We start from the raw sequence: 117,734 nt of genomic DNA on the forward strand, positions 1-117,734 counted from the left end.
GAAAGAATGCTAATAGTAAGGCATGTGTAAAGGCAGGAAAGCCTGTTGCTTTACACTATGAAGATTTTTCACTGCAGCTTCTGAGCAAGACAGACTATTCACTTCCAAGATTATTACAAGATCAATTTTTAATAGAGTTTGAGGCCTAGGCACTTAATGAGGAAGAAAGGATGATAACTGAGTATCTTGGAAACAAAAAGTCTAGGACAAATTTTGAAGCTGGAAAGGGATAAGAGGAGAAGGTCAGCAATGAACCAAATTACTCTGAAACATACTGATATCTCATTGACTTCTGTTAGCCAGGCATGTAGTTGTGATGGTGAAAACCAGACTCACTAAATGGCTGTTGTGGTGACACTCCTTTTGTATCAAGCCTCATGGTCAACCAAGAAAAAAGAAAAAAAAAAAAAGAGGAAAACGGTATCAAGCAAAACTTGACAACTCTTATTGTGGTTTACCAGCAGTGAACACTATGGTCTTGACAGAAAGAAAAGGGGTAAATTCTGAGAGTGTCAAAGAACTTTTATAGAACCAAGGGGTGAGTATGTGACTGTAATAATAACCAAAAAATGCTGCAGTTGTCACTTGTTTTTGTACTCCTTGGTGTTTAGTAAAGAAATCTGGAGATATACATTAAAACTAATATCTGTCTACAGATGTTACCATATTTGTAGTGTTACAGAGAAAGCACAAAAAGAACTATGGAATAATTTTACAACATCAGCACTGCTGAGGCCACATCTGGAGTCCTGTGTCCAATTCTGGGATCCTCAGTAGAAGAGAGACATGGACATACATACTGGAGACAGTCCAACAAAGGGTCATGAAGTTGATGAAGGGACTGGAGCATCTCTCCTATGAAGAAAAGCTGAGAGAGCTAGGACTGCTCAGCCTGGAGAAGTGAAGGCTCCCATCTGAAGGGAGGATGCAAAGAAGAGGGAGCCAGGCTCTTCTCAGTGATGCCCAGTGACAGGACTGGAGGCAATGGGCACAAACTGAAACACATGATGTGCCCTCTGAACATCAGGAAACACTTTTTTATGGTGAGAGTCATCCAGCACTGGCACAGGTTTCCCAGGAAAGTTGTGGAATCTGCATCCTTGGAGATGTTCAAAAGCCACCTAGACACGGTTCTGGACAACTGGCTCTAGGTGGTCCTGCTTGAGCAGGGGGGTTGGACTACATAACCTCCAGAGGTGCCTGCCAACTTCAACCATTCTGTGATTCTGTGATATGAGACTTACAAAGAATCAATATTTTCAGAAACATCTTTTTAAAGAAAATTGGCAATTTTTACACTAGGAACTAGCGTGCCTTTGTGGAATAATAGAAGTACAGTCTGCCCTGTGCAAAAAATCTCTCCTTTCACCATAGAAAGCTCACAGAAAAATCAGTTCCGATGCTTAAAGCTTAAACTACACAGAACAAAGCTAATTTTGTTGCTGAATTAGGACTTCCACGCAGAGATTTACTGCCCTTTAATTTCTGTTCTGTGCTTCCCTGGTTTTGGTCCCCTCAAGGGACCCCGGAGAATGGATTTGCCTTCACTCGTCAATAGAGCAGGGTCATCGTGCCATCTAGTGGATGAACGGGTATCGAGAGATTCAGACCAATTAGAAATAATAGCATTAAAATTAAATACAGTGAATTTTTCAGGGTGCGCATACTGCTGTAACCTCCTGAAACCCATACAATGTTACTTGTAAACAGCAGCTCAGAATGTGGCATTGAGAATGCAGTGCTGAGTCTCTTATAATAACATCTTGAAGGAACAGACGTGTCTCCTTGCTATATAACTGCAGTCATAAAGAGTTGTGTGTCCCCAGTTGTAAAAGCTGATCTCTGGATACTTCATATCTGAAAAGTATATTCTGCATTCCTGGCAATAAGGAAATAATAAAGAGACAGGAATAAGCATTGACTTTACTGCCACCGACATCAGTGGTGAAGCTCCTGGTGACCTCCAAGGTATGAAAACCAGCTCCTGCTAATATGAAACAGGATGACTGCGTACAGCACTTAGAATATACTGCCTTCCCCACACCAGCCTTTTGTATGAACATATTTAACGGTTTGGCCTTGAGGTCTCCAATACTGTTGAGATTTGATGTTCCTGCAGGTCAATGAACCATGACCCCTGTTGGATTCCTCACCTAAACACAGTCCTGAAAAGCCAGCCTAGCTATTGCTCATGCCACATGCAAGGAGAGAGTTTTACTTATATTTGCTTCACATGGTTGTGAAGCCCAAGAGACTGACCACTAGAAGGAAGTTTTTAGAAGTTTTTGTGGCAAGCTACTATTTGTAGTGTATGCAAACTTAAATTCTTATAGCATTGGACGAAGGTATGTTTGGAAGATAACAGGTAAAATTGATAGTATATTCTATTGAAAAATTCTACATGTACAACTGTATGTTCCTGACTCTTTCAAGAGTTGAAAAACTACAGCCCTTGTGTTAGAAACGTGTGTTCATATGTTCCTTTTTCCCCACTGTAAAGCATGAGCTACGTGCCTAATTTTATACGAAAGACAGAATTTGTTCTATAGCAATTTATTCTTTAAAACTGTTTCCAGTCTTTATAGATCTCTGTCCTTGGAAGGTTATGAAGCAATCCTCCTTGAAGCCATTGCAAAGTACATGAAAGAGAAGAAGGTGACTGGATTTACAAAAGGCATATCATACGTATCCAGCCATGCTGTGGACAACAGGAGAACCCTGGGTGCTGCAGACCTTGAATTAAGCAAGGCCTTTGACACAGTCTCTGTTGGTGAGATATAGATAAGTGGACAAAGGTGAGTGGAAAAACAGTGGGACCAAAATCCATGCAGGATCAACGTGTTGTGATCAGTACACAAACCTCAGCTCACAGTAAATTACCAGTGGCATCCCTCAGGGACTGCTGTTGGTACCACTACTGTTCAGCATCCTTATTAATGACCTCAGCAATGGGACAGACTGCACAATCAATGGATTTTCGAACAGAAAAACAAACTGGGCAAGGATACTTGACACACTGGAGGGCAGGGCTGCTGTTTTGGATGGAAACAGAGTGGAGAAATGGACTCGGAGATAGGAAACTCACAAGGTTCAACCTAAGGCACATCTGGAATGGAATAAACCCATTCAACAACACAGCCTGGAGGTCAACCCATCACAAAGCAGCTTTGCAGAAAGAGACTGGATGTCCTACTTGACACTGAGGTGAACATGAGTCAGCAGTGTGCCCTTGTGACAAAGCTGCGCCCTGCACCTTACTAGTGAGAGTGTAGTCGAGGAAAGTAATTATTCCCTTGTATTCAGCATTTGTGAGATCACCTCTGGGGTACTATGTCAAGCTTTGGGCTCCCCAGTAAAAGCGAGGCACTGACATACTGGAGTGAGTCCAAGGAAAGACCATGAAGAGCACAGGAAATTGAGGGTGAGGACAAGAGGTCCTGTTTTTGTCTACAATAATCTAATGGAAAGATAGAGAGAATGGATGGAGCCAGACACTTCTCAATGGAGCACAACAATGGGACAAAAAAGCAACTGGCACAAATTAGAACATGGGAAATTTAAATTACATATTAGGAAAAAAATAATCACCATAAGCATGGTCAAATGCTGGAACATGTGCCCAGAGCAGCTGTAGGATCTCCATCCTTGGAGGTGTTTGGGACTCAGCTGTACATGTCCTGTGCATGGGCTGGACCTGATGATCTCCAGAGGTCCCTTCCAACCTGAATTATTCTGTGATGCTAATATGTGGAGAAAAGTTTGAAAATGTGCAACTTGCATATTTTAAAACTTCTGAGAAACAGATGAAGATCTAACAAACACATTCTCAGTCTGGAACCTGCTTTTTGACATCAGAGACAGATAATGCTAAAAAAACTATGGAATATAACTTCACATCTGCTAAGAATTAATATAACTGGCATAAAAAGATGGTAGAAGTAGATTAGAAAGGACTATCACCAGCTAGAAGCAAACAGGCTTAGGCTGTGGTTACAAGAGTTGCATGTGTTGCTACTTATGACGGAAACAGTTTCACAGTTTAGGTTTTCAGTTAGCATCTCTGTGTAGTGTATGTTGGATGGAAAAGAAGATGTGAAAAACTGAGAAGTAACTGGCGCTCCTTAGCTGATTGGTCAGGTGGCCAGAGCTTCATACAAAAATCTGGTTTTCAATATTAGTGCAAACTTTCATTTTCATCATGGCATTTTCATAATGAAAATTTGAGCTGTATTATTTTCAGTCGAGTTACTTCTCTATTACAATGCTATTCTCCATTAAAATTTTATTAGCCTGAGGACTAAAAAGTGTGAACTTTATTCGCCTTTCATATACATTCACAGATCTCAGAGCTCGCTATGACATTAATTGAAAGGACTAATTGAACACAGCACTTCCTACAACAGAGATGAAAGTTCAGAAACTCGAGAGTACTTCAAAAGGATATGAAAGCAAATGAACGTGAGAACAGTTCATGGAAAATATTGTTGTAGAAGAGCGAATAATAAAAAAAAGATGTTTCCAAACTGTCACTATCAAGACTTAGCCTATCAAAGTAAAAAGCCCATAACATTTTACTTTACCATTTCATTTGTTGGCTGCAAAATTGCTTTTTGACTGTCATGTAAAATCATTATTCTCTTTATGATACATGCTTTCTTTTAAGTTTTAAAATCAGGCATGAATCATAAACCCAAAAACCACCGCAAAGTATCTTGTACACATTTTTAAACTAGTTACAGTGGGTCAGATTCTTAGCTGACTTTCCTGAATTTGTGCTGATTTACATTACCTAATGGTCTGATTGCTTTTATATAGATTTTTTTTTATCAATCTGTGAGGAGGAAAACAAATGAGGTGAGACAGCAAAAGTCTCCAGGGTTTCTTTGCTTCACTTCAGCAGTAAAATATGCAAAGAAGCCAGCACTGTGGAATCCTTCTTTTTTTTTAGTGTAACCTGCTTGTTTTACCTCTGAAGTGACACATCCTGTTCCCAACAGCAACTTCTGAATTCCCAGCTGTCCTGGGTAAAAAAAAAAAAAAAAAAGAAAAAAAAGGTAGCTGTTCAGCAAACAAGTTTCTGAACATGAAAAGAGTGATATGAAAACAAAAGAAAACTTGTGGGGATGATTTTTTTCCTGCTGCTATCAAAATAACTTTATTTAGAAGTATACTGCAACATTGCACAGTACATATCAAATAAACCACTTGTGAAATAAACAGTGGCAAGCATTCATTTTACTCAGAACAGTACTTAAATAAGAAATACAGTTGTCAGAAATCCCTAATGGAACTACAGTTCCAACATATCAACATTTGGCTAAAAGGCAGGCTCAGCTACTGGCATGAGGGCTTATTTGGAAGTGAATACATATCTCCGTCTGCAGTACTGGGGCTATAAAATGTTTCATCTCTTGAAAGCTTGCATTACTCTTTTCCCAAAGGAGATGTTATCGCAGAAAAAAAAAAAAAAGCACTGAAATCGGGACATTTCTGATCGAAGTATCGTAGGATCATGTGTTTTGCCTTGTCTCTTTTCCTGCAGACCATATTTTGTAATGCTTTGGGGGTGGGGGGTGTATTTCTTCTTTTTTTTTTTCCTTTTGAGGTCTTTGCAGAATATCAGCCTTACACGATAGAGTTTATCTCTTTGCACATCCTCATTCTCAAAACGGCCCGGGGGGGGGGGGAGGGGGAAGGGAGGAAGCTGTAGCAGAGTTAAAAGTTGCTATATTTAACTTAACATACGCGTTCCTAAATCTCCATCCTACTTCCACACACTTCTTGGAAAAAGTCCTGCAATGTGCATTCAGCAGAAAATAGGGGGAAGAGGCGTTTCAACTGAAGATAACCGAAGATACCACTGCCTTACGGCTTTTTTGCCCCCGGAAGGTTGTAAGAGAGAAGACCCCCGTCTCCTAAAAAAAGTTTATCTTCATTCATTCCCTTTGCTGGCGGGGGCCATCGCTGGGTTTCACCCACGACCGGGTGACAGCCCAGCACCCTTTGGTGAGCCTGGTAATACCTCGACCTGCCTTCGCTGCGCTGCTGCCCGGCCCCGGCCCCGGCCCCGGCCCAGCACCGGACCCCGCTCCGGCTCCGGGGAGCGGTTCTTTCCGGCGAAACTGGGAAGCGGCCCCGCGGCGCCCGCCCGGGCCCCCGCACCCCGGCGCAGGAAGGGGCGGCCCGGCGCGGAGGTCCCGCCGAGCGCGGAGATCCCGCCGAGCGGCCCGGCCGCCGCCGCCAGCCAGGTAGGGTAGCGGGGCGGCCAGGGGAGGGGAGGGGAGGGGAAGGGCAGGCGAGCCGGGGGGGGGGGGCGGCGACGTCCGGGCGCAGGCAGCTCCTTCTTCCCTCCCTCAGAGGAGCCGAGCGCCTGCCTCTGATCAGGGCATCCCTGGGGGTGTACGTGTGCTGGGGGGGTCCCGCGCTTTGCCCCGCCAGCCCCAACCCTCCCGCGCCGCTCGGGCAGCGTACTGGGGTGGGCAGGCCCTGCCCGCGGCCCTGCGCGGCGCTGGGGGACGCGGCTTCGTCTCCGAGAGACCCTGCCTCTGCCCCCATCCCTCTCTGCCTCTGCCCCCATCCCTCCCTGCCTGTTGCCCCCATCTCTCCCTGCCTTCCCTGACGCTCTTCCCCTGCCTGCGTCGCTGCGCCGCGCTCCCCCGAGCCGCCTGGCTCCGGCACCTTTCTCTGACTCTCTCCCGAGCCCATGATATACTTTTTACTTGTTACAGAGATGTCATAAATAATTTAACTGTGAAAAGAGCTTATTTCAAAACACAGGCCCTCACTGGCACCGCAAAGTCGCCCTGCCCGGGCTGCTCTGCTTTCCCGCACGCCTGGGTGGCTTTGGAGCAGGACAGGATCCATAAGTGCTGTTGTGGACGGTAGCAGCAAAAGATGATTCCTAAAATAAGCAGCAAAAGATGATTCCTAAAATATTTGTGTATCAGTCCTCAAGTGCCTCATTTAGGAAAACGAATATTCGTAATTTGCTATTACCTTTCCATTAATGCTAGTAAAAATGAATTTCTCACATCTATCTTTTCCGTTTTCCTCCTTGCAGTCAACAGTTCACAAGTGAGAAATTCCACCCTTCCTTTTTCAGGAGGTTTTTCAGGCTGAGCTGTCTGTGTACTGACTCACTTATTGAGAGAGATTACTCTCTGTTTCAGTGATGAATTAGGTTCAGAAGATTTATAAGTCCAAGTGGCAACACTCTGGAGTTTGGAAGACTACCCCTGCATCTGCTTTCTACGTGGCAAGACTTGCACAGTGAGTAAACAACTTCACTTGTATTGTTTGAAATGAAGATGGATTTTCATTTTAATCAATAAATAGCAACCCTAGCAGAACGGTGATTAGACTTAGTATGTTTAAGGCAACTGTTTGCTAGATTCTTTTGTTTTCTTCATGAATCTTACGTGAATTATGGCATCGTATGGTGATTTTTCCACAAGAAGCCTTCCTTATAGAGGTAAGATGAGTGCTTTCCTTCCTTGACCCCAAAATGCTTGCTCAAACAGTCTTACATTCAGAAGAATCTGTTGGTTTTAAAAAAAGGAAGTCACAATCCTTTGGGACCAAATTCAGGTTTCCAAAAGTGTTGAGCAAAACAAGGTACGTGATCAATATCGAGGATTGCTTTGATCAGCCCTCTTTCATTCCAAAATATTCTGGTGATTCTGGGAAAAGGAGAAATAATTATAATGATGCTTAAATACACACAATTGTCTAGTTCATGAGGTATCATTAATGCGCTTTACACAATTTAAACCTTCAGTTTGCTTAAAGATTTTGTTGGCTACACAATGGCACAATGATTTTTAAGAACCATATTTAATATTAAAATTCCATCCACGGCTTTAAGCAAGTATGAAATTTGAAAAACATGCTTAAAGCTATTGTTGCTTTGGGCCTTACAGACAACTGGGGTTTTTATACCTTTTTTTGTTGAAACTGTCATTCCCTACTGTTGCCCTAGTATTTTGCCCATTGAGTATTTATGTACTCCTTTATTAGGCAGACAGTCTTTGCCTTTACTTTAAAATATTTCTCAATTTATTTCTGAAAATTAAAACTCTTATTCTGTTCCTTGAAGAATCTGTATTAGCTGAGTTTCACCAAAAGCATTTATCCCCCGCACCCCCCCCCTTGCCACCCCCAGTGTTTCATCAAAGAGTATGCAAACCATGTGGCTCAAATGCAAATGTTAGCCTGGAGTAGAACAATTTCAGACAAATTGATCAGGTTCAACAGCAATGTGAGAGTATGATTAAGGACCTGTGTTTTGCTTGTTAATAGTAGCCACTAATCTCAAACATGGTCATTACTGAGTAGCTTGCATTATACTATGTTCTTTAATCCCTGTTGAAAGAATGAAGAGCTCTGTTTCACATTCATTAAAACTTCCACTCTTTGCTGATGTGATGTCCCAACGAAGAATGGGATTTAGAATTAAAAAACTGGTGATAAATGATTTTATCTTTATGTAGTGGATCATAGTTTCATAGTCTTTAACAGCTGTATTTTTTCTGGATGTGATAGGGTGAAAAATGAAAAGTAAATTCAAGAAATGAAAATAGAGAGGCCCTTCTTCTTTGTAAAGTGCAGCAGTTTGAATCTCCATGTGTAGAAGGGAACTGAAACTGGGTCTGATGAGTTTACTGTATGAGCTTTTAAAAGTTGCTTGTCGCAGTACTCAGAATCCAGCTTCTTTTAGCTGCTTTCTAAATCTGGATCTGCCTACCAGTCAGTCTGAAAAAAGGGATGTGAAACACTTCTTTCATCTCCTTACAGTGATTTATGGGATGATGGCATACTTGTAAAGAACTGGGGAGAACAATAAGAGAGAGAGAGCAGCTACACAGTCTGATGTCATTCTGGAATATTGCTGGAAATGCAGTAACCTCCTGCCTCCAGCCGCTTTAGATCACAGGAAGTTTCTGACTATAAATCTGAGGGCAGTGTCTTACAACAGTAAGTATGTGCTTTCTCAAATTGCAAGAGATTTAGGTAATAAACCCAAAGAAATGGAAGGCTATGAGATTTCTTTTGGCCGCTCTCGGTGTAACGTGTTTCGTGTGTGTGTGTGTCTCATTTGTCCATGCATGTTTGGGTCAGTGACTAAGCAAGGTTGTCTGTCTTGGCCATGGAGGTTGAAATGAGCTTATTATGCACCTAATCTGTCTGGTTTGTAAGCAAAACTGAGGCACAGCCTTAGGACCGGCTGTGCTTTTGTTTGTCAGTTAACCTGCTCTTCTGAGGAATCTCAGAGAAGATACTCCACGCTGGTATTATTTAGTGGTGTTTTCCATTTTCCTTTGAAAACAGAGTTAACTACATATGAAGCAATTGAATATGAGCTGCTTCACCTCCCCTTCCCCAGTGGATACGTTAGCACTCTCAGCTGGTGCTTATTGGTTCCATAAGCAAAATTTTAAGACAAAATTGTAGATCTCGTTGTTTTCCAACAGGCGTAAAATTAGCCATCAAGATGGCCAATCTATCAACATTGTGCTGTTCTCACTGAAGGCAAGGGAAGTTTCTACTAGCTGTTTCTACAAGGTCCAGTCTTGCAAAGTTTATACTCTTTGTGGAGAAAAAAACTCACGCTGTCCTGTGGTAGGTATCTACTGGCTTTGGATCTAAGTTTGGGTGCTTCTATAAGATACTCACTTTAATCAGAAATGTAAAATACATCCAGTGAATTAGAAAATCCAGGAAGGAAACCCTACAGTGCTTTCTGAATTTAAAATAAACTTGCCAAGAAAAATCTAGATACATTACCTGATGTATGAAAATAGCTGTTATGATAAAAATGTGTAACTTTCCATTTGGAAAGACCTCTTTAGTACCAGGCAATAGTTACACTGCTCACATGCTCAAAGGAAACTGTTTCACTGCACTTGTGATGAATTGTGAATCTGTTTTTCACAGAACAAGCAAAACCAATTAATTTTCATTTTTTTTACAGAAGAAGTGAGAAATAACTCAAGAAAATGACTCTGATGATTTTTTTTTTAATGTTTATCATTCAGTCCTCCACTGGTAAGTATAAATCTTCATTTCAATAGTAGACCCTTCAAAATATTTGTTGAATATGTGGCATCTTCTTGACAGTTGCTTAGAGTGGGGCAAGTTTTGTATTTTGCAGCTAAGAACAAAATTTTAAGGGTTTTGGCAATTTCAACCCAGCTCCAGACTCGGGAAATTTGGTCCAAAATGCCAAAATTATGAAATAAAAAGAGCATGAACAGCCACAGCAAGGAAGAGAATGAGTCTGCTTCTTTTTGTGCCATTCAGAAATGTGGTCGCAATAGCTGCTAAACAACAATAATATCTGAGAACCTCAGGAGAAAGAGAGACCAAAGGCTTATTTTATTCTTGACTATTAATACTAGACCATGGTCCCTTTTCTGTATTTTGTTTTTTGCTTCTGTATGCAATGGTAAATTTGGGAAATGTGTTTGGAAAAGCAGACTTTGAGATTAAATTTTACACACATAGTGTCATTCCAAGGCACCTTTCCCAAAGATATCTGAAGTTTTTAAGAAATCTAGCTACATAATGATTTAGTTTTAATTAAGGAGAAAAGAAAATGCAAATGTTAGTTCATAGGATCTCTGCTTTTGTGGCAGTTGACCAGTTCTGAGGATTAGTCATATTTGTCAAGTCAAACTATATGTGAAGAATTTCTCCTTTCCCCTTCCTTTTCTGACACTGTTGGATGTACATGAAAGAATCTTAGGGAAATGTCTTCTTTTTTAACCCTCCTTTTCCTTTTGGTTTTGCTTGGGTGAGGTAGAACACAGACTTGGAATATGAGTTTTCCAGTAAGTGTTGCTGGAATAAATAAATACTGCCAAACCACTCTGCTGAAAGGAAGTCACTTTATAAAAGACCAGCAGCACAGCAAATCACTTTAAAGACAGGCTAATGTAATTTTCTGAAAGAAGTACTTGGCTTCCTAATGTATCTTTTTTCCTCTTTCTCTGAAGAGAAGCTGTGTCCCCTTCGTGCCTCCATTGACGTGCTAGAAGGGGAATATTTTTTCCTTTGTTATCCTGAGTCAATACAAGAACTCTTTCAGGAAGAAGCATACACAGTAAACTGGTACAAACAAAATGCTGGAAAGCAGCAACTGATAAAGAAAACACACAGAAATGTTTCTCAAAGGGATTTTCTGGAGTTTTGGCCAGCTGAACTCAGTGACTCTGGGAATTACTCTGTCACTCACAGGTGGGTGCACAAACTGATGGGTGAACATCCTGCCTTTGCACTTGTCTATGAAAAAGCTAATTTCTTTGCCTTGCTTTGTATTGTTAGTGGCATCTGTACAAAGGAGGTGCAGGGAACTGCATTAACTGTGGTGTCATTTTCCACATCACTTCACAATAACCATCCAGGCAGACCTATAATATTTACAAAATAGCTATAGGCAGATGCAGCCTTTTAAAGGTTCTGTAAACCTTTTGATAAGGCAGGTAGCATTTCTGCTGGTGTGTGATTAATTACCTAAGCAAAATGAACGATAGGCAACCTTTCTGTCCACTGCCAAGTAAAAGGAAACATTTGCTTGTCTTCTCCACCAGACTCATTCTTCCTTATTCTCTTGAGTGACTCTCACTCTATGAGGCCTGCCAAGTGGTCTAATTGTAGAGGAAAGTAATGGACAGACAGTGGCATAGCTGAACTCTGGTTTCTGTGCAAACCTTTGCATGCCTGGAGCCATTCAAAGAACAAATGAAATAATTGGATTTGATTTCTTACAGCTGTAGAACATCATGAGTCAAAAGGGTGGGCCTCAGTTACTTGGTGGTTATCTTCATTAGATCACCAAGGAAGACTAAAGGACTAGGTTAAAGGTTTGCTGCATGGAGTTCCTATGAGTAACTTACACCAAAACTGTAATTTGGCATTTGCAATTGAAGCAATAATTAATTTTAAACATGTTATTTTGCATGTAGTGATTTCTGCTGTCCTCCAGGTAATATTTTTAAGGTTCTTGTCTGGTTCATAAAGGTTATAAGACTGTGGATACTGAAAAATGCTCTACCAGCAGACTTTTTCTTTATAGTATTTAGCATTTCTGATACTGTGACTATTGAACTTGTGTCTGCAATGTTACTAGAGAAATGTGGAGAGCATTACTATTTAGTTTATAAATTAAAAGTCTGCTAGTAGAATGTTTCTCTGGGGTTTATGTGATTTCTTTTTAGTTGCAGGGCACTCTATTCAAATAGTAGGTAAAATGATTCATGTATGTTGAACTCAGTCTTAAGAGAGTTGTCTGTAGAGGTGATAAGTATGGTAATTTGGCCACTTTGTTGTGCAAGGTCGTGCAAATGTGGTGTATTAGTACAGACATTTGCCTGAAGTAACACAGGTGAAGTCAGCTGCTTGGTTTTGGTGTGTAGGGGTTAATGTTAGATAATACCTGACATAGGCTTGTCTGTTGTCACAGACCTGAATTTGCCTTTAAATTTTGGCTTTATTGATGGCCTTGATCAGTCATCTATATGGTCACTTCACTAAATATAGCGCTAAAAAGCTATTAAATGTAACAACTCTGCTGCCAGCACCTAACCAGTGGTATAAAATGTATGCTCTGACTTATTTTGGCATGGGGAGGGATAGGTGAGGGTCACATCTGAGTCACCGGCTACTGAAGGAGGTTGTTATAAGGAGTCTAAGATAAAGGACAAAAGAGAGGAAAGCTGCGATAACCCTAGCCTTAATTTGTGATCCTTGCAGTTTTGTGATAATTTGAAGGCCTTGGAGTAATGACAGTAAATCCACAGTAAACTGCAAGAACTCTGTAATATGAATATGAAAAAAATGTAAACTTCAAAACAGAGGGAAACAGCCTTACATATAGAAGAAGGAGGCGACAGGAAAAGACCTTAAGTAAAACTATTACCATGAAGTTTGTTAAAATAAGTATTTGTTGGAAAACACCAAAATGTCTGAATCCCGTGTGAAATATCTTGATTTGCTTAAGCAAGAAACTCGGAAGAAAGGTTTTGATTACATCAAGGCATTCATTTGGAATAAAGAGTTTTGATTTTCTGCGTTCTTGTTCCATTTTCTAAGACAATATTATGCTACTACATTTGAAAACTCAGTTTTGAAAGAAAGCATTTTTATTTGGGGAAAAAAATAATTTCTTAATTCAAAGAATATATTTTGACCACTTGGAAACAACTTTTTTTTTTTCCCCAAGTTTCTTTCTGTTAAGCCCATACAGATACTCATTTTTCTGTTAGGATCGGTATGAAGGCACATGCCAGAATCTTGCAATCCTCACACAGGATCTCTTCACAGGTCTTACCACTGGAACAACGGGCATACAGGGAATTTTTAAATGGGATTTTAATGGGATATTTGGCTGAGTTTATATGATGGTTCTCACTATTGGCAAGCATATTAAAGCAGTTACAGTTCTGCAAATACAGAAGATTATTTGCAGAAACAGTTTTCTGCAGAGATAGAGGACTTCTAGTAGCCTCTATTGATAGGAAAAAATAGTGGGCTACTGTGGAGCACTGAATTGGTTTAAGATGTAATAAGAATGACAATTAGAATGGAATTAGTTTTGTTTCAGAGCATTTATAATGGGTTAAAGATTTGTTTTGAAAGCAGATGTTCTAAGTGTATTTTTTTTATTTTCAACTATTTAATTTAGAAATAAGTATGTGTAAACTATATGGGAAATTATTTTTAGAGTGCTTATAACTGTTTAGGCAGTTTTAGTGGACAAAGTGACAATTAAATGTACTGCAGATTTTTGAGGAAAGTAAGACAACACATGTTGACAGATTTTGCAAACTAATTAAATTTAGGGAGTTTCTTCCTTATATGTTTTAACCGACAACAGGCAAGAAGCAAGAGGTGGAAATGATGTAACAATGAATTTATGGTGTATTATCCGCTTATTTTTGACTTAAAGAAGACTCAGAAGTTTTCCAGTTAACGCCGAAGTGTCATGCTGACACATAGCATAGACAGCTAAAGTGTGCGTATGTGTGTGTTGATGTGTTCACATGTATAGTAGACTTAGGGTATAAATTCAGGAATTAATAGACATCACCTGTAATCCTGAGTGTGGCCATCTTCAGTAATGTTTCTTGAAAATAAAAGATTTCATATGCACTTGTAGTGGAAGTGGTCAGCAGAAAAACTATGTCACACATCTTTGTCAGGATTTTGAATTTGTATGTTTTTTCATTGCCTATATCCTGTGGTTATCAAAGTAAAAACCAGCATACAAAGAAGCAGGTCATCTGGTTGCTCTGAGTTGGTGACCTTGAAACTGAGGGAACTTACAGGTTCCTGAAAAAAACCCCCCAAAACCGAAAGTGCAGAGATCCATGATAAATGTATGATACATTTTAAGATTCTAATACTGCTCGCCTTTTCAATGTGTTTAGAACAGTTGAAAGCAGTGGGAACACACGCGTTTAGAGTTAATATTGTAGTTTGGAAGGCAGAGTGAGTTTCTTGCAGTAGATTGAAATATTGAGATAACACTGACTTGTTGCAGTGAAATAGCTAAGGGATGACCTGGAGTTGTCTATGTATCCAGTAAAGTTGGTTTATGTTCTCTAAGGGCTTTCACTTCCTTGTATCCTCTCCTGAGTCAAGCTAGTTTTTGTTGTTCCTTCTTGGTGGGTTTGGCAGGGGGAGTTGGAAGGCTGTTAAGCCAGAGATGGTTTTGTTCCCCACAAATTATCACTAAAGAATCTCAGCAAGTGAAAACCAGGATAGAAATATAACAGCTCAGATATTAGCAATTTAAACAATACAACTTAATGCATTTTTTGTTGAAAATCGTGTATATGGCAGACAACTAGAAAGTGTGTAAGCTAAATTCACCTTAGTTTGCATAGGTATGGTTTTGTTACCTTCCAAGGAGCTGCTCTTTGCCAGATTTTGACTCACCAAGTGGAATATCTTGATCCACTTTGGGTGAAATCCTCACATTTGTTGAATTGATTTCACCAAATATGATCACAGAAGAAAGCCTCTGTGGACGGACAGTACTGAGGAGAACATGTGGCTCTATTGATCTTTTTCTTCCATCTGCTGAATCTAGATTGTAAAATCATATGTATTTTATGGCTAGATCTGTAATTGCCTCTCCAGCAGTATTCAGATACTAGTGCAATGCCTAAAGAAACACACAGACTTGGTGGAATTAATTGGAACTAATGTTTTTGTCTACACCTAAACTTACCTTAGGTACCTTTACTGTCAGGGAGAGAGAGAGGGGCCTTTCTGGGTCACAGGTTATCTTGTCCTAAACCAAACATATAAAATAGGTCATGTAAACTGCACTCTAGAAGGGTGACTATTGACTGTGGTCCCACTGCTGACTGTGATTAGTAGCTCTGATTTAAATGTGAGAATGTGATGTTGAAGAATAGGTGAGAAGGACACCACCCACTGTGAATACCCATGTGAGTACATCTCTGATGGAAAAGTTTTGATAAGGTTTTTCCTGTTTATGACACCATAGTTAACTGATTGAGAAACCAAGCCACTATGTTTTGATTTAGACAATTGCAATTATAAGTCATGAATATCTCAAGTGAGTAAGGAGAACCTATGTAGGTTGAAAAAGGGCTACAATGGGAAGGAGGGGAGCAAAATGCATGAATACATCTGTTGCATAAATATCTTATGCATGAATACATAAATAAATCTGGGGAACTTAAAAAGGGGAAAAAAAACCCCTCAACCCAAAACTTGGAGTAAATTCATCATATGAATGATGTCCTAACAGTTCTTCTGAATCTTGTAACAGTAAAAGGCATGTCAGTCAAGTATGGTGTTTAAACTGATCCACTTGTTAGGCTTGCTTCTCCATTTCAACTGCTTTGTCCCCTTAGCCCTTCTCATTGAAATCATTCTTGTCTAGTTTTGGTTCTCCTGGGAATGATTCCTTTTTCTTTTCTTGGAGACATAAAGATTCAAACATATTTATGAAGATATGACTGACACGGGAGGGAAGTGCTCTGTGATTGCTGCTTTTGCTTTGTCAGACCCTACTTGTTCAGTTAGAAACGAAAGCTTTATGCCCACACAGTGGGTGAAATCTCACCCATTAACTTAGAGCAGTATACATCTTTCTCTTAAGCCCTGCCTTTGCTAGAATTAAGCCAACTTTGCCAAACTTAAGCCAAAAGTCCTTCAGCTTCTTTTCCCTTGGTTGTCATGTATTTGGACATAACCAGCAATGAAATAACTCACAGCTATAATCTGATTCTTTAGCGGAGCATGTGGATAGAACATAGTAGATATCTGAATGATAATGGTCACCTTCTAGACATTCAAAAGAGGCATTTGTAGACCATATTCATCTGATCCTGTATAGATACTGCATGGGACGTGATGACTCCGCTTTAGAAGCAGTAGTTCCTGGCTTTTCCAGTCAACCTGGGGTGGCCAGCTACTGTAGATCTCTGGTCAGTGCAGACTGAAAGGCAAAGAGATTAATCCTTTCCAAAATGCTTTGTTTTGCAGACATGCTTGAATCTGTAAGTGATTCTGTGATTCATGAGACTTGTATTGTTTAGAAATATTTCCAAAATATCGGTGACTATCTGCACAGTATCAAACAATGAGTAATGTTGCTTTGTGAACAATAGCAGAGTTGCCCATCTTATTTTTGACTTACTCAGTTACTGCTTTAAACCTTAGCAATGCGAAGGAGATTAAATTTGCAAAATCACTAGCTGCTGATTCAAGGCCCTAAAACTCTTTTATACTTACTTGTAACAATAGATGATGCCACAGATTGTTGCATCCTTGTTCTGGTCAATATAGCATATATTATCATATTTCATAGATATAATTGTATTGTCAAATGTTTTGTGATAGACGATTTAGTTTAGATAACCTCTTTTGTTATGGGAAATAACACTTATTTGGGGGTGGAAAAGTAATAATGGGGAATATAAGTCATTACGTCACTGTAGGTGTACTTTTTACCTAATAGATGTATTAGAGAATTTATTTGTATTTTATTGTGTAACTCACTAAGCTATATTCCTTTAAAAAGCTCCTAAAACTGATTTTGCTTTTTTTTTATAGCAATGGAAAGCAAAATTTCACAATTCAAAAGTGGACATTGAATGTACTTGAAAGAAATAAAAGCAGCTGTTTCAACAAAAATCATTTAACTACAGAAATTAAAAATGCTGGAACTGGTCATTCACTGAAATGCAGTGATTTGTCTGTCAATGAAAATGACAGCATAACATGGTACAAGGTAATTACTGAAATAGTGTCACTTAAATCATTTGGTACAGAAACAAAACATCTGATTAGAGGAAAAATTAATTACAAACAACTTTTTAGAAGCATCTACAAACCTTGTAAAGCTTTAATTTCTCAGGTTATTAGGGAAAAAAGCCCCTTATACAAAAGCAAGTTTTTCTCTGCTCTCAGCTTTGTTAGAGAAATGTACTTGTATTCAGAAATTATTAATAAACTGGTAGTTTGGAATGGTAAAAGATCTCGTTTGCCTGTCTGTTTGCTGATTTAGCCAGCAGCTGTTTTAGCCAGCTGCTACTTTGCTGATACAGATATTAACCTGACACTAAAGGAGGTGCCAAGATGTTTGTTTTACAGTTGGCATGTGCTCATAAAATAATTGCAAACTTTTCATATTTGCTGTTTCTCAACACTTTTTACAAAATGTGTAACATTCAGTTCTGTTCATTTTAGGCAAATCATCCGTCTTCTCTACCAGCTTTTGTCAGAGCATAAATGACAGTTGTGTAAGCACCTGTAACTGTTGGGTGTTGTGCCCAACCATTGACTGAAGCACCCTGAATAGGTTTCTTCCATGCTGTCCCTATGCATCGCCTTGACCAGTGCTCTTTATTCCTCTCAGGTGTCCTGGTTGGAGTAACAGACCCTGTTCACTCCATGTTGAATCAGTTTCAGGAAGGGATTTTGGCTGCTTAAGTATGGGCCTCTGGATTCTGCCTGGCAGAATGAGCCACAGCCCTGCTTCCTTGTCCTTCGGGGCCTGGGAGGATAAGACCATTGGTGGGTAGGGCCCATAGATGGATATGTTTTCCTCAGTAAAGGACCATACCGCAGACGGACCTCTCTCACAGCTAAGCCAAGTATACCGATGCCTAATACTGTGTGAGACAGATGAAGCAGCCGTCTTTGCACCTAAATATCCTTCAGCACTTGATTGGGTGAAAATTTTCAAAGCCTTCCTGTCACACCCTAGGCGGAGATACCTCAAACAGGGATGGTCACACATGCCTTTTGTACAGGAGTCTGGTAGTAAGCATATGCATCCAGAACATGTCCGTTCCCTGGACAATTTCCAGCAGTGATCATTTCCCTTCTTGATATAAGGTAATTCAGATCAGAACCAAATATTGCTGGATTTTCACGTTTCACTTAGTCTGTGCTGTGAATTAAAAAACCAAACCAAACTCTGGTTTGTTTTGGAGGATAGGGAGGATAAACAAATGTGAGTCCAACTCTTGTCACCCTCTGAGATGGTCACTTTCCCTATTGTTGAGGCATTTTGCTTTAACCTGAAAGCTCCTCCTAAGTCTAGATAACTTTTGGCCACAAGCAGGTGATACCTACAGACCCAAGCCATCATTTTGAGGCGGGGGGGGGAAGGTGAGTGCATTTAAAATCCCAATACAATATTTTTATACTCAGATGCTTACTTGAAATTGTGGTGCTCTCAACTTCTAATGTGTTAAATGTTCAAACGTTGCATTTAAGTGACCATGACTGAAGATTGGGCCTCCACCTCTTTTGGGTCAGATAAATGTTAATGAGATAGTGAAAGAGTGATGGTGACCATTTCAGAAATAATTTTTAACTTCTTTAAGGTTTTGAATGTATGTTTGCTACAGAATAGTATTTCCTGTTTTTATTGATGCAGGACTGTAAGAACTATGAAAATGAAACAGAGCGGGAACTGGATTTTAAAACCTTAACAGTACAGCACTCTGGGATATATACCTGTAAAATTTTAATCAGTCATGAAGGAAAGATATACCACAGCACAAATACAATTAAGCTGATAGTAGAAGAAGGTAAGAAAGCTTTCTAAAATTTTGAAGCATGCTTTTGGTTCTCTTTACTATGGAGATTTTTAACTGCAGTTCCCATTTGATAAGTATATACAAGGGTGATCAAATCTGGGAATCTGAATTATTTCACAATAATTTAAAAAGTAAAAAAAGCAACAGAAGAAGTTTGTATGACATATTACCAATTTTGGAAAATTTATTTAGTATGTTTTTCCTGCAGTTTTATTTTTTCAAAATTAGCTGCTGTAAGTCATACAAACTTACTAAGAGTTTTGGGGAAGAGCCCTTCCAGCCATTGTAAACTGTGCATTGTATATATATATGCATGTGAAAAAAATTCAACAGGACGTACTGTGTTTTAAACTATTCAATAATGCCAGAGTCCAGATATTGTTCTTTGAATTAAATGAAATGTGATTAGTTTTAGCAATAAAGCAAATGTGTAATTTTTACTGTAAGCAAGCAAGCTGTTACTTCAATAGAAATGCTTCTTTCTATTTTAGATGCACCAGAGTCTGTAACTTTGGAGATAGTTGGGCGCGATGAAGAAATTGAAACAGAAATAGGTACCAGATTAGTACAAGAATCTTTGTGGTAGCTACTGCACTTACATGTTTTTGTTCTGATCTCTTTATGGATGATGATTTGGTTAAATGTAATCAAACTAAGAACTGTCTGTGCACATTCCTGGATCTAATCCCTCCTCACATCTGGTTATATTTTGCGTAGTGTATTCCATGACTGATGTCCCCTCTTACAGAGGCAGAATCTGAGGTTGCTGCTATAAGCAGCAAGAGGAAATGGTGGTGGTGATAAAAAAAATCTATGGCTTTCTTTTGTAGATAGCAAACCCCACAGAGTGATGTGTGAAAGACATGCAGTTTGTTCAGCAAACAGCAATAATGAGTAATCCCCTTAACACCTGATGCAGTAGAGGATGTTATTCTGCAGGGAAATGAGAAGTGTGAGGGCTGACAGTCCTGGCAATGTGAGCATGCAGATCTGTGACTGCTGTGAAGAACTGGTTGTATTGTCAAAAGCCAAGACCCTAACTGTGCTTCTAGCTGGGAGTAGGTTAGATAACATGTTCTGCAGGCTTCACAAAGTGCTGGACAGGATCCAGGATTCTGTGATTGAGGCTGTAATTAATTTTTAAAACCAGGAATTTACCTATCTTTTTCCTCTCCTGTGCCAGAGAGCTTCTGTCTGGTTATCTAGTCCTTTCTTTCCAGGTCTAAAAAATCATATTTACCTCCTCTGTTGCTCATATATGTATCTCCTTTGCTCAGGCAGGACCTCAGATATTAATTTTCCTTCCTTCCTTCAAATACCAGCTGGTAGGTTCTTTTTCCAATGGTAGTACCCCAATCCTATGATACCTCATGTCTCCCAACCTCCCAGGACACCCTTCCTGTACAGTTCTTCCCACTTACTGTGCTTGTCCCAACCCTTAGAAGGTAGCAGGCTTCAGCATCAAATGATTAGGAACCACCTGTCTTCCATCTCTTATCTGCCTTTATAAGATCTTTTGATAAGGTTATTGAACTACCTGCTGAGCGATGAGACAGATGGCATGGTGGAGAGTGAAGAGGATTTTGGATGAGCTAGGTCCATGGTCTTTCAAACCTGTCATTGTTTAGATGGTGTTCTATAATATTTCCCCCAAAACAGCTGTTGTGTATGGTGAAAAAGCTAGTTGCAAGGTGGATGATACTAGAAATTTAGGTCTCTGTTTCAATCTGTGCAACTGTGATTTGGATTTCTAAGGTACAAATCTGAGATGGGCAGATTTTCAGCTGGATCCTGCTCTAAAGGTTCTTAAGCAGTTCTACTGGAAGCATCCACTCTAATAAATCTGGAGAAATCAGCTTATAATGTGTGCCCTTAGAGAATTCCTGGGCAGACCTCGCTTACTGGAAAGCATTTGTGTATGATGGCATAAACAAGAGCTAACGTGTGTCTTTTGTGGCTTAATAAAGAGTGTTCTGGACGTGTTCCCTGGAAATGATGCTGGCATAGCCTAGAAATGGTGGTGTAAAGTTGCAGCTAACCTCAGGTCAAGCTTCCCATGACAATATTTAAAATAAAATGCCTTTCCAATCATCAAATCTCACACTCTGGAGCTGCAGCCTTCTGCTTTACTTTCCCAAGTGTACAGTTGTCTTTTTAGTTTTGCTCTTTCTTATAATTAGCTGGACTCTATGGGGTGATTTGTGTCGCTTCCAATTAGTGCTTTGAAATGGCACAAAGTAGCGGACTGAGTTAATGACTTGTTCACCTATTCAGGATTATGCTGATTTCCAGGTGTGCTGCTGGGATGAGAATTTCTTCTGTGAGACTTTAGCTGGGGCTCTAACAGGTTTTGGTTATATTGAGTAATAGTGTATAGGTTAGCTATTACAGTCAGTTGGTTGTAATTCCCCTTACTGGTTACTTACTTTTACCTGGCCCTAAAGTACTGGCGATAGGTTGTCCTCTCCTGTTCTCTGCCTGCAGAACAGAGTCTAGTTCATGGAATCATAGAATATCTTGAGTTGGAAGGGACCCCCAGGGATCATAGAGTCCAACTCTCTTTAGTTCTCTAAAGCCTGAAATTCTCTGGCCTGGTTAAACTCTTCTGGCTGTGACAATTTATCTGAGAGAAAGCAGTGGATGACTGTCACTCTGCAACAGGGTGCAACAGAGCCTTGCACATGGTTGCTGAAGCCACCACCAGTGCAGGTGGAACACCCATGAAACATTGTGCAGGGGCTACCAAGTCCAGAAAGTAGCACAGCTCATGGGATACGTTGCCTGGAAAGCTGACATTTTACTGCACTGTGAACACGAATGCTACTTCTGACTAGATCTTCTCATGTTGTGCTCTGTTTAGGTAATGAAGAGATACTCAATTGCACGGGTTTCTTGGGTTATTATATGCAAGAAGATGCCAGCCTCTACTGGTTAATTAATCAAACGTTTCCAGAAAAATGCACAGGTATCCCCGAGAATGAACCTTCAATATGTGAAGAAGAGTTCAAAAGATTACAGTAGGTTTCCTGAAAATACTCCACTTCTATTTGTCTGTGATAATGTCCTGCACTTTGTGGAACTGCAAGTTCAGTAAAACCTCAGCCTGAGGTTATTTTAGAACCTTTTCCTCAAAATCTGCCTCTCAGCTGGTTGTAGGTTTCTGTACAGATTGTATTGCTAACGCCATTCCTTGTTACAGGTTGGGAAACAAGTTCTATGTCACAAGGCTGCTAAGGATTAAAAGAGTAACATTCGAGGACATGCATCATAATTTCACCTGCATGTTGCAAGCTGATGAAAGAACACAAATAAAAACAGTGAAACTGAAGAAACGTACGGTATAATCTATGAATCATACTTCTCATATATAGTTATTAATCATGCCAGCCTTCTCAATCCTGAGGGCAGGGTACTGATTTCAGAACATCACTCCAAACATGTCTGTGTGCTTATGAAGGCCCTGGTCCATCTAGTGCTGGACCTGACAACCCCCCTGGGCGATTCCTCCTGCTCCGAGACAGGGGCAGCAGGCGTTGCTGCTACATCTGCTAGAGCAGCTGTGTGAGGGCTCCGTAGTTCAACTGCTGCTGCTGTGGATGCAGCTGGGGAGGCTGAGCTGCGCTCTGGCCGACAGATCCCTACCCGGCACTTTGGTAGATCCCATGGCAGAGCATTCCCTGTGCTCTCCTACTCATCAGGTTGGTGGGATCACAGGGGTTAACTACCTAAAGCTTGGTGCAGGCCAGAGTTTGCTGTTTGGATCACTTCGTTTATTAAGCAGCTCTTTCTAAAAATAGAATCTGAGGTCTTGGTTGTTTTTTGTGGGGTTTTGGGTTGTGTTTTTTGGGTTTTGGTGGGGTTTTTTGTTTGTTTGGGGGGGGTTGTTTGTTTTTGGGTTTGTTTTTTTTTCTCGGAAAGGTCAATCTTCTATATTCCTGATAATGCCTGAAATGCTCCGGTCGATGCTTTCTCTTTTGTCAGGAACTCTATCCTTCTAGCTATGGAAAGCTGACCTCTACCATATAGCAGTACTTCATAATCCAGACAGCCTGGAGATTCATGGCAAATGGGCATCCCTTCTTGTTTTCTATCCCTCCTAGACCTTTCCAAGCTTTACTGGTAGGAAATATGTGAAAACAGACTAGTCAAAAGATGATGTGTATAATAAAGCAAAGGAAATACAGACTACAATGAGCATGACTTGATGGTGCCTTCATAAAGACTTCAAAGATTTAAGGGTTAAAAATCTGTATTTGGAACTAAGACGACAAAGATAACAGAATAATAATTAAGAAAAAAAAAAAGCCTGAAAGAGACTAGAGACAGAAGATAAAAAAAAAGATCTGGACCAAAGAGATTGAAGGGGACATTAAGGACTGTTATGGATGGACTGAGAGAAGGGTGAAAGGTAGAGAATAAGAGAAAACAATAAAGAACCTGAAGAAAACTCATCATAAAAGTGGGTGACCACCAGTTTGGGATGCTGTACATCTATGAGGATCTGTAGTGTCAGTCTTAGAATCATAGAATGATTTGGGTTGGAAGGGACCTCAAAGATCATCCAGTTCCAACCCCCCTGCCATGGGCAGGGACACCCTCCACTAGACCATGTTGCCCAAAGCCCCATCCAACCTGGCCTTGAACACTTCCAGGGAGGGGGCATCCACAGCTTCTCTGGGCAACCTGTTCCAATATCTCACCACCTGCACAGTAAAGAATTTCTTTCTAACATCTAATCTAAATCGACCCTCCTTCAGCTTAAACCCATTACCCCTTGTCCTGTCACTACACTCCCTGATAAACAGTCCCTCTCCAGCTTTCCTGTAGGCCCCTTGAGGTACTGGAAGGCTTCTGTAAGGTCTCCCCGGAGCCTTCTCTTCTCCAGGCTGAATAATCCCAACTCTCTCAGCCTGTCCTTATAGGAGAGGTGCTCCAGCCCTCTGATCATCTTTGTGGCCCTCCTCTGGAGACTCTCCAACAGCTCCATGTCTCTCCTGTACTGGGGCCCCCAGAGCTGGATGCAGTACTCCAGGTGGGGTCTCACCAGAGCGGAGTAGAGGGGCAGGATCACCTCCCTTGACTTGCTGGTCACACATCTTTTGATGCAGCCCAGGACACGGTTGGCTTTCTGGGCTGCAAGCGCACACTGCTGGCTCATGTTGAGCCTTTCATCAATCACCACCCCCAAGTCCTTCTCTTCGGGGCTGCTCTCAATCCATTCTCCGCCTAGCCTGTGGTTGTGCTTGGGATTGTGCCAACCCACATGCAGGACCTTGCACTTGGCCTTGTTGAACTTCATGAGGTTCACATGGGCCCACCTCTCAAGCCTGTCAAGGTACCTCTGGATGGTGTTCTTTCCTTCCAGGAGGATCTGCTCCATGATCTTGCTGGGCACAGAGGTGAGATTGACCGGCATGAGAAGCTCGGCATGAGAAGCTCAACATGAGCCGGCAGTGTGCGCTTGCAGCCCAGAAAGCCAACCATGTCCTGGGCTGCATCAAAAGAGGTGTGACCAGCAGGTCGAGGGAGGTGATCCTGCCCCTCTACTCTGCTCTTGTGAGAGCCCACCTGGAGTACTGCGTCCAGCTCTGGGGGCCCCAGTACAGGAGACACATCGAGCTGTTGGAGTGAGTCCAGAGGAGGGCCATGAAGCTGATCAGAGGGCTGGAGCACCTCTCCTATGAGGACAGGCTGAGAGAGTTGGGGTTGTTCAGCCTGGAGAAAAGAAGGCTCCGGGAAGATCTAATTGCAGCTTACCAGTTTCTGAAGGGAGCCTACAGGAAAGCTGGAGAGGGACTGTTTATCAGGGAGTGTAGCGGCAGGGCAAGGGGTAATGGGTTTAAGCTGAAGGAGGGTCGATTTAGATTAGATGTTAGAAAGAAATTCTTCACTATGAGGGTGGTGAGGCACTGGAACAGGTTGCCCAGAGAAGCTGTGGATGCCCCCTCCCTGGAAGTGTTCAAGGCCAGGTTGGATGGGGCTTTGGGCAACGTGGTCTAGTGGAGGGTGCCCCTGCCCATGGCAGGGGAGCTGGAACTAGGTGATCTTTGAGGTCCCTTCCAACCCAAACCATTCTATGATTCTATGATAGTTCTGTGGTCTTCCTTTTTTCCCTTTTTAAAAATGGGGGTTATGTTTCCCCTTTTCTAGTCAGTGGGAACTTCATCCTGCTGCTACAACTTCTCAAATATGACAGGTAGTGGCTTAGCAACTTCATCCGCCAGTTCCCTCAGGACCCATGGATGCACCTCATCAGACCCCGTGGGCTTGTGCACCTTCAGGTTCCTTAGATGGTCTTGAATGTGATCTTCTCCTATACTGGGCAGTTCTTCATTCTCCCAGTCTTGATCCCACATATAGTTCATTTATATGTGTGGAGGTTGCGTGAATGTGTGCAAGATTGTTTCTCCAGTTTTTAGAGTAATCCATGTTCTGTAGTTCTCCATTTCAGGACAAATGGCATGCATATGTACTTCAAGTAATTATTAGCAGGAGAAGATTCACATCAACATTGTGATTTTTTTGGAGTGATTTTACGATGCCCTAAGTACCAAATACGGTATTCTTGTCATATAATACTCTTTGTTAAGGCTAGAATTTTCTGGGTTTCTGTTTTACAGGGAACACCCGAGATCTACCTGTGCACATATTTACAACTGGAATGGTCCTTGCTGTACTATTTCCATGTGTTGCTGTAGCTGTGGTGTTTGTCTGTGTGATGTTTAGAGTCGACTTAGTTCTATTTTATAGGAACATATGCAAAAGAGACGAGACTGCTGGAGGTATGACTTGGCTAATGCTGACATTGAAATAAGTGTATTGATTATAAAATAGTTTCTGGTAGGTTTTATAAAACAATCATCTCTGAGGAAGAGATGAAATAAATCCAGAAGTTTTGTGAGTAGAAACAGGAAAGAATATGTAAAAGAGAACTTGATGGTCAGGTGCTAAAATGAGTTTGTTATACACCTGGGGCAGTAACAGCAGATAAACACAGTGAAGAACCTGCCTCTGGAGCAGGTGGTGGAAGGGACATGGTTAGATGCTGTTCAGATGTGCTCTGTTCTGCCATGTTCTTTGTCACAAAAGTTGATGAAGGTGGAGAAGTTTACAATTATCTATCTGTAAAGAGGATGAGCACTTTAGAGTTGTCAGATGGGCACATTGACAGAAATTTTTCACCTCACTGATGCCCTTCAGTGAGGTAAAAGTTAAAATGCTTCCTTGACTGTAGAGGCTATTGCAATATTTACAGGTTTGTCACTAAATGCACTTAAGAACAGTAGGAGAGCACACTACCAGTATCTTACCAGGCAGCATCGCTGTGACCTTGACTTAAGGAGCAAGCCTGACAGTTACCCAATTCTGGGTATAATTTTTCTGAAAATTGTGGTGGAAAAAACTTGCTGTACCTGATTTTCTTAGCCCTTCTTAGTCTCTAAATCAGCTTGAATATAGCTTGAATAAACTGCAGTGATTGGAGATTTCTCAGTAACAGTTGGATGTCATTTATGCCTGCCAGCGTTTATCTATCTGTTGATGTTAGCTCTCAGTACGTACGTGGGCTTACAGGGAGGATCTCTGAGAACCTGCACTAGGCCACCCTGGAGGAACTGATTGTCTGATACTAGCCAATGGATTTCCTACTCCTAGAGCTCTTGCATGTGTAGGGTTTCATGGGCTTTAGTTTGTGCTCTCTCTTATGAACTACGTGCAGTAAAGTATCCGGAAAGAGAAGCAAAGAAGTACAGTTTAAGATGCAAAGTTATGTGTGCCACTGTATCATCCAGAGAGTTGTTCTGTGGCAAGGTTCAATTAGGTATTGCTCGATGTGGTAGACTTGGCCTCTGAAGTGGTCTTTGATTTTATGTTTGTAAATTACTGCCCAAAGCATGACCAGACATGGCACGCTCTTATAATTAAAAGAACAAATTGTTTATTCTCTTTTGCCAGTACCCATTCTACAGAACTACTTGATAATCTTAGACAAAGAGTAAAATAAAAGTGAAAATCTGCAATATCACTTAAGTAGCATTCAGGTTACGGATACATTTTTTGCTTCCCTTCGTTTTCTTGATCACCACAGATGTGACATTAACGGATTAAATTAATCTGATTTTTTTAAAAAAAACCACCTTAATGTAGAAAGGATATGTTATTTTCAAATATTTGCCAAATGCAAGCAGAATCTTTTGTATCAAATTTAAATTGTTTCAGAATTTTTTGTGTTTGATGACTGTTTGGGGTATCAAAGGAAAGAGCAGGAGTTTCTAGATGCTTTGCTACTGAGACAATAACTTCGAAAAACAGAATGGTGAATCAGATGTTGTATTTCTAATGGTTGCTAACAAGACAACAATTGGTGATTTCTTTCCAGATGGAAAAGAGTATGATGCCTTTGTGTCTTACCTGAAAGACTGTGTTTCTCCTATTGAAGAAGAGAGAGAATTTGCTTTGAAGATACTACCCATGATATTAGAACAAAAGTTTGGGTACAAGTTATGTATATTTGAGAGGGATGTATCCCCTGGAGGAGGTAAGTGTATTGAATATTCTTGTCATTAAATAGGCACATCATTTTCACACAAAGGTAAAAGTCAGTAATTAGAAGGAATTTTGTCAAATGTGTTGTACATTGAAATGCTACATTTTCCATTTAATCTAGACTACGTGCATGCAAAGTTTGCATGCACACATTTTACATATTTTATAGATATACTTATGAATTCATGTACATCTACGCACATACCCAGAGACATATCTTTAATTACACAGAACCAAGATGAGCAGATGCAAAAGCTAGCATGGAGAAAGTTAAAGTGGGAGTATGGATGATGTGAGATGTTTCACAGTAATAGTGCCCTTGCTCTGCTTTTGCTGAGAGCAGGCACCTATGAATGAACTCACCTTTACTGAGCAGAGCAGGTGGTGTCTCTGATACTAGTTATTCTCAGGTAACTTGTACGTTTGCTGTATCTTCAGAGTGGTGGCTGAAACCATATCGTGAATGTAATGCATGCCATAACAAACTAGAAATGAGAACATGGAATTTTGTTTCTCTAAATGGCCTTTGGATAGATGGCCTTTTGCAGATGACTGGAAAAAAGATACTGGGTGATTCCATTTAGTCCAAAGATCTAGTTGAGGAATGGGATTTCATTGTTAAAAACACAGAACAGTAAGGTCAGTCAGCCTCCTTCACAAGGCAGGATCTTGTCTCCTTTATCCATTTCTGACATATTTTTCTAACCTGACAGGTGCCACAGCTCTCTCAAGCCATTTTTTCTAGTTATTCTCTCTCCTTAAGTTTTAAAAAAAGGCTGTCTGAAGTGTTCAATCTTATTCTTTCAATAGTTTTAGCTTATTTCCTTTTCTCTGGTCTGATCCATTGTAAATATGGAAAACAGTGTATTTATGTCTGTTTATAGGAGCCTTTGGTGTGTTGTAATACCCTTGTCAGCCTCCTTCTCTTCTCAGTTCCCTCTCTTTTAGGTTACTCCTGCAGTTTGCTTTGCCTTTCCCTACAAGACATGTTTTCTAGATCTCTGGTCTCTGTAGACCTTGTCCCATGGTGCTGAAGCAAGCACAGGAAGTTGTGCAGGAGAATTCAGTTTGGTGCTTGGGGGTTTGAAGGGTATCACCATTTGATTTCATTTCATTCATCGCCGGTCATGACAAAGTCATGGATCTAAAACACAGTTGGACCTCATTCTGTCATCACGTGCTAGTCTTCTCAACCTTGGATTACTGACAATAGATTTGAGTATTCAGTGATGTAAAGGAAGGAGTAACCTGAGGTGTCCTGAATATTTGGAGAGAGGTTGCTATTGGTCACTTTCTGTGGAATCACTCCAATGGTATCTGTTATGAAAGAGCAGAGATGTCTGGTTGGAGGAAAAATAAATTTTGCTGCCACCTTCTATCCATGTGACTACTGACAGACAGCTGTCTAGGGTAGCTGGAGATTTTATGTAGGTTTTTATCTGCTTCAGAGAACAAGCTTTAGTCATACCTGAGCTCGTTTTCACAGAGTCTAAATCCGTAAAGCATACTAATCCCTTCACAGGGACAGGATGCTTACGTGCTGTCACTTTATAAGGGGGACATTTTTGGTACACGTATGATTGTTAAAGGAGAAGTCGATTGAGTGCCTATCCTTTCAATTTAGTTTAAGAATGCATTTATCTTTCATTTGCAGCAGTTGTTGATGATATCCATTCATTTATTGACAAAAGCCGAAGATTAATCATTATACTGAGCCAGAACTACATTTCTGACAGAGCCATATACGAACTTGAGAGTGGACTGCATAAAGCCCTAGTTGAAAGAAAAATTAAGATCATATTAATTGAATATATGCCTATAAGTGACTATAATTTCTTGCCAGAATCACTGTCTCTTTTACCATCAAAGAAGGTTGTGAAGTGGAACAAGGATAAATCTCTTCCTGTGAATTCCAGATTTTGGAAGAACCTTCTGTACCTGATGCCAGCAAAACCTACCAAGATAAACACCAAGGGGCACTATAATAATCTTGACCTAGGCTTGGAAGGGACTCAACCACAGACTGAGGGGTGTGACTTTAATGCAGTCGTATAACAATTCTGGAAACAGAAGATACTGCAGAAAACTGCTCAGTTTGCTAACTAATAGAAAACACAAATTGCACACTTACTTTGGGAAGACAGTGTTCTTGGAAGAGGCCAAGTCTGAGATGTGAGAAGAATGTAGAAATTGTTACAGTGGCTAGGATGATGTTAACCCCAATGCTAAATGCTATCCCAGAGAGAGTTTCCTCAGCAATCTGCACAAGGAGCAGAAATGTCATTCTGCTTAGGACTTACCACATGGCACAAAGCACAATGCAAAACATTTTGGTTTCACATTTTCCAGTAGTGTAGAACGATGTTAGTTATACTTGCATACTTTTTGAGCCCCTTCAATAAATATATCAGTATTTGCAAAGTATTATTATTTAGATGCTCTTGGTTTTGCCTTTTGATATTTCCTAAGGATCCTGTTTGGGCATAGACCCAAATCGCTCCTGCCCTAATGAGTTCAGCGTGCAGGCTTTGGGCAATGTCAAGCAGAAAAATCAAGTGAAAACAGAGAAAAGGGAGATTAGAAAGAGTAGGGCAGATTTGGTTGGACTAACAGTATTCACTACTGAGTTGTACGTGCTCTAGACAAGCCAAGTGGGAGTGATTTGGAGGAGTGGTAAAGACTGTTTCCGTCCTCCTAGTTCACTGTGAATACTGTAAATGCTCATGTTGGCAGGGAGAAGGGGGTGGGAGAGAGATAATGGTATTTTGTTCATGGACACTGATATCTACATTATACCCTGAGCTGCCTTCAGGTGAGGGATGTAGGAGATTTATGTGAAAATGAGATCTTTGGTATGTACATATACTCCTAAACCTTTGGAACACTCGTACTTAGTATTATTTTTTAAAACAAACTTAGTAATGCCCTTCAAAACCACGGTAATCCTCGCTTGTTATTAGCTGCCTGGCAGAAGATACCAATCTGACATAAATTCCTGGATAAAATGAAACCGTATTTCTAGCTAGTACCAACGGGGAGAAATCAATGGAGAATCATTTTGGGAGATCTTCTCTCAGTTTGCTAGGAGACCATCAAGGCTCAGCCCACTCTCAAAATTGTCTTGCATTCAACTAAAGCTAGTTCTGAGGAGATGCCTCTTTGACACTGACACTTAATTCATGCAGCCGTAGTGGAGGAGCTTTGTTACCCTCTCAGTGCACTTGAGAAGACAATTGGAGTGCTGGGTATCATGGCAATGTCTCAAGATTCATGAGAATGAAATACCTTGTTGTTTGTCAAGTATGTTGTAATCAGGCATAGTTTCTGACAGATGCTCAGGTAAAAGTAAAGGCTAAACATGGATTTACAAAATGGAGACGACATAGTTGCTAGGTTAACACATAGATGAAAGGGAACAAAGGAATAAGGCACACATTTGTGGTGTCCTTCAGGTCAGCTCCAAGAGGTCTCCCTTTTTCTGTCAGGCAACTAAAGAACTATTGAAACGTGGTACTTAGGCAAAAGCCATTCTCTGAAAGAGGATTTATGCTCTGTAGTTATGTATGTCTTTACATTTCCAAATCTTTCTCGAGGTTCAGTTCTTCTCTACCAGTGTTTCCTGTGATTTGAAATCACAGATCAGTTTTAACATTCTCCTGCAGGACTAAGGATTGCCCCTACTTCAGAAATGCCATCAGGCATACTAAGCACATCCATTTCTTGGCCAAACAGCTGACAGAAAAGTTAGTAACTTTCCTGATGCTTAACTGAGGTGTTAAACTTGCTCCTCAGCCACATAGTTTTTCATATGCTGTCATCAATGTATTGCCTAACAACATAAAGTGTCAAATGCATTATACTATGCACATGAATATGGATAGTGTACATGGTTTGTTAAAAGCTCTGGACTGAGCCTACCCTCTATGAGAATCAGCTGCTGTAAATTGAAACTGAATTTGCCATGAATGCCTCCTCACCTGAGCCTGGAGAGATGATGTGACTGCATATACCTGCTATGCCTCATGAAGCTGTACCCTGAAGATTGTGAGACCATACAGAATTTGACCGCATTGAGGTTTCACAGAATAACAGAGGAAGATTGAAAGCTAAATGGGATTAACTCCAAAGTTGTTTGAATGCCAGCAAAGCAGACATTCAGATGTAGTACAATGAATGACTCAATATGTGTAAAAGGGCAAGTATTTTTGCACAGAATGGTATCATTTAATCTCTGTAGCTGATCCTCGCTGCCCATGCAGTGGTGAAGGGAGACAAGAGAAATTAAGGACAGGCATACTCATGTTAACACCACATGTTGTTCTTATGACTCTTGTATCCTGAATTACTGACTTTAATCAAGGCTTGGAATTGCCTGCTTTCTGTTTACCAGTCCCTAGAGAAAAGGAACTGCTAATATGACTTTTATAGACTGTAGTTGTGTTGATTTGCCTGATCACGTATATGTCAATTTATAAGTGAATTCACATGATTTGGTTTGAGGTAATGGGTCATTTCAGTGATTTATATTGCCTTTTTTTTCCATTTTTGCACTTAATAAAAATTTACTTCCCCCTCTCCACATCTGTGGCTTCCATTTTTGCTGCAGTTAGACAGCAGTAAGTGTCAAAAATCTAGCTTACAGTAAGAAGAAAAAATGCAAGAAAAAGCAAGAGTGTGGTTAGACCTGCTCTCCACAAGCAATAAATGTCTCATTTGTACTGTAGAACAATTTAAACAAAGCCAAACTCAAACAACATGCAGTTTCTCAGAGGAGGATGCAAATGGGATCAGTGAGGAGACAGCTGTTGTAAGTTACCAGTCTTGAAGATTCTTATCTCTCTTGCACATACTACAACATAGTACTGACTGAGCATAGTCTGTCTCTGCATTTATTTTTTTTTTAGTGTTCCTGACTGACCATTTTCTACCACAAGCAATGCAGGCTGGAAGAAAAAGAGTATCAAAGAAGTCTTCTTGTCTATTGATAATTTGAACATAAATGTTGGGAAGAGTTGGGACTATTGTATATAGTATCAATATATAGTGTAGTACCATATAAGGGCCTGGAAATGTAGGTGGTTTGTGAATTATAGTTGTCCATGTGACCTGTCCTGTGTGTCCACCTTCAGTGTCTGCACCAATTCTGGAGAGGCTCTTTGAGTGAAGAGGTCCCTCCAAATGGACACAACGTCTCATTTCATATTCATAATTTCTTACTACTATAAGCACTTCTGTTCCTCCACTGTAATCTGCGTTCTTTACAGAGATATGAGAGACAGACCTTGTGAAACAGGAGTAAATGGCCCCCCTGCCCCAAGCAGCTGTATCACTCCATATCCAAGCTTAAGGACAAATCATACTTCTTACAACATTCTCCAGATTGTAAAGAAAGCAGGAGATTTGTAGAAGGGCTGGAGGACAGAGGGAACTAGTTAAGGGATCAGGGGCACAAGTAGTGTTCTCCTCTATCCCTCCAGTTGCAGGAAATTATGAGGGGAGAAGCAGGAAGAGCCAGCAGATCAATACCTGGCTTCGAGCCTGGTGTCACTGGCAGGATTCTGTGTTTTTTGATTATCAATCAGTCTGCATGACACCGGGCCTGCTGGCATCAGACGAGGTACACCTGTCTCAAAGAGGGAAAAGGATTTTTGCACAGGAGTTAGCAGGGCTTGTTGAAAGAGCTTTAAACTAGATTTGCAATTTGAAGGGGGAAGGGGATAAAAGCAGGTTCTCTAGAGATAAGCCTGGGGGCAGCACGCCAATGGTTGTGGGATGGTGTGCTAGTGAGGTCCTTCAGTCTGCCATCTCAGTGAAGGCAGGAGATGGAGAGCCATGCAACAGCAAAGACACAAGGGTTACTGATAGGTTAGAAACCACAGAAGGTCAGGTAGGAATTAGCGCTTCTCCACTCAAAAAAGGTGATGGGATCAGTAGCCCAACTGAAGTGCATCTACACTAATGCATGCAGCATGGGCAACAAACAGGAGGAGCTGGAAGCCATTGTGCAGCAGGAAAACTATGATATAGTTGCCATTGCAGAAACATGGTGGGATGACTCGCACAACTGGAGTGCTGCGGCGGATGGCTACAAACTCTTCAGAGGAGATAGGCAAGGGAGGAGAGGCAGTGGCATGGTCCTGTATGTTAGGGAATGTTTTGATTGTTTAGAGCTTAATGTGGTTATGATAGGGTTGAGTGTTTATGGGTAAGAATCCGAGGAAAGGCCAATAAGACAGATATCACAGTGGAAGTTCTGTTACAGACCACCCAATCATGATGAAGAGGCAGACAAAATACTCTATAAGCAGCTGGCAGAAGTCTCATGATCACTAGCCCTTGTTCTCGTGGGGGATTTCAACTTACCAGATATCTGCTGGAAATACAGTACAGCAGAGAAGAAACAGTCTAGGGGGTTTCTGGAGTGTGTGGAAGATACCTTCGACACAGCTGGTGAGTGAGCCAACTAGGCAAGGCGTCCCACTGGACCTGTTGTTTGCAAGCAGAGAAGGACTTGTGGGTGTTGTGATGGTTGGAGGCCGTCTTGGGCACAGCAATCATGAAATGGTACAGTTTTTGATTCTTGGAGAAGTAAGGAGGGGGATCAGCAGAACTGCTACCTTGGACTTTTGGAGGGCAGACGTTGGCCTGTGTAGGAGACTAGTTGGCAGAGTCCCTTAGGAGGCAGTCCTGATGGGCAGAGGAGTCCAGAAAGGCTGGACATTCTTCAAGAAGGAAATCTTAAAGGCACAAGAGCAGGCTATCGCCATGTGCTGAAAGATGGGCTGGCAGGGAAGACAACCGGCCTGGCTGAACAGGGAGCTTCAGCTGGAACTCAGGAAAAAAGGAAAGTTTATGGCCTTTGGAAGAAGGGGCAGGCAACTCAGGAGGACTACAAGGATGTCGTGATGCTCTGCAGGGAGAAAATTAGAAGGGCCAAAGCCCAGCTAGAACACAATCTGGCTACTGCTATAAAAGACAATAAAAAATGTTTCTATAAATACATTAGCTACAAAAGGAGAACTAAGGACAATCTCCGTCCTTTATTGGATGTGCGGGAAACATAGTGACAAAGGACAAGGAAAAGGCTGAGGCATGTAATTCCTTCTTTGCCTCAGTCTTTAGCAGTAAGACCACTTGTCCTCTGGGTACCCAGCCCCCTGAGTTGGAAGACAGGGAGCAGAATGAAGCCCCCATAATCCAAGGGGAAACGGTTAGCGACCTGCTACACCACTTAGACGCACACAAGTCTATGGGGCCAGATGGGATCCACCCAGGGGTACTGAGGGAGCTGGCGGAAGTGCTCACCAATCCACTTTCCATCATTTATCAGCAGTCCTGGCTAACCAGGAAGATCCCAGTTGGCTGGAGGTTGGCCAATGTGATGCCCATCCACAAGAGGGGCCAGGAGGAGTATCCAGGGAACTACAGGCCTGTCCGTCTGACCTCGGTGCAGGGGAAGGTTATGGAGCAGATCGTATTGAGTGCCATCACATGTCACGTACAGAATAACCAGGTGATCAGGCCCAGTCAGCATGGGTTTATGAAAGGCATGTCCTGCTTGACTAACCTGATCTCCTTCTATGACAAGGTGACCTGAGTAGTGGATAAGGGAAATGTGGATATTGTCTACTTAGACTTTAGTAAAGCCTTTGACACCATTTCCCATGGAATTCTCCTGGAGAAACTGGCTGCTCATGGCTTGGTATATGCTTTGCTGGGTAAAAAAAGTGGCTGGATGGCCGGGCCCAAAGAGTTGTGGTGAATGGAGTTAGATCCAGTTGGCGGCCGGTCACAAGTGGTGTTCCCCAGGGCTCAGTACTGGGGCCAGTTCTCTTTGATGTCTTTATCAATGATCTGGAGGAGGGGATCGAGTGCCCCCTCAGTCAGTTCGCAGATGATACCAAGTTGTGTGGGAGTGTTGATCTGCTTGAGGGTAGGAAGGCTCTACAGAGGGGTCTGGACAGGCTGGATCAATGGGCCAAGGCCAACTGTATGAGGTTCAACAAGGCTCAGTGCCAGGTCCCACACTTGGGTCACAACAACCCCATGCAACGCTACAGGCTTGGGGCAGAGTGGCTGGAAAGCTGCCCAGTGGAAAAGGACCTGGGGGTGCTGGTCAACAGCCGGCTGAACATGAGCCAGCAGTGTGCCCAGGTGGCCAAGAAGGCCAGCAGCATCCTGGCTTGTATCAGGAATAGTGTGGCCAGCAGGATGAGGACAGTGATCGTCCCCCTGTACTCGGAACTAGTGAGGCCGCATCTTGAGTGCTGTGTTCAGTTTTGGTCTCCTCACTGCAAGAAGGACACTGAGGTGCTGGAGTGTGTCCAAAGAAGGGCAACAAAGCTGGGGAAGGATCTAGAGCACAAGTCTTATGAGGAGCAGCTGAGGGAGCTGGGGTTGTTTATCCTGGAGGAAAGGAGGCTGAGGGGAGACCTTATTGCTCTCTACAACTTCCTGAAAGGAGGTTGTAGCCACATGGGTGTGGGTCTCTTCTCCCAAGTAACAAATGATAGGATGAGAGGAAATGGCCTCAAGTTGTGCCAGGGGAGGTTTAGGTTGGATATTAGGAAAAATTTCTTCACCAAAAGGGCTGTCAATCATTGGAACAGGCTGCCCAGGGAAGCGGTTGAGTCACCATCCCTGGAGGTATTTAAAACATGTGTAGATGTGGCGCTTAGGGACATGGTTTAGTGGTTGGACTTGACAGTGCTAGGTTAACGGTTGGACTTGATGATCTTAAAGGTCTTTCCCAACTAAAACAATTCTATGATTCTATGATTTGCTGGTTATGTTTGCAGAGCAACTGAAGATGCATGCAGAAGCAAATTGTCGGTAGTGTGTTTACTGAACTAGAAGTTAAACATAACTGTTGCAGTCAGCACAAAAAGAGGCACATGGCAAGGTTAGTGTATGCTGGACATTTCAGACCTAAAGGAAATATGCAGTTGATTTGTGCAGGATGGTCCAGAATTCTGTGTCACATCCAGAAATCAGTAGATTGATGCCTCAGGTCATTAAAGGCAAGAAAAGAAAAATTAGCAAGTACGAAGATAGATGCATGAGTCTGGCCTGGAAGGTTACTCTAGAACTGTGCTTAAAGTTGTTCTTTTCTATCATCTTGATTTCTTAGAGAAAGTAAAAAAAATTACTTTCTTTTTAGAGATATCTATGGTCTGGCTTGCACAGGAGAGACATTAAATCCTCTATAAATTTAATAAAATGTTTGAAATGTTGCCTTTCCTAGTGAGACAGTTGTGATGTAGTTGAAAAATATTCAGTGTTTTGAAAAAGAAAATGTGATTGCATTTTTAGGAAATAATTTTCTGATTTAGTGCCTGAGTGAAACAGTAGTTACCAAACTTTCTGCAATAGCCACAAGTTATATAAAAACACAAAATGAAAGAAAGGGTCCACAAGAATCTCTTCCAGTTTTGATCAACTCAAGACAGCTTCTTGTGATTCAACAATCCAAATTTCCTGACCTTCTGTGAAAGCAGCTGCAGATAGACCACAATAATCTCATTTTTTAGTTTCATCATCAGCTAAATATATAAATGAGTCATCACAGGGATTTGTCTCTTATACTGCATTGTTTGATCTTCCATCTGGCCTCTATTGGTGAGATATAGTACGTACATCAGCAAGATGTACCACAGTGCAGTGTAAAATATTTGTTAGTTATTACCTATCAAATACAAAAATAATAGAGTTCAGTACATTGATGACTTAAGGTATTTCTGACAGATAATGAAATAGATTCACTGCTCTAATTCTTTTGACCACTACCATAGTTAAGCCAATTTCAGTCTTGTGCTGGAGACCTCATTTAAATATGTGGTTACAAAACTGTTTACTGTGCATTGCAGCAAAATTGTAGCTGTTTGAGGCTTTTTGACTATGGTGAAGGAATGCAGTTCCATAAGAGGTTCCAAAACTATTTGTAATGCTATACAAATTGGACTTTTTAGAAACAATTGAGCAAATTCAGAACTCACTGTGTCTGTTCGTGAAGAGCTGTCAGTACATACTAGGAATAATCTGAATATCCCTAGCAAAGAGATCTCTTGAGGGACTTCATTATGGGGTACACCTCATATCTGAATTCAGGCATTCAGACGGAGGCTCAAGCCTAAATATTCAGCTCAACTGTGATAGCAATGTCTCTATCTGTGTATAGTGGCTTAATATGTAATATATTAAGCATATTTGTGTACCACTTAAGGAAGATACTGCCTTTGGGGACTAGCAGCAAAAATTCACCTACAAAGAAGGAACTCATACTTTGGAAATTAAAACTTTTGAGAACCTCAGGTTTGTTGCCAGCTGCCAGCATGAGGAAGGAAAGTCAGACAATACAATGCAAATACCCATGAAGGGCTGCTAGTGATTTGAGACCTTGAGACCTCTAAGGCAGAGGCATGAGGATCATCAGGAGAACCATGTGAAGGGATCCTAGAAGAGTTTAAATTGTTTAGGCTGGTAAAATGAACAAGGAAAGGAATGGGAGCATTGTCAGCAAATGCATACAGGAAAAGAAAAAGCACTATAAAGAAGAAGAGCTGTTTAAGGAACAGTATTCACACAAGGACATGTGGCCATGAATAAATTTATGGTGGGCATTAAAGCCATTAGTGAAGTAAGGTCTCCTAGAGGAGTAATAGCGAATTATTCTAACCTACTTTTGTGATGAAGCACACTAAATTTCTGAAAGAAAACCCATAATACAACAATGGTAATCCTTGTCAGTTTTATGTTTCTTGGCTTGCAGTAAGCAGACTAGACTATCAAGGAAGGCAAGAAGGGATTGCCATGGAATTTGAGGTGCTAGACAATCTTTTCTAATTAACCATTAAAGATTGTGAGAGTGAAAAGATTTTAAAGGTCTCAGTCATGAGTATTTGCTTTGCTCTTTCTCTGTCGGCAAGTGATCTATTCAGTTATTAGTACATCCAAAGTACTTTTGTGGCACTAGCTATATTACACCCTGATGCCCAAGGCAGAATGCACTGTCGTGCAGCAAATTTGTACTGAATAACACCACCTTCACTTATTTCACAGAGGAGTAATAGGTGAGTTACCCCACTGCTGCATAAACTACGCTTGACTGTATGCCATTTCACTGACTGTATAACCTATTACAAAATGGACAGAGGTTCATGTTTTGAGATTGTTCAGACACCTCCTGTGACAGCAGAACCAACGCCATTGACTCAGTGTAGAAGGTAATTGGAGCGGAAAATTTCTTACCCACTCGGTGTTAACCATAGCTGGGCAGAGGAGGAGGTGATGTGTAAATGTGTCAAGCCAGAACAGTAGCAGAATGCTAAAGAGACGTAATCCTCCCCACATGATAAGACTACATTACAGGCACACTGAGACACTTTCCCCCTGCTTCTTGACTAGCAAAATGCTTGAGCAAAAGTGAGATGGACAATGTAAGATATGGACCTTGACTTTCCACAGGTGTGGGTAGGCACAGTTTCCTGGAGCTATAGCATAAAAACTGTGCGAGTGGGAGGGTGAGTGAGTCAGTGAGTGAGGGGGAGGAGAGGGAGGGGAGAGAGAGGAAGCAGGGAGGGTATTCCGGAGCAGTCCTTTACCCTCTCCTTTAGAAACTTGCTCTTGCAGCAAAGGATAAATATGACCTTGGGAAGTACAGGTGTGTGAGGCTGCTTTTTAGCATACACATTACTGTTACAAAAGAGGAAGGGGTGAATTGAGCAGAGGATCAGCCAAATATTTGGTACTATTTGACAAGATTTTCATCCAGTGTGGTAACCAGTATGCTACACCCCTCAGTCTTCTGGCAGCGTGGCTTTCAAAACTCTATGATGTGATTGGTGCTTCTGTTGTATTTCTAAGATCTACTCTAACAGTTGGACTGCTCTATTTAATTTTTCAAATGTAATAAACCTATTACTTGGAGAGTACGACAATTAGTACTTAAAATGAATGAAGTATATTTTATGTCTGTAAGATGTGTCTTTGGGAAACAGCGATCTTCTCTGATAATCTGAGCAATAGGTTGAAGGTGGCATGGGCTTGACTTTATCTGTGTTGCATTCTGTAATTTCTTCAAGGGAAGAGGAAAGTAAAATGCTTTTTTTTTTTCTAGTCAGAAAGGACATCTTCAAAAAACTTAATTCTTTATACTGAGACCTACAGAGATACATTGGAGGGTTTTGTAACTCAAAAACCAAACATATAGTTTGTACTGGGGCAAAACACTGAAGATATTTTAGGAGACAATCACCAAGCTTGATTGTCAGTGGGCTGTAAAGAGCGGAGAGATAAACACACCGTAGAAGCTGAGAATACACATCCTATGACTCCAAATGCTCAGGACGAAATATAACCAAGTGTTAATACTGGCCATTGCTTAAAGGTATGTGTATAAACAGAAGCAACATTTAAATCACCTCTTATATAGCAAAAAGCCTTTTTTAGCTTCTTCTTGTGGAAATAGTGTAATTGATCCAATTTGCAGTAAAGAGAGTGAACGTCACACAAGAAGAGAAGAAACAAGTCCTACTGTTCTTGAAAAAAAGTCTACTGCAAACTGATGGACCAATATATTTACATGTTCTCCACTGAAATAGGGTGAAGTGGGGTCTGAATTGATAACAAAGTGCTCTCAGATGCTTTTATGTAGTTCGAGTCACTGTGCAACCTGTCCTTTATGGGTTTCGCCTCCATACAGGAAGCCTGGAAGAGGGGCTGGAGCGTGTGGGACTGTACATGCTGAAGTGCCCTGCTTGCCTAGCAGGTCCAAGGGACAAGTCACATATTCATATTCATCAGGGCTTCTCTTTTCTCTTTCTGCCAAAGCTGCGTTGGGGTAACCAACAAGGCTTAACCGGGAGGACACAGATAGAAATTAATGGTGTGTCACAGCCTCCTTATAGTGCCGACTTGCAGTGGGTGTGGAAGGTAGCTGAGAAGACTACGGGTAAGGAGAACTCAGGTCTTACAGTGAATATTATTCTGTATTGGGCTGAAACGTGGCTCTCTTGTAGGTTTCAGATATTACGCACTTTTTTGAACCATCTAGTAGCAGTATTTGGGTAAAAAAGAAATAAACTTTTACCCTTCCTGCTCTTAAATGAAGCAGACTAGAAAGTCCAATGCATTTTTGCGCACATTGCGAATAAAAGATTTTAGAATCCAAAAGGCTTTGATCTTTTACTAGGGACAAAGTTTTTTCCCCTGTTCTTTTTACAAGAAAATGACCCGGAAATTTTGAACCTAACGCAACTAAACTGAGAAAGGAAGGGATGATGACAGTGAGGTAGAGGAAATTCCTGTAAAGGAAACAGACTCAACACAGTGCACAGCTAGAACTAACCACAATTCTTATCATGTAGTGTAAGATGTGCAGGTAAGATTTTCAGATTTTTTTTTTTTTTAAATTGTAGCTTTTAGCTTCAGATTTTAGCCCTTCTTACGCCATCTGCTTGACAGGTGAGTGGATTTTATTGTCTTTGAATGTGCATTTTAAGGTAAATTTGGTTTAATTGCTTGGTCAGACAAATCAATAGTGTCTTAGTAAGTAGCTTTGTTAGATTTTTTTTTTTTTTGCTTTGTAGGTATGGTTTTTTTCTTCTGTGTGACTATTACTAATCTTACTCTTAGAATCAGATTATGTTTGCCTTTCCATTGATGTAAATCCAATACAAAACACAGGAACTGATAGCTCTGACACTGAAATGATTTTCATCAGAATCAGAATAGTTGATTGTAAGATTGTCGCATGCCATTCTTTACTAGACTTCAGAGATATCATGAAACTTGATGCAGCTCTCAAGAAATTGATTTTGATTCCTTTTGCTTATATTTTATGTAAATACACATAAAATGCTATGAAATAGATATTTACTGTTTTCTTGTGAGAGTCCTTTAGGAGTCGAAACATGGGCAAAATATTACAGTTCTTATTCTTCCGTCTTATATTTTTTTACTACAGGAAATTATGTTTAGACCACATTAGTTTCCTTTGTATATAAGTTACTTTCTAATTTAATGTCAGCCTAAATCCCTAGACTAAGGATATGTACATGGCAGGAGAAGGAGGACAGACTGATAATACATTGCCTAGAGTAGAGTGCTTTCTTTTTCTGACAGATACTGACCAAGATAAAATGAGTCACTGAATATATTGGGTCACTGAATCACTTTGAGTTCACCTGCAGTGCAAATACACCTGAATGGTCAGTTTAAGATGATCCTGTTTCAGGTACCCCCCCTCCTTGGGTAATTGCTGTCTGCTTCTGCTGTGAACGTGTCTCTTCCTGTCAAGCACACTTGCAAGACAACACTTTTTAATTCCCTGACTACAGACAAATGGGTAGCTGGGAAGGAAACGCTTCCACTGCTTATCTTATGCCAGGTCAGGCACTCCTCAGGTAGCTTCTGGTGGATTAATAAATTAAACTGAGTCACCAGAGAGGACCAGAGCTGTCACAGGAGGGGGGCTAGACCGTTTTTATGGGATCAAGAAAGAGGGGAGTGGGAAGGATGGAAAAGCGGATGAGACATTCCCCTTTTGACAACAGTGACCCATTACATCAGCTCACCTGCTCAAGGGACTGCAGCACTGAATCACACGCAAGGCCCTTGGGTCCTGCTTGCTACTGGCACCAGTATGCCTTTGCCACATGGGCTGACGGGTGACATAGCTCAAAACATCTTCCTTTGTTTTATAGAGTATGAATAGGGACAGAGCTGCAGCCCTAATGAATGCCTTGAGAGAGTTCTTTACAATTGTCATAAATCCAGATTCCAAAGGGTCAGGATCCATTAATCTTTTTGCAGTGGATAAGAACATTCATCTTAAAATTTAGGAGGGCTTTTGCCCAGTGCTGGTAGGAAACTATCTCTTTATTCAAGCTTATTGGCTTGGAGTTTCAGGATGATTTTAAAAGATGTATGGGGTGATGACAGTTGGAAGGAGTCAATCTGTAACAAAGCACCAGGATAGGTTAAGACAAATGAGTTAACTCCATGTGACCTCTGAGCATAAAAATAGATCTTTCCACTCACTTGCAAGGAATAGAGACATGCTGAAGAGAATGGTGACTAAAGTGCTCCTCTCTACACAGAATAGCTTCCTGAAAAAGTGCAGAGTGGGAGTTCTCTTCACCTCTCTTGCTAGCTCAGATGCACTGGATGCTCTCTTGCTGCCTGCCTGTATAAGTCGTGTCTGATTTGCATGAAGTGCCAACAGACAAGGGACTAGCCTTTGCCTGACCTTTTCTTCCCTTGGCCTGACTCAGTGCTTCTCTGGCAGCTGTGCAAATGCAGAGTCACTCTGCGGCTGAGCAAAGAAAAAAGCTCCATGAGGTCTCAGTTGCACAATGTGAACATCAGTAAAGCATGTGGCCTTTATCCACTGAGATCCTGGATCAGGCACTCCAAACATGTCAATCACAGGCGTTGTATATGTTCTTACTAAATACCCAAATTAACCATGACTGTTGAATACGCACGCTTGACAGCCTGCCTCCCCTCTTGCCCTGTGGCTGAGAAGGCTGTGGGTCACAGATAAAACCTCATAGTAGGAGAGGCAAACCCCTTCACACAGCAGGGTTTGGGGTTTCACATCTTGGACAGGATGCTGCAATATAGGGGTCTGGGTGCAGCTGAGTGCTTTGTGGACCTGCTCCCAAATCCCCTGGGTGTTCCTGGTCGCAGCCCACAGACGGTACACCACAGAGCTGATACCTGATGGCAGTGTGGATGTTACCCTGTTCAACACGTCTCTGTTAGGGTCATTCAAGCAGTGCATCACAGCACTGTGGTGCAGAAGTGAGGTCTGATGCTGGACACGCAGGTAAGTCATGGAAGAGAAGAAGGGTCTTTTAGGTTGCTCTGCTGAACCTAGCAGACATCTTACAGTATGTCAGTTTTAGCTGGTATTAAAGCCTAATAGGAGCATGTCTCTTGGGTGAAAGAGTTAGAACCAAAGACCTGCTGTCCATACAGTACATGCTTTGAGGATTTCACTTCTGCATAGTTCTACTCCAACCCCATGGACTCCATGCCATTTGCAGCTGCTGTATGTATTCAGATTTGGTTTAATCCCAGAGGAATCCAGTGGACACACTCTGGGCCCGCTAACCTTCAAGATACAACAGAGCTCCATGGTTTTTGGTGCCAGTTATACCTTTCTCAGGCTGCTGCTGATAGCTGTCATTAACTAAAAGCTGATTTTGTTATTTGGTATCTTTTCAGTCATCTTAGAGGACAGGTTCCTCTTCTAACAGCAACAGCTGCTGAAAGACCTGCATTTCCACTCCAGATGTGGAGTTCTGCATTGCTATAGGTATAACATGGAAATCAATCTGTAGCAACTCTATGCAAGACATATTTAAAGAGATTGTTGCATATTCCTGAATATCATCTACCCTGTGTTTGTGTGAAATACTATGAGCAGGAAGAGTGCTGCAAACCCCATTTTTAAAGAGCGCAATATCTAGGAAATACTGTCTGCTAAGTTTTACAGAGTTACATAATAAAATATGTAATTGTCTACCTATCTTATTGGTGTAATATTTACAGAAAAGTATCTGTTTTCCTCTTTTACAGAAAGCGAGATGATTCTTAAAGAAAATGTCTCAGAATATCAACCAAAATTAATAAAGAAAATCATGCTCACTTCGTTCTGGATTCTAGCATTGTTTGTCAGTGGGGCAGAAGTTAGAGAGATTAATTTGCCAGGTAAGAGTCTGCTTTGGTGAGATTTAGTGTTCGTGGTGCTTTCTGACAGCTGAGAAAAGTGAATCTGCATTTTGCCATGCCTTCATGAGATTTTTCATGCACCTGTTCATGCTCATTTCAGGCAAACAGCTGTTTCTAGCCTTTCTGCAAGCTTTTTAAGTACCGGTAATACAGTTTACCCTAAGTAGGATTCAAAATTCAGTTCCCCAATGAAAAGAAAAGAGTAAATGTAAAGGAGAATTTCTGAGAATTGAATGGAGCAAATGAATTTCTTCTGTGACTTCTTGAAGTCTCCAGCAGCTGGTCCAGGCCTCTTGGGAGGGAGAAGGAAGAGAAAGGCAGGGTGAGACTGTTGTATCAAAGTCCTCCACCCACACGATCGATCTGGAGGAGCTTGATCCAGTTCAGTTCGCAGAGAGAAACTGAAACTGCGAAGAGCCTCCCAGGTGGGCAGGCGAGGAACCGAAGAATTCGTGCCCTCCCTTCTGCTGAAGTGAAATCCTGCCATACTTTCACGGGTTACCACATCCTGACTGGCAGGAGGGGTTACACAGCAAGGCTGGTCAGCCTTTAGAGAATTTGGGGTTAGAATGGGTGACCAAGGCTTTCAGAATCCAAAAATTTGTCTAATATTAGTGGCAGTAACTGAAACATAAGAGCGGAAAGATTTGAAAGCAGTGAGATGATAATGCTTGTCAATCTTAGCCTAAATAGGCACTGTGGCAGGCAGGCTCCGCTTCTTCAGGTTTGTGTGAATCCCTTCTCCATTATTATGGGGAGAGCTAGAAGAGCTACATCTGCTCTTCTATAGGGTTGAAGTTTGACAGGTCAGCACCCATGTGAAAATCTTCAGTTCACTAAAAATTTTAAGCTATTTTCACATTAGGCTTTTGAAAAAGGCCTAATAAACCTTTCAATAAGCTTTTGAGAACATTGGCAGATTCCACATTTAAGGAAATCAGTTCTCTATTAGCCTAGCATCCAGTCACATAAAAAATTATTTAACACAAAGAAAGGTAAAGTTGTATTTTTGTAGTATTCCTAATTTTAATTATTTTTTGAACATGTTGACTGTGTGCTCTTTCAGGTGGTACTGATATCTTATTGTCCTGCCTTTCAGGATGTTCCCATGTTGAACCTCAAATATGGTATCATGCAATTAGTGATGAGGAGTTTGTTTTACAATGCACTTTACCAGATAGAGATGCTAACCACTCTTATAACAACTCACTTCTAAAACAACATAAGGTGAAATGGTTCTGGCATCAGAAAGGTAGAGAGTCACTGAAGGCTATCAAGGAAAGCTCTAATCCTGCTCTCCAAGGGGATGCACTTTGGTTTAAACCAGTAAGGGACAACGCTTCCGGAGTGTACATCTGTATGATATGGTATGTAATGGAGCAAAAGGCTTATATTTCTAGATGAGAACTAATTGTTTTGTTTTGTGTACTAAATATTTAACTTTTTTTTCTGCATCACTCAGGGAAAAAATGCCATGTCTCAAAATTGTTTTGGAGGTTCAAACAAAGGTGGCGGCAAAATGTTCAGGTTATGACACAAATGTGCTATCTCTCACTGCTGGCAAAAGCAATTCAATAACTTGTCCTGGGACAAAATGCTACAGCCATACAAAAGAGCCAGATGTAAAATGGTACAAGGTAAGAGTCATTCGAGCATTCTAAAAAGCTCACTGGAGGTATAGATTTAGGTCTAGTTAATGCTCATGTGCCATAGGTTCTTGAACTCTTCTTTGGCAGACAATGCAGCCTGAGAAATTCAACCCAAAAGTAGAATCTTGACTTGCTATATATCAAGTCTGTAAGTAAGAGTTTTGAAGAAATTTGCCACACCCAAAATAATATTCCATGAAATAGAAGCCTAGAAATGCATTCTCTTCAGCTAACAAACTGAAGTAATTGAGAATCAAAATAAGTTTAGTAAAAAAATGACATATGATTGACATTTTAAATTTTAAGTTTTGTTTTGACATTTTAAATTCTGAAAATATCAAATGTACTAAGGAAAAAGTGGCTTTGTTAGAAAAAAAATCTTTTAAGATTAATGTTTCAAATTGTTCTTTCCAATCCCCTTATTTTTAATGCAACACTATTCCACTGAAACATTATTGACTTACTCTTTTTCAAATGACCACTAAAATACTTGCAAGGTAAAATTTATTGTTATTGTGTTTGTAAGGATTGCAATATACCATCTAAACCTGTATAAATGAGCAAATGAAAATGATTGCAATTTCAATTGTGCATTTTACTACCTGGTATTATTTACATTATTTATTCTATAAGTAGAATTGTGATCTAGCCAAAGTTACTCTTCATTTACTTTCAAACTTTAAATGAGGTGTATCTTTACCTACATCTTGATCTGAAGCCCACTGAATTTAAGGAGATTCTTTCCATTTTGTGTTAGTGGATTTTTTTCAGGAATTTAAGAAAAACACTCAGTGGTCTTAGAGAATATCAATACACTAAGCTGAAAAATAGGAGTGCTTTTCAAAGAATTATCAGTTTTCATCCTTTTCAAAGTAATGGCAGTGTTGTCAATATTTCAGACAATCCAAACCCATGATTTATTTCTCATAAAAGAACATGAAAATGTTTTCAAAATATTTTATTTACAAAATAAAGAATACCCAGTCCATCAAAAAAGTGTTCCTTTTTGTTGCTCTTTAGTTATAGGAGTTTAATTTACATTAGGTTCATTATTTCACATTTCTCTCAACAACCACAAATTTTAACTAATTTTTAAAAAAAGACAACAGTATTCACATATTATAGACCACATTTAATATAATTGACAAATGTCCTCAGACTAATAAATCTTTTTTTGGCCTTCAGTGGAAAGAGTTTGGCTTAGCCCTACTGCCGAGATAATCCAATCCAAATATCTTAAAATATAATCTAATAACAGCAACAACAACAAAAAAAGGACTTATAATTCCTTGATATTCTTTTCTTTTCCTTAGAACGGTCATCAGATAAAACATAGGAAGAGCAGACCAAGCCTAAAGCTTAAGCATAATGAAATCTACTTGAATCCAACCTATGCCACAGATGCTGGAATATATGTGTGTGATTACACTCTATATGACAACACTACCAAGTGGACGATGAGAACAGTAGTAACAGTAGAAGTCATTGGTGAGTAATATAGTAACTCAGAATAAAATACCTCAAGTAAAGTATATTTTCTCTATTCTTTCCTACCCTATATATGTCTTTTGTTCAGGCTCTTGTTCTGAAAAACCCATAAACTGAATTAGCCACATGGTCATTAAAATCCTCTTCCAAGTATTCTGAGGACATTTTGGGACATTGACTAGAACCTTCAATGTTCAGTAATAACATGTAGCATACAATGCAATCATTTTCAAGATCTAATTCTGCCTTGGATTTATTGTAGTTCCTAACAGTGGGGATCAAATCTACAAAAGGATTTAGATCTCTTGATCTGGGAGTAGAATTCATAAACTCCAACTGGTGCCAATGTTCTTCATGTACTGTATGGGGTGTGTAAGGAAGATATTTGCATACTAGGAGGGAGGAGTGCTAATCCTGCATGGGAAATGTGGACAAAAGCAGTGTATCTTTGTCTCTGAAATACAGGAGCATGTGCAAGTAGAAGTTAGATAACAAAATTGTTCATTGTGGCATGGATGAGACCTTCATTTTTTTCACTTGACAATGATGAAGAAGGTGATGTTGGTGGGACCACTGCCCATCTTCCACATAACTTTTTAACAGCAGAGGAAACAGGAGACCTGTGAGCAATCTAACTAAAAAACAAGCCGTTTGTTGTTGCATGTGCTGTCTGGGAGAAAGCATCACTGCCTGCTTTACCTGTTCTTTTAGGCTTTGTATGGATTACTAAATAAAACTGGCCAGAACTCTATGGCACAGTGATATGGCATGGCCTTATATTCTCCTTCAAATTATGGTGACCTTTTCCATAATATTTACTGTTCTCTGATGCCCTTCAGGCGAAGCCCAGATATTGCCTGGCAGAGTGCTGTTGGACAATGTCAACACTGTGCAAGGGAGCATGCTAGCAGCTCAGGATCACAAACAAGGGAGACTCTGTTTAGTTTGCCAGAAGAGAGGTGTGGTTATGCTTTTCTTCAGATATCTGTGATTGAGTTCTGTAAGACAGTCTCACCAGACACTCCTGTCACTCCAGTCAATCACAGGTCCCAGAGGAAAGCATAGCTACACCTATTCTATATCCTGAGGTGGGTGGACCCAGTACAGGTGTTTCTGTATGACAATAGCACAGGACCTATTCTCAGCATGCTGGTGGAAAGTGGGCCACTCTGTGGAAGGGAGAACAAGATTCAGGGAGCGAAAGAAAGGTGTCAGGTGAGGCAACCTGGTTCTGTGGCCTAGTGAGGACACCACTCTGCTGAAATTCCATGGTCTAGTGAGGAAAGCACCCCTCTGAAATAGCTGGTCCCTTTTTTGCAGATGTTTGATGCATTTAGTACTAAGAAGTCATGGGAAAAAAATATATACCCCATCAGGACAGGGCGTGGAAACCATGTCTGGAAACCAACTTTTGAGACCTCTGTGTGCTGGGTTACAACATCTGGTGCTCTTTCACTGTTCTCTCTGGCTATATTCCCACAATATTTTCCAAGAAGGCATGGACTAGCTCTGCATTTATTCTGATCTGCCTGAACCTGTGCTAACACACTGAGCTTCTCAGTTCTTTTCCCTCACTACACAGCACAGTCAGAAAAACACTTGAAAGGTGCTATGTACACATACACCTCCCCGATCTTGCATACATTTCTCTGCTGTGGCTTGGTTTTAAGAAAAAAGTGTTGTGTGGCACCATTTCCTGCACAATGGGACTTTCCTAGAATACCAGAGCTGTGGGTTTTAGCCTCTTTGGGCTGTTTTCCCGGAGCCTGCGTAGTTGATAAGTAGATTGCATGAACTGTGGGTGTCATTATCTGTGTCCTTTGGCAGCCCTTATTTTGAAAAAAAGCACGGTTATTGTAATGCAAATATCTGTGCTGTGTATTTAAAGCGAATGAGGTGTGTGTGCTGTATGTACACTTACTGGGCATGGAATGGGGCTTGGCAGGCAGCTGGTATGAGGTTTGCATCCTTTGGGGAGTTTTGCAAGGCAGGGGCTTAATTTCTGAATCCTAAATAACCTTAAGTGCAGGATAGATGCTGAGCTCCTCAGCTCATATAAGATGGCAATCATAGAATCATAGAATTATAGAATGGTTTGGGTTGGAAGGGACCTCAAAGATCATCCAGTTCCAAGCCCCCTGCCATGGGCAGGGACACCCTCCACTAGACCAGGTTGCCCAAAGCCCCATCCAACCTGGCCTTGAACACTTCCAGGGAGGGGGCATCCACAGCTTCTCTGGGCAACCTGTTCCAGTGCCTCACCACCCTCATAGTGAAGAATTTCTTCCTAACACCTAATCTAAAATCGACCCTCCTTCAGCTTAAACCCATTACCCCTTGTCCTGTCACTACAATCCCTGATAAACAGTCCCTCTCCAGCTTTCCTGTAGGCCCCTTGAGGTACTGGAAGGTTTCTGTAAGGTCTCCCCGGAGCCTTCTCTTCTCCAGGCTGAACAACCCCAACTCTCTCAGCCTGTCCTTATAGGAGAGGTGCTCCAGCCCTCTGATCAGCTTCGTGGCCCTCCTCTGGACTCGCTCCAACAGCTCGATGTCTCTCCTGTACTGGGGCCCCCAGAGCTGGACGCAGTACTCCAGGTGGGCTCTCACAAGAGCAGAGTTAGAGGGGCAGGATCAATGCCTCAGAATGACTGAGACAGCAGATGTTTAAGTAGCTACATAAGTTTTGTCGTCAAAACTCCCTTATTTGTGCACTCTCAGACACCTCAACAACTGTAAATCATCCTCTTGGATTTAGGTGTCTAAATTCCTCCTAACATTTGAAAATGTAATATTTTCTCTGGTCTTTTGCACTGATGATAGCATTATAGTATTAACAGTATTCCTGTTAATTGCAGCAAAACCCACTATCCATCCACCAAACTTCTTGTATCCCAATGGTGTGGTGATCCTCGAAGCAGAGCTTGGTAAGTTTCAATTCCTCACCTGAAAGTGAAAGAAAACGTTTAAATGAAGTATTGACAGATAATGATAGGTCTTGATAAAGCAAAACAGCTTTGCTTTCTAGGAGTATGAGAATTTTACAGAAAATGTCGTTTTTTCCTTGATATGTATCTTTGTCACTATTAAAAGAAGCATCATGTGTTATACAGATCCCAGGCTATTTAAGAGAAAAATATTCTGCTGACCTCCATGCATGGTTTTCCTGTGCTAATTTGTTCCAGGAAAGCCACTTGAATTGGAATGCCGTGTACAGTTTGGGTTTGAAAGAGTTTCTCTGATGAGGGTAACATGGAAAAGAAACAACAAAGAAAATATAAATGAGAAATTGAGTCAGGAAACAAGGTAAGAAAAAAACCAGTAGTCTGATTACTACTACAGTCAGTAACTGTAAAAATCCTTCTACAACAGCTTTACTGAGTACCTTTTACTGAAAGAAACTCAGAGGGCTCTGTTCTTCAACACATCTATGTGTATGTCCATCAGCATGTGACAGGCACATGCACTTCACATACAGAAGCACATATTGATGGCCATAAAGTCAAAATCTCAAAGTTTCTGTGCAATCTTAACTCTGACAGCTTCAACATGAATGGTGCTTGGCTGCCTGTGCCTGCATCGGCTGTTTTCAAGCATTCCCTCTGTTGTGCCCTGCTAGCAACTCACGTAATCTCTCTTTGGAAGCTGTCTCTGAGTGGGGAATAAACCAGATCAGTAAAACAGTACTGTGGGCATTGAAAGGAGTTTGGGTGCCTCAGATGTTGGGTGTGTTTATTGAGTCAGTCTGACGACTTGCAGCACTGAATTTCAGGACACTGAATTTTGGGAGCCTTTCCTGGCAAGAATTAACCAGACCCTGCAGAGAAGCAACGTGTGGAGGAAAGGTTTTCTGTGACTTGGGGACAATCCAAACAGTCACTGTGCTTCCCTTTCCTTCCTGTACTTCCCTGTCTCATTCACTTATGCAGTGTCCAACTTGGGCAAGAAACATAGGGGAGGCAACACAGGCAAGTGTGTCTGTCACTACACAGCCCTGACTCATCCTCATGGGAAAACTTTTCTGTACACTGGGGGAAGAAAAAGCCCTGAACTGCTAAAATCAAGTTCTTAATAGGAGTCATATGAAGAAAAATAACAAATGATGATATCACACACACACTCACTCATGAGGTAGATTGGAAATTGGATTTTCCTAACTTTTGAATGTTTAGCTTTGTAATGTTCTTCTTACCAAGTTTTTAGCTTTTTGTGTGCATACAATTTCTGTTTGTTTATTTTTTAAAAACCCAAATGAATAAAACTTTCCCAACAGACTTTCAGTACAGGTTGAATCCTTGCCCATGTTCATGCCTATGTATCTGGAGTTAGCAGACGCAGGGCCATGGTAGGCTGTCATTTTGCAGTGGTATGATGTGAGGCACCTTCAGGACCACCCAGACACACCAGTACTTGTGGCTTTCAAAGAGAAGTGCTGAGACTCCGAAACCCTGATTATTCTCGAGTGCTTGAGACACAGATCTGTTCCCTATAACCCTTGCTTAGCCCCAAATGGATTCCTGTTACCTCTTCATTTCCTATACTTCCGTGCTTTGTATTTGTCTTATTCTGTTTGCCCATCTTGTCCTCGGGCTTTTTACCCCTGTGCAAGAGGCTGTGCTGCTCAGTCTTTTTGCCCAGCTAGTCCTCTCTTAGGGCTCCTTTTTGAAGTTTTATTTCCCTGCCTTTGCCCTGGGGGAATTTTTTACATCTTAGAAAAACACAAATAATCTTATAGAAGTCAAAGTGGGCTATATATATAAAACTAGGCAAGTGCTTAAGTATTTTGCTCAGCTGATGAATTAAGAATAAACCTTTCAGTCTGCAGACCTTTGAGGTTAGTATTTTCTTACAATGTAAAAACCAAAAGGAAGTTCAAACCAGAATATTACATCATCGTTAAAAGTTTAAGCTGAATGTTAAAAAGTTGCAAGCTCCTCTTTCTTTGTATTTAAGACTTTTGGGGATTGTGCGAATGAACAGCAAAGGTATTATGCAAAAACATATTATTTTTCTCCTTAGCGTTTATTCAAAAAGTTTAAAGGGGCACACACTTCTTCATGTTGCGAAACTGAAAGAAGTTACCGAAAGGGACCTCCGAAGCAACTTCACGTGCTTTGCTGAGAATTCAGTGGGGAACGCCACGGCTGTGATCCAGCTGAAAAGAAAGCAGAGAGGTAAAACTGTCGATGGATGATTATTTGCCCTTGAAGACACATTTTGATTTACTCACTGCTACAAATTCATTCCCCATTGACTCTGGCTTTTTTTGCCAGCTGCAGAAGTTTCTTGAAGCAGGATGGGAAAAGTTTGATTTGTCAGATGTCTGGAAAGGCACGTTATTCTGAGGACTATTCAGAAGGACGGGGGTATCTGGGGACTTACTGCAGGCAAGTGGGCCAAGTGGGAGCCGGAGAGTAACTGGGAGGAAGAAGAGGAGAATAGTATCCCTGAACATTAATAGGCAATCTAGTAAACTGAAGCAGAGCGGCTGCTGAAAGCAATAGTATTCCTTGATTTTCGTAGGACATTTCTTTTTGTTTCCCCAATCCTTAGCATGCATGTTTCTGAGAAGTTACCATAGCTGATATGAATGTGGCAGCCTTTCAAGCAAAGGCCAAAACCAGAATCAATGTGGAAATTAAACCATTGAACCATAGTTCACAGTGGAGGTTCCTCACTGGTGCGGCACAGGAAGCCTCCAGCAGGGCAGTGCATGCAGCTATGTGTGTTTTGATGTGACTTTTCCATCTCAAGCGACGATTACTTTCAGCCCTGCTGAGTGTACCCACAGACCACTTTCTCTGTGCCTCCTGTCACAGATTGGCTTTTCGTACTATATCAAAGAGATACCATTTGAAAAAGGCCCCTGATGGCAGACTGAACCTCTATGTTAAAGTTTGCAGCTAAATGAATTCCTGACTTCCCTAAAGTTTGCCAGCGGGGCAAGAATGAAGATTGTGAGATGTTTTGCCCCCATTTCTGGACTGAGTTTTTCATCTAAGTGTCAACATTATTTTGGAAAGCCTGAGTTATGATAGACCCTTTTCTTTCTACAGCGTTTCGCTTATATGTACTATGCAGTGCCATTTCTACTCTATTTGCATTACTTTTGTGCACTGCCTTTATTTACCAGCACTGGATTGAAATAGTGCTGATGTACCGAAGTTATCTGGTCCACAACGAAACTACAGGAGGTAAGAAACATTATATAATATTAATTTTCTCCAGTTTTTCTACTGTCTTTTGCCATGTGGATTAATCTGGTGTGAATTAACCATTTAATTAAATTATCTTAATGACCCCGTTCTCTTTGAGATGATATAAAGACTGTTAAAGCTAGCAAGATGTTCAGCAGATTCAGATGGAAAAAAAGCCCAGCAGTGTGGAGGAAATATCTGACACCAAGTGAAATGTCACAGTTAGCCTTTTACAAGGTCCCTAAATTACCCATGGAAGATTAGAGTAGAAAGTTGAATTTTGGCAGTCACTTTGCAGGGAATAATAGAGCATCTCCAACATTTTAAACTCATTCTCCCAAAGTGTTCAACAGAACCTGTGGACAAGAATCAAATGTCCTTGCAGAACTAACTGAAGGACTCTAGAGTCTATTGTATTTTTCACTTGAATCCAACTAATTTCTCAGAAGAATAAACAAAGGAGAGAAAGAAGATGATATAGGGCACCAACTAAGAAGTGTACATTTGGGAAATATTCGTATTTCCTTTCTAAAAATTATGTTGACCATCTTGACATTTACACCAGACTGATCAGCTTCCAATATTTCAAATCTCCATAGAAGCATTGCCATTTAGCATCTCAGCTAAAATGGGCCTTCAACATAGTAGGCAATGTAAAAATATATCAGAAATGACAATGCCTACTTCAAAGAATTTAACATTTTATTTTCTTACATGGATTGAAAGAAATCTGATAGTATGTGCCCAAGAAAATTTTTCTAAAAATTCTTCAGTCTTGATGCAGCTTGAGATATAGGTGTCTGAGTCTGCTTTTGTGTTTGCATGTGTATATGTCGATTATATGTGAGTGTGTAATAACTGTATCTAGATATCTATAAATACATACGCAATGAGACAATTAACTGCCCTTTGGAAAATATTTTTGTGAGCCCTAAGGCAGCTAGCAAAAGTGATTTGGGAAATCACTCAAAATTTCCCCTCTATTTGGTAACAAACCGATTTAAGAACCTCTGGAAAGTCCCCTTAGAGCTCACCCTCTCTGTCGGTAGGACAGAGACAGACCTGCCAAGACTTGTGCATTGAAGACACCGTCAGGTTCCACCGTGGCAGCCTCTGTCCTGCTCCCCGGCTCTCACGTGCCGCATGCACACAGCACCATTTGCAGCACGGGGGCACGGGCTCTGCAGACCAACTGTGCCTACCCAGATATGTTTTGGTCATAAAATGTGTTCTCACCTGCAGGATTATGTCCTTCTCACTTTATGTGGATACATATCAAGTCACCTGAGGTCTGGAAGGGCTTTCTCATAGAGCAGCAAAGCAGCAGTTATGACTTAACTTTGCCACTTCTTCCTTTCCATCATTTCTTCTCTTCCACCCCTCTTAGTGCAGAATCAGAGAACTGCAGAATCCCACAAGGTTGGAAGGGACCCCCAGGAGTTGTCTGATCCCACACCCTGCTCAAAGCAGAGCCATCCTAGGCCAGATTGCTCAGGACCTTGTAGATGGAGAATCCACAAACTGTCTGGACAACGTGCTCCAGTGTTTGACCACTCTCACAGTGCATACTTTTTCACTAACATCTAATGAGAATTTCCCTTGTTGCATCTTGTGTCTGTTACTTTTTCTCCTATCACTGCACACCTCAGAGAAGAATCTGTCTCCATCATCTCTGTACCCTCCTATTTGGTAGTTGAAGACAGAATTAAGGTCACCTTTTTTCTCATGCCTCTCTAACCCTCCTTAGCCAATTCAGATATACCTCTTAAAAATCTTTCTTTCTTCCACAAGGAGAAAGAAACAATGCAGAAACTGTCATACTAACATTTATAGATCACATATGCAGTCACTTTGCTCAACTCAAGTATTCGTCATTTCCTACCCTTTGGGCATCTTGAATGTTTGTGCCAAAAGTTCCTCAGGTTGTAACTGTCCTGTACAATTACAGGGGAAAAAATCCTAGTGATGCTTACTGTATATGTGGTTTTAACTTGCTATTGTAATAATAATATTATAAAGGAAAATGGTGAAGTATTTACTAATGGTTGTTGTCTAATATGATTGTAGTGACCTCTGTGGGTGAAATGAGGAATATTTGGCTTGTAGTGCAATTTATTGTCATTTAAAAACTGTTTTCAAAGGAGCTTCAATTCAGCATGTAGTTGAAGTTCAGCTAAACCAATCTCACACTTGTTGCCCCACCTTCAAGTCCCACACTAGTCCTGCGTGCCTGCTGTTGGTGATTCACTCTTGTGGGTTTAAATTGGCTCAACTTGGCAGAAAAATAACTCAGTAAAAGACTGTGAGTAGCTAGCAAAGTGAATCAGCTTCCTCTGTTACCACAAGAGCTTCAGCACCAGTAGAAGGAAGTGGTGGAAGTGTGTGGCCAGGAGCAGAGGGGAGGAGCAGAGATGTAATGTGTGTTGTCTAATCATATTCTTGGCCTCTAAACCTAATCTGCACACCTATGTTTTCTTTTGATAACATACTTTCTGCTACGTGCTGGTTCTGAATGTAGCTGTTCAACCCCAGGCCATGCATGTCATTAGTTTTCCTTTGCTCTCTGGAATCCATATGGGCTCTTCTAGATCCTGTGGGAGCCTGATGGATCTGTCTCAGGTTTGTGGTCCTAATCTTATATCCAGGGACAGAAATCAGGAGATTAACACTGAGGCACGGGGTGATACTCAACACCATTACTTAGGTGTCTGTGCTGGAGGTAGATGTCTCAGTTCCCATGCAGTGAAGATGTAGTCAATATGGTGAAATCTATAGAGCTTGCCAGCTCACCAGGCAACAGCACCCTGCTGTAGGACTCTAAACAGCTGAGTTTCTTTCTGGTTTCTATTAACTATATTGACATATGATACAACTCAGCTGATTGAACACAGGTGTCTGATGTCATTTGTACTGCCTGAGGATGTCCTGCCATTCCAAAAGATTTAAGTCTCCAATAGTTCCCATGTCAAATTTGGCAGTCCCATCAACCTTAAGACGCCGTAAATGGCATCAAGCAACCACATATGGGAAACCAGACTAAAAGTCCACTGTGCCTTTTGCTTCCACCAGCAATTCCTTCCTCCTTCCTCAAGTGTAGTTCAAATTTTATCTAGCAAATAGATCAGATTTGCTTGTAGTTAAGAATGGGCCTAACTCAGGTCATTGGTACCAGAGTGTTTCAAAGCTGAGAAAAGTTCTTTATATATTTTTGGTCTGCACCTCACAAACATTTTCTTCTAATGACACTGAAACAAATTTCAGAAACTTGTCAGTACCCAGCCTCTGAGTTGATATTTGGATCAGACTTGGGCTTTGCCACTTGCACCAGTCTCTCTGAATACAAATGTAACAGCATATGAAAACAGTACATCTTCTGAAGCAACTGATATCTAAGAGCATTGTTCCTTTAAAATTCACTATATCTTCAAAGTAGGTTCTGCGTCGATTAGTATTTTCGGAATCAGCATTGGGGAAATGAGAGAAAAGATTGGGAATCATTCCCTACAACATGGATTTTGCCTGGAAGGGGCCAGATCATCTACTAGTGAAAACTGGACCATGTTTGTGAAAATGCAGAAATGTGCCTGGTTTAAACTCCCTTGCATCATCTGTAGCTTCCTCCTTTGCTTTGGTAGTGTATGCCTACAAAATTTGCAAGACAGTGAGGAGCAAGGGTTGGCTTTGGGTAACTGGATGGCTGTACTTCATGAACAGGTGATAATTTTAGGTTTGTGTTGTGCCTACTTAAATAGATATAAATGAAAACTGAACATTAAGAAAGAAGCTGAATGCTTCAGACAGCCTTGTTAACGTATACAGTGTTACTTATTTATTTCTTTCAGATGGCAAAGAATTTGATGCATTTGTGTCCTATGCAAAACTAGACTCTTCTGAAAGTGACTCTACTTTAATTAGTGAGGAAAAATTTGCCCTGGAGCTTCTTCCAGACATGCTGGAGAAGAAATATGGATACAAGTTATGCATTCTTGAAAGAGATATTCTTCCAGGAGGAGGTAAGGTCCCTGTGGATGGTAGAAAATTTTCAGTTCTTTCTAAAATTATTTTTCACTTTCCTAAAAACCTCATGCACCAGATTAGCAAATGATGTATTTTGATATTGGAGTTTCTGCTCAAATCTCATTGTGTTTTGAACTTTATATCTGGCCCCTGCACCTGAAGCATATGTATGTTTGAGTGTGGTTGCTACTAGGCTGAGACAAAGCTTCTTGTCTAAGAATTTCTTTGCAAGCAGACTCCATTCCCTGAAAAGAAGGCCCCAAATATTTCAGTAGTTACTTTCTGAGCAACTTTAGTCAATGCTACCTGCAGTAATTAGAAAGCCCTCAGTACTTGTCCCTGAGAGAGACAAAGACAAGTCCAAGTGTCCCTTGAGACCCTGTTTGAGTAGCAACAAAGTGTGTTGAGGTCTCAGCTGTGCCCTCCACCTCCTGAGCAGCAAGTTGTGCTCTCCAGGCTGCGTAGGAATGGCTGCGGTATCCTCTGATAGCAAACACATTTCTAGGGGCTATGTGATTGCTCAGCTCCCTATTTTTGCTTTTCCTTATTTCTGAGTTTTAACTGTTGATAAAGGAACTAATAAGATAAAAAGTCCATTACAGAATGCAGTAACGATCACCATATCTTCTCCAGCATACACAGATGAAGTTGTTACAGCTATTAAACAAAGCAGACGAGCAATAATTATTTTGAGCCCAGCCTACATCAGTGGACCAAGCATCTTTGAACTGCAGGCAGCAGTGAACTGTGCATTGGAAGACAAAAAGATGAAACTGGTATTAATAAAGTTCCAGGCTTTTCAAGAGCCAGAGACTTTGCCTCCAGTTGTGAAGAAAGCTCTTCGGATTTTACCAGTCGTTACCTGGAAGTCTTCTATATCTGCTGCTCCAAACAAGAAGTTCTGGAAATATATGCATTACCACATGCCAGCAAAAACTACTAAGATGTTGGGAAATTGCAGCCTAAAGGGCTTTTTCCAAAGATTATTCAACCTGGTGTATCGATAGGATATCACAGAGGGATGGCAGCAAGCTCAGGAATGGTGACATGTTTGTAAAAGTCAGCAATAGCTCACTCCAAAAGAGTGAGAAGGACTGCAGTGTGACAGTGCTGCAGCCCCAAAGTAAAAACTAAGTGGCACTGCACACAACTGTAAATGTGAGCTATCTTTCATAAATTATTATTTTATTATTATTTTTATTATTATTATATTTGCTATATTCTTTTGCTGTGATGTTGAGACATACATGTGAATGTTTTGTTCTTTGCACTGTATTTCTTCCAGAATATTTTTATACTTGTTTTCTAGAAAAAGATTAAAAAAGGGCACTCCAGAGGAAGTTTTCCTGTGCAGTCCAGTGGGACAAATCCAAACTCTTTAAACGAGTTACCTCCTCCTGCAGGAGCACCAAGGAAGTACCATGGGAGACTGCTACAACTGGGTACGCCGAAGGGGTCGAGAAAAGAACAAGCACTGTGTCAGGGCGGATCCCAGACGTCTCCATTCTTCCTGCAGTGGGAGAAAGCATTCCTACCAGTTGTGAAACATTTCACACTCGGAGACATCTGCAAATTGGTGATCCTGTCTGGTGCTGGTCACTCATGGGTCCTACTGAACCTGTTGGTATTATGGATGTGTTGCAGTTGTAAATCAAAGTCCTGGTTGTCACAGCTAGTAGATTTCCAGGGACTCTGAAGTCTTTGCCTTGCAGTCCTCTGCCTGCTAACTCTCAAGGGTTCATGTCACTTATTCTCAAGGCATCTTGCAGTCCGTGTGTGTATGGCTGTAGCTAAGTGAAATGCAATGGTTAGTGTTAAGAAAAACCGGGTAGGTGAGCCACTGATCTGGTGTTCTGCTGACTTCATTTGGCCTTCAAGTTAACAAATTCTTGTTTTATAATGCTAATTGTATAGCTCATCTGCCAGATTCCTTGTTGGAAAGGAACTTCAAGAAATACTGCTGTTAATAGAACCAGTATACTGAAAAAGAACAACTCTTTTGCAAGCAGGCTGAGCATTATCTACATTTTGTATTGGGTTCAAAGTCTTCAGTGGGAGGACTGGTGGTGGTGCTGTGGGGCAGAAGCAGAAGATAGTGCTTCGGGTAGAAACAGAACATCAAATGGCATCACTGGCTGTCCCACAGTAAAATTTGACACTGCGGTTGCACCTGCATTGGGGATTTAATTCAGACCATGATAAGATTTTTGAAGCAAATTTCCCAGTTGTCACCACTAGTTGCCTTTTGCTTTGCACTACAGAGCATCACAGGTGCACACACTTGATCTCTTTCCACAGAAAGTCAAGCAGAAGATATTCTCCACCCATGAAGGGACATTGAGTCTGTGGGACCAGCTGGCCTGAAGGAATCCCCTCCCAAACACATGCAGTGTGGATGTGGGGTTCTCAGCACTAGTTATTTTGGGGTACATCTCTGTTCTCACTAATCTGCACTGTTTTCCATCGCAACCAAATCAGTGGGCAATTTGAATGATTTGTCAGTAAATTAAATTTACTCACTTCTAATGTATGTAATACAAACTTTAGCAGCTTCTAACCAACACTACCATGTTTGCACACTTTGTTATCCTAACACTAAACACGGTACTTTTTGTGGAGGAGAGAAGAGGCTGACGTTTTAAAAAATGTTCCATGAGGGTGAGTGTCGTGTTGGAGGAGAATTATGTGGTTGTCCGGTAAATACCTTGCTGGCATGAGTAAAATAAACATCAAATACAAGACAACTCAAGATCCAGTTTCAGGCGTGTGATGTGACTCAGACCTTCCTCTTTCTATTGTTATAATGTGCTAAGTTACAGACATGCATTTCAGAGAGCCAACACATTTCTAAACGAGAACGTAATTGGCGTGGTCCTCCACCAGATGTCCCTACTGTAAGCCCTGCAGAGTCCATTTATTTACACACCAAGTAGTTTTGTTACCAAGTGAGACAGGACCAGTGAGCAGTGCCAAGTGTGGTACCTGAGGTGCCAGTTACACTGGGGAGGCAGACGGAGAGTGAGGGCAGGAGAGGAAGGTATGGAGCAGGCTCTCCAGCCTGCCCACGGTGCCACCGTCTCTTCCACCTGATGCTATTTACGCATGCTGGACTTGTTGCCTGAACAGTCTGCATTGCAGTTTATTGTTTTTGATAGTGGGAAAAAAATCAGAGTAGCTGGATAAATAGCCAGTTGGAAAAGGCTTTTTATGTCTTAACAGGGCGATGCTGTGGCCGAGATTTATCTGGGTCAGAGGAACCTGCAGAACCTGTATCTTCATACAAACTTCAGGTCTGTCTGTAACACAAGGAACAGGACAGGCACATTAGGGCTTTTAAAATGACCTCTAACTGGCAAATGAAGCAGCCCTGAGGAAGAAGCAGCTGTGACTGTGAGCAGCGAGAATCAACAGGAGCGAGTGTTGCATACGTTCATGCACCCGCTATATGCCGTATCTGTCATAAAACAGTCACAGCCCCAGACATGGGCTCTGCTGCGCTTGCACGTGCAAAGCTTTTGAAATGGTTGCTGTCCCTGTCAAGTCTGGTATGCTGTTCTGCTGCTGCTGATGTGGATGAGCCGAACCTGAGCAGGAGTTTGTCGCCTCGCTATGAACCTGATCATGGGGGTGCTGTTGGCTCTTCACAAGATACGAGGCTACATGTTTTCACAGTGGACTATGACTATGTGCAAATTCCCTATGAAGTTACTCTTTGGATCCTCCTTGCCTCTCTTGCAAAAATAGGTAAGTAGAAAATGGGATCGTGGGTCCTCCTACCTCAGCAAGAAGTTAAAAACATACCATGTAACCAAGTATCTTCCATGCATTTTTGTAGCTGGGATTGTTTTTGTAGCTTCTGTTCTCAAAAGAACAGGTGTGTTCATTACCATGACAAGGACAAAATTCCACCTCTGAATGCTTCCAGCTTACTTAAGTGAATATATGACCTCCAACCCTCATGTCTCTTGGGTTGTCTGTGCTAGTAAGTAGCAACGGAGCTTCCCTAGACAGTGCTGCCCATCCCTTTTTCTAGTCTTTAAACATCACAAGGTATCAGAATTTACAGCCTGCCACAGCTGTAGAAATCAGTAACACCAGACTGAGACTTCAGGTGTATTGAATTTGGGGGAGAAAAGTGGGAAGAATTCTTCCATTGTGTGAATAATAGGAAACCTCTCCCTGTGACTTTTTGTTTTACACGTTTGCTATTTAAAGTTGCTCAGAAAGTAGTACCAGAGGAGAGGGACTGAGACTCTGAGTGTGTGGGTCATCAGAGATATAAGGCGCCTTTGGAATACATACCAATACATCTAGCTTCTGTTAGAGCTCCATATAGGTATCTGAATGAAGACAGACAACTCATGGAGAAGTAGGGACTGCAGTTAACATAGCAAAAATGGTTCACCATGTGTCTTACACATCTGCATGGCTGGGCTCAAATTATTTTGACCATTCAGAATTAATGCAGCAATATCAAATAAATGAAGATGATGTTAATAATGTGAAGAGCTGCACACATATGATCTCCCTGTCCTTTTGATCTTTTCCTGGGATTTTCAGACATAACTATAGAACAAGCTGGTAGGTGGGACTGATGATTTTCTGAAGGTGGCCTGAAAAGAAACATTTTTCATGTCATAGTCACACAATTGACACAAATTGTTACCACTGACCATGATTTGCCAGTTTCATAATACCTGATGATCTCAATCCAATTCCTATAAACAAATGTCTTCACAGCTAAAAAAATACTAAAATTTTTCACAAATCAAATTTGTTGTTATGTCATCAGCAGAGTGTGTAAGCAGTGAGCATATTGATCAATTTATTTATTCATCATCCATAAAAGTACAAGACTTGCCATTTGGCACATCTACTCAATATTCTTGTTTTGAACAAGAACTAGGTACTTTAGAAGAATGGTGTGATGCTTCCCAAGCAGACTTGTTCCTTAGCTGTGAGTTTTCAAATAATATTATTTTTGATGAAAAGTGTGGAGCTGCTGACTTCAAATCTACTTGGAGGGAAGAGTTAGCCTGAATAATCTGGTTACCCAGGGAAGAAGATTTCTAAACTGTTACAAATCTTCAGTGGTTTATTCAGGTATTTTCTTCTTTCCGGATTTCAAGATTTCAAGGTAGGAAACATTTCTGAGATCTTAAAAGGCAAAACAATCCCCTTATTCTGTAAAACTGACTGAAGACTTGAACATGATTTTTTAAATTAAAAACCAGATGACTGGAGTTATGATCTTAACATACTTTTTGGTAAAAACAAATAGTCTCCTAAATAAATTATTTTAAATTTCATTAAAATATTTTTCTTTCTTTTCCTTTACTTTCGAACATTGATAATTTGAGGATCACAGAAATGCAGTCATGGCATTAGGTTCTAGAGTTACGTGATGAAGGTTGACCTAGCTTCAGGCATGGAGACACAGCCATTGGATTTATAGGTTTCTTAGTCTGCCTCATTCTCATTCTTGTAAATTCTGAAAAAATCCTTACATTTCTAGTAGAGGTGCCTCTCATTCGCAATATGATTACACAGTTCCTGGTATAGCAACTAGATGAGCCATTGCTAGACATTATCTTAGTATTGGTATCAGTATTCGTATTAAACGGGAAGAATTATATGAACGCACTTGCAGTAGTAGTATATCAAGGTGGGCAGGAGGAAATTCACACCCACAACGTTCATATGCCAAGTGTAGCCCTTTCTCTGTAAAACAGCTTGGCTACATCTATGCTTGTAAACTAACAAGCACCCTGTGAGGAAGCTGTGTGACTGTCCATACCCTATACCACACCAGTGCTGGTGTGCTCCTTCCCAGCTCCGTCCCGTGTCGGCGAGCCTTCTCCCAGGCAGTGCCCAGGCAGACTGTGGGCCAGGGTCTGTTCCCACAGGCAGTTTGGATGCAACCACTTCTTGCTGGGGTAGGGATGAGAATTTGGCTGTACGGATGCAAACTGAACCTTTCTGCTTGGAAAAGTCTTCGGCCTGCCTAATTTGCTAGTGTAGGCTCAGCCTTTATTCTAGTGAGGAAAAAAAAATCCTTTAGAACACATTATTTCCTCAGATATTTGATGGCTGCTGGTAGTTCTTTCAGCACTTTAGGGGTCTCTTTGAGATGGAGGCCTCAGAGGTTTGGCAGTAGTAGTTGGGCAGCAAGGATTCTTGAAGAATATTTTCTTTCCAAATTGTAGAGTACCTTTTCAAAGAGGTTTCTGCATTCCTAGAAGTGGAGCTTAAACTCAGGCACACTTGCTCAAAAATAGAGTGCTGGGGAGCAGGAAGAGAAGAGATTAATGGCCAAACTCTTCCCTTGCTTTAGTGATAGACGTCTGGGAATGTTTTTAATTTTGAAGGGAACAGTACTGCCTGTTTTTACACTCAATCCTGAGAGCAAAACCTGGCTATCTGAAGACAAAGCATTCAAAGGCAGGGAAAACATCTGTCTGACATCAGGTTCATTTAAACTTGAATAATACCCTGATGTTTTATTCAAGGTTTCCATCTCTATCACCGATTACCAAGACTCATGCCCGAAAGTTGCATCCTGATTGCCATTGGAGTGCTAGTAGGAGCAATCATCTTTGCTTCTGATCACAAATCTCCACCAGTGATGAACACAAGTATTTACTTCTTGTATCTCCTTCCACCCATTGTCCTGGAGGAGGGTTATTTCATGCCAACTCGTCCATTTTTTGAAAACTTTGGGTCCATCCTGTGGTGGTCTGTATTGGGATCTCTGCTAAACTCGTTTGGGATTGGCCTCTCCCTCTACGGAGTCTGTCAGATTGAAGCCTTTGGCCTGACTGACCTCAACCTCCTGCAGAACCTGCTCTTTGGCAGCATGATTTCAGCTGTGGATCCTGCGGCAGCTCTGGTAGTGTTTGAAGAAGCCTCCGTTAATGAGCAGCTTTACATGATGATCTTCGGGGAGTCATTGCTAAATGATGGCATAACTGTGGTGAGTCTCTTTCCATGCCTTGTCTTCCGCTCTTTGGCCTCTTGTGGTTTGTAGGGGTATTGGACACAAGGCAAGAGCAGCTCTAATGAGAACCTAGATATGTTAATTATTTTATGGATACTCCACTGGCAACACGTAAGTAATTTTAATGTATATAAAAATTGCATCTTATATTAGCTTTTTCAGAAACATGTTGGTTTAGAGTTGCTGGAAGAGGGAACCATACACTTACACATTAGACATCACATCTTGCTCTTGCATCCACTGAAGCGAATGAATAAGCTACATCTGATTTTGCTGGTAGGATTGGTGTAAGACCAAGGAAGATTCTTGACATTGTGCAAGCAAGCAAATAGGAAATTGTACTGCTTAAAGACTGAAGGCAGCAGGGGTAGCAATACAGGAGACCCTCCCTTGTCACATGCTTTAACGCTCTGAAAAAACTTCTAGGAAGTTCCCAAGAGACCTTAGACAGGAATTCCAAAAGCCACTAATAACTTTACAGAACCCTGTTTCTATCAGTAAAAAACCCCCAACATCTGACAAATGTTTACATTTCTTGAGTGTCTTACCTCATGTGTCCAGAAACAATGCTTCTAGAATAAGAGAGATTTTTTTTTTTAACAGGAAAAGAGTGTTTTTACAGAACTCCTTTGGCTAATACTTTCCCCCTTTTCTCATTAGTTCTACTAAAACCTGGAGCATCCCGAAAGTCTAGATGTAAACCACAATTGACAAAAACACTTAGAAAACATACGTTTTTCAAGGAAGAAATTTCAAGCAGGAAATTCATTGCTCGGAAACCAACAGGACTGATCATGTGCTGCAAGTTAACTGCAGGTTAAGGAGTTTTGCTAGATAAGATCTTTACAGAATTTAAATCACAGGAATCTAAAACACATAAAAACTATTTAGATACTGTTATACGTCAGGTACAGCACAACTTGGACTTGTAAAATCTGTACAGAGTTCATTGCTGAAAGGCTTCATGGGAGGAGTGTACTTTATGAGGAACGTGAAAAGGAAAAGGAATGAAGTAATTTCTTGCAGCCACAGGCTGTTGATCATAAATCCTTCCTCTGGTGAATCAGAGATGTAGTAGGGCTGATGTAGAACTAAGGGACAAATGTTGCTTAATTCTACATGCAAACTGCTTATGTGTTACAGTTGTAACAAAAACATTCCCAATGCGTCTATCACTCCCACTTACCTTTTTGGTTCCTTCAAGTGTAGATCTCAAAAAGTAAAACCTCTTCTTCACTCTGAAAGAGCTTGCTTCATCCTTTTTTTAACAGGCTCTCTACCTTGCCTTCCCTTTGTTCCCAGCTGTTATTTATGATGTGGGTCCAACTCATGTTGGTATTTACATGAGCTTTCAGTCAGGATCCTGTTACAGCATCAAGATGTCGTGACAGAAAGCCTTTAACACCAGTGGTATTTAGGCATTCCTCAGCAGCTCTAGGTGTGTTAGCCAAAGAGATGAAAGGGCTGTACTTGGGGAGTGTTGGGTACACCACTGTGAGCTCCCTTCGCCCCACGCGCCCTCTTCTTTGGGGCTCTTCTCACAGCAGCTATGATGCAATCAGATTGTCAGCTCCTGCTGACGCAGCTCTGCGTCACCCACCTCTCATGCATTTTCTGAGCATTCAAGTTTTCAAAATCTCTACCTGGCTTCATGTTTGAGAAGAATGAAGTATAAGTTACCTGGATGGAGCCCAATAGGTGGCTTTCTCCTCTCTGATACCCCACTTGCTTTTTTAAAGGCTTTAAAACTCTTTATCTTGGGTGTCTTATCTTACCTTTTCCTCCCTATTTCTCTCTTAACAGTTTCATTTGAGTTAACTGTATGTGTTTAAAAAGATAATATCACCAAGATATATTAAGCATACTTTTTTTTTTTAAATTGTTTAAATACAGATAGCTCCTGGTTCTCTCCAGTCTACTTATCAGCTTGAACATTATTTTCCCCAGCAGGAAAAACTGGTATGAATTTTGCTGAACTTGTGTGTTATATTTGAAGCAACAATAGCCTCCTCTCCTATATTTAGTTCAATATCCTGGTATAAAAAAATTCACAAAATAACAGACTGTGGAATTAGAGTGATAATTTAGGAGTTAGGCCTTTAGTATAAGGGACTGGGACAAAAGTGGATAATTTACTTCTTTTACCCATTTAGTGGATAATTTAACTCTTTTACCCATTTGTACCTTTTGCCATTCTCCTCAGTAGGGCTGTGCCTGTGGATGGAACAAGAAGGCTCCAGTTCCTGTTAATTGCTTCATTTCCCAGCTGCTTCTCAGCAGACTGTTAGCATCAGAATATCGCAGACAGCAACAGGACTGCTCCTCGCATGTATCATATATTAGTGGAGTTTCAAAGTCCTGTTCAGAAAAGTGATGTTGGTAAATCCAATGCAGATTTCCTTCAAACCTGAACACAAGTGGAAGACCCTGATTTTGCTGCAAAATGTTTCAGGCATCTGCAGCTCTGCTCCTGCATATGCACAGACCATTTCTGTCTCAAGAGGAGCTGAGCACCTGTGTGTATCAGGAGACAGAATATTTCCCCCGAGTACTTCATCTTTGAGGCTTGATTTTAGAAACACTGAGAACACCTGTGCATCATGCTGTACTCAAAATGAAGTGGCAGTGACTATTTTCTCTAATGGTGCCCTCTCTTCTCTGTATGTAGAGCAGTTTGAATTTACCTCTCTGATGTCGCTAAGGAAGGCTTTGACCACTGGGATGTATGGGTGCTAGGAAGGAGGATGAAGATGTCCTCTGCTCCTGCTGCTGAAGTTGACCCACTGTGTTTAGAGTAAAATTAAATGCATGTGGTCAGAAAGAATTGTCAGGGTGGAAAGAAAGTTTCAAGGCTGCCTGTGTTGGTGGTTAAGGCAGTCACTTGAAAAACTTTTTCCCAATGCTTCTGATGTGGATGGTATTGTGCAATGTTTGTATCATATAGACAGCTGGAGCAGTGACGAGTCCCCGGGGGAGGTCCCCTGTGGGCGACCGTGTCACGCTCTCTCTTCCTCTCCCTGGCTCTCACAGCCACCCAGTGGTACAACACTGCACGGTAACGTCCCCTCCAAAAAACCCAAAGCGTGACATTCTCAGAGTTGTTAAATGAGGCCAACTATCAATCCATCCCTTCTTTTTGAGTGAACAAAGGCATCCTAAGCTGATTCAGGCTTTCCTACCATATGAAGAATTATAGTACTCCATTCGCTGGGATAAACACTGCAACATAACTTAGCTGAGCAGCAGTTACATGGAGCCTTACTTGTATGATGGAGCGCAGGATGTTTTTCAGAGCAGTTGACTCCCACAGAGCATGTTCCGAAAAAATGGAAATGATGTCATCTTTCCATAATTTCCATTTTAATGCCAATTCAGTTATCTCATATAGACACTTTAGGAACTAGAAAAAGAGAGAAACTTACTAAGTAATTTGCTGAGGATAATTTGCTTTATTCATAAATCAGCACAGGTTCAGGGCATGGTATCATTCATAAAGAATCACAAGTCTTAGGAAGAGGTTGAAGTCTGCAAGAAATGGGGAACAGAGAGAAAACAGGCTTTGTAATGGAAAGCTCTATGGTAAATACAGTAAGGTTTATGTACTATGGTGACATGAACCCTCTTTTCCTTATCTGCCACTGAAGAGCCTAATTTCATACATAGTCATCAGAAAAAAGCAGCTCTTGGTGTTTTCTCACATGAAACATTTTGTTGTGCTTTGTCTGTCCCCCAGAAATATTATCAATGAGCCTCCTGGAGAACAGGCTGTGTGACAGCTCAAGGTCATATGCTCCCCACAGCAATTTAAGATTAGATAGTAGCTGGGGAATAATTATTATCCTAATAAGCTTGAATCTTCTACCTGCAAATATCTGCTTTAATCTTCTTAATAGCATTCTGGAATTAACCATATGAAGAAGAAAGACCAAAGAAAACCAGATAAGGCAAATGATTTTGGTCCGTTTGGCATTTTTGAACTAATGCTTTTGTGCAACAACTTTGGAGAGCTTGTGTCTTTTGATGTTCCCCAAATTCTCTTGAAAACTGAAAGGTGACTATCATGTGTTACACAATCCCTGTAAACTGATCTGACTGGACTTAATGTTAATCGACTGTCAGCAACCTCGAAGACCTTTTTATTACTACAACACTGATTACTGTGGAAAGTTTCTATTAGTTTCTAGAAGATGGATGAAAGTGGAGTATACCAAAGATTTTTTTATTATATATTTCTACAGAAAAGAAATTATTGATAATAGAAATATCATAAACTTATCTGCTCGGAACTAAATGAAATTGTCTTTAAAGATCAAATTATATAATGTAGCAAATTCAATATTTCTCCTAATTTGACATTGTTTTCTTTTTATTTTGGTCATTTCAAGCTTTCTAGTCAAAATAAATGTGTGAAGGGTCTTCAGGCCATTTAGAGTGTCACAGCTTTTGGTTCCCACTCTGAGATTGACACAGAGCTCCTGGGAAGGAGGACCAAACCCAAAACATGTGAAGATAGAGAGGCTGTATTTATCCAGCTAGAGACAATATGAAACTGAGGGTACCATTTTCCCTTCCCTTTTTCTCTCCTGCTTTCTTTCCCATTCCCAGTGATGTTTCGTGATTTTTATGCATCAAGTACTATTGAAAAACATTTAACATTCCAGAGTCCATCTAATGAAGTGTGTCCAGTCTACTGATCATACAGATAACCTAAACGGGATTTAAATCTAAAGTGTGGTTCTTAGTCACTGCCCTGCCCCATCCTGAGTCAGAAAGAGAACGTGGAGGGGAGAGCCTGGGGTTGGTAAGGTACCCAGCTGGGCTTTCAACATCAGTTACAAACACCAATAATTAAGTTTACCTTCAGAAAACAAAAAAGCATGAGTATTTTTCGGTTACTTCAGTTGCATTTGATCCCCCAGAGTTTTACTCTTATTACACAACCATCTACCCTTCTTTTTTTTTGCTATTTTTCAGGAAACTTAACAGACTCTTAATTCTGGGACTTGTTAAGAACCAGCTGAGATTTCAACTATTACTTTGCTGAGCTGTGTAAAGCAATTTCAGGCATATATTTGTTTGTTTGTTTGTTTTTACACACACACACACACACAGACACAGAGAAATGAGTAAGCCTGCCAGGTTCAGAAAGACGCCTGACCGCTGTCTCCTTATTTTCACATGTAGGTTTTATATAACATCTTCATCGCCTTCACCCAGATGCACAGGTACGAAGAAATCGAATCCATCGATGTCTTTGCTGGCTTTGCGCGCTTCTTCGTGGTGGGGCTGGGTGGCGTGCTGTTTGGCATCGTCTTTGGATTTGTTTCGGCGCTCATGACTCGTTTCACTCACAACGTTTCTGCTATCGAACCCCTGCTGGTCTTCATGTTCAGCTACCTGTCATACTTGTCTGCTGAAACCCTTTACATCTCAGGCATTTTGGCGTGAGTATCCCTTACAGCTTTTCGGAAGCCCTTTTGAGGGCAGGGGCATTGTTTTGAGGAGGTGGTTTGTTCGAGGCTGGTAGAATACAGGTATTTTCAGTCTCTGGCCTAGACATCTGCAGCGAACGGCTTCTAAGGGGTCTTTAAAATGCAGTTGTAACTAGGGAAAAGCAAACCCACAGTCAGTGTAGGCATAGATGTACTACTGAGGAGTGGATATCTGCTCTGAATTTCTTTTAGATTTTTGCCCATTGGAAAAATTATTGCAAGCTGTGGGTAAAACGACGAGTGCTGCCACCATCTGGCTGCTACCTCTGCGAAGATCAGGCGAATGAGGGAATGATTTGATAATAGAGCAGGTATCAGCATTTATAAGCTGTATTTATCTACTATTTATAAGCAACATCACCATGAGATTGCAAGAGGGACAAAAAGTCAAAACATAAAACAAGAATGTCCGAGTTCTTGCTTTTGTATACAGCTGTGAACATCAGCTGTAACGTAATTCAGTGGAATCATATTACATTTGAACAGCGTCGCTGGAACTGAAACTAGGCAAAACCCGACAACCGAGAACATCAAGCATATATGCACATATGGTGCACATACTTGCGTGCATACATATACTCATGTATATGAATATTGAAGATCATATTTTGATATGATCAAGACAGCTTGTTACTGCTGTAATGCTGGGGACCGTTTTCTTAAAGTGCTGTGACGGCGCGGGTGCCCGCTGCAGAGAGAAAGCTGGCAGGTCTATGGACTGCAGTAAACGTGGGGAGGGTGGGTAAGGCAGTGTCGTGGGAAGGAAAGAGGACGGCGGCGGGAAAGGAGCCAGAAGAGAAAAGGAGGAATAGGAGTGAGAGACTTTATAATAAAACTGCTGGTAGGTAAATTTGAAATATACCACACAAAACACCCAGCCCCCCCCAGCAGGGTAAAGTGTAAAGACATGGGAACCTGATGGTGGCGAGTGCTCCAGCTAGCGCTGCTGGCGGCTGCGGGCTCCGTGCCCAGCTGGTGGGTGGCAGCAGCCTGCACCCCCCGCCTTGGCTCTGAGCTTGCATGCTGGCAGGTAGCAGGGTCTTGTGGGCCCTGGTGCTCCAGAAAGGGGCTCCCTTTACTGAGGACAAACTGGTTTAAACATAGTAAATATAAGCTGTTGTGTGGTTGTTGATGTCCAGATAGGTGCATTTACTCATGTCTACTTGCCAAACCCTGATTTGTTTAGCTTCAGAGCGTAATTGGCTTTGTAAAAACAACCTTTGCAGGATTGCCCTGGGAAGCAATATTCGAATATTTAACCATATTAAGTACTTAGACAGCATATATATATTTTTTTTTCTGAGCAATTAGACAAAGGAGACAAATCTTGTACTATGTTTTGCATATCCAACACATTTGCTCTGTTTGAGGTGACTGGCAACTTTAGTTGAGCAGGGTTAGACCTACTATGTAGTGAGCACTAGTACCATACGGCACCTTCCCTACCTGCACTGCCCAAAATACTGCTTCCCTGCCTATTCATTAAACTAGACTACATAGCTCTTTATTTCTTTTGCTTCTTATTTTCATTAGACTGCTGAAATTATTAGTAATAAAAGAATGTTAATATAATTGAGATTTATTATTCTTACTGCTTCATTAAGGAAATTATTGCTTGTTTTAGGGATGGGAACTTATTGTCACCCTTCTGAATTATTGAGGAATTCATTCATTTTTCACTTGAATCATGAAAGTCTATTATGCATGTGTCTCTGAAAGTCAACAGTATTAAACATTTATGCCTAATGGTCTTGTCTTAGAGTGTCCTTGGACCTGCTAAATGTCTCAGCTCCACCAGAATACCCTTGAGATTTCTGCAGTGGAAATTAAATGAGGAGAAACCAGATGAAGGGTTATTTAATGAACAGTCAGCATTCTCTGAATTCACAAGTTTGGAAAAATATCACAAGAAGCCCCCAAAGATTAAAATTCTATTATTAGAAACTAGATAGATGATGGAACTTGTTACTAGCATAGCACTCAATCTATCTATTCATCTACACCTGTGGAAAGTGAAGGGGGTGAGAGGAAACCCCCCTCAGCAGGGCTGCTTGAAGACTACTGCTCCACGTGATTGTTATCTGCGCCTGTGCTGGGTGGCTGCTGATGCCTCTGCAGCAGGTTCTAGTCTTCATTAACAGCGAAGAGGTGGAAAACATCCCTTTGCTTCCTTAGGCACATTCCCCACACCCTGGGTAACTAAAGGGGGGGAAGGAAATGTCTGTAGGATAGCTCAATTTCCTCCTGCTGTACAGCAATGGGCTGTCACCGAAGCTTACCCCGGCCCCGCTGATCTGCCAGCCACCTGGCAGGGAGCCGCTGGGAGCTTTGGCCCCGGCATAGGACTACCAACACGTTCTCCCACCACCGCCTCAAAGGAGAAGATCGCTAAGAGGCAGGTTATGTCCCTCTACCCGATCCGTCCGTAGGCTGGTACAAAACCGACTCACCCTTTGTTTGAGACTCAAATATTTGGTGCTTGGTGGCTGTACGTTAGGCATGCAGGACAAAACAGACTTTGAACTGGAACGTGATACCCTGACTTCATCCTCAGGAAGGACAACTAGTTTGCTTCCTTTTTCCTGTATATAAAATGGATTTGTAAAGCTGAATAAAGATGCTCTTCTCTCTAACAAAATAGCTGACGTTACTGAAGAAGCAAAATGCCTCCTGATATTAGGAAGGTTAGAGGCTGGTGAAGGAGCGTGCAGGTAATGAAGGCTGAGTTTGTTCTTAAATGAAAAGAAAAACAGGTTGTGGCTGATCTCTGATGTTTTGCCTGGTACAGGATGACAGCATGTGCAGTGACGATGAAAAAATACGTGGAGGAGAATGTTTCCCAGAATTCCTATACTACAATAAAATATTTCATGAAGATGTTGAGCAGCGTCAGCGAGACCCTGATTTTCATGTTCATGGGAGTGTCTACAGTGGGGAAAAACCACGAGTGGAACTGGGCCTTCATTTGCTTCACTCTGCTCTTCTGCCTCATTTGGCGGACACTGAGTAAGTCAGCTCTTGGGTGCAATCTGCTCTCCATCTCTGAGAGGAACACTTTGGTGCAAAGGTACATTAGAAAAGTCTGTGCAGACTGGTATAACTGGTTTAATAATGAATTTACTAGGGTTATGTTACTGACAAGTTAATTTCACAAATCTACAGAGATGGAGAAAAAGGGGGGAAAACCCCAAACAAACCTGAATGCCGGTCTCCAAGCACAGACTTTATGATTAGATGAGAATGAAATATTTTAACCAAAATTAAAATATTGCCATGATCGTGCCTATATAGATGCTGATATCTTAGTTAATTATATGCCCTTGGATAAGCGGGCTTCATAATGATTTAATTGCACACTGTAATGAACTTACTAATTAGACAATGTACATCAACGTACTTCTGGTGCTATAACACTACAGGTCCTAGGCCAGGAGTGCCAGAGGCATTGAAAAAGAGGCATGGTGAAAATTAGCACTGATGGATAACTGAACAGGGACTCTATTTCCTTCCTTATACCACATCTAGGCCAACCATGCTATGCTACTGCTCCTCACAAGTCAACTCTGAAATTACAAACTACTAGGAAAGAGTGCCTATTTGAAATGACTCCATTTCTACACATAGGATCTGCCCATTCCTGCAAAGGTCTCCTACTCCCTAGTCTGTGAGACTGAGATTCCTCCAGCATGGGCAGGGGAGTTTATAGATGATGTCACATGAGCTGTAGGACACAATTTCTCATCTTCTCCTAATGTTCAGGATGGGTTGACAGTAATGTTGAAAAAGGAGAAGCAATAAGAAGGCTGGTGGTGTTCTGAAGGTGGTAGCAGTCTTGGCAGAATCTCGTACAAGCTGCTCTTGTGCCTGTTAGCCAATTTACTGCAACTGGAAGTGGAGAGGCAACACATTGCCATCTTCTTCCTCATCTACTGGTACCATCCAGCCAAACACTCCAGCTGACATAAGAAGAGAAAGAATGACCTACTGGGTCAGACCAACCCTCTAGCGGTATCTTCAACAGAGCCTGCAGGAGATGCTAATTAGGGAAGGCTTGCAAGCCTGGCCACTTTCTGAGCTCTTGTTACCTCCTACTTCCTCAGCATCTACAGTCACTGCGTTAGGGATGTGAGAGAGTACACTCCTGGCCTATGGTATATAAGGGTCTGTTTTGGACCTGTTGCCCATGAATTATGCCATCCTCTTTTTGAGCCTATTCTGCATCAGGCTAAGTTACAACTGCTGCAACAGAAAACAAGTGCATTTAGACCTGGAGAGGTAATGAATTATGGAACACACCTTACTCAGCCACTTTTATTTGTCACTTAAATTTAGTTAAAAATATGAGTAAATGATGCTTTTGTAATGAAAGATGTTTTGGAAGCAGTACGCATGAGAGGGCCAAAAATACAATTATGCAGGCAACCTTATTTCTGACATTTTTTAACTTCTGAGTGCCTGAATTGACCATCTTAATAACATTCTTTTTGAATTTGAGTAGGATTTTTCAGAGTAATTTATATTTTTTGAAGAAAATTAAAAATCCAAATATTCCATATGGCCTTGGAGGACATATTCTGAACACTTAAATTTAGGCACTTACTTTGGCTAATGAAGTTAGTAGATTCTCTCATGCTTCATCAAAGGAGGTTTCTCTGGAGCATCCTGTGGGGCAGAAATCTACATTGGGCACCTGCCACCACCTCCTCCAGCGCTCAGCCCTTGTCTATATTCCCTTTACATACAGAGCCCAGGCTTGAGCTCTGGGCATTGGCCCTGTGTCATCTGCTACAGTATTGAGGAGGAACAAGACCTGTCAGGTGATTCATAAGGACTAGCTATGCCCTGAAGGGGAAAGCAAAAAAGGGTTGAGAGGAAAAGGCAAGTCATAGTTGCTGAAGACTGGTTGATGAATCAACTGGAGGATATGCTGCTTCTTCTCTACCACTCACAAAGAAGGAAGAAATGGCCAAAGATGTGAAGATTGAGGGCAGTCTTCCTGCAGTGACCATGAGACTGTGGATGCCAAGATTCTGAGAACAGTGAGCAACCCCACAAACAGCAGAATTACAACCTTGGACTTCAAAGAACAGATTTTTGCCACTTGAAGTGGTTGATAATGTGGGAAGGGAATTGGCTGGACCGCTGGGCTCAAAATACTGTTCTAGCTGGTGGCTAATGGCATCCCTCAGGGCTCAGTGCAGGGACCAGTATAGTTTTAATGTCTTCATTAATGTCCTGGAGGATGGAATGGAGTGCACACTGAGCAAGTTTGTGGCTGACACCAAACTGCAGGGAGCAATCAGTATTCTTGATGGCTTCCACTCAAAGGAACCTGGACAGGCTGGAGAAATGGGCTGACAGAAAGCTCATGAAGTTCAAGAAGAGCACATGCAAGGACTTACACGTGAGTTGGAATAACTCCATACACCAGTATAGGCTTGGAGTCTAGTAAGCAACTCTGCAGAAAGGGACCTGACCTGACAGACAACAGGTTGAACACAAGCCAGAATTATGTCCTTGTGACAAAGGTGGCCAACTGTGTCCTGGACTATATTAGCAAGTGTGTAGCCAGCAGGTCCAGCTAAGTGTTTCTTCCCTGCTCTTCAGCACTGGTGGAAGCGTGTGCTGTCTCCAGAGCGCTCTCTCCAGTTCTGGGCTCCCCAGTATAGGAAGGATGTGGAGGTTCTGGATCAAGTGCAATAGAGGTCACCAACCTGGTCAGAGGATGGAGCACTGGCTGTACAAGGAAAGTCTGAGAGTGCTGAGTCTACGCAGCCTGGGAAAGATACAGCACAGGAGATACCTTATTACTTTCTAGAGGTACCCAATCAGAGGAGAGAGAGAAGATGGAGCCAGACACTTCTCAGAGGTGTACAGCAATAGGACAAGAAGCAACAGACACAAGCTGGAACATGAGAAATTCTGATTAGACAGTAAGAACCCATTTCTTAAAGTGAGGGTGATCCAATATTGTAACAGTGGCCCAGTTCTCCCTTCTGAAAGGTATTCAAGACTTGACTGGAGCTTTGAGCAACCTGATTTGATTAGCTCTGCTTTGAGTAGGGGGTTGGATTAGATGACCTCCAAAGGTCCTTTCCAGCCTAAAGTACTCCAAGCCTAACATTTGGGACCAGCTAAGTATTGGCATCAGACATCTGAGATTAAGGTGCTATTTCTTAAATCTCTCAGGTGGCTTATCCCTCAATCAAAAAGAGTATGAGAGCAGGAAGAAGATATTGGCTTGACCCTCAAAGCCCATAAACATTTCAAGACCTTTGACTTTTAAGCCTGGGAGCCCTGGAGAAAGGCATTTAACCAGAGGAAAAAGAGGAAAGGGGAAACCTGTGAAGGTTGAACTACGTGCATCTGAACGGCTCTATTATATAGGAATGACACAAGTACTCAACAGTAGAGGTGATATGGTTCTTGTGGGTTGACAGCAAAAAGAAAGTAAATATTTTCTTGCTAATCCTGGACCAAGCATGGCCTCTAAGTTTTTAAAGGATTACTTTCAGAGTCCGTTTTGGAATATCCTTCCAATCAAGACAGAAGTGCTCTCCTGGTGCAAAAGCTATTTTGCTGCCACATGTTCATCCTTCTCTCAAACACCAAGGGGAGTGCTAGAGCTTTCCAGAGGAAGGCTGAAATATTTTCCACTAAATTTGTTTGCTGAAATGATTACATCATTTTCTCTGAAGCTTGAATAAAGTAAAGAGAATTGTCCTAAGGGTGATACCTCACACACGCAGTTTCAGTCTGAGTAGCTGATGTCTAGCATAGTTATAAGTAGCCAAAAAGGTCTTATATCAAGCGGTACCCAGCAACCTACATAACAGCATACTGCTACTGGCCTTACCTATAATAATCCACTGAGTTTATCAGTGACAGCTGTGTAAAATTACACCAATAATTATTGGCATTTGTCAGCTTTTACTTCAGTAATTTAACAGTTTCCACACAAAACATAGAATACATGTTTCTCATGGAAGATGAAGATTAAATCAAGCAAATTGTTCAATGTACTCTATAGATGCAAGCTGCAATCTTTACACACCCACGGGACGTCTGATTAATTTTAACTTTTATTAAAGGAAAAGTGAAATTTGAGAAATAAACTGAATTAGAGACACAGCAAGCCAGAGGATTAAAAATTAAAATGCTATTACTCCTTGCCTTTCAGTGAACCTATCCACAGGACTTGTTAGTAAAGTACTGTTCAAACACTTTGGGCAGATACTGTGTAGAAAGCACGAAAAATTGCAAAGGCAGGCACAGGAAAAACTCTCATCCAGTGGTTGGTCTTGTCTCCGGAACACTTCAAGAGAAGAACTGTGAAACATAAATACAAGAAGTAAATATTTTCCCCTAATCTCACTTCTAAACCACATATAGTGAATTTAAATGCTGAAGCAGTTAGGAACCACGGTCTTTTCTAGGAGATTATTTCACAGAAAACAGATGAAGCAATTGGTCAAAGAGAAGCTACAAGAACACAAAATTGAAAATAAAGTTCTGTCAACAGCTGCCTGAGCCAAGATGTTGTTTTACTTTAAATATTTTCCTTTTGTCCTTGCTTAATAGCAGTTGTGTTTTGTTCCCTTCCTAGGTGTATTTGCTCTTTTCTACATCAGTAACAAGTTCCGAACATATCCCTTCACCTTCAAAGACCGACTCATTATTTCCTACAGTGGCCTTCGAGGAGCCAGCAGTTTCTCTCTTGCATTCTTACTTCCAGTGAATCTCTTCCCAAGAAAAAAATTGTTCATTACCGCTACTCTCGTAGTTATATATTTCACTGTGTTCATCCAAGTAAGTGTATTTCTTAATGGATTGCTTTCATGTAATAGAGGTGACTGAAAGCTTCATAGTGAAGATTGCATTGAATTTACTCTTAAACTAGGACAAGCTATCCTATTCTATGGCCAGATTTAGCACTGCACTGTATGATTATCCTTTCAGGGTTTTTTAGGTATTATTAAATAACTTTTTCAGAAAGTCTGTATTGAAAATCAATGTCTTCTAAGATATTCAGGGAAAAGGGCACTTTGTGTCCAAAATCTCTTATATTCACTCCACATGTGCTTCCTAATGCTTCTAAATTAAAAAGCATTTAACTTTACACTTCAGCACAGAATCATTCTCTACTAGTGGTGTATCTCAAACTGAACAGAAAACAGTATGTCTGTTCTATAAAGGATTGTGAATTTTTTACTTTTACTTTCATGCATCTTTGAGACCAAATGAGGACATTTTGAAATCCTTTGTAAAAGAACAGTAAAGAAAAATAAAGTGAATGATTCAGATTTGTAAGAATAGGTGTCTACTTCAGATGTTTGGGTTATTCCACTTGGTTTACACTGCTGTACCTGGAAGAACTGGATCTTCTGGAGGTCTTGCATTCCATGTTCTGTATTTTCCTATACCGTTATCTCATACACTCTTGGGTGCCAATGGGGCACTAGGCACTTGTAGTTAGGCAATTAGATTCCAACAGACTGTTTCAGAAAAAAACATTTTGTTACTATTTTCCTTTTTAAAATGCTGTTCTGTAGCAGTGCAGAAAAGAATTGGGAACAGCTGAAAATGGTTTCTAAGTGGAAAAAAATCCCAACAAAATATTTAATTCTGAAAATGTTGAAGTAAGTGGTTTCAAGATTGTAAGAACGTCACAAAGATAATGTTTTCTTTCAAGCAAGTGTTGTTTTGAAGAAGGTTGTCAAGTTACTTTACATAGTTAAAACATGTTGATAAATGCAATCTCACTTAAAAAAAAACCTGGTGCATAATTTTTGTTAAGTTTTTTAGTTTTAATCCTGTTCTGTAGCTTTCCATACAAGTAAAATACTGGTTTTGTGCCTAAGACAGAACTTTCCTAATTGATTAAAATTGAATCCTTTTACTTTCTTTCTGTTTTTTGGTTTTTTTGTTTTTTTTTTTCCCTAAAAGATAATTAACATTTCAACTCGTTCCAAATGCAGGGAATCACAATTGGACCATTGGTCAGATATCTAGATGTTAAAAAGACCAACAAAAAGGAGTCTATCAATGAAGAAATTCATATGCGAGTAAGTTTTTTGTATCAGTAGCTGGTATCCTCAACAGAAGAAGAGAAAGGGTATTCCAAAAGAGCTAGACAGAGGGAGGCATTTGGTAGCACTGGCATTCAGTGGATTTGGACACTGAATGCTTTTAGCTACATTTGTAGGAAGCCCTAAGCATAAATTTTCTAAAATATGGTATCATCTCATTTATATTCATAGTGACTATCATCTTATAATATCGTACCACAAATGTCATGGTGTAGCAGGGCCCTTACTTCTTGATACTTGTGACATTGGAGGACAGAAACATAAAGGTAGCATTTACAAAATGCAGTCCTCATCCTTCCCAGCTAGATTTGTCAGATACCTTTGTTGCCATCTTTTGACTGGTTCTAGACACACTGACACCTTAAAAGTCTTTAATCAAGCTTTACTGAACTGAAATGAGTTGAATCATTGGCCTGCAAATTTAGTTTCAAGTTATTCTGAGTAATGATCTTTTCCCCTCTCAAACATTTGCTTTAGCTCTTCAATTACCATTCTATAAAATAACAGAAAGCTGCTCAAACTGACTTAACACTATACAAAATACATGCACATGCTTTCATTTTCACAGTAGGGAATATGTTTGAAATTAACAGAAACACTGTGCCTTAAAATTAAAGACATGCAGAGACATTAGCAAAACTAGAGCATCTCAACTGATTTGAATTTGAAGTGCATTTAATTCTTACTATTTCAACCTTTACACTTAACCTTGAAAGGAATTTACGTTTACAACCACCACTTATAAAAATATGTATGTAAGAATTGGCTATTTTTCTGTCTGTTTCTATAATGCTAGAAACACACAAAAGATGACTGAAAATCCTGGTATTTAGCAATGATGAATTTACCAGTCTCGTGATAATTTGCAAAATTGTCAGTCAAGGCAAAGGTTAAGGTGTGGGGTATCTGGCCCTGTGCCCCTCTCAGGGAGTTCACACATCCAGAAGGGAAACTTGGTTGACAGAACCAAGAAATTAGTTTTTGGTCTCAGTAGACAAAGAGGACCAGGCAATTTGGATGCTCAGCATCATCTTCCATTGGACGTAGTCCTTTACTTGGGCCTATATGTTGCTGGGTGATGGTGAGATTATAGCAGACTGACAGACTTGTTGCCTGCGTCAAAATATTGGCACTGCAGCCAAGCATAGGAGCTGCCACAGTGGGATCTTGGCCTTGATTTTTAGAGAAATGTAGATGTTTTCAGAATTAACTCACACCTCTCCAATTAAAAAAATCTCAAAATCCTGTCAACAGTTGTGTGTTGGTGGTGACATTATTTTCTCATAGTGGCCACTTAAAATTTTTCCATGTTTGTTTCTCTAGTTGATGGACCACTTGAAGGCTGGTATTGAAGACATATGTGGACATTGGAGTCATTATCAGCTCAGAGATAAGTAAGCATCTCTTATTGCAGCCTACTATAATAAAATAAGCTATCTAGCATGTAAAATACAATAGGTAAATAGAATAGAAAATCAATCTTTTGCCCCATAAAGCTAAAATAGCATGAAAATATTGGGGACGTGCAATATCTCTTTTAAAAAAGTGAACTCCTGAGTAACTGTTATCTCTTGGGAGTGCAGTGCTTGTATATTGCCTGTGAAACTGCTTCTGCACAAACAAGCAGAAAAATAAGCCTTCTGAAAGAAAAACATAGCACAGGAACTCATGCTGCAGAAATCAGCCTGGGCGCATAGCTTTGGCATAAATCTTAGATCTGTGGCAGTGCTCTTTTAGGTCTGGGTTTAGAACAGAAGCTACGTAACATGTCAGTGCTTCACTGACTTTTGCTGTAAGCCTCCACAGCAAATATGATCCCTTGTTGGTGAGTAGAGATTCAATAATCATTAGTCACCTGTCCTTACAAGTCTTTGCATTCAGTAATATTTAAAATAAGAGTTATCCTAGCTATGCCTAGACTTCTGTGCTGGAGTCCTCTGTCTCACCTGTCAGCACTGGACCCCAGTAATCCAGCCAGGGCAGTCTGTCGGGACATGTGGCAACTCCTTTCACGACTGGATGTCTCCCTATGGAAATCAGGAATTAAGAGCGGGAAGAAGACGGCTGGTTTGCATCCAGTTCTTGTTCCAATGAGGAGTAATGATGTAATGTGCTAGGGCACATACCTGGACCCAGAAGCTGAAACGTCCTCTTGGCTGTCACAGCACAGAGATAGCTTTAGGACACCCTCTGGGACCACACCACCGGCTGTGCAGGCAATGAGCTAAACAGATCCCTGTTGGCACAGTAATTCCATTGAAATAGCTGCATTTACACATATCTGAGAAAATGTTATCCCCTTATCTCACATCTACCCAACAGCCATAAAAAGAGAATTTTGTCCAAACTAGCCATAAATGTAGTGTTTCAGTTCAGGGACAGATTAAAAAAAAGCACACTGCATGTGAAGACATTTAATGCAAGAAGATTGGATTAAAAGGTATTGCCTAGATTTTTCTACGCAACTTCAAAGATGTTTAGCGTACATATATCAGAATTAATTACCTAAGTGATGAGACTCCAGGAGGCTTTCTGTTACACAGGAAAGCAGAAAGAGCTCTAATCCCAGTGAAAACATTTGTGTGCCTATCTCTGCTATTAATGTATGAAAACTAGCCTTTGTTAAGAGAAAACGTACAAACTCTGCAGTGCTTTTTCTAGCATTGTGGAGCACATTACCTTGCTGTGGTAAACTGTTCCTTTGAAAGAAACATATAAGAAGATCTGCTGTTGTTCTGCTAAACGCCTGCCTGAAAGCACATACCTGTTCCAAAGTGCGCACACACATTCACATTCAAATTATGCCACACATTAGCGATATTTCACAATTTGCAGCGTGTAAGCGCATAGTATTTTGCGGTCCATTCAATTTCTCTGTTATTCAGAATACAAAGAAATGTATTTTCTCTGCTCTAATTGTCAGGATTCAAAATTATCAGCAACATAATGGGCCCAAACTACTGTAACTGCTGGGCCATTTAGAGCCTCATTGGTGGCTGGCTGAATAGGCCAGGATTACTGTAACAGCAGCTGCTGCTGTTATGCCCTACTAGAATACAACATTTGTACAAAAGCGTGGAGACTGGCCATATTCTTTTCTGACAAATGTGGCGGTGTTATATGCAAACACACACCCAGCCCTCTTTTTTGCTCTGATTGCAGCTTGTTTCTTTCTTTTGTCTGGTGGGCTTTGCAATCTCTGTGGACCAGCAGACCATGCCAAATGTCTCCCTAAAGGTCTCCGCTCACTAGGCCTTCAGGAGTCCACAGGTGCCTCCAATTTGGATTCAGTTTCCACCGCTGAATTATGTATGTGTGCATTTGAATGAAGATCAGCTTGTACCACAGAAATAAAACCACATTTCCTTTTTTTTTTTTTTTTTTTACACTTTGATTTTAATATCTCTTTTGCAGATTTAAGAAGTTTGACAATAAGTATTTGAAGAAAATCTTAATTCGGGACCATCAGCCCAAATCCAGCATTGTATCACTATACAAAAAGATGGAGATAAAACTGGCCATCGAGATGGCTGAGAGTGGCATGAAAATTTCAAAATCATCCACAGCTGCTTCACAGTGAGTACTGACTTCCTTTGCACAGTAGGGACAGGAAGGAAGGAGACAAAAAGGAGGAAATACCCAAGGGATTTTATGACTTCAATAGAAATGTAAGGAAAAAAAAACAGTTATGAAAAGAGAAGATGCTGGTTTGGGCTGGCAATTTGGTGCTCATCATATTTGCACTTTGACTCTTTGCTCACAGAGTGAAAATTAAAACCAGGGACATTTTCTCTGTTTATCTTCAATGATGGGTAGTTCTGAAGAAGAATCATAAGTCAGGTGCAGAAGCCACTCTGGCTGCTTTAAATCACAGCAGTGGCTCAAAGTGGCCATATTTGTCACTTAGCTGGCCAGGGGGTTTTGCTCATCACTGCTAGGTGCTGAGAGACCTGCAGGAGAGCTTACAGCACAGGTCCCAACTCCATTATCCCAATCACAAATTTTTGCTGAGAGCACATTTCCTTGTAGCATTTGCAATTTTTGCTACTTCAGTTTGCAGTCCTTCAAACTGTCTTGCCATATTTTGGTACTTCCATATCAAATTAATTCAATTAAGCATTGAGAGCAGCCCTGCAGAGAAGGACTTGGGGGTACTGGTGGATGAAAACCTGGACATGAGCCGGCAATGTGCTCTTGCAGCCCAGAAAGCCAACCGTATCCTGGTCTGCATCAAAAGATGTGTGACCAGCAGGTCGAGGGAGATGATTCTGCCCCTCTACTCCACTCTTGTGAGAGCCCACCTGCAAGTACTGCATCCAGCTCTGGAGCCCCCAGTACAAGAAAGACATGGAGCTGTTGGAGACGGTCCAGAGGAGGCCATGAAGATGATCAGAGGGCTGGAGCACCTCTCCTATGAGGACAGGCTGAGAGAGTTGGGGTTGTTCAGCCTGGAGAAAAGAAGGCTCCAGGGAGAACTTATTGCAGCCTTCCAGTACTTAAAGCAGGCTTATAAGAAAGATGGAGAAAGACTTTTCCAGGGCCTATAGTGACAGGGCAAGGGGCAACAGTTTTCAACTGAAAGAGGGTAGATTTAGATTGGACATAAGGAAGACATTTTTTACGATGAGGGTGGTGAGGCACTGGCACAGGTTGCCCAGAGAAGCTGTGGATGCCCCATCATTGGAAGTGTTCAAGGTCAGGTTGGATGGGGCTGTGAGCAACCTGATGTAGTTGAAGATGTCCCTGCTCATTGCAGAGGGCGTGGACTAGATAACCTTTAAAGGTCCCTTCCAACCCAAACCATTCTGTGATTCTATGATTCTATGAAACAGTAATGCAACTTGGCATCAGACAGACCAGGGGATAAAACTAGTGGGATCTCCAGAGCCATCACTGAGGGAACTACCCTCTAGGAGAGATGTCTGTACAAATCTTTACTCCTGCATACTTTAATTGCTGTGCATGTATTTACCCTCACCTTGCAACCCACTGTCCATTGTGTGGGTATTGCTAATGGCACTTGCCCCAGTAAACTCTTCCCCGGGCTCCCACTGGCCACTGTGGCTGCTACTGCCTGCTCTCTACTGCTGCATCCTTCAGCCCCTCTCCATTTTGCAGCAACCTGTGGCAGGGCCTAGCATATTTTATTTTTGAATCATCATTTCAACCCATACCAGAAAGTCCAAATACCAACTGGATGTTAAACTAAACTCTCTCTTGAAACTTTATCTTAATCATTGCAAGATTCATCTGTTTTCTTGAAACTGATGTCAGCATGCAGTGTAAGACCTAGCCCTTTTCTTTCTAAATCATTCTTTGCTGAACAGATGATATTAAAAAAGATTACGTGTCTGTCAGGCTCCTTTCTGTCTGCTTTATTCCCTTAACTGTTCTAAGCCAAGAGAAAATGTGCAAAGTTGGTAGACAATCTATGACAATCAAACCACATTCCTCTTCTTTTCTTGAGGGAAAGAGAAAATAAGACAAATTGCTTCAGTGTAGTTCAGAAATTCTCTCCTGTGCTGAGAATTTAGACTGGAGAAATATTCTGTAATAAACAGATGATATGATGGACTAATTTTTGCCAGCTCTACTCCGGCTGCAGTTGAATTTTACTGTGCATCAACCTTTGATGCACAGGTTCTCCTACTGAGACAGCCTTTTTAAAAATGAAGTGTCAACTTCAAAAAACAAAGTGCAGCCTGTGGCTCAGAAACATTCTGATTCTTGGAGGCTGTGAGAGTGTTCTAGGAAAATATATGTTATCCCAGTTCTAGTCATTAATAGGTGTCTGCTGTTGAGCACTGGAGGAGACAGGAGAGTGAGCTCGTTGTTTCTTTGGTCTAAGCCAATGCAGCAGTTCTTATATTTCCATTCTCCTGAGCAATTAAGTGAACCTGCTTAAGACTATAAGGTTTCTAAATGTATTTGTAAAGTGTTTGATTGTTATCATTGAGATAGCTTGTACCTAAAGTCTCTGTCTTCAGTGAGGATACAAAAGTCTGGCCAGGAGCAAGTGGAGGTTTGAAATCAAATTCCAATGTATGGCATGTAAAGCAATATTTGCAGTGCCAGAGTAGTGAGAAAACTCTCTTACTAGCACTTCTGATCAGTTCTGCAGCTTTCAGGCACACAAGGGGAAATGCTCTATAACAATCAAAGCAGATCTCCATTGCTGTGAATTAGCATTATTCTCAGAAATTGCATTCATGCTGGTGTGATTCCTGCAGGTGGAGTGGGTGTCCAATATGCAGTAAGTATTTCCAGTGAGGACTGGAGAAATTTGCCCATGGACTATGCAACAAAGAATCCACATTTGAATGAAAATAAAACATTTTGCTATGATGTTTTGGAAAATATAAGCCTTAGAAATAAGGACAGAAATGGCAAAAGCAGAGCCAAGCAGATATTGTCAAAACTGTGTTTGTATGGCTGTTTTTTGGAGGAAATATGCCCATTAGAGAGAGATGGTTTGATGATGATTTTACTTAATATTGGCTTCATATTACTGCAATCCTGAGTTTGGTAAGAGTAAATCATATACTGTATTAATACAGTACAGATCAGAATCAAGTGCCATGTTGTCATTTGTGGTGGTGCAGTTGTGCAAGAGCTGTGCCTGATGAATGTTACTTCCTTCAGAGGACTAGTGAAGCCTGGTGGAGAGATCACAAAGTTCAAAATTTTAGATATAATATATAAAAAAATACAGAAAAATTAATCTTACAAGGTTTGTGGAAGGCATTTTATTTTCTCCATGTATTAACTATCTCCATGTCTAATGAAGAAAGAGATACTGTCCTGATACTCATTAAAGAGAGACAGTTGGTTTTCGTGGCATGTTATCATTTCAGTATTTTTTTCACAAATATATCTCCTGTGCTGCGCTTTGTTTTAACATGCTGGAAGTTTCAATAAGAAAAAAGAAATAGTTTCAATAAGGATTGCTTTATTGGTTTGGTAACATACCAAACTTGTTTGTTTGTTTGTTTTTTTAAACTTCTTTTTTAATGTATTGTATATCGCAAAATGTAAAACCAATCTGTTCCTTATTACCATACTTGTGCATTGTTATCGGTTGGGTAGGTTAATATCTAATCCCATGAAAAGAATACCCATTTTTTTATTCATGCTCCGGAACAATACAGACTATCTTCATGATGTTTGTTCTCTTGCTATCCTAGCTCAGCTGAAACTCAGGGAATTTTATTTATTCTACTTAAGTCACTTTAAGAGCAAAATTATAAGCCTTTAAATTACTTAGGACTGGCCAATTCTGTGCTGGCATGTGGAACGAGTCAGGTATGCAACTGGAAAAGTAAAGAGATGATCTGGTGTCTTCCCAGTGGAGTTCTGCTTTCCTCTATTTAGCTGCTTTCCCCTATTGATTCCCAATTGTAAGGTATAAAGACCTTGCGGAGAAGTTCAGTGAAGTGCTGACCAGAAAGACAGTTATTCCCTATGATGTCAAAGCCGCTTTCATCAACTATGTCAGTTCTATTTGCATTACATAAATGAGTCAAGCCTGCATTTTGTAGACCAGTACTTGTTGGCACGCTAGATTGCCATTAGTCCCCAGGGGCTGTGCTTGTCTTTGTTTTCCCAGGTGTACCTAGGGTCTCTCTGTTGTCCAAAGGGACAGCAGCTAGGGGCTGCTGACAGCAAAAAGACTGGTTTCCTTGCTGTGGAAAGTAGCATACATGGGCTGTCCCACTGCCTGGGACACGCCAGACCCAGTATGGAATAAAGGTGCATTACACCTAAGCCTGGAAACTTGGTGGCATCTCTGGATCCTCTCAGTGTTATCCCTGAGAGCTGAAAGCAAGTGAAACATCAACCAGCCAACCAAACAATCAACCAACCCACCCACCCAGCTGGCCTGGAATTGGGTGGTGGTGATGGTCTTTTGTCCCTGCTGGTAAGTACCTAGTTTTGTTCTTGTTGCTGTTGTTGAGAATTGATGAGGGTCAATTAAACATTTGTTGGGAAGGATTTGTCAGGGTCAGGATAAGATCTCTGCTCAAATCCAGAATGGGAGTCCTGTTCCATCAGTCTGGCTTGCCAACAGCTGAGTGGCAGACTCATGGGTCTCTCAGTGAGATCCTTAACCTACTGGTTACCCTAGCCCTCTCTCTAACACTACCCTATTGTCGACTTCCCTCTTTCTTTTTACTTCATTAAAAAAATTGGCAGATCTCAGTCTTGGTCTGATGCAGAATGAAAACACATTCCAAAACCTTGAACTATATCAGGAATTAATTAATATATTCCATGGACTTTGGACATGGTCAAGCCACCAGTGCTCACTGTCTAATTGACAGTAAGAGGCAGTAAAATGTAGAATCCAGGCAGCTCAAATGGTCCTACAAGTTTTCAAGATGTCTGTGTTACATTATAGCACAAAACAGTGGTAATCTTGTTAAACTAGCTGTAAATGCAAATTCCAACCTTTTTCCTATGTTTACATATGATCTCAGTTTAGCTTGAATCCACCTTCCTTTGCCATTAAAAGTTTTTAGTTTATTTTAGAGGGAGTACAAAATAAATGCACACAAAGCTTTAGCAATACTGTACATTGATCATAATCCATTCTTTCATTGCACAATTTACAGACGACACTTTAAGGACATCATTCAGCTCAATACAAAGATTTGCAAGTACGTCGTTGGTGGGGTGTTTTGTTGTTTTTTTGTTTGGTTGGTTTTTGGTTTTTGGGGTTTTTTTGTTTTTTTAAAAGAGGCAGGAACGCAAAATGGAGAAAGAAAAAAACCAGCAACAAGATGAACTCAGAGTGATTCAGCCTGGATGATCACTATCTATTTCCCTTTCTTTTCTTGGGAATTCAGCCAAATGCTACCTCTCACAGACTGACGGATTTAGCAAAACCAGTTAACATTTCACAGCAGACCTCCTTCATTGTGTTGCTAGTGAAAAAGCGAGGCAGCGAGACGTGACTGTGAGCTTCTTGTCACAGTTTGTTAAAAATACAAAGATGACTATCTTTGAGGTAGTTCTTTTATTTCAAATGGAGAAAGAGGCTCAGCAGCAAGGAAACCCTATATGTCGTCACCACCACAGGGCAGGTCTCTTGGACTCCTTCACTGACATGTGCTTTAGTTCCTAAGGATTTGCTGCACTTTCTCAAAGGAGTTAAAACCAGTGAGACCGCAAGGCCCAGACTGCTAGACCATGCTGAAGAATGTGTTCAGACGGAGGAGGAAACTTGCAGTGACTTCCTGAACGTACAGCTGGTTGTTGCCCAATAGAATCCTTAAATACGAACTTCCTTATGAAGCTTTGAGAAAGAAAAGCAGAGTTTCTGCTGCCAGCAGTATAAGGGCTTAGGGCCCACTCTGACTACGCAGTATATTGATAAAACCCGTCAAAGAGAAAATCTGACATTTTTTATTCATCTTGGTGTCACTGGTCACTGAAAGGCTCTTCATAGCCTTCTATTCTAGCACTAAAAATAGATCATGCATCAGTTCATGGGAATAGTATTTAATCAACTCATTACAATCATATTTAAACTTCTCTCTTATTTACAGGAGCGGTAGAAATCGGCATGTGCATAGGCTCTCCCCCGCAGAGGTGGAGTCCATGAGAGATGTCCTGGCACATAATCTATATCAAGTGCGACACAGGGTGCGTAAGCGACCTGCTATCGCGCGCTGTTTGCAGACTGAAAGCTCTTGTTTGCCCTCCCCGTATCATAGCCACGGTGGCTGATAGCACCAGGACTGGGGTCACGCTGGTGGGAGGCGTGGGCGCGGAGCCCGCAGCCGCTCCGACCCAAGCCCTGGCTCGGGGCTCGTTCCTGGGTGGAAAAAAGGAAAGCTGGTTTTTTATCCATCAGCTTTTCACCCTGTCGGCAGCGCGAAAAGCCAGGAAAATCTGTGAGCGAGCTGTAGAGGTCAGGCTTCCCTCGCTGCACAGCTACCTGTGACTCAGAAACCTCTTTCCCGAGGTTGCCAAACACCCCCGGGGCAGCCTGAGGTGCCAGGTCCTCTCCCCGGGGGTACCCACAGCCTGGGCGGCGGAGGCTGGCTGCCTGGGCGGCCGGCGTGCCGGGGCGGTGGCGTGGGGCGGCGGAGCGGGTGGACGGAACCCGGACAGGCGGCCGCCCGGTACCCGGGCACGGATGCAGGGCTTCGTGGGAGGCAGCGGGCTGGCAGGACACCAGCAGCAGTGAAACTGCCCCGTGGAGGTGGGTGGACCAGCGGCGGAAAACATTGCGTAGCCCAAAGTCAGCTGAGAGTCAGGCTGGTAAATCTTCCATCTGTGTGGGAGCAACAGTTTACCTTCACTGCAGGAGGAGAAAGAAAAAAAAAAACAAAACCCACCTCCTCTGGAGCTTCAGTTTACACATTTGTCCCCCCCACCCCCAAACTGGGCATGATAATATCTCAGCAGGGATTTGTTTTGCAAAAATATGTACTGATTCTGATGCAGCCTGGTGTATAGTATCTACTTAATCCAATCTTCGGCCCAGAAGATAGAACTGAGTGCTCTCCTACAGCGATGAGTGGCAGAGGACATATTACAGTAACCTTGAAATTATGCAGATAAACGGGGCTAACTCGTGTAACACACATTTACTAGAAAATGCTAGGCCCTGCTCATTTAAATGTGTCATTATTAATATGATATTCATTCCTAATATTGTTTGATTTGCCATGGCCAATTATCCTTATGATATTAATTTCTTATCTTACTAGCAACAATCTGCATATATGGCTGCCTCTTAGATTACTGAAATGAACTCTCTTTCTTCAAAATCAATTACAGTAATGACTATTTGTGCCAGGCACTTCCTATGTGGTATTGAGAACTGTGTGCTTTTGGAAATGAAAGATTGGAAGTAAAATAATGCCACTTCTAATACTTCACTTTCAACTTTGAAGGCCTGGTAATACTCTGGCTCACCAGATTAATTTTACAACGACCTTTGCAAGTGAGACTTGAGATCAGATTCTGCTTTTTAAGAGGGTTTATAAACTTAAGTGAATTTTTCTCTTTAAGCCAGAAAATTATTTCTCTTATTTCACAAGATGTATGCAATAAATTAAAAAATGTGTCCTAAAAGATGCTCAGTTTTAAGGTAATGTTAAGGTGTGGTTTGTCCAAGGACAAAGGAAACTCAGCTGTGCATCTTAATCCGGAGATGTACTTTTCTTAACATAGCCTTTTGCTCCGGGGCACATCTGCAACTTGCTCCTGGCTCAGTAATATTAGTACCAAAGCTCAGTGGTGGGTTAACCAGCTATCTCTCTCTTGGGACCTGCCTCAGATCTGTAGCTCCCAGTTGTGTGATCAGAAGAGGGCTGACAAAGGGAGGGCAAGCCCAGAGATGTTAACAGTCTTGTGTAGGTGGGTATATTTTTATGGTACACTTTCAGCAGTCGTGAGCCTATCAAAAATGGCATCAAAACGTACCCCTTGAGGTCTGACTTACAGCTGTGTTCGTGCTTCCTCCCATCTTGCTCTGCAGGAGCGAGGTTACTGCGAGGCCGCATTTTTCCACGTGATACCAAAAGGAGCGGTGCTGAGTCGGTGGCTGAGTGGTGGCAGGTGTCCCCTTGGCCCTGTGATCAACCAGACTGTGCAACGTTATTAACACTGCAAGTGCAAAGAGAATCAATCAACTGGGTGTATTTTCTGTTTCAGGCACCGACATACAGCCGACACAACTTGCCTACCAACACAAATGAGAAACAAGCCCAAGAAATCCTCATCCGTCGGCAGCACAGCCTGAGGCAGAGTTGCAGGAAGGTCAACAGCCTACCTTGGGGTAGACCGGTACCTGTTTTGTAAACTACTATTCATGTAAAAAATGCCTCTGCTTCTCTGTAAATAAGGAAAGGAAAGATACACCCATTTTTATATGCTTTTTGCAATAATTAAAATGGATACTCTCCTCAATGTCCTCATGCAGCACCTAAGAAGAAAGAGCTTCACTTAGCATGTGGACAGCAACATTTTTATGTCCTACCTCTATACATAGATCAGAAATCAGCTACTATGGCTGTAAGTAGTAAAATAATGCAACTTGCATTGTTTTAGCATGTGGAAAACATAGTATAATCACAACTGTGTGAGTTTGTAGATTCACAAAAGGCCTGATGCAAAGCCCTTGACATGTTGCACTGACAGTTTGGACTCCCGATCAGTAAGAGTAAGATTTGTTTGACTAAATGTCGGCATTGGATAGCTTAGACATTTACAGCTTAGATCATCCCAGTTAAGGAAGAGAAATAAGTTCTTGCTGGATATATTAATTTTATTTGAAGTTGTCACCTGAAATTGGAAAGGTGAATCTTAGAAGAACATATTTCTTTCCACCAACTGTAGAAAAGACCTAGGGCTATTATATTAGACACGATTAGACCAAGCATTGATCTTACTAACATCTCTCTAAATTTGGCTGTAAAGGTGCAGAGGCACAGCAGAAAAAACCATATAACCATCCCTTTTTATCATCCCACCAAATACATGAAAATTGCAGAGGCAACCACAGGCACTGAACACATTTCTGTCTCCCTACACAGGCTAGCACTACGGCCGTACGCTACCTCTCTTTGCCTCAGGGCCCCAGCCAGCCCCCTAGACGAAAAGCCAGGCGTGTTACTTTTACAGGTAATGGAAGTGCTTTACTGTGTCTTACTCCAGCAGTGAAAGCAACTTGGCCAGTTGCTCAGTGGATTTAACAGTACTAAATGAATACTCTCATGGAAGTCCCTGGCCTCTTTAAATGAACTACACCCTTCTCTCCTATCTTTTTTATCTATGTTGTTTACATGGTCATTACTGCTGTAGTTTCTATCTCGTTCCAGCACCGCCTAGTTTTCTCTTTTTCCCTCTTGCAGAAAGATTCTTGTGATTCCTGCAGTTTGTCCTGGCCATGAGGGCATCTGTGTAAGCCCAAGAAAGCGAAATACCTGTTCCCTGCAGCCCCACAGACAAAATTGCATGCAAAATTGTTAGGAGGTGCTGAACCCATAGCCCAGTCGAGGTGAGGCTGTGCAGCTCCGTGCCCCCAGGTCCCTCTGGTATCGAGGCTGAGCAGGTATTCCCGACAGGCACCCCCAACCGTAACTCAGTGTACACGTACACACGGTCGGACACACAGAGCAGCACAGACAGGGCACAGCACTCACACCAACACAAACAGCACCAACGGCCTCATCCTGGTCCCCTCTCTGGCTGATCGAGATGACAGCCTGTTAGTGGAAAATTATATATACGTACCTGCTATCCAAATCCCCCAGCAGCTGGCCTTAGGCACACCCTCTGGCCAGTAGCTGGCCCTGGACCCTCCATCTCCCCAGTTGGTGGCACTTGGGCATGTGAACCCCTGGGCACACAGCCCCACGGCAGCTGCTGGCACTCAGACCTACATGCACATGCATACACACACACACACACACACATGCACAGATGATCTTCCACCCCACTCCATGCACTGTAGATCCCTCCAGTAGCTGGGCTTGGACACCCAGTCTTCCCCATAGTGGGCTTCTGGATCTCCTGGTTTCTCCTTGCCTCACGCACAGGGGGACACGTGCAAACAGGTCTTTCTGGTACCTGCTCCAGATGATGGCCTTACCAGTAGCCAGCCACAGACCCCATGGTCTCTTCAGTCACTGGTCTGGACCTCCTGCCCCCTCCAGTAGTGAGATCACAGACCTTCTGCTCTCCCCAGTGTCTGTCCCAGATTCAAGGGTGCTCCAACAGTTGATTCCCAAGCCTCTTATCCTACTCAATGGCTACTCTGGCTTGGTGATTGCTGGTGATTTCTCATTGACATAAGCACCAGCACAATATGCACGCACCCCAGTCCCTCCAGCTGCTGGCACTCAGACCTCCATACACACAGGTACATAGTATAGGGAACTGCTCACCCAGGAAAACAGTCAGAAGTGTAGTGTAATGAGAAGACAGGACAGATTGCACTGACCAGGCACAGAGCATCGCCAGACACATGTACAGACCAGCTCCTGTTTACATGTGAGCAGCCCTTTTTATCCCTTTTTTCTCTATTTTCCCGCACTTGTTCCTCCCCAAACTGTCCTGATCCCTTCCTTTCCCTGCCTTTGGTTCCTGCCCTAAACATCCCATCATAAGTCCTGTATGATCCCAAAATGCTCTCCCCAGACATCCCAATAATGAGCCCTGTACCCTGCCACACCTCAGTCTATGAGGTGCCCTGGGGAGAGCCTCTCCGTTGGCACATTGTGGTGGGTCTCTCCCTACCCATGGAGCTGATCACCCCCGTGATGGAACAGGGCAGGGGCTCAGGCTCATTCCTCTGACTGGGGTACTGGGGGCTCCCCCGCCTGCCCATGTGCCTTGGGGCTCCTCTGTGTTTGTGGAGATGAGCCTCTAATCACAAAACCTAACAAAAAATCCTGGCAGAATCTGTCCCTGAGCAGCTGGTCTCTTCTCCCCCTTTCCCAGCTTGTTTTCTATGAACATTTCTGGTATTACTGCATAAAGTTATCAGCCAGCCTCAGGTTATCGTATGTACACAGTACAATGCAGACCCATCCTCACTTTTTTAAATCTTTGTATCAAAAACTTGGAAAACAAAGTTTGTTTCCTGCAGGTGCAAAATTATTTTCTTTCTTCCCTTTCTGTTTTACTCTGAAAGAGATGAAAGCAAAAGAGATCTGTGTAGGCGAACCATCCCCTTGGGGCTGGGGACACACATGTGATGGCAGCAGAATAGAAACCCATAGGTTCCATTCAGAGGGGTAAATCAAAGGTATTCAGGGGAAATTTTTTTTTTTTTTTTCATACAGCTGATTCTTTTCTGTTCTGTTTGTCAGGACATCACAGTGGGGAATATGTGTCTTTCTAAAAGACTCAAACTGTTCTACACAGCAGCCTCAGACCTAAAAGCATTTCAGACACTTTCAAGGGACCAAGTCCTGGTATAGCAGACAGGCACATTATTTCAGTGGGGAGAGGAGTAAATCCAGAGGCAGTGAATGCAGGTACACTTTTACTAACAGCTTGGCTTGAATTTGAGCCCTGCCTTGTGCTTTTATCCAAATAATTACACTTCTTGGTCCAGCTTCTGGTCCCATCTTAGGTCCACTATGTAGCTATTTGCACCACTTTAAATGCCTGTGGCAGAAGGAAGCCACCCTGAATTCCTCTCATAAACTGTGTTAGGATGTGTTGAATTGCACTTGGGAACCCAGAAGATAAATACTCAGTATGTAGGAAATTAGAATGATAATCTCATATATGCACATATGCATTTACCCCTTCTGTCAATGCCTGGAAGCCCTCCTGGAATAAGCATCCTCCAGCAAGCTTGGTTTAGCTCTTATATATAGCATATGCAAAAAGTCTAGTAATTAAAAGGTCAGAAATGACCACAGGTAGATCCTTACACCACCTGTCATCTCTTTCTGCCACTCATACAAATGCATGATTTCTTTGACAGTATATATCATTCACACTTTGTAGCAGTGATGCCCCCAAAGGGCGAAGTAGAAGCCCTATAAGTCTGAGAATACCTGTCCCATTTTATTGCTTGTGGTGTGGTATGTCCACATGGCCTAACAGAAGCAGGTTCTGCTGTTAAAGTTTGCGCCCCTGTTCAGTGGAGGTAAGTGCTAGTGCAAGTGCTCCTACTTTGTGCCAACTCTGAAGTAAACTGTAGCTTAAAATAATTAATAGTTATTAAGCTGCAATAACTTGATAAATTTTGACTGTGTGACTATGCCCATTACATGTCTGCTTTAATTGCAGCAGGATGTAGTCTAATTTCATTATTCATGGACTTTTGTGTTTATCTCCCAAAACCTTCTAGCTTGTTACAAACTGTTTCTTAAATTAACTAATTTGCTAGTGTATAGTCAGACTGCAAATGGATTTCAGAAAAGTGAAAAAGTGTATTCTGTAAACTCAATAGAATGAGAGTGCCAGTTATTGGCCTATTGCAGGCAATTTTTTATTGTGTACTTGTAGCAAAGAAATCTGGTAGGAGCAGGTCTGACACACCCAATGTAATCAAAGCGCCCTAGAGTCAAACTCCTGGTTTCAGGTGAGACTGTTTTCTTCCCGGTTGTTAATCACAGGTGACTAGTAAACTTGATTTTTGGTGGTACTAGAGTCTTCTCCTTGGTCAATTTCTGTCTTCTGCTGTGGGTTTCACAATGCTTTTCAACCACGGTACTATGTATACTTGTGAAATTTGTAGAAAATTGAAAGCTACACAAAGAATCACTCTTGCCCTGTGAAGGCTTTGAGTAGTGCTGTGATGCACTAAAAGACAGCTGAATGTGCTGCTTTGCTGGGGTTGCAGGGTAGAGGCAAGATCAATAAAATCTTTTAGACATGAGCTTTGGGATGAAAATAAAAATCTGGGGTTATTTTTAGTTCTTGACTGTTCTCTTATTCTATAGCAATTATTTAAAATGCTTCAGTACCACGGTTTAAAACCATAATGCTGTATTGTATTGAATACCCTTTTACTTTCCTTGCCAATACCATGGTGTTTCTATTTTTTCTTCTTCAAAACATGAATTCTTTATCTGTTTTCCTTTAGATCACCACAGAAGTGTCTCTGATGCTGCCTTCCCGGTCACGTTCAGACCCCAGCCCCAACCACATCCACTCGAAGCAAAGCACCGCCAGGAAGAGCTGATTCCAATGACACGCTTGGATAGACGAGCGGGCCCATCCAATCTGTCAGGTCGAAGAGGAAATTCAATCAGCCAGCACCGTTTCAACAGAGCAGACAATCTAGTTCTAATGCCAAAGTCTCGATTCGCTGTGGGAGAAGTAGAGGGGTATGAGTCAGAAGAAGAGACAGAAATGATGGCACCAGCCAGGCCATTAGCCATATGAGGAGCAGAGAAGAGCAATGTTTGCATCTCTAGGGTCCTGTGTGCACTGCTCCAGAGAAAATAACAAAGCTCTTATATGAACCAAACCACAATTTGCCTTTTGGGACCAGCGCACTTGTTCTCATATCACTTTCAAGTGCTGTATCAACGTACTTAGTGGCTCGGAGAAGACTCAAATTCTTATATGTTTATATCAAGCTTTCTTTCCAACAGAACACTGCAGAAAAGAGGGGAAGCTGATCTTTGTGAAGTTTGGGCATGGGTTTAAATGACGATAGTTGGGCACATGCAATGCTGTGGTTGGAAGCTGATATTGCCTTCCTCTGTTCTGTACGATGGCCTACATCCAGAAGAAAGAAACACTGGACATGCTTGACATGAGTGCCCAGATTGATAACTTCAACTTGCCTAGAGCTTTTCACCTCAGAGTTCCTGAGATATTCCAGGCCAGAGGGGTTTTTTTAAAAAAAGGGCATTTTTTGGGCACCTAAATGTCACTGAAGATGCCTAAATGGGTTACTTACGTCAAAAGGATATTTTAGTGGACATTTTCAGCACTTGGGAATCTTTTGGCATTTCAGGTTTTGGCTCTGCAAAAATGCCTAAAGTCAGTTGCTGTGATGGTCCATAACTCCTGCTACTTCAACCAACTTCAGCATGCAGGGAGGGACCTGTCACACATCTACAGTTGTTTGGATGAATAAAGGAGGCATCCTGGTACATACAAATCCAGAGAGGACTCTTCAGACAGGGGTGCTGTCAGGATGCCTTTTATTTGCAAATGCGGGACGGCAAGAATGTACACAATATTCTTGTGGGTCAGCAAGTGGGAGGCTTCATTGTAGAGCATCTAACCTCCATTCCCCACTTCCACCTTGCCAGAGGGTGCCCAAATCAGTGGAACACTCTTCACACTGAAGCTGGACCAGCATTGCAGATAGGGAGCAAGAAACTGGGACAAAAGGTAAAGGGAGCCTAACTTTGTAGCCTGCTGGCTAGCATGAAAGAGGGATCCTGTGTTTTGCTCCCAGCTTTTTGCAGGGTGTCTCTGTTGTACAGAGAAGCATTTGCTAAAAGAAAAAAAAAAAAAAGAAAGCAGAAATAACCAGGGGGACAAGCACTGGAGCCCATGACATCCTAGCCTTTATACTGAGGTCCCTTCCAACTGACTCTGCCAATGCTCCAGTCTCAACAGTGGGTCTCTCCAGTGGTAGGAAAACCAAGAAGCTATGGTCTTGAGTTATTTTGGATAAAGTCTGAAATTCCAGACGCCTAGTTCATCTGGTGGAGCTCTTTTCTGCAAAATGGAAGCAGCATTGCTGCTGTCATCTGTGTCTTGAAACTGTAGGTGACCTGATTTTATCCAAAGGGATGATTTGAAAGAATCAGAGAATTGTTTTGGTTGGAAAAGACCTTTAAGATCATCAAGTCCAACCGTTAACCTAGCACTGTCAAGTCCAACCACTAAACCATGTCCCTAAGCGCTACAGCTACGCGTCTTTTAAATACCTCCAGGGATGGTGACTCAACCGCTTCCCTGGGCAGCCTGTTCCAATGATTGACAGCCCTTTTGGTGAAGAAATTTTTCCTAATATCCAACCTAAACCTCCTCTAGCACAACTTGAGGCCATTTCCTCTTGTCCTATCACTTGTTACTTGGGAGAAGAGACCCACACCCACGTGGCTACAACCTCCTTTCAGGAAGTTGTAGAGAGCAATAAGGTCTCCCCTCAGCCTCCTTTCCTCCAGGATAAACAACCCCAGCTCCCTCAGCTGCTCCTCATAAGACTTGTGCTCTAGATCCTTCCCCAGCTTTGTTGCCCTTCTTTGGACACACTCCAGCACCTCAGTGTCCTTCTTGTAGTGAGGGGTCCAAAGATGAACACAGCACTCAAGGTGCGGCCTCACCAGTGCCGAGTACAGGGAGAAAATCGCTTCCCCGGTCCTGCTGGCCATACTATTCCTGATACAAGCCAGGATGCTGCTGGCCTTCTTGGCCACCTGGGCACACTGCTGGCTCATATTCAACCAGCTGTCGACCAGCACCCCCAGGTCCTTTTCCACCGGGCAGCTTTCCAGCCACTCTGCCCCAAGCCTGTAGCGTTGCATGGGGTTGTTGTGACCCAAGTGTGGGACCTGGCACTGAGCCTTGTTGAACCTCATACAGTTGGCCTTGGCCCATTGATCCAGCCTGTCCAGACCCCTCTGTAGAGCCTTCCTACCCTCAAGCAGATCAACACTCCCACACAACTTGGTGTCATCTGCAAACTGACCGAGGGTGCACTCGATCCCCTCCTCCAGATCATTGATAAAGACATCAAAGAGAACTGGCCCCAGTACTGAGCCCTGGGGAACACCACTTGTGACCGGCCGCCAACTGGATCTAACTCCATTCACCACAACTCTTTGGGCCTGGCCATCCAGCCACTTTTTTTACCCAGTGAAGCGTATGCCTGGCCAAGCTGTGACCAGCCATTTTCTCCAGGAGAATTCTGTGGCAAACAGTATCAAAGGCTTTACAAAAGTCTGAGTAGACAACATCAACAGCCTTTCCCTCATCCACTACTCAGGTCACCTTGTCACTGAAGGAGATCAGGTTAGTTAAGCAGGACCTGCCTTTCATAAACTCATAAACTGATTTGAGTCCAAAAGTCCATAAAACCACTCTTATAGTTGCACTAAACTCCGATCTACAGCTGAGAAATGCACCAGGTTCAGTCATGATTTCTTCAAGTTTCCCTCTCTCCTCCACTCAGAGCTCGCTTAGCTGCCCAACTCAAGGTCTGTACATGCTACTGTAAGAGTCAGAGAGGCCATAACTGGAGGTAGTAGTGCCACCTTGATGTTTTTCTTTTCTATACTACTGTTAAGTGCTTGTGTGTTCTGGTCCAGAAAAAACTTTTAAGTGAAAATTATGATTTCACATTTCTTACAATGGATTTCTGATTCAGGACAGGAAGCATCTAAACTAATACATTTGAAAAGCACCACCAGAGGAAAAAAATAAAAGCCCTTTTCCCCCTTTTCTCATGTTTGCGGCTTTTATGTTTAGCAGGTGATAATGAGTCACCTGTACTGAAATTACACAAAGCTTTATGAAACTTAAGTTCTGTTTGTATATCCTCATTGTGCCAGAGAAATTATACAACTTCCTTTAATGAAAGCAGTGGCACGTTATTAAAAGAGGGTAGGATTTGGCTTTTGTACTGACATTGAATAAGCAATGTCAGTTCTGTACCTGAAAATCAACAAATAAACCCATCCTCACCAAAAGAGGAAGTGCTCCATGTAGTTTTTAAACAAAAGCATTGTGCTAGATCTCAATCCTATAGCAAGTTATATTGACATATCATAAATCTCAATGAAAACATTATTTTAAGAAAAAGAGTTATCATACAAAATCAGGTCTTGAATTGCACTGGGCCACCCAGTTGCCACATGAAATGTAACTGAGGGACAATCAGTGCCTGTGTGACGTAGTCCTTAGGCCACAGAGCTGACACAGGTGCATGGAGTGGGGTGACGGAGGTGTGGGACCTGCTGCTGCATTGCAGAGTCGGGAGTGGGTGGGATCTCCAAAACTGGCTGGTGGGTGATGTGAACTGCCGGCAATCCTTGCGGATAGCAATGAAAGGAAAGTGGAAATTTGAAAGGAGGGTGAAGAAGGGATGCTGTCTTATCTTCAAAGGGAGGCCCAGGAGAGAGATTAAACAGAGGAATTACTGTGAGCTGCAAATTCAGCATTTCCTTTTTAAGAAGATTTAATCAACATGTTGTCTGGGGCAACTGAACAGGTGATACAAACTGTGTGAGATGAGGAAGGTTAATGGGATGTCTGGAGTGGCATGGAAAGGGACTAGACATACAATATGAAAAAGAGGAGTCCGTGCAATTTGGTGAGGGTACATTTGAAAGGCATGCTTAAAATCGACTCCCAAATTCTTTATTAAGTATTATAAAAGTTGTGGAGCATTTATATAATTATACATTGTAAGTAGGAAGTAAAGCGTTCAATTTCTAATGATTGTTTATATTAGAACTAGAGAAAAATAATTAAGTCTTTCTAAAATACAAGTAAAACTAGAGCATAGCTGGAGTCAAATCTCCCACTTTGGGTTCATTCCTCATCTTTCCTCTGATGAAATGAGGGAGACACTTCTTCAGAGAGTGTAAAACCATAGAGCATCTAGAAGTTAAGAGAACTCTCCCAGCTTTTGCAGTCTGGCCTCCAAACTTGTCTATTTTTAGTTTTCTTTCCTAGCAATTAGAAAATAAGACTGGAAGAAAATTTCTTTCTGTGCTATTAGTTGCTGTTAATGGTTTTGCTGGCCATTAGCCAAGTAGCAATGCTGCAGATGCCTGTATAAAATACGTTCTAATATAGAAAGTTGCACTGTTTAGTTGTTTTCATAGGCATTTCATACTTGTGGACAAAAGAATTCTCCATAAAGAAGCACATAACTTATGTTTTAAATAGCAATAACTGCAGCAATATTTCATTGCAAGCAACTTATTCTGTGTCTATAGGCTCTCAGGCCTGGTCCATGAAGAAAACTGAAGTGGTTTAGGGCATGAATGTAAATCCACTGTGTCTGTCAGTACTCTTAAACTCTTTAACCTGGGTCGCATCCAGGAAATTCGTGCTGATAATTTACAAAGGTAAGTTAATTCAAGATCTCCTTTTTTTTTTAGACTGGTACAGTGATACTTACTCCGGAATTTAAATTGTACTCTGACTTAAGGTGAACTGGTGCAGGAAACTCATGCTCAGAAGGTGAACAATTATTATTCAAAATCCATAGAGGAAATAGGAACTCAGGAAGTTAAGGCTATTTCCCTGGGGCAGGAAGCTAGGGCAGGACAGGTGAGTTTCAGGAAGGAATAATAATGAATGGCCTGTATCTTTGACAGTAGCAAGAAAATAGAAGAGAACTTGCTAACCAACAAGAAAAATAAGACAATAATAAGAACAGTGACACTGAGAAAATATTTTAATAGTAAAAGCAACAACAGTCAAACAGAAATATTGCAGAAAAAGGGAGGGAGTCATCAAGGTCAATAGTATATTGTGAGCAACTGGCAATATTTTCATATTTATTACACGGTGTGATTAACTGTTAGATCCTGTTGTTCTTGCTGCAGCTGTTACTCTTCAACTAATATCCCAGGCAAGTAGGAACGTGTAGTAAAAAGAAAAACTCTTCCTCAGGGAGCTTACAGTCAAGGACGCAGCAGCGAGGAGAGCGCCAGCAATCAAGACACGACAGCAGCCAGCGCAGGCAGCGCCCAAGCTGTGACCTCCAGAAATATACCACTTGAGCACCTGGAAAGAAGGCATCGCCCTGGTCCCTCTTCCAGGGGGAACGGTGCCCACTGGGAATGTCTGCAACCGCGTGGTGAGGGCTGCCGCTGCCGTCTGTAGGGCACCCGGGGAAGCAGCATGCTGGCTCCGTGACAATGCCAGCGAGCAGGACCGGGAAGGATGCTGTGAAGGATGCACTGAAAGCGGTGTGTGTGTCACACCGGGGGAGGACATCAGCGAAGGAGCGCAGAAGCAGTGGGATAATTCACCTCATAGCATGGTTCCAAACTCAAGTAAGCGGAGCAGGCGTGTGTCCATCAAAGCCAGAGAGGAGACGCTGTAATAGTTGGAAGAGAATGAAAGCCCTGGCAGGAACTCTAGATGGACTGATATTCCGCTATGCGTGTGAGCCAAGAAAGTAGGCCGACTTAAAAGACAATGTTAGTTCAGATGCGTTTAGAGCAATTAAGGAAGGTTATATGAGATTCAGAAAAGTAGGCCAGGGTTTCAGGCTGGAGAGACTGGTAGAGAAGTAACCGTGACCATCTTCAGCATGAGCTTAATCCATTTTTACGAGCGAGGTAGTCAGAGAAAGAGGGCCAGTGATATCTGCAGGGCAAATCATCAAATTGCTATGGATGAAAAACTTCACTTTTACATAACAGAAGATGAAAATAATTGTGAAATTATTCTTATTTTCTTGCTGGTATGTTGGTTTTGAGAACTGACACTTTGAAGGTTTTTCCTGCAGCCATTAGACCCTGAAAACTCATGTTTTATTGTCATGTATGAATGGAAACTACTATTTGAAAGCCTGTGGGAGACTCTGGAAAATATAACAAATATTTCCAAGCTTCCTTTCTTCATAGGTACTTTTTCTAATTTTCTATCTATGTATATGGATAAACCACAAACATTAAGAGTGGAAAACCAGATTACCTTATCTTTATATTTTGTTTGCTTTTTAGGTAGGACAATTACGTTTATTGTTTTGCCAAACTCACTGTACTTAAGAACCTGAAAATTGGAGGTGTAAGGAAACATGAGTAATATTCTGAACCAGTCTGAGGACTGGAAATCTATTGAGCTAAGTTGCCTAATTTATTTCCTTTTGAGAATCTGTCTCAATGTTAATCACAAGTGAAACTCCTTTTTCTTTCCTGCTTTGGTTTCACAGGTGTGAAATTTCAAAAGTTAGTATCAGCTCTTGTTTATTTCTAGTCCTCCCTTCCTCCTGGAAAAATTCGAGTTTCTACTTCCTTTGAATCATAAGAAATGAGACATGGACTGAAGAAAACAATGCCAAGTTCTGATTTTCAGAGTTTTCTTTCCTTGGCAAGGTAGATTGTAGCCACACCAATAGTGAACAGCTGGTCAGGAGTAGACACCCAAACTGAACATCATCCCTGACTTTTTTTCTACTGTCCTTGCAAAAGGACCGGAAAAAAAGAAGTATCTGTCAAGAATAGCCGCAGTGAGCTGGGGGCACAGGTATTAGTCATCTGCAACATCACTTTTACACATTCAAAACCAGGTTGGATCATTAGACATCTGCTCAGCGCTTTCCCATCAGTAACTTATTCTGCTAAATACAAAATTATCATAAAAGAAACTTGAAGTTCAACTGCTTTTTTTGCTGGCATGTATGTCAGGTATTCATTTAGGATCATTAGTTAGTACTGCGCCTAACACCATTTGCTCCTTGCTTTACTGTATTATCAGCAGTGATAAGAGGTGAGTTATGCACAAATGCCAAAATAAAAGGGCTCTTATTTTTTTAAGATATCTTGGAATAAAACCTATAGCCCTCTAGCTAGCTTTATTCCTGCCTTTAAGGGCAAATTTCCCATCACAGAAGCTTGCACTGGGTGAGAAAACAATATATAAATGAAAGCCACCTGCCCAAATGTATTCAGCCTCAATATTACATGATGTTGAATATTGATAATACTTGCAGTGGTACATCGTGTCTGCGTGCACACAAGGCACAGTTCAGAGGCTGGGCATCCTGAGAATTACGCCAGTGTTAAAACCCCACATGAAAGATGGAGAAACTTGCACAAAGCAAATAAGCCGTGTGTACACGTAACACAGGAACAGTGCCAGGAACAAAACACGAGACCCTGGTCCCTTGACCCCATGTCTACCTTTACTTCCCTTAGGCTTTCAGGTGACTGAAACCTACAGAAAGGAACAAAAGAACAGGATGAAACTGCTCCTCCAGCTCTCACCACAAAAAAAGAACAATCTGCACAGAAATTACGTTGTCTGTGCACTGCTTCAAGCCAGGCATCAGGACCTGCTCTTTACAAACACTCAGTGTCCTAAAAGACATCATAAAATTTTGCCATATTTAAGATATATGTATAAAATATATGCAATGTAAAAAAGATGTAATTCTTCACTCATTTTCCCCTAATACATTCACTGTTGTTCCTTTTAAAAAAGCCTACATATGTTCTGCATGTAAACTACACATGCTCTGCATGCTTTGCATTGTTACAAAAACTCGGTAACGTTGAACAGGCTTGTAAGAAGTGAATATACTACGGCAAACACACATTTTCCTTTGGAACCTGCAACGAAAACTCTTGGAAGCTGCTTCTCCTCCATTTTGGCCCGGTGAGAAAAGGAGGCTATAGGTGTTTGGCACAGTTGTTATACCCAGAACTAATCTCTTCGGCTTTCTATGCCTCCGTTTTCTCACTGGTGCAACAGGGATGAAGACACTCAGGGCTAAGTCATACACAGGTGCCTCAAGCCGTCTCAGTTGCCAGATTTGGCAGAGGATCCACAGGAGCCCTTTGCTCCCTGGCTCAGCAGCTGGAGGCCAGGGAGGTCCCTTGGGGCACCTTTAGGGCAGATGGACGCACCCCTGGGGCTGGAGTCGGTGGGGATCCGCACAAGGCAGCCAACGGCGCAGAGCAGTTGAACACACGTGGATGGCTACCTTGCGGTGATCTGATGAACTTGGTGATAGACTCACCGACCCCAGTGGGAGCTCAGAAACCTACCCTACGTGTAGACACCTTCGTGGTGAACATCTAAATGTGGCTTAGTGAGTCTGAAGTGGAATTCCACTGTCCTCATCCTTAAAGTGATTTTGGCACCTGTGAATGAAAAGCACCTTTTCAAAGCTAGGCATTATGACTGCTTCAGCTTTGAGATGAATCTTCTTTTCCTCCTCAATAAACAAAGCTATTTCTGCATGTACACACAAAAAGGTAATATCTTTTTTAACAGTGCATCACTCTGCACAACTCCTATATTCTGCTTATTTCTAAAGGACTCTCAGTCTGCAAGCGTATTTGGCTCAATCGGTTGTAATGAGTTTAGCAATAGAAAATTGCAAAGCTCACATTACTGCTGGCTCAAATGGACCCTTTGGCCTGAATTCCTCTTAATGATAAATATCCCAAAATCTTTCCCCATCATTTTCATAAGTATGCAAACATAGATTCAAGTGAAAGTGATGACTGCTGACAAATTCGTTAATCAAGCCTTAGAAATTTGAAGGAGCTCTTTCAGGAGCTCTTTTCTTATTTTTCACTCATGCAAAAATGCCTGATACTGATTCACCAAGCACTGCGAAGCAGATAGGACAGCTGGTGCCAAGGCCAGATTTACAGGTCTTGTTCCTAGGTAATGAAAAGAAAGATAGATGTAGCAACAAAGCTCAAAACATCACTATAAACAAGTTTACATGTATTAGGTTAAGTTCCAAAGCTCAAGAGCATATTATTATCATTATCATTATCATTATCATTATCATTATCATTATCATTATCATTATTTTGGGGGGTTACCAACCTCCCACTATGTGTAAATTTTCCTGTACCAGTCTCTAACGGCTAAACTAAAACTCTGCTAGATGGGAGCATTAATTCTGCTTTATCTGCTGGAAAAGGCATGCTGTCACTGAAGAGGAAAAGAGCTGCAGTGACCTCTGTTGATGGAATTAAGCAATGTATTTAAAGAGCCAAAAAGGAAAGGTGACACATTCGAATCCTCCGCTAGCATTAAAAAGGACCAAAAGTAAACTGTGCTAAGAGGGAGCAGCTTTCAGGTTGCATATGAAAACTACTATTTCCCAACACCCACCGAAGTCAGAATCCTCATCAAGAGAGTTGCCTTTTAAAAATGCTTTTGAGACTACTTGTTCCTTTTTAGTGTGGCATTAAAAACTCTTGGCATGAAGATAGAGGACACAACACACTAGGGGACATGTGGTTTTTTGAAGTGCTATACTGCATTCCAGGAGTTTATATCACCAAAGGAAAACATCATGCCTGTATGTATTACGTGATCTGAATTTAGTGACCAGTTGGCTGTGCCAGCCTGACACACGGTATTCTTGAAGTTTTGAGGCAAAAAAGCTTTCCGGTTGGCGGGCTGCCTGTGGCAGAGAGAAGTATCTAGGAACTGTCATGCCTTTATGACCAAGAATTTGGAACACGTTTTTATGGGCTAGTTCTGATCCAGGAAAATAATTAAACATGTAAATACCCACAAGGATCTGGACCTTAATACTTAACTTCAAGGTTGGGGGTAGTCTCAGTAAAGCCAAGCATTTAAGGATTGATCCTGTACGACTAAAGTTATTGAAATCAATGAGAAAACTTCCATTAAGAGCTAAGTAGCTTGCAGAAATCGGGGTATTATGTCATTTTCTTCAGACTTCTGCCTTTGCTAAGGACTACTGAGTATTAAACAGAGCCATAAATGAGGGTCAGGGCTTCGTACTGTTGAAGTTATTTTATGTTTCCAAGCTGTCCAGTAAACAATTGGTACTCACACTGTTTGGCTTTTCTAGGAGCCACAGCAATACAGATTGGTATCTTTTTCCTTCTATGTCCAGTGTTATGGCACGTCTGACCACGATCACAAAGCTGGGAGTTTTCCCAGTTCAAGTATTTTGATTTGTTAATGCCTCCACCAGAGTCTGAGAAGTTTTGTTTTCAGTATACGTTCCAGAACCACTGCTGTCCCTCTGATCCTAAAACGTCCTTCTCACAAGAGACAAATGGATATTGGTAATGACGCTTTACTAGTATCCACTGTGGTAGCCTCGTTCAGGCTTTGTAGAGAACAATTTCTTCAAGTGTAAGGAGGGAAAACAACCAAGCTCATTCTGTTTTTAATAAAAAATATGAAAAGCTGTGCATAAAGCAATACCTTGTTTTGATATAGATAAAATCAGAAAACGAAATAATAGACCAGTATGCTTATGATATCATTAACTGGATATTAGAGGTGTACTTGCTCTGCCAGTCTAAGAACATCAAGATACACAAAATGTAGAGTATTAAAATCAATCCTGGTTTGCAAATGTTACAGATGCTGTAAATGTTATGGCATCTTATACAAATTTCACAATAAGGCCAAATATTATAGCTACTGATTTGAGAACTTCATGCTGTCAGGCATGAAGGAAGTATTGATGTATCTTCCATATATAATTAATGATCCTGGTGAAGATCATCACTGACTTCTGGGAAATTATGTCTGTGGTTTTTTTCCTCTTTGCATGAGTCTGACAAATTTTTGTGGAGAGTGGTCAGGATGGGAAGTACATCTGGGTGGTAGGTTGGATCAAAGATTTCTGTGCTTCAATATATTTAGCATCCTACGAAGAACTCTACAAGTTAAAGGACTCCAGTTACCTACTCACTCCTCTAAAGATACTCCAAGAAAAGGCTTTATTTCTTTTCTTGGAGAGTTTATACATTAAGTAAATTAATTCAACATTAGAATAGCACATAGAACCATTCCATATAAAGAATAATTATTTTCTGCCAAGTTTACCTTGTGATAGGACAAGTTTTTTTTTTTTAGGTTACTTAACATAATTCTAAAATGAACGTTTGTAATGCTATATGTAGCTACAACTTTTGTGCTGAAGGCTATAATCACCCATGCTCTGATATCTGTGCTAAAGCTGAGCCCCAGTTCCATGTATATTAGCATTGCTACCTCAGGTATGGTTTAGGAAGCAGGATGTCACTCAAAAGGAATCAAAATATCTTATTGCCATTTTTCTACTGTCCATTCTTATTACCCAGCACACAGGCTTTATAATTTAGTTCTTTTCCAGTTTACTCTTACAGTGCATTTATGAACAAGTTCCTGAGTGGTTATTTATGTACGAATCTTCAGAGGTCAGCTCTTTTGGCTTATCTTATAGAAGAGAAAGGAAAAAGTCAGCAGTCATCTTTTTTTACATCTGGAAAAGTATCTTTTTTCATACAATTATAACTGTTTGACAGGAATTTGCTCAAAGTTAAAGAATATCTTTGGATGGAGATTAAAAATGGAAAATTACATCTTCAGAGATGTACTTTTCTTTAAATTACTAGTATGTGAAAACTGTTTTGGAACTTTAATTGCTGCTACAAACTTACTACAAAATAAACTTTGCAATAAACCCTAGCTGATCCTTTATCTATAACCAAAAATCTCCACACTGGCAAGAGTATAATATAGGGTGAAATCATATTTGGATTTGGAATATTTTGCAGCTGAGTTCAACAAGGCAGGATTTCCTCTTTCAAACAGCCCCAAACTTCGCCTCCTCTGTGTATGTGGAGATTATCTGGATCCTGCAATAATTGCTGGTTGGGTCAATTGCTTGATTTTTTTACAGTGAGGAGACTTACATACTTTCTGGTTTTGGCCTCACACAGAAGCATTCGGGCATGATTTCTCAGGGTAAACTGGACAGTCCAACCCCAGAGTTTGAGTGACCTCTTGAGTTAGAAGCCAACTTCTCTGCTCAGTGCCAGCTCTGAACCCTAACAATTATGCCTGTTTCCAAAAACTGCATCTGAACCTGTCATTCTTTCAACCATTGTGATTTTGGCAATTTGCATCTCTCTGCTCATCCTGTTTTAGCATGCTGCAGGTGGGACAAACCTGAGGCTCAACCCCATGAGAAAAGGCTCCATCAAAAGCTCCCAGAGTACCAACCATGACATGAAGGTAAAACCACTTCTCATCACAGAATGGTTGAGAAGGGACCTCTGGAGGTCATCTAGTTTAATCCCTCATCCATGGCTCCTTTCCCCTCTTGTGAGTAGTCACTTGGAGAAGACCTGGGCAATGCACACAGCTGCAAGTCTCTTAGCAATGGCCAAAACTCATATTCTATCCCACCACTGTAAGATAAAATCATGAAAAGAGATACATGCAGTGAGGACAATGAGGGAGGAGGCACCTTGCTCAGCTTGGCCCGTGATTTTAATAGCAGCAGGAGGACAAATGAGGGGTTGGAATCCACCACATCTGGCTTCAGACATGTGCGCCAGCCTATCAACCCGGGACTCCTTTCATGCTCAGCTGTAAGAGGCAGCATCTACAGGCGGTGATTGATGGGCCTGTAACTGGGAAGCAACGAGCAGGCCCTTTTGAAGTGCCTGCTGCTTTCCGGGAGCCCTAAACAGAGCCCAGGGTGACAAGCTGGGACATAGATGCCACTGCTAAAGGACAGATAAGCCACACTGAAAATAAAATTATGACTACCTTTTACTGAGGAGTGGAAGGGGTTTTAATAGATTTTGGACTTTCTATGAGCAGCGTCTGTACGCATTTTATATGATGCTAGGGCTGAACTTGTGAGCAATTGTTAAAAACATACTGATACTTTTTGCTGTAGTTCTGTACCCAGATATTTATATTAGCTTTAAAAAAACACTTTCCAGAACAGCTGTATCAACATCCATATGGGCTTTGTGCCCATGTTCATCTAAGAAGCCCAGCTATTTTGCCCTAAGAACACATCTGCCCACATGTGTGTTGTCCTGAGCTGGTCTGGGAATCCCGCTGTCAGGGCTGCACTATGAGTAAGATCAAAAATTTGTTAGTCCCCTGCTACTGGACTTCATGCGGCTTCGAGTTTTAAGGCATTTGAATTCTACAATAGAAAACACAGGTCAGATTGATTCTGAGGTTTTTCAGATAGCTAGCTGCTCTGGTTTATTTCAAATACTGTGGGATGGTTTTTGCTATCATTACAGGACTGGCACCAACACGCTGGTCTAGCTGAGATGAGAACCAAACTGCTCATGTGACAAACTTACTTCACCACAAGACAAGCAGAGGTTGATTGCACAGGACAGATTTAAAGCCTCTGCTCCTCTCCTCTGCAGTTATTTTCCTGGCATTTTTCAAGGCATCTGCAAAGGGAGAAGAGGATTTATTTATCTCTGTGTATCAAGAGATGATAACCCCTTTCACCAATTCTGTTAGAAATTTTGCTAATTCCCTTTTTTGCCAGTACATTCATTTCTCAGGAGGTATAGATGGAGTGTCACGCAGGAGGAGTTCAAAAAAATACTGGTAGTTAATGACTATGAACATAATTGCTCCACTTTTTTTTTTTTTCCATGATGTAATGTTCCAAGAAAGACCGTTGCACAAGAAAGCAATCAGAGGCAGGTTAAAATACAAGGAAATGGATATAATCTTCTCAATAAAGTAATGCTATCCTGACATGGCTTCTGTGAGTAGATTTGTTTGTTGTAGGCATTGGAAGGCAGTTTACCATTCCTCCGCACTTTCCTGCTATACTTATTAAAATGGTTTTCTCGAGGGTTTTTTTTGTTTGGTGAAGTCTTTTCTCTGCTCACATTTTGATCCCCATATGTAATTGTGGGATCAAATCCTACTGGGTTTTTTTGGGTTTTTTTTTATAACTTGTAAATGCTTAGGATTAAGTTGGGAATTCTAACATTCAAGTATCTATGCCTAGCTGAAATGATTTAAAATTAGAGGAGCAGATTCCAGTTGCAATATCTGCATTCATGAAGAAAGGGAGAAATAATTTAAAATGTAGGACTGCTGATCAGAGCTAATTACGTGGAGAATATATAAAATATAAATAAAATATACACATATATGTGTGTCTGTGTTTGTGTGTAAATATATAGATATTAAATATCTATATCTATATATAAAAGGAAAAGAGGCTGGCTGTTAGACCATGCAGAAGCAGTAAATTTGTTCTCTACTGACCTACTAGTATTCCAGTATAATCAAATGCAAAATATAGGTAGATACTCTGTATGGGTATGGGAGTCAAAGTGATACTGATGATCACCGAAGGATTGTGACCACTGAAAAGGTTCATCAGATCTTTCCAGTGGTATAAGTTACATATGCCTTGCATTTTAAAAGTTTATCAAATGCTGTTAAAGTTAACTGAAGTCATTTCACTGAGACAAAGAAAATTTACCATCTTCCTTATGATGCCAATGTGTCAAGTTTGTTTCTTTAGCAGCCAGCAACCATTAGTTTGATAACAAAAGTCTCCACTCTTCTGGAAGCTTTCCAATGAAGTGTCCACATTTTCCATTCCTAAAGGCTCCTGTATCAATCTTCCCAACTTAAAATGCCATTAAAATTGTTTGAAAAGTTTTGTAATATTAGTAATTCATCCTATTACTTTTCATTTTTTATTTGGAAAACTCTGATAATGAAAATATTGTGCATTTTTCTTTACACTTTTTTGGAAGGTTCAATGAGGCATGAGGTTCAACCATATCATCTCTGAGATCAAGAGAAAGCTCTTTCTGTAAAACAAGGATTTTGATCCTTGGCTGCTAACCACTGCAACACTGAATATTTTAGGCTGACCGTCTGTTAACCCCAGGTACGGATGCTATTCTGCCTAGCACAGAAGGAAGTGCTAAAGCCAGGGCTGCAGGTGAGGGAGGGTTTAGTGTGCAGCTGAATGCCGTAACCTTTATCGCTGGAGTGGAGAGGCAGTTTAACAGCTGTAGTCCTTTCGACTTCATGTTTGTGGTGCCTACATGGAACTTCAAACCAAAGGTTTTCTTTTAACTATGACAGCCCCACTGACTATCTTCTCTCAAACACACTTTACCCTTATGCAGCAATGGGGAGGGTGGACTTTCCCATCATATTTCTTCTTGAATGAATGAATGATTTTCATTCATTTCTTACCTGATTGTTCTGTGCTAACTTTCCCAAGGACAACATTATGTGGAGAAGTGAGAAAGCTTTATTTTTACACATGACCTTGGAACAAAAGTGAACTGGACTAATTTTTGCTGAAAACAAGCCATATATAACACTCGGTGTAAAATTTAAAGCCAAACTTCCACCAAGTCATGTGGAAAACCTATGTCCATGCCAGCTGTCTGCTGGTCCTAAAGCCAGTCAGCTGAGATCAACAGTTAAAGTTTCTGCAAGGATTTATTAACCTTCTGCAATGTAAACATGGTGATATCAGAGATGCAATCAAGGGCTAATTAACTTCTGTGAGTAGACTGGATAAAGAGAAATAAGAAGTAAGGAAAGTTGGGGAAAGTTAAGCAAGACATAAACTCAACCCATTGAAAAGAAGTAGAATTCATTAACTCTTGAAATGTGTATTTTTGAACCCTAGAAGAAAGTTATACATAGTGTATAGAATATATCACCTACTCTGGGTTTCTTCTTTTTCTGTATAACATACACTCACTCTTTAACCCCTGCATACGCAGTATTAGCGTACAGGCAGTTAATTCTTTGGGTGACCACTTCCACCTTTTAGTTCAACTCAAACTACCTTTTAGTTCTACTCAGACACAAACTGCAAAACATCTTCTTACTATTTGGGCTGCTTCTGCTTCCACTGTCAGTACCATTTCCTTGGCTTCAGTAGGATATGTACAGCATCACTCAAGACAGGCAGTCAGCTTTGAGGATTGGGGAGGATCTAAGGTCGTTTTTTATGCCACTGCTAAAGAGTGGTTCCCCTTGGCTCAGTGATGACCAGGGCTGTTCAGCTCTGAGCGAGCACAAGGTGTGTGTATTCGTATTTTGCAGGTAGGTTCTTGGTATAAAGGGTGGAGACAAGAGGGTGTCAGAAACAAGGGGGCAGGTGAGAAAGGGGACACGGGGTGAACAGCTCCCCGTACTACCCACATGGGCGTAGCGATTCCAGGTACTGGATGTCAGCTGACCTGCAATGCTGCCTACGGGGTGATGTTCTGTGAGACACCCCAGCAGACGTTTCCAGACTCCTCTTGAAGATCTGAGTGCTCTTAGAAAAGCGCTTATCAAGGACCGAAATCTAACCTGCTATGCCTATACAAACCAGCTCGTGTCAGTGAAGGGGGGAGCAGACTTCAGGCTGTGCTTATGAATTGAGCGCAAGCACACAGAAGAAAGCTCCTGGGCCAGAGGAACTGGTCATGGTAGGCAAGTCTGGGAATAACATGGCTGTTGTTTTGATTTGAGACAGAGCACAGCTTGGACACATTCTTTTCTTCCTTCAGAACTGCTTGAAAAACATTGTAACATTTATTTTTAAATGAAATTTTCTTCACGGAACCCCCCCCCCCCACCAACCCCTCAGCATTTTTGAAAGCAGCATTTGTTCAACACACTTGTGCCATTAATCTACTGACAAAGAACAAGAAGGAAATGTAGCTTAGCAGAAGGCCTCCCAGGACTCTCAGACTGTGTCAGCCTTTACCTTGCCCTTTGCAAACAGAGGTTACGCCTCTGTGCTTTAAAGGTTGCCAGAGTTGTAAATATAGGCTGTAGCAGTAAAGGAATCACTTCAGTCACCAACTCCAACACTTGAACTCGTGAGAAAGCATTTAGAGGTATGTTTATAGACCTATCAAACTCTGCTTTCAAAGGAAAATTCTCGTTGTCAGTTATGATGCCATCGTAAGGCTGAAACTGGAGGCATTCTTTTAGTCATTAACTTTTTTCCCCCCAAAGTTAAACATTTAAATTAGTATTGCTGTATTCATGGCAGTGACAGGTGCTAGGCTTGAGAACAGTGGCTACTTTTGACAGCCAGCGTGGGGACACAGCCTCAGAAATCATTCAACGACTAAGTGTCCTGGTGCAGAATGAGCTAAAGAGGGAATTTACAGTTTAAACATTAAACATGTTGCTTAGCTATTAAACAATTAGATTGTTCTAATCTTTAAGAGATGGAGACCAGTCTGTCATCTCCGGTTCTGGGTTTCCAGCAAATGTGCCCAACGATGTCATTTTCCAGCGATACTCAGATCACCTGGGTATCAGTAATGAAAGAAAGGAAAAACAGCGCAAACCCCCTCCAGGCAGCTCCTCTTGATTTTGCCTGTCCTATGAACAGAAGTGCATTTCACATTTAAGTAACGGCAAAAAGTAGCTTCATGGGTTATTAGCCTTCCTGGCTTGTAAGTGTCCCTCTGGAGCTAGAAACATCCCTTAGCCCTCCTGCAGTAGCTGACAGTGGGTCCCTTTTTTGTTCTTCTGGATGATATTTAATGCTGATGCCCTGCAGCACTGCAGAAACCTCTCCGTTATTTGGTATGAGGCACAAAATGCTCTCCCAGAGGTTCCTGGCTGAACCTGCTAGAGATGGTTACCCATGGTGAGCAGCAAAGCCTGTGTACAAACCAGCCAGCTGGGGAAGGCCTTAGGAGAAGTCTTTGGGAGCATGTTCACAGGGGTACAATTACTTTGAAACCCAGATAAGCTCTGGCTCTGGGGAGGTGGTTGCCCATAATCCGCAGAGGCAGCAGCACGTTGCTCCCTCAGGGCTTCACGCTGGAATAACTGCGAGTGGTGCTGCAGCAACGGCCGCCTCCGCGCGCAGCCTCGGGAGACCCCAAAAAGCGGAGTTTATCATTCTGGATTCACCGCTGTCCATCTCCACTCTGTGCCACAAACTCACGCTCAGCTTCACTGCTGCTCCATTTGTGGGCTCCTTCTGAAGGTTAAAAAAATAGCTATGCTCCTTCCTTCGTGCTCCACGCCTGTAGTCGTGTAGCCTGCTGCTCCTGCCACTCCTCCAGTTCTGGAAAATTTGGCAGCTGCTGGTACCTGTGCCCTTTCTCGAGCTTTTTTAATTTGAAAACCGAGTTGTGCAGACAAAACAGTTAACATGGTAAGGGCCTTAAAACACCTTACCAAAGTTCAGACCTGCACAACTAAATTGCTGCCATTAAAGTGGCCGTATGAGGAAGGTATAATGCCTCTGGTGGACCTGGTTTATGGGGACGGTTGCTAAGCAGCCCTGGAAAAGGCTGTGGAAAAACACATCTTGAATGGACTATTGATTTCATATAATAAATCACTTGATAGCTGAGATATTCTTTCACTAATTAATGGATTTAGAGACAGAGTTACGTGGTCAAGCCCCTGATGACACAGCCCTCATAAAAAGAGTCTAACCCCTAATGGAAGAGAGATTTTGAGAAATGTTTGTTAACATAATGCATGTAGGTGAGCGACCAGCTCCCCTCCCAAAGAAAACAACTCTCAGTCAAGCATGTTTGTATTTTCTAATCCTTAAATCTCCACCGAAGCTATTTCCAAATAAGTAAAAAGGATTTATGTCACCTCTTTGTTGTCTGTTCTCCCTTAACTCTTTGAACATCCCGGTTGCATGTACCACAGCCACAGGTTTGCCCTGCATTACTGTGATTCCCATGCAGCTGCGGATGTTGAGAAGAACTAGAACTAATCTAATAGTAGATTTTTTAACAAATTTATTTTAGTAACACACTAATGTATTTCAGCAAGATGGCCCATGTTTAAGTCTCCTGTCCTATACTTTTGGGGAAAATTGGAGAAAATCTTTGTCTGTTTTAGAGAAGTGGCTAGCAAGAAAGGTGAAATTTATACTTTTCTTCTGAATGAGGAACACAGATTTTACAATACTGCTATCTGGACTGTGTCAGGGAAAATTTAACAAGTATGCAACCTAAAAGCTCCTCTGCACAGAGTTAATTACCATCAAAATAAAATATCAGCAGTAGGATATAACATATTTTTTTTAATCTGCTGAAAATGTCTGTCAAACTAAAACAACAATGAAAATTACGGACAAATATTTATTAATATATTTATGATTTTCCCCCCAACCGTTTTGATTTTTTGATCATATTTACTAGAGAACACCTATAACATTGCTCACAGGAGATCTAGTAAGTGAAGTAGTCACAGTAACATTTTCCAGAAATGCTTCCTGAATACCAGAGAGAGATCAGAAAATTAAGTATGAAAATATGAGCTCATGATTTTTAGGGAATCCCTAAATATAGAACTAAATTTATGATACAGTGAACATTCTTATTTGCTCAACTCAATTTATTTTTTTTAATTGTGAAAGCAGAGTTTTGATAATAGCTATAAAGATAGATATTTTCCTACTATATAGATAAAGCTGGATTAATATTAACAGATGGCATGCAACCCTGTGACTCAAAGCCGTGCCTGCAATGAAAAAGTCCCAATGCCTACTACAGCAAAAGTAAAACTAAACTGTCATAACACCCGCACGAACCACCCGAGCTATTGCAAACCTGCGTGGTGTGACTGCCAACATCTCTCTTTCCCAAACAGCACGCTGTAGGTAGCCTGAGCAGTTCCTTGCTCTGGTAGTAATTTCCAGTAGTAAGCAATAAATGGATTAAAAGGTAAACGAACTGAATTATGTGAGTTACCATCTTGATGTATAAAATAGCATGCACTTTGTCACGTGAAGTGCTGTTAGCACTGTATCTGGTAAAACAGACAATGCCTGTGAGCAGAATTAAAGAGATGAAAGTACACCCGGGTGCAGATGGCACGGCACAGCGTGGGCAATGAGGCATTGGTGGGGGCACCCCGGGAAGGTCCTCTATGGATCAGTTGCAATCAGGCAAGTGCGGCGTACGTGCTTTCTGTTTGTGCTATCATTGAAATGGTGCGGAGTGACCCGACAGAAAATTGTTCTGAAGTGGGAGCAGATGCATTGAGCTGTCAGGGGCAGAGCCATGACGAGACACCGTGGCGCCAGGGACACACCTCACGTCTCCTCTATCGCTCTCCTTGGCTGAGGGGATCCCCCTCCCTCCCTTCCCGGGCAGCTTTGTGACTCGGCAATATTTTTCTCCATATGATGATGTCCCCGGCCATGCCCTCGGGAGGAACTGCTTATTGTGCAGATACCTGCAGGGCTGGGTGCCCTGCGCGTGGTGGTGGAGGGGAGTGAAGCTCTTGCCACCGTCTCATACAGCCTGGGTGAAGCAGAAATAATGGGAATATCACACCCCACTCTGCTGTCTCCCACAAATCTCTGCCTGGATTTAAAGACCTTCCACCAGTGGTGAAACCCATCAGCACCTGTGGGACCAGCTGCACAGGCTGGTGGCAATGAAGAGCAGCACGTGCTGCAAATAGTGAGAGAAACTCCATTTCACTGCATCGATTTCAACAAGCTCCAAAGTCAAACATGGTCCACTTCCCTGCTGTATCATGCCATCCTGTAAAGGCAATTCCTATCCAAATATTGGGTATTCTCATCTATACAATCCATTGATAAAATAGATTGTTTTGGGGTAACCACAGACAGTATCAACTCTAGTAACTAATCTCAACTCCAGTTTTCTTCACTCTCCCAGTTTTTTGGGGTCTGTGTCAATGTATTATTTCCCTTTTTATTACTGGCATGTAAGTCACCAGCCTCAAGATTAATGATGTCTTTCTCTCATTTTTTTTTCTTCCCATTTACCAACTTCTCATTTTCATAATATTGTAAGAAAAAAAATTAGCCCGGTACCCAGATTCACAGCACTGTCAGAACTAGAAGGATTTCTGTTGTGTGTGCACTTTTATTTTTGGAGAGGAGGAAAGTAAGAAGACAAATAATGGCAAATATGAGGATGGTGCCTCAAGGAAGGCTCCATATTCCTGTGTCTGGGAGAAACTTTGTGACTCTAAAGGCATGACTTGGGTGCCAAAGCATCGCTCTGTCTCTGCCATCCATAGCAGCCGGGCTCTGTCGTCCTTCACTGCCTGTAATGACAAGGGCAGCAATGAAGAACATTTTCCACGAGAAGCGACCTTCCCCCACCTCCTCATGCCTCAGCACTTTCCCACCCAAAGTCTCCCTTCCCCTCTTGTGGCAAACTGAAAATCCTCAGCCTCAGTTCACGATTTCCAAACACCTGCGGCGGTATCGTACAGTGATCCGGTTCCCTGCTCTACAGCCTACCGCTGCTGTGACTATTGAATGGGGATATGAATCCCAGCATAGAAGGGGATTATGAGGTGATATTAGAGAAAAGGGTCGCTGGGACAGTATATAAATAACCATACTTCCAATAGCCTTGGCCAGCTTGCTCTTGGCAATGCTTTTTCATTGACATTATTGAAGATAATTCTCAGTCCAGTGCAATATCCTGAAGGCACAGGTCAGATAACTGGAGAGGATTTGTAACGCTGCTCTTAGGAGAGCAGGTATTGACACTTTCATAACCGTATTTTTCAGAAAGCCTTTCT

General features: G+C 41.5%; 2 protein-coding genes across 2 annotated transcripts; both read left to right on the forward strand.

The window, feature by feature from the left end:
• The first annotated feature begins 5,740 nt into the window (after nucleotides 1-5,740).
• Nucleotides 5,741-60,406, forward strand: IL18RAP (interleukin 18 receptor accessory protein). The gene is made up of 23 exons (XM_054812009.1): nucleotides 5,741-6,248; nucleotides 7,170-7,269; nucleotides 8,794-8,973; nucleotides 9,471-9,618; nucleotides 9,971-10,044; nucleotides 10,995-11,235; nucleotides 17,092-17,269; nucleotides 18,926-19,079; nucleotides 19,580-19,642; nucleotides 21,949-22,105; nucleotides 22,288-22,421; nucleotides 25,709-25,870; nucleotides 27,466-27,624; nucleotides 44,217-44,348; nucleotides 45,469-45,736; nucleotides 45,832-46,006; nucleotides 47,332-47,506; nucleotides 50,362-50,430; nucleotides 50,689-50,809; nucleotides 52,523-52,677; nucleotides 53,560-53,697; nucleotides 57,543-57,713; nucleotides 58,351-60,406. The coding sequence occupies exons 5-23, from the start codon at nucleotides 9,996-9,998 to the stop codon at nucleotides 58,722-58,724; spliced, it is 3,075 nt and encodes a 1,024-aa protein (XP_054667984.1). The 5' UTR covers nucleotides 5,741-6,248; nucleotides 7,170-7,269; nucleotides 8,794-8,973; nucleotides 9,471-9,618; nucleotides 9,971-9,995; the 3' UTR covers nucleotides 58,725-60,406.
• Nucleotides 60,407-60,774: 368 nt separating this feature from the next.
• Nucleotides 60,775-96,185, forward strand: SLC9A4 (solute carrier family 9 member A4). The gene is made up of 12 exons (XM_054838882.1): nucleotides 60,775-61,461; nucleotides 64,227-64,690; nucleotides 69,899-70,158; nucleotides 72,995-73,212; nucleotides 77,813-78,015; nucleotides 79,185-79,271; nucleotides 80,619-80,689; nucleotides 82,710-82,871; nucleotides 88,844-88,940; nucleotides 90,963-91,094; nucleotides 91,844-91,931; nucleotides 95,857-96,185. The coding sequence occupies exons 1-12, from the start codon at nucleotides 61,200-61,202 to the stop codon at nucleotides 96,156-96,158; spliced, it is 2,346 nt and encodes a 781-aa protein (XP_054694857.1). The 5' UTR covers nucleotides 60,775-61,199; the 3' UTR covers nucleotides 96,159-96,185.
• The last annotated feature ends 21,549 nt before the right edge of the window (nucleotides 96,186-117,734 follow it).

This window comes from Grus americana, chromosome 1 (assembly GCF_028858705.1).
Source record: "Grus americana isolate bGruAme1 chromosome 1, bGruAme1.mat, whole genome shotgun sequence".
Taxonomy (NCBI): domain Eukaryota; kingdom Metazoa; phylum Chordata; class Aves; order Gruiformes; family Gruidae; genus Grus; species Grus americana.

What these genes read in the sequence shown, in the direction of transcription:
- SLC9A4 (XM_054838882.1), top strand. Translation starts at nt 61,200, where the DNA reads ATGGGCTCTGCTGCGCTTGCACGTGCAAAGCTTTTGAAATGGTTGCTG. An exon ending in ATGAAGAAATTCATATGCGA is followed by an intron (nt 79,272 to 80,618) that starts GTAAGTTTTTTG and finishes TTGTTTCTCTAG; the next exon opens with TTGATGGACCACTTGAAGGC. An exon ending in GCCTACCTTGGGGTAGACCG is followed by an intron (nt 91,095 to 91,843) that starts GTACCTGTTTTG and finishes CTCCCTACACAG; the next exon opens with GCTAGCACTACGGCCGTACG.
- IL18RAP (XM_054812009.1), top strand. Translation starts at nt 9,996, where the DNA reads ATGACTCTGATGATTTTTTTTTTAATGTTTATCATTCAGTCCTCCACT. An exon ending in TATCATTCAGTCCTCCACTG is followed by an intron (nt 10,045 to 10,994) that starts GTAAGTATAAAT and finishes CTTTCTCTGAAG; the next exon opens with AGAAGCTGTGTCCCCTTCGT. An exon ending in AGATATTCTTCCAGGAGGAG is followed by an intron (nt 57,714 to 58,350) that starts GTAAGGTCCCTG and finishes TATCTTCTCCAG; the next exon opens with CATACACAGATGAAGTTGTT.